General features: G+C 43.0%; 1 protein-coding gene across 4 annotated transcripts; it reads right to left on the reverse strand.

The window, feature by feature from the left end:
* Nucleotides 1-15463: 15463 nt before the first annotated feature.
* On the reverse strand, nucleotides 15464-118511 carry LOC143982822 (ultra-long-chain fatty acid omega-hydroxylase-like). Of its 4 annotated transcripts, none has more exons than XM_077481844.1 (13): nucleotides 118406-118511; nucleotides 93616-93838; nucleotides 76615-76759; nucleotides 73741-73794; nucleotides 69979-70106; nucleotides 67108-67229; nucleotides 66698-66965; nucleotides 64656-64722; nucleotides 61649-61778; nucleotides 28781-28914; nucleotides 26647-26711; nucleotides 26479-26561; nucleotides 15464-16384 (listed from the first exon to the last, which is right to left on the reverse strand). In XM_077481844.1, the coding sequence occupies exons 2-13, from the start codon at nucleotides 93835-93837 to the stop codon at nucleotides 16213-16215; spliced, it is 1590 nt and encodes a 529-aa protein (XP_077337970.1). In that variant the 5' UTR covers nucleotide 93838; nucleotides 118406-118511; the 3' UTR covers nucleotides 15464-16212. The 4 variants fall into 4 exon arrangements, with proteins under 4 accessions (XP_077337970.1, XP_077337969.1, XP_077337972.1 ...); XM_077481843.1 differs by lacking the exon at nucleotides 76615-76759 and adding an exon at nucleotides 81567-81711; XM_077481846.1 differs by lacking the exons at nucleotides 76615-76759; nucleotides 93616-93838; nucleotides 118406-118511 and adding exons at nucleotides 81567-81711; nucleotides 85992-86161.
* Nucleotides 118512-144179: the final 25668 nt, after the last annotated feature.

Raw genomic sequence — 144179 nt, forward strand, 5'->3', positions numbered from 1 at the left:
GCATATCACCATAACTGGAAGTGAGGGAAAATCTCCAAGAACAACACAGACAGCAAATAAAACATGTTACTTAGTAAAGAAGGGGAAGAGCTCCCTACAGGTGACACAACTGCTATAAGAAAAAGCAATGAGAGGGAATATCTGTAAAAATGTAATAAAACAACAAAAAAACTTGACAGTCCATAAAAATGTTTTTATTTTTTTTTACAATTTGAAAAATGGTTTTAAATTCGTTTTTTTTTCCCCAACGATGTTGAGGAGGGGGGGTGGGGGGAGTTGGCTAAAATATCATGGGTCTAAACAGACCCCTAACATCTCACCTTTGAGACAGAGAAAGGAATTGAGGACACAGATTCTTCAATTAATTTCTCTGTAGCCTTAGTTGCACTGAAGATAACTGAAGAAGAGACAGTTCATTCATAAACTGAAACATAGTAAACACAGTTTACTATGTTCAGTTATGACTGGGTACAGGAGCAATCCGTACCAATCGCTCACTGTATCCAATTCAAAGAAGGGGTCGGTAAATGACATATTTACTGACCCCTTCCCCTACTCTCAGACTGTGCGCCTGCAGCAGCCGGTGGGAGTGGAAAGCTGGTGGCACTGTGGGGGGAATGAGAGAGGCCCAAGCACATGGGGAAATCAGATGTGGGCAGGACAGGGAGCGGGATTGATGCGTCTTGATGAGAGGAGCATTACAGAACAATGCACTGTGTCGGTGTCTCTCCCTCCAGCAGCTGAAAGCTAGGAGCAGGAAGAAGGGAAGACACCGGCTTTCAGCTGCTGGAGGGTGAGACACAGTGCATTGTTCTATAATTGTCCTCCCGTCCCACCGCACCGATCCTCTTGCTGTCTGGGCTGCCCTGTGTGCCCAGCCTCCTACAGCATGCCCTGTGGTACCCCCTCTATTGGTGGCCAAGGCCAGGATAGTCTTCTGATGTATAACTCAAGCTATGAAAGCGTGGCTGGATAAAGATCAAGTGGATTGTTATGATAGGGATTACATATTGTTATATTCATTGGTGGGCACCTTTATCATAGAAAAAAATTATGTTCTGCTCTACCAAGAAGTAAGTTAGGTTGAAGGATGGGACTGATAACAATTGGGAGCATGGCTGATGTCATGTAGGGCATAAAGGTGGGCAGGGTTTCAGATACACTCACCTGTCTTGATAGCTCATCACAATTGCATTATAAAGCAGGAGGCAGTAAAGTTGGTTTTGGGTACCTGGGGCCCCCAGAGGAAATTAGATTGAGGAACAGGACATATAGTATGTCAGGTATGTCTTTTTTGTCTCAGGGCAACAGAACCTGGTACATCGATCCGGAAAATGCATTACCCATGCAGTTTGCTCTGTTGACAAATCTGATGAAGATCTGGTAAATATATTGTGTGTGTGCTTAGACTCTGCCCTTTTAAAAGGCTCATACCCACTCCAAAACGCAGATAGCACAGAGGATCCGCTTTTCATTTTTTCTGTGACAATCTGGTTCTCATCATGTTTCAGAGGTGTCATTTTTAATCCATTGGAGACATTCTACACTTCTCTAAAAGGTGGCATTCCTTGTAGCCACCACTTTTGCCAGTCCAGTATCACATTTTTTTCTTGTTTTTTTTGTAATAACCCTTTGCTTTAGAAGGGCATATATTTTGGTGTTTTTGTCTCTTTTCTTGCTATATTGTCTACTATTTTATGTTTTTATGGGGTCTTTTGGTGTTTTTGTTTCTTCTCAAGGTATATTGTTTATGTTTTTTTTGTCATCTGTGGGGATTTTCTTTCGATTCCTGATCCATAGCCTAAACAGGAAGTGAGGGAATCCCTTGTTGTCACCAGGGCTATTGTATATGCTAATTTGTTTTTACTGGTGACTTTGTATTTGTTATTTTCTTTCATTTTTGAGTGTAACTAATTTAATAAGTTCCCTGTTCAGGTTAATAAAGTAATCTGAATCTAAAAAAAAGATGCTCACAAATTATACTATTAAACTGCTGCTCCACTAGCCAATCTGTACAAAGTTTAGAGATTTAGCTTTTCTTTTTGAAGAAATAATATGTACTTGGAGAGAAAATTGGTTGCAGACGTATGTTTACTACCTTACCCTTCATCACCACCTTTTCAAGTCAACATTATTGTGTCAAGAAAATCTTCTGGAAACACTGGCACCTATTGGGTAACGATAGAGTCATCAAAACATTTTTACCAATGCAGCCGCAAGTGATTTTTAGGGGGGCCCCTTCCCTTCGTGATAGGGTTGCTCCCAATGTAGTAGACCCCCCTAGTAAAAAGGTCTCCTTCTTTCAAAATCTCTCTGGGTACCATCAGTGTCGCAGATGTCAGGTCAGCACACTGAATATGAGTAAACAAAGAAAGACGGAGACCTTTATCTCTACTAGTACATCAGTGACACATATAATTGAACCATTTATTACCTGCAGTTCAACGGGCGTTGTTTATTTGTTACAATGTCCATGCGGGTACCAATATATTGGTAGAACTAAGCGGTCTATGCAGGTCCGTTTGGGTGAACATATCACCAATATTAAGAATGGTTTTAAGTACCATTCTGTCTCTAAGCATTATGCGATTTATCATAATCGCAATCCAGCTAACACATTATTTTTGGGTATTGACAAGTATAGTGCCCACTGGAGGGGGAGCTCATTAGTTAGGGAACTCTCTAGGTTGGAAATGATGTGGATATATAATGTTCGGTGCTATACCCCCCATGGTCTCAATGTTGAGACTGATGTCAATGCGTTTATTGACAACAGTTGAGACGATGGGGGGCTGATAAGGTAGGGTGTCACTTTTTGACTGATGGCTGAACCTCTATGTGAACTAGCGCTGAATTCTTGGTAAACCGTATGAAAAAGGGAAAAAGAAGAAAAATAAATTTTCTAGTATTTTCTATTCAGATTGGGAGTATATTATGGTATGAACTGGGTACCTAATTTTTCCCTCTCTCCCTATTGTTGAAATTAATTTTTACAGCATTGAGAATTATTTTTTAGATTATGTTGAGTTGTTCTCTATTTGGAAATAAATTGACAGATGGAGACATATTTTATATTGGTAATTCATGTATGGACGAATATACATGCTGTTGGTCCCTCCATGTATTCTTAGTAGGTTTTTCTACATTTTTTAGAGATGTCATTTTTTAATTATTTTATTTTTTTAGTATTAATTCTGGTTTGAGTGTCTTTCGATGTCATTATGGATGGACGTTTGAGTGTCTTTCGATGTCGTTATGGATGGACGCTTATGGGTGGCGCAGTGGTTTCGATGTATTTGCACACAATAAGAGATCCCTGAGCGAATAGGTTTCGATGTATTTGCACATAATAAGAGATTACTGAGCGAATATGTAATGCCCACTTAGTGAATGGCAGAAGCGGAGGATTGCCAGGAGTTCAGCGCTGGGCGTCTACTTCCGTGTTAGAATATGTTTATATGGCGGTGAGTCAGCACGCCGCCCGTGCCCCTGGAAGACGTTATCTGTGACGAAACGGCGTAGGGAGGAGCGACGTGCTGACGTCACCGCATACCTCGCTGGACCCGGAAGACACGGGCAGCGTTTAGGAGCCGGCCGGCTTGTTGATTTTAAAGAAGCGCCCTTTTTGACTGACAGTCTGTAAGTGCGGAATTTTATTGTTTAAATAAATTATTTGTGTGAGAGTTACACTATGGAGGCTCTTCTATTTTTTACATGGGGGAGGAACACTACCTAGGATATCCTGAGATTTCGCCTCCACCTGGGATTTTGCAGTGGGGATTATCCTCTTGAGTTTCGGAGTGAACCCCTTGCTGGAAAAAAAATTGCAGGCTGTTGTAGATCTCCCTAAAAAGGGATCTCAGAATCTGGTAAGCGACAGAGTGATTAGAGGTGGAGGATCTTTTCTTTGGAACTCATCACTGTTCTTGGGTGTTTCCGGTGTGATGTCACGATTAATGTATCACTAAGGACTTAATTTTTGGTGGATTTTCATTTTTTACTGGTTGTTCCAGGACTTTATTTATGTACTAAGTTTAATTAATTTTTAATTATTAATTCACTTAATTATTGGATTATGTCAATTTATTATATGCTTTGATGTATTCATTTATTAGATTTATTGGTATTTAGAGATGATTTTTTTTTTCAGCGCAGCTAATAGTTTTTTGGTATGTTTACAAGGTGATGATTAAGGGCATATTTTCAGGGGTTCAGAGCTGTCAGCGGGTTGCCCCAAGGCTCTGTCCAGCTAAAAGCTTATGAGTACTCAAGGACCGCCAGGTGAAATATACTGACCCCATACCCTAAGCAAGGGGGAAAAAACGACAGATGCAGGGCATGATGGCAACCGCATCCGTCTAAGAAGACAAACAAAAAGGAGGAAAGTTCCCCATGGTAACAATAATATAAGCATAAGAGTATTGCCCCAGTGATAGCCTTGCCCCGTCCACCATGGCACTGGTCAGTGGGACAATGGTACTGGTTGTCACCAACCTGCCCACAGCGCAGGTACAGAGTGTGGGCAGAAAAAAAATCTAAAGAAACAGGGGAATACCCTAGGAAACAGCAGCAGGTGTAGCAGTCTGCCCCGGTGCCTACCCATCCCTGCCATGCCCACTCTGGCCCCATCCCATCAGAACAAATCCACCCCTAGTGCCGCCACAAAGCACATGTGGAAAGAATGACAGGAAAGGTAGTGTAAAATAAGCGAGTGCCACAGCATGCCTGAGCGGCCACCCCTCTCGGCTCTGCCTACCACAGTGCTAACCTGCTACAGACAACGTGTGTTAGGAATGATAAAAAAGGGGCCCAAGGCCCCAAGTGCTGCAACAGAGTGCATGTGGAAAGAATGACAGGAAAGGATGGGTACCTCAAGTTAACATTGCGATTGCAGCAGATCCTCTAGCCAAAAACCAGGTTGCTGCCTGCCTGTCTGGCAACACCTGCAGGACTACCCGACACACAGCAGTGCTGTGTCCCCATAGCAATGCCCTATTACAGGTGCTTCAGACTTCCCAGAGCCACAGAACCCTGGGCGAGAAGAGACATGCCTGGGGGGCGGAGAAGAGCTCTATGAAGGTTGTAGTTAACACTCCCTCCTCACCACTGAAGTGGGGGGCTGTCGGCCAGGGTAATACTGACATGAATTGCAGGAGACATTTAACTTGCTGGGTACCCTGGTCCAAGATAGCCAACCTAGCATGTAGCTAAAGGTCTGTATGCATTTATGGCCAGACTGGGGTGACCACTGGATCTAGAATGTGCAGCCCATCGCCAAGTCCGACTGTTGATTGAAAATCTCCACATGAAAAAATTCCAGAAAACAAAAAAACAAAAAGACTATAAGGTCCCAGCACGGAACTAGGTCCTTACTCCTGAAATACTAGGCAGAAATAACTACCTATAGCAGAGACTGGGTTTATACTAGCTAGGACTGCCCATCGGCGGTGCTGTGCTCTTTTTTTGTCTAGGGCCCTACTCCTGTAGGTGGCACTATAATCCTGACAGCCAAGATCTAAAAAAGCTGGTGAAACTATTCTACCACTTTACAGAACTCTGGTTTGGCCACATCTTGAATAATTCCTTCCAGTTTTGGTCACCAATCCCCAGGAAGGATGTCTTTAAACTGGAGAGAATTTAGAGAAGGGCAACAAAGCTAAAAAGGGGACTGGAGGAACTCAGTTATGAGGAATGGCTACACAAATTAAAGTAAGTAAAGGCAAAACTTTTTTTTTTGTTTTTGATTGAGTGCAGAGGGATTAGCTTTGTATTGCTGTCTGTGCTCATGTTAAGGAGATTGACTCTCTATTTGTCCTGTTTTTGTCCTGATGGCATTGCATTTACTCTTTCTTGGCATTAGAATCCCTACCTCTCTTGCGTAATTGCAGATTGGTTTTATTAACAAACAAGCATTACAAGCCTAAACAATTTACAAGCTCGTATGAATTTTTACACTGCATAAGGTAAACTACATTACTATCACGATGGTAATGACATCACTACACACACACTTTCACATTTGTGTTCACGCAATTATTATTTATCACCTGTTCATTTTTAGTTTTCATTCACAGCATGCAAGTTTTGCTTTTGTTTTAATCACATCACTATCCCATACACAGAGCACTTGTTGATCATGCTAATTCACTCACACACATACATTTTCGCAATACACCTTCACACACTTTACTATGGATCATCACTGTTAAGAATATCACAATATATTTTTATTATGTTAATAGGCTTTTTTTAAGGACATTATTATGCATTATTGGCTAAGCTACTATTTTATACGGGACATATACGATATCGTGCCGAATGATTATTTGATAACCCTTACTTACCATCAGTCTTTTTATTTATATATATATATATATATATATATATATATATATATAGAAATATCTACAACACAATGACACTCTGGCAGCATCAAAATGAGATTATTTATTTAATTTTACGTAATTATTAAATGACTGTTATTGGGTATTGGTTGCAGGCGCAGGCTCTTCCTTCCCTCCAGGGGCGTGAATAGTGTGGCTCCTTGTAAGTCCTTCGGGTGGGCTTCTTCTTTCCTGGGGAGACGGGGGCGGCCATCAGAACCCCTCGGATTCCTAAAGCGGCTCTCAGAATCTTGGGCGATAGGAATACCCATTCCACCTTTGAGAGGTAAATATATCATCAATGGCTCACCCAAAGTGATTTACAATGACATGTTTTCTAATTTTGGATATATGTAATTGTTTCAGATCCAATTGTCCCCCTGAAGAGACCATATACTGGTCGAAACGCGTTGGGATCAACTACCATACAATACTATGTATTACAATGATGTGTAACAAACATGCTCGTTTATTGGATTGTGGAATATGTAATGTGTATTCTTTGAACCAGATGATATATTGTACATATTGTATCTAACCATATTATGACACTTTGAAAAAATCAATTTCTTTATATATAATCATGATAAAGTTATTTGACTTTGCTATCCTGCTGCTAAAAAGCCCCACAGAGGAAACTCTTCCTTACGGTTGGGTAAAATTTTTCCTACGGTCTCAGCAGAGTGTTGGAGATGTCTTCACTCACCTGCTGACGCCTATCAAATTTTTTAGCATTGCCCCCATATTCAGAGATTGTGGACGGATGTCGTTTCTTGTATTACAGAATTAATATCAGTTCCAATACCAATGACCATCAGGGTTTGTCTCTTGGGTCTAGTAGATGATGTCGTGCCATGCGAACAATGCTGAATGTACTTCTCTTCTATGGCAAAAAGGCTATTTTGCTGGCCTGAAAAAAGCCAGATGCTCCGAGCATCTCCGCCTGGAAAGATCTGGTAAACTCCATGCTACCTTATTACAAAGCCATGTATGAAGCTAGGGGCTGTATGAAAAAAATTTGACAAAGTATGGCACTCGTGGTTTAACTCCAGCACTACAGTAGGATAAAGGAAGGGGCACGCTGCCGCTGGCACTGGACCAGTCAAACTCCCTCTTATGTGATCAGCAATAAATCACAATGTTTAATATGAGGAAGAATTTCCGCTAAGACCCATGCAGTAGCAATATACACATTAGCACCCCATATAAATAACTGACGGAAAACTGTAGATCCTGCTAGTTGTCGAGCTGTGACTGGTGGGTGGGAGGGGACGTTAGATAGTAGATCTTTGTTAGATAGGAATTAGGCAAGTTGGCCTTGTTATGGATGGTGTCCTAGCTGGCACGTCCCAATGTTGTATGCTATGCTTATAAAAAACAATAAACAGATAAAAAAAACACATTCCCATGTCCCAATATTTATGGACCTGACTGTAATGATTTAAATATACAAATATTTAAATGGTGACTGTATTATTGCCATAAAACTATTCAATCTAAGTCTGTAAAGAAGACACGGCCACACAATGACGTTAGACGTGAGATGGTTCAACTCCGTGCCACAACTTTTGTTTTTCTTAGCAAACACAATGGTCAGTGTTATTGACAATAGTAGTGATATAAAACACAGGCTTAGGTTGAACTGGATGGACTGGTTACACCTTACCAACTATTGTATGCAACTGTAACTTGTGTGAATGTGGCATGGTAATGGAATTCATCTTTGATATAAGAACAATAATCTATAAATGAGAGATGATGCTGCCAATTGGTGTCAGTGCTAGCATACATTCCATACAATCTTTTAAATCAAGATTCATTTGATTAACCACTTGCCTACAGGGCACTTGCATCCTCTTCCTGACATTTTTCAGCTTTCATCTGTTGCATTTTGAATGACAATTGCGCGGTCATGCTACACTGTAACCAAACTAATTTTTTTATCATTTTCTTCACAGAAATAAAGCTTTCTTTTGGTGATGTTTAATCACTGCTGGGTTTTTTTTTGTACTAAAAAAAAAAAGAAAGACCAAAAATGTTTTAAAAAATTTTTTTTTTTTTACTTAGATTCTGTCAGTAAATTTTGTAACTAAGTAATTTTTCTCCTTCACTGATGTGTGCTGATGAGGTGGCACTGATAGGCTGAACTGGTGGGAATTGATGAGGTGGCACTTATGGGCACTGATGAGGCAGCACTTATGGGCACTGACTGGTGACACTCTTGGCACTATATTGTAGTGCCTGATTACATGTGTAGATGTCCCCCTGCATGGAGATGCCGTTGATCGGCTCTCCTCGCCACACACTCTGTCAGTTTTACCTGCATCTCCCTGTTTACATGTGACTGGCTGTGATTGGACACAGCCGATCACATGGTTAAAGAACCATGGATGCGGCTCTTTACAGAGATCGGGGTCGCTCCGTGTCCTAGCAACACGGCGCATCGGAGCACAAGAGCGGCCGTTCTGGGACCCGTTATATGATGGCACCCAGAATGAGAGCCGTGCCGCCCCACAGTACATAGTTGAAGCTAAATGTAAAGGAAATTGAATAAGAAAATTGTATAACGTATGGCCAGCTTAACATGCAACTATGGGAAGGAAAACCATAATACTATCCAAATGTATTGTAAATTGTACCTTGTACAAGCTAATGCATTTCACATTATTTTCAATGAGACAAGATATTTTTTTCAAGTTACTATGAAGTACAGTATATATCTATAGTAATATACACTTGTATATGGGATGTTTACATATGTCTCATGTAATCAAGCTAAGAATGGATATATTCCTTTACACAGTGTATGCCCCAAATGTTTGTTCATGTGTCAGCAAACACCATGGATAATATTGCATATGACCATACACTCATTGCCCTGCCCTGTTTCCAAACATAAAGATTTGCTGCCTTTGAAAATCTTAAAGGTCATAGAAAACGACATTACAGACATAAAAAAATAAGTAAAAAGCGAGTAATTTCCAATTTAATCATCCTACGCTGTGGTGTTGTAATCATGCAGGAAAAATATTGTTTTTACACAATTGCTTCACTTAAATGTCACCCAGCAAGTCACTTAACTAGTGGGTAAATGCAAGGCTTGTCCTTCAATACTAATGACAGAAAAGATGACATTTTTCTAAATGAACACATACAAGCGGAAAATAACCATAGCTGCTGTGTACATTTGTTGTGGTTTGTCAGGGGCTTTTGTCACTTCTCTCAATACAGGCACTAGATAGGAAAAAGCTTCAAAACCAAAAGGTGCTTCCCCTCATTCAAGAAAGTTTTAGCATTTCAAATATTTCAACATTAATGTTATTAGCCTATTCTATTCATTTATACCAACTTGGAAATGTATGTTAACAACACAGAGGTGATAATATTAATAAATGCTGAACATATACGAAGATTTAGATCTTGTTATATCGCATTATTCTGTTTAACCCCTTCCGCCCGCTGGCCGTCAAATGACGGCTGGGCGGCGCGGCTCTCGTTTTGGGTGGACGTTATATGACGGCCCTCCAGAATGACTGCTCTTGCGCACCCGTGGGGGAGCACATCACGGCGATCGGTGGTGCGGTGTGTCAATCTGACCGAGGCTCTTTACCACGTGATCAGCCATGTCCAATCACGGCTGACCACGATGTAAACAGGAATAGCCATTGATCGGCTTTTCCTCACTCGCGTCTGACAAACGCGAGTAGAGGAGAGTCAATTGGCTGCTCTCCTGACAGGGGGGTTTGTGCTTATTTTTTATCAGCTCAGCACCTCTCGGATGCCCACCCAGGACCACCAGGGATTGCCACCCCACTAGACCACCAGGTATGCCACCCTAGATCACCAGGGAAATGTCAATCAGTGCCCAGGCAGCTGCCAATCAGTGCCCATCCCCAATGCCTGCCAGTGCCAATGCCACTGGTGATGCCTAACAATGGCATCTGTCAGTGCCACATAGTGCCCAGCAGTGCCGCCTATCAGTGCTGCCTATCAGTGCCACCCATAAGTACCCATCAGTGCAGCCTTTCAGTGCCCATCAGTGTCACCTATCAGTATCCATCAGTGCCACCCATGAGTGCCCATCAGGGCCGCCTATCAATGCCCATCAGTGCCACCCATCAGTGCCGCCTATAAGTGCCCATCGTCAATGCCCATCAGTGCCACCTTATCAGTGCCCATCAGTGAAGGAGAAAACTTACTTATTTACACAATTTTTTTTAACAGAAACAAAAGAAAAACAATTTTTCTAAATGTTCGGTCTTTTTTTTATTTGTTTAGCAAAAAATTAAAAATGCAGAGGTGATCAAATACCACCAAAAGAAAGCTCTATTTGTTGAAACAAAATGATAAAAATCAGAAGTGCGGCTCCTGCTGCATGTTCATAAAGCAGCTGAACACAAATTACAAAGGGTTATACAGAATGTGAGAGGGCATTGTTCACAGTAAGTGAAGGAGGGATATCAAGCAAGTGAAGATGTGCTTTTATCTATGAGCACAGTTTTTACATTTAAATTACCCTCCTTCATTTTCAGCTACTTTAATGTATCCTAAAACTGAACTCTAGCCAGTATAAATGACACAAATTAATTCCTTACCACCTTGCCCCGGCATCCCTTTGATAGGGTATTTACACCTAACAGCTTGGGAAAAAACAGTTTAAATAACAAACATCTTATAATTACCTGCTCTGTGCGACCCTAACCCTAAGCTGCCCCAATCCTCCTCTACTCTGGTCCCCCGCCAGCCTTCCCGACCTCTCCCCCTGTGGAGCACGCCCCTTAGCAAGCCACTTGTTTTGGGGGCACTTATGCGTGATTGCTCCCTAGCTAGCTCTGTGTGTCCATTGACACACAGAGCACAGCTCAGCCCCATCCCCGCTTTCTCCATACTGCCTGTGATTGGCAGCAAGGGAAGTTAACCCTGGCAGTTTCCCCCTCCATTCAGTGCAGCTGTGCCTCTTGCTCTCTACTCTGTGTAAGGTAGGACAGCATGGGCAAAAAGACATAGCTGTGAAGCTTGGGGTAGGGACAGGGGGTGACATGATGAGGACAGTGTTGTGTGTGTGTGTGTGTGTGTGTGTGTGGGGGGGGAAATGTGAAAAGGGGCAGAGAACATTATTGTGGGGGGGGGGGGGGGTGATGTCAAAGGGAGCGGTTCTCTGGGTGGGGGGCAATGATGTGAATGATGAAAGGAGGCAAGTGTTGGTGGGGGTGGGAGATGTGATATGAAGGGGGGCAAGTGCTGTGGGGGGGGTTGTAAAGAGGGGCAGTGCTGTGAGGGGTGAAAGATGTAAAGGGGGGGACAAGTGCTGTGTGGGGGGTGTAAAGAGGGCAAATGCTGTCGGGGGAGATCTAAAAGGGGGCAGTTCTTTAGGTGGATGTAAAGGGGGCAGTGCTGTTGGGGGGGGAGATGTGAAGTAAAGGGGGCAGTGCTGTGGGGGGGTGATGTGAAGGGTGGATTGCTGTGGGGGGTGTATGATGTAAAGGGGGCAAGTACTATGGGGTGGTGATGTAAAGGGGGGAGAGTGCTGTTTGGGGGGTGATGTGAAAAGGGGAGTGCTGTGTGCGGGTGATGTAAAAGGGGGGCAGTGCTGTGGGGGGTGAAAGATGTAATGGGGGGGCAAGTGCTGTGCAGGGGGGGTGTAAAGAAGGCAAATGCTGTGGGGGGAGATGTAAAAGGGGGGCAGTTCTTTAGGGGGATGAAAAGGGGGCAGTGTTGTTGGGGGGGAGATATAAAGTAAAGGGAGTAGTGCTGTGGGGGGGTGATGTCAAGGGGGGATTGCTGTGGGGGGGGGGTGTAAGATGTAAAGGGACAAGTGCTATGGAGTGGGGATGTAAAGGGGGGGGGAGTGCTGTATGGGGGGGGTGATGTGAAAAGGGGAGAGCTGTGTGTGGGTGATGTAAAAGGGGGGCAGTGCTTTTGGGGGTGATGTAAAGGGGGGCTGTGCTGTGCGTGTGTGTGTGTGTGTGTGTGTGGGGGGGGGGGTAATATAAAGGGGACAGTGGTCCCTAATGTGAAGGGGAAACTGATGTGAAGTAGAGGAATATGATGTGCGGGGGACTGAGGACACTAATGTACGAATGGTATTAAGCTATAAAATGAGTGGGCTCTGATAGGAAGGATCTGAGACATTGCACGGACATGCGATTCAGAACTCTACTGGAAGGAAATGTTGTTATTATTATTGTGTAAATGGGATTGTATGATTTATTTTTATTTTTTTGGTTGAACTAGATCGACGTGTCTTTTTTCAACGTAACTATGTAAATCATTTGGTGGAGGGGGGATTATGGTGTGGGGGTTGTTTTGCAGGGGTTGGGTATGGCCCCTTAGTTCCAGTGAAGGGAACTCTAATGCCCCGTACACACGAGCGGACTTTTCGACATCCAAACTCCGACGGACTGAGTCCGTCAGACTATCCGATCGTGTGTGGGCTGCAACGGACTTTAGCTTCGCTAAAGTCTGACGGACTTTAGAAATGAAGCATGCTTCAAATTTTCCCGACGGAACTCCGCCGGACCCGGTCCCCTTCGAAAAATTTGCTCGTGTGTGTGCTACTCCGACGGACTAAAACCGACGCTAGGGCAGCTATTGGCTACTGTCTATGAACTTCCTACGTCGAATCCAGTCGTACGTCATCACGTTCGACTCCGTCGGAGTTTGGTGTGATGGTGTGTGGTCAAGTCCGTTCGGTCGAAAAGTCCGCCAGAACTCCGTCGGAACTCAGGCGGAACTCCTTTGGAGGTCTGTCAGACTTAATCCCTCTCGTGTGTACGGGGCATTAAGGCGTCAGCATACCAAGACATTTTGGACAATTTCATGCTCCCAACTTTGTGGGAAAAGTTTGGTGATGACACCTTCCTGTTTCAACATGACTGCGCACCAGTGCACAAAGCAAGGTCCAAAAAAGACATGGATGAGCGAGTTTGGGGTGGAGAAACTTGACTTTCCTGTGCAGAATCCTGACCTCAACCTGATAGAACACCTTTGAGATGAATTAGAGCGGAGACTGTGAGCCAGGCCTTCACATCCAACATCAGTGTCTGATCTCACAAATGCGTTTCTGGAAGAATGGTCAAACATTCCCATAGACGCACTCCTAAACCTTGTGGACAGCCTTACCAGAAGAGTTGAAGATGTTATAGCTGCAAAGGGTGGGCCAACTCAGTATTGAACCCTACAGACTAAGACTGGGATGCCAGTAAAGTTCATGCGTGTGTAAAGGCAGGTGTTCCAATACTTTTGACAATATAGTGTATATTTTTCAGGCTAGTTGGTAAGTGTGCTGGGGAAACTTGTTATCTTGTTTCTGTGCAAAGCTTTTCCATATGCACTCAGCTTTAAAGGCTAGTAAAATTTGGGGTGGTTGCCATTTTTGTTTAGAAACAACTCTAGTCCTTGTGTGAAAGTGGCTCAACAGGATGCTGCAAGAGAAAGGAGCCACCCTGAAACAGGATTAAACTAAATAAGTAATTAAATCAGCTGCTGAAAGTGCTTGTAAACTGAAGGATTGAAGTGTAACTATTAGGGAAAGGTTTTTTATTAATTTTGAACAGTGTAGAGATCAGATCACCTATTGGGTTTTTATTTCTCTCTGTGTCTCTGTTAGGGAGATTCACCCTCTCTGTTTGTCCTGACATCATTATTATTGAAAGTGAAAATACAGATAATCACAAATTTTAGGTTGTAATTAGAACCTGAATAGAGGGGAAATGTTTCAATAGGAGCCTAGTCCCGGTGACAACAAAGGATCCCTCACTTAGGAGGGATTTCCTCTCACTTCCTGTTTTGGCTATCGGACAGGAAGTAAAGGGAAATATCCACAATGGGACACAGATAGTGAAAAGAAATGAAAAAAAGGTTTTGCCTTTAGTTGTACTTTAATATTACTTTAATTGTATTTTTATTCAAAACAGTGTAAATAGCTGAATTGGGTTTGGTATTAGACTCTTGCAGCTCAGGTTGGTAGAGGAAAATCAGAAAAAGGAGCCAATCAGTTGTGCTACAGTTCTCATTTGCCAACAAAGAATCTGCTGCTAGGAGAGAGCAGAGCAACTGCGTGAGAAGCTAATCCATTCACCGTTTCTCCTTTCACTATCCAGAAAAATGGGTAATGGACAAGTGTACTAAGTGTTTTAAACTGCTGTAGAGTAAAATCAGGTCTCCTGCCCTGCCACACAGAAATGCGCTGTGTGGCAGGGACATCCATATCTCAGGACTGAACGAAATACAACAGGTAAAACAGCTCCCTTACTATCTTTTCGCCTGGAGTTTAGACTTAAGCTATTCTCTCTAATATTTACAGTCAATATGTCACTGGGAAAATGGAGAAAAACAAGGGCAAAGCCAAGCACAAGATAAATTATGACTTGCAAAATAATTTTATTGTTTAAAATGGCCGCTCTGTATGTAGCTTCTGACAGGCTGTGCAAGGAAGTCAGCTGACACCAATCGAGTGAAGGGGAGGGTCTCTCTCTCTCTCCCCATGAGGAAAGGCATCCCTGGAGGCATTCAAGTAAGTGACTGTCTGACGATTCAAATTGCAGTGCAATTGATCCATCCCAAGTCCTCCACCACCTCTGCTTCTTACTGATCCCACCCACCATTACTTCTACAACAGAGGGGATGGGGGGGGGATACGGTAGGGATGAGATCAGTGGTGGTGGGGGATAGGATCAGTAAGAGGCAGAGGTGGTGGTGGGAGAGGATGGCACCACCACCGCTGTAACCGCCCAAGTTCCACCGCTGCCTGCCACCCCCCCCCCAGTACACCACCTCTGCCACCCCCCCCCCCCCCAAGTACACCACCCCCTAAGTACCACCACTGCCACCCCTATTAAAGTTACTTTGCTGAGTAACTAATTACTTTTCCAATGTAGTAACCGAGTTACTAACGCAATTACTTTTTGGGAGAAGTAATTTGAAACTTAACGAATTACTTTTTTAAAGTAAGATGACCAACACTGGATATAACTTTCTGTTGCATGTAGTGGGAAGAATCACTACTAGCAGGGAGGATTTTTCTTTTCATCTCTATAGAGATGGATGAAATCAATCAAGCTCTACTTTATTACCTCATATACAGTAATATGAAATTTATTGAGCAGATAAAAGAAACAAATCCAGGGTCCTAAACGTCAAATGACTGAATTCTCTAGGTCTACATCAGGTCCAAACTGTACTCTGAAAGGCACCGTAATTGGTAATAATATACTCAAAGTTCTTTCATTTTGCCACAGTTCATTAAAACATTTACATACATTTATTATACAAACTCTGAAAAGCAAAGTACCTTAAACAGATTAAGATTCATATTTGTTCTAAGATAATGTATGGTAGGAATTTAATTAATGGATGGAATAAAGTGATTATTCCCGTGGTTTACCACTGTGCTTCCACTTGATCTACTTGACAGGATTGATTTAGATACGGTATCAAAACTTGTGGTACACTTGTAATAAACATTGGTCTATTTATGTTTTCCGTACATCAGATTTTTAGCTCGCTTTATGCAATCAATTGGTTTAGATCAATCACCGTTAGCCAAACACATTAGCCAAACAAAGTACAATAATCACTCAGATCACAAGTGCCCCAACCTCTGGTACAGAACCCAAGGTATTTGGTATTGTATTGTTTAGGGTTATGTTATTAAATTGTGTTCGATAGGGTCATGTTATTAAATTGTTCAATGTTCAATAAGGTCATGTTAAGAAATACATTTATGGTCACAATACATTGGCACAGTGGAAATTAGTAGTCCCAGAACATAAAAAATGGATGAGAAAGATGAGTAGATCCAGATGCATTAGAACATTTTGTGGCAATCTTAAGACTGGAGTTCCTCCACTTGCAGCCAAAGCCCACCTTCAGCTCGGAGGATCAGTTCAGGCTTCCGGCGTACTGTCTTGTTTTGCTCCAAGCTCACTTTGAAGTTTAAAAGTGTGAGAGCCAGAACTACTTTCATCTCAGCCATGGCAAAGTTTTGTCCTATACAGTTCCTATGGGATGAACAAACAATAAGTACTATCCCAATTAAAATAAGTAACATGTCTGTTTCTGAATGATTTCATTTCTCACAGTAACATAATGTATCTAATACAATAACTGTACTGAAAACTTTATTTGTGATTTTACAGTATACACCAACAAAAATACTGTAATTATGGCCCCTTTCACACTTGTGCAACCTGAAAGTCATGCGATTTTGATGCGACTTGAAACACAGCCTGTGTAATCTTGAGGTCTATGGACCTCAAGTCGCATCAAATTCAGACCAAAGTAGTGCAGGGAATGCTTTGAAGTCGCACAGATATGAATGGTACTCATTGGAAATAATGGGGTACGACTTGTCATGCGACTTTGCAGTCCCAAGTGTGAAAGGGGCCTAAATGGCTTCTGCCAATTTAGCAAACTTTCAAATAAAAAAAAAAAAATTCACTATTCTAATTCTATGACACTGTATTTGAAATTCAAAATGTAACAGGGCCAATGAGTAGTACATTTTAGCTGACTCTCCTTGACACATTAAAAGATCCCTTGCCAGTTAAGAAAAATAAAACATGTACATACATTTGTAGGCACAACTTACCACAGGTCTTTAGGGTTCCATGGGTCCCCTGAAGCCCAGACCGAGTTTTAAATATTTTTTTACATATATTTAGGAAACCTGTCATAACAGAAATATGCAGACCAACATTTTTGAGCTTCTGAAAATGCTTGTTGTCTGCCAGTGATTTTAATTCTCTGACTTTAATATTTTTTTGTTATTTTAAAAAATTTTAACCATAAGCCACTGACAAGTATGCAACTAGTGTAAGCTTGCGGCACTTTTCTATCAGTGATACTAAACACTAACTGCTTAATTTACAATGTGCCCTCTATTTCTGTATGTGGATGATGTCACTGTAATTATTGTAATAAAAAAATCTACAGTGACTTTGTCATGTTACAACCAAAATAGTAAATGTATGTTCTTGAGATTCTATGTGATAGACCAACACAAAGTGGCACATAACTGTGAAGTCGAAGGAAAGGAAAATGATTTGTGGTTTTAAATTTTTTTTACAAATAAATATCTGAAATATGTGTGTGTGTGTGTGTGTGTGTGTGGGTGTGTGTGGGTGTGGGGGGGGGGGGGGGGGGCGGGGGTCATTTGTATTCAGCCCTCTTTACTCTGATACCCCTAACTAAAACTTAGTGGAGCCAATTGCCTCCAGAAGTCACCTAATTAGTAAATAGAGTCCACCTGTGTGTAATTTAATCTCAGTAACAATACAGCTATTTTGTGAAGCCCTCAGGGATTTGTTAGAGAACTTTAGTGAACAAACTGCATCGTGAAGGCTACGGCACATCAAATAGGCCAGGGATAAAAATGTGGAGAAGTTTAAAGTAGGGTTAGGTTATAAAAAATTTCCCAAGCTTTGAACATATCACAGAGCACTCACATATCACAACTGAAAATTTACCAAGACATGGCCGTCCATCTAAACTGACCAGCCAAGAGACCCACAGTAACTCTGGAGGAGCTGCAGAGATCCACAGCTCAGCTGGGAGAATCTGTCTGCAGGACAACTATAATGCCGCGTACACACGAGCGGATTGTATGGCGTACTTAGTCCGTCATACAATCCGACGGACAGTCCGTCGTACTTTCCACTGAACGGACTTGACCACACACGGATGCACAAACAGTCCGTCGAAAGCTTGCGCGATGACGTGTACAGCACGTACGACGGGACTAGAAATAGGAAGTCCAAGACACAGCAAAGCACCCTTCCGCCCTGTAAATCCTTTCTGGGCATGCGTCAGTCTTAGTCCGTCCGACTAGCATACTGACGACCGTATTGTCCGCTGAAACCAAAGTACGACGGACAGAATTTCGAAAAAACCGAAATACTTAGTACTCCGGACTGCACGCTGAAAAAGTCAGCTGAAATGTGTTTCGACGGACTAAGTACGCCATACAATCCGCCCGTGTGTACGCGGCATTAGTCGTGCATTCCACAAATCTGCCCTTTATAGTAGAGTGGCAAGAATAAAGTCATTGTTGAAAAAAAGCCATAAGAAGTTCCGTTTGCAGTTTGTGAGAAGCCATGTGGGGGACACAGCAAACATGTGGAAGAAGGTGTTCTGGTCAGATGAGACCAAAATTGAACTTTTTGGCCTAAAAGCAAAACGCTATGTGTGGCGGAAAACTAACACTGCACATCACCCTGAACACACCATCCCCACCGTGAAACATAGGGGTGGCAGCATCATGTTGTGGGGATGCTTTTCTTCAGCGGCAAAAGGGAATCTGGTCAGATTTGATGGGAAGGTGGATGGAGCCAAATACAGGGCAATCATAGAAGAAAACCTGTTTCGAGTCTGCAAAAGACTTGAGACTGGGGCAGAGGTTAACCTTCCAGCAGGAAAACTACCCTAAACATACAGCCAGAACTAGGGCTGAAACGATTAATCGATATTATCGATAATAATCAACGATTTTCATTATCGATTAGTTGGTCCGCACCATGCGATCCGCGGAGTGGTCCGTGGCCGCGGCCTAGCTCCGGAGCTGGCGGCCATCTCGGTACACCCGGCAGCGGCGAGCTGCGCGCTGACGTCACCCCCAGCGCATTGTTCAGCCTGTGTCAGCCCAAGTGAAGGAATTCTGGAGGAGTCACGCTGGATGCCTTGCCTTCTTTTATGCAGGTACCACTACATCTATTACCTAATCTAACCTAATAACTAACTACTATCTATTAGATAGTAGTTAGTTATTATCTAATCCTATCTAAGCCTTTCCACTCGGCACAGCCACATTGCTGATTTAAATAAATGGTACAACACTATCTCTCCCCCCCAATAAAATGCAGCTTATTACAAGCATAAAAACATAGCATATCACTGACGATTTGCGCCAATAGGCATCCCGGGACTCATCACGGCGGTCTGTTTAGAGGAACTTTGATCGGTGGTGAGCTTGGCGCAAATCATCAGTGATATGCTGACTATGTTTTTATGCTTGTAATAAGCTGCATTTTATTGGGGGGGAGATAGTGTTATACCTTTTATTTAAATAAACATAGCAATAAATGTGGCTGTGGGGGGCGGGGATAGTGTTATTTTTTTTTTGCTGATCCGAAAATTAATCTGATCCGTTACTCTGATCCGAGGAACGATCCGATCCGTGAGTTTTTTGATCCGTTGCACCCCCTAGTCCGCTCCTTCCCCCCGCCGATCCATTAGAATCCTGTGTATGCACCACGTCCATGAGCACGCAGCTACGCCTGCTTGCATTCTCCACCAAGCTGATGTCCCGCCAGCAACGCGCCTGCGCTCTTTTCGGCTCCTCCTCCCCCCTCTACCCAGCAGCCTTCCGATAGACCCGCCGCAGAGCGCAGGCGCGGCAAGCCCTCACCCTTTCCAGCGCTGCCGTGATTGGAGGTTGTGCTCTGCACATGCGTGCATCCATCTCCCGGCTTCGGGGTGCCCTTCGCTCCATTCAGAGGAGTTGGCCGAGTCACGTGTGGCGGGTCCGGACTGAGACTCCACCCCACACCACCCCGGCACACCGAGGAGGAGCCGCTGTCACCATGAAGGGGTGAGAAAACCCGAGACACCGGAGGGGGGGGGGGGGGGGGGGTGGAGGGGAGCACTGAGAGGAGGTGGGGCAGTGACACCATGTGAGAGGGGAGGAATGTGTCATCTATACTGGGGGGGGGCACGTGTGTGTGTGTGTGTGTGTGTGTGTGTGTGCGTGTGTATATATATATTTCTCCCCTTTTTCATTTTTTTTTTTTACCTTTACACAAATATTATACATAAACAATATTTATTATAATTCTTTTTTTTATACATTGTCCTCAATGTATACTTTCTATGGAATAAAGGAGGGGGGAAAAAGTATTTTATATGTCTATTATTATTCTCTTTATATATATATATATACACATACTTGTATGAATAAAGCAGGGAATCTGATATTCACTTTCTTTGCAGGTAATAGTACCCCATCATTGGTGTTTTATTCTGCAGTTTGAGTGTAACACTCAGTTTTTTCAATACTTTTAAATAAATGGAAAAATGGCATATTACGTTTTTTTTTTTTTTATCCGGTTAATCGATTAATCAAAAAAACGATCAGCCGATTAATCGATTATGAAAATAATCGTTAGTTGCAGCCCTAGCCAGAACTACAATGCAATGGTTTAGATCAACGCATATTCATGTGTTAGAATGGCCCAGTCAAAGTTCACAGATGCTCTAGATCCAATCTGACAGAGCTTGAGAAATTGTGCAAAGAATGGGCCAAATTGTCACTCTCTAGATGTGCAAAGCTGGTAGAGACACCCCCAAAAAGACTTGCAGCCATAATTGCAGCAAAAGCAGGTTCTACAAAGTATTGACTCAGGGGGGCTAAATACAAATGCACGCCACACTTTTCACATATTTATTTGTAAAAAAAATTGAAAACCATTTATCATTTTCCTTCTACTTCAAAATTACTATCGGTGGCACTTTGTGTTGGTCTATCACATAAAATCCCAATAAAATACATTTATGGATTTGGTTGTAACATGACAAAATGTAGAAAATGTCAAGGGGTATGGATCATTTTTCAAAGCACTGTACGTACCGTATTTATCGGCGTATAACACACTTTTTTCCCCTTAAAATCAGGGGGAAATCGGGGGTGCCTGTTATACGCCGATCCTCCATCATTTTGGAACCTCTGGGCAGCTTTTAGCCGACTTCTCGGTGACTGAAAATCGGCGAGGTCGGCCGAAAGCGGGCAAAAACTGACGAGAAGTGCCGAAGGCGGCCAAAAGCCGACGAGAACGGCCGAATGGACAAGGCTGAAAATGACACTGACAAGGGTACAACGATGGACAAGGCTGCATGACAAGGCTGCAATGATGGACAAGGCTGCATGACAAGGCTGCAATGATGGACAAGGCTGCATGACAAGGCTGCAATGATGGACAAGGCTGCATGACAAGGGTGCAATGATGGACAAGGCTGCAGATGGACACTAATAAGGCTGCATTGATGGGCATTTAAATGTAAGTTTTTTTTTCCTTAAACTTCCCTCCTAAAAAAAAATTTCCTTAAAATTCCCTCCTAAACTTGGGGTGCGTGTTATACGCGTGTGTGTTATATGCCGATAAATATGGTACTTTCCTAATCAATATACAGCTGTCGCATGCCCCAGTTAATTCCCAGTCTGTCTGCGGGGAAACAAGCAGGAAGAGCTTCTAGTCCTCTGCTGCTAGTAACGTTGAAAAAAAAAAAAGCCTTTGGAACGCGGAGCAAAAATAAATAATTCATACCAATAATCTACATGTAATATCCTGCCCCCATTGTGTTTAGCTGGTTAGTGAGCATGGAGGAGGAGGAGGAAGAAGGGAGTGGGCTGTCATTTACCACTGTCTATATGCCCATATGTGTGACTCTATAGTCACATGGGCTGCTCAGATGTGATAGGGAGAAAATGCTCAGCATAGAAACTCATTGAGACCTGAGCATGTGCAGAGCTGCCACCACAGCTGCAAAATCCCTAGCTGAATTGGGGACACGAACAGAAGGGGGAGACAGAGAGTAGCAGAATCAACCAGGTTTTTGGCAGAGTACAGAAAACCAATCTCATAGTGACTATGAATAGCGTGTGGGTTTAGTGACACTTTAACCTCTTTAGCACGGCAAGGTTTTACCCCTTAATGACCAGGCCATTTTTTGCGATACGGCTCTGCGTTACCTAAACTGACAATGGTGCAGTCGTACGACACTGTACCCAAAAAAAAGTATTTTCTTTTGGTGGTATTTAACCACTTGCCGACCGCCGCACGCCGATGTACGTCGGCAGAATGGCACGGGCAGGCATAAGGGCTTACATGTACGTCCTTGCCTGCCCGCCGGTCGGGGGCCCGATCGGGCCCCCACCCGGTGCCTGCGGCGGTCGGTATTCGTTCGGGAGCGATCCCGGACGAGGGGACGGCCATTCATTCATGGCCACCCCCTCTCGATCGCTCCCGGCGAATGAAAATGTCCGGTGACATCACTTCCTCTCCTGTAATGTAAACACAGGAGAGGAAGTGATGTATTCTCTCCTCGGTGTCGGTAGTTTTCGTTCCGGCACCGAGGAGAGAGGTTCGGTGAGTTGCACCAACACACCCCACATACAGTAGAACATGCCAGGCACACTCACACCCCCCCTTTACCCCCGATCACCCCCCAATTACCCCTGCCCCCCCAGTCACAGTGACACCAATTGCTTTTTTTTTTTTTTGCATTGGTGTCATTTGTGACTGTAGTAACTGTTAGGGCAGTTAGGGTTAGCCCCCTTTAGTTCTAATGTGCCCCCCTAACCCCCCCAAAAAGGTTTAACCCCGTGATCACCCCCCGTCGCCAGTGTCACTAAGGCTGGGTTCACATTGCAGCGGTTTATGAGAACGAATGTGATTCGCACCGCACTGCAGTGCAAATCACATCCGATCTCTGTGCGATTCGAGTTCAGCCATACAGATAGTATGGCTGAATTCGTGTCGCACCCGCCGCACCCGCCGCAAATTCGCACGGGACCCTTTTTTTGGCCCGCAGCAGAATCGGATCGCATGGGTGTTCACACCATGCGATCCGAGTTTGCAGATCGCACTGCGATATGCAAACTGATCTGGGGGTGTCATTAACATTTCACTGACACTCCCAGCAGTTCGCATAGGGCAGTGTGAACTGCCGCCGGGAGGCATGTGATGCGGGAACCCGCCGCGCATTCGTGGCGTTCCCGCATCGCTCCAGTGTGAACCCAGCCTAATAAGCGATCGTTTTTCTGATCACTGTATTAGTGTCACAGGTGACGCTAGTTAGGCAGGTAGGTATTTAGGTTCGCCGCAGCTTTTTATAGCGCCAGGGACCCCCATATACTACCGCATAAAGCCCCCTGATTGCCCCCTAGTTAACCCTTTCACCAGTGATCACCATATAACTGTTACAGGTGACGCTGGTTGGTTAGTTATTTTTTTTATAGTTTCAGGGCACCCGCCATTTATTACCTAGTCTCACTAGTGTACCCCTAAATTTAGGGGTGTCTACTTTCCAAAATGGGGTCATTTGGGGGGGGTTTGTGCCATCTTGGCATTTTATGGCCTTCAAAACTGTAACGCCCTTAGAAAGCCTGAAGGCGGTGCTTGGTTTTCGGGGCCCCGTACGCGGCTAGGCTCCCAAAAAGTCCCACATATGTGGTATCCCCGTACTCAGGAGAAGCAGCAGAATTTATTTTGGGGTGTCATTTCACATATGCCCATGGCATGCGTGAGCAATATATCATTTAGTGACAACTTTGTGAAAAAAAAAAAAAAAAAAAAAGTTTGTAATTTTCCCGCAACTTGTGGCAAAATATAAAATATTCCATGGACTCAACATGCCTCTCAGCAAATAGCTTGGGGTGTCTACTTTCTAAAATGGGGTCATTTGTGGGGGTTTTGTGCCATCTTGGCATTTTATGGCCTTCAAAACTGTAATAGGTAGTGAGGAGTGAAGTCAAATATTTACGCCCTTAGAAAACCTGAAGGCGGTTCTTGGCTTTCGGGGCCCCGTACGCGGCTAGGCTCCCAAAAAGTCCCACATATGTGGTATCCCCGTACTCAGGAGAAGCAGCAGAATTTATTTTGGGGTGTCATTTCACATATGCCCATAGCATGTGTGAGCAATATATCATTTAGTGACAACTTTGTGAAAAAAAAAAAAAAAAAAATTAAAGTTTGTAATTTTCCCGCAACTTGTGGCAAAATATAAAATATTCCATGGACTCAAAATGCCTCTCAGCAAATAGCTTGGGGTGTCTACTTTCTAAAATGGGGTCATTTGTGGGGGTTTTGTGCCATCTTGGCATTTTATGGCCTTCAAAACTGTAATAGGTAGTGAGGAGTCAGGTCAAATATTTACGCCCTTAGAAAACCTGAAGGCGGTTCTTGGCTTTCGGGGCCCCGTACGCGGCTAGGCTCCCAAAAAGTCCCACATATGTGGTATCCCCGTACTCAGGAGAAGCAGCAGAATTTATTTTGGGGTGTCATTTCACATATGCCCATAGCATGTGTGAGCAATATATCATTTAGTGACAACTTTGTGTAAAAAAAAAAAAATTTTTTTTTTTGTCATTATTCAATCGCTTGAGGCAAAAAAATAAAATATTCAATGGGCTCAACATGCCACTTATCAATTTCCTTAGGGTGTCTACTTTCCAAAATAGGGTCATTTGGGGGGGTTTTGTACTGCCCTGCCATTTTAGCACCTCAAGAAATGAGATAGGCAGTCGTAAACTAAAAGCTGCGTAAATTCCAGAAAACGTACCTTAGTTTGTAGATGTGACAACTTTTGCGCAAACCAATAAATATACAATTATTGACTTTTTTTTTACCAAAGACATGTGGCTGAATACATTTTGGCCTAAATGTATGACTAAAATTGAGTTTATTGGATTTTTCTAATAACAAAAAGTAGAACATATCATTTTTTTTCAAAATTTGCGGTCTTTTTACGTTTATATCGCAAAAAATAAAAATCGCAGAGGCAATCAAATACCATCAAAAGAAAGCTCTATTTGTGGGAAGAAAAGGACGCAAATTTTGTTTGGGTACAACATTGCATGACCGCGCAATTACCAGTTAAAGCAGCGCAGTGCCAAATTGTAAAAAGACCTCTGGTCATTTACCAGCAAAATGGTCCGGTCTGAAGGTGGTTAATCACCTCAATTACCGTAATATAGCCTCCTTGCCGCAGTATATGTACAGCAGGTGGTTGAGAAATGGTTAAAGCATTCTCAGAGGTCAATTCACATTTTGGGGATCACCTGCATCTGCAGCAGCTGTATATAGTTAAAGATGTACAAAGGAATACTGGAATCTCCTTTGGATTTACTTACCAAAATGTGAAGTGACCTCTGTGAATGCTACAGTCTGAATTTCCACCAAGACCTATTTCACACTGAGGTGGGAAAGGCGAGTCCTGCCAGCAGCTTCTTTGCAGCGGTGTAGGAGCGGTGAATATACGGCTCCTACATCGCTCCTGCCCATTAAAAACAATGGGGCAGCGCCGTGATACTGCCGGCAAAGCGCCTCTGCAGTGGCCCTTTTCACCCGCTAATGGGGGGTTTTTAACTGGCAGGATTTTTTGTGACACCCTGCCAGCGCAGCACCCCAGTGTGAAAGCACTCGGGCTTTCACACTGGGTTTGCAGCTGAGGCTTTTTTTAGGCACTTTACAGGCGCTATTTTTAGCACTGTATCGCCTGAAAAACGCAGCTAAAATGCCAGTAAAGTGGTGCTAAAAATAGCGCAGAATAGCTCAGCTAAAATGCCAGTAAAGTGGTGCTAAAAATAGCGCCGCTTTACCGCTGACGCCTGAGGTGGCTCAGTGTGAAAGGGGTCTAAGTCTCTAATTTATTTATAGCAGAGGACATGGTCTTTCCTGGAAAATTTGATGCTGAGCCCACTGACAGAAAAGAGCGGCAAGTTTTTTATTGAAGATTTCATTGTGGATTTGTTATATTCCTTTGTGATTGCACGCAGCTGTGGTTATCTTGAATGTCAATAAAAAGTGGAGCACAAAGTCTTCTTAGCTTGATGCAGATGGTCAAGTCATGTTATTGACTTAAAAAGTAAAAACACTACAAGGGCAGTAAAAACAGTCAGGCAATTAGTACTTTCAGAAGGAGGTTGCCCATTGGCAGCCCATTTACTTCTCTTATGACAGGTTACCTTTTAAAATGTCAAGGGGAATAGTTTAGAAATAATAACAGCGTATGACAAATCTAAAATAAGTTCTTGAGGCAACGATAATTTGCAGATTTATGGACCAATGCAGCTTCTATTTGGACTACAATATTCAAAGCATTTTTTTATTCTGTAAGTTGTCTCTGGTTTGTTTGAAACCTTACAACATCAGTGACAGTATATATTGTAATGTATATTAGACAACAACAAAAAAATATAAAGTCTCCCTGGCCCGATTCATTGTGAACACACATTACAAGTAACCAGTGATTACATTTATAATTTTTGTTGGGGATCGCATACTGAATAGTGATTACAATCACAAATCTAGCTCATATTTACCTGGGTCCAGCAGAGAAGGGTACAAAAGCATGCGAGGACCTCTCCTCTGCTTGTTCTGGATCAAAACGATGTGGATCATAGACCTAAAGAAAATAAAGAACAGCACTAATATTTTGTGCAAGTGTTTTTATCTGCAATATTAGCTTGTGGACATAATACGATTTGTACCTCAGGGTTTGGCCATACAGCAGGATTGTGATGGGTTCCATATATACTTATGAGACAGGTGTTTCCTGAGAAAACAATTTAACATTTTAGTTTGAAATGGAATTCTCAATACCTATAGGTCTAGAGCAGGGGGTCTTAAAACTATGGCCCTCCAGTTGTTCAGGAACCACAATTCCCATCATGCCTAGTCATGTCTGTGAATGTCAGAGTTTTACAATGCCACATGGGATGTGTGGTTTCGCAACAGCTGGAGGGCCGTAGTTTGAGGATCCCTGGTCTAGAGGATCAAACACAGCATACATTTAAGAATGTTCAGCTTGCATTTGAGATCAGTTTGAAATGCTTCTGAGATCTCTCAGGGGTACGTGACCTCCTTCTAACCTGCATTAAACTGCTTTTGGATTCATATTGACTTGTATGGAAAGAAAAGCAAACAAATGGCTGTGTTCACAGGCCCTTACACAGTAGCCGTGAAGGTTTTTTATACATACGGTAATAAAAGCAGCATAAAAATGGTGTTCATAACCTCTGTTAATAAAAATTGATTATCTCTACTAAAGAGACAGAAACTACTACTATACCTTATGTAAGCCTAGCTCAGTGATGGCAAACCTTGGCACCCCAGATGTTTTGGAACTACATTGATGCTCAACTACACTGCAGAGTGCATGAGCATCATTGGAAATGTAGTTCCAAAACAACTGGGGTGTCAAGGTTCACCATCCCTGGCCTAGTTCAACAATGCTGTGTAAGTCTTCCAGTATATACTGATGTAGCACCCTGGAGTTTAGGCAGGGATGCTCCTCACAAATTTACTTGCCAGGAATTGTTATCCTGGTTGATTGATAGAGGTCTATTAATTTCTCCCAAAGTTTGGCCTTGTTGCACTTTTTTCTTCTACCACTAGGTGGCTGGGTACTTGGTGGTACTAGATATGACAAGGGCAACGCAAGGTCAGATTATGGGTATATGGGGTATCTCAGACAATGGGCAGGGGTTTTCTTGGATCCCTTCACCTGCTGGGAGAGCCTATATATATTCGGGTGGAGTCAGGTGATTGATGTTCTGTGCCAGCTGGACGGCTGTCTGGGTGGACGTGTGTTGTATTGCCCGGGCTGCTAGGCCAGAGATTGGCTGCTAGGCTGTCTGAGGGCCTATCTAGAAGCAAGAGAGCAACGCAGGGTTGGGACTGTCCAACCATAAGTGACGGGTCTGCTGGCCAGAGAACCTGTCGTGATCGGAGGTAGAGGGGAAGCTGTTCCTGTTAAGGGGACAACCACCTTATTACCAGGGACCACAGTGAGTAACTGAAGCAATTACTGGAGCAGCATTCTCACCAACCGGGGACGGTGAAGAATCTGGAATCTTCAGGGGGTATCAAGCCAGGGACCCAGCCAATGGAGGTGACGCTTGCAGAACAGCCTTGCGTGTCAAGCCAGGGACCAAGCAGGCCAGTGGGGTGAAGCTTGAGAGGTATCTTGAGTGTCAAGTTAGGGGCCCAGCAGAAAGGTGTGACACTTGAGGAAGATACTACTGTGAAGTTTGGAGGAGCTCAAGGGATTCACTGGCAGTGAATCAGTGAGTCTAGTGAGAGACCAGGAGCTTTTTGGGCTTTAGAACTACAAGAAGTGATTGTAGTGGAAGTGAAGAGGAACCATTAAGCGTTGTGATAGGAACTGTTAAAGAATGTTGTCATAAGAGACAGCATTCCTGCACATGCAGATGTGGCCTCTTGCTGGATGCCTTTCCCTGCATGGCTGTCCTCCTGTTGAAATCTCAAAGTCTGCCACTTGAACTTGCAACTATCTAAGGGTGTCCTGGCCCTAATCCTCTCTCCACCAAAAAAGTCTGTTAAGAGAAAAAAACTTTCATTTGCATTCAAGAAGTGTCTGGTGCCCAATAACTTTGACTACTCTGCACCCACCATGTCTCACAACCCACCACATACAGAAGGATGTCAGCTGTTTGTTGCGCTGGAGGTTCTCCTTAGACCGAAAGAGGTCTGGGACCTTGCTACACTTATATACGCATTTAGCCAAATCTGTTACAGGTTCAGCCCTTTATCGGTAAGCCCAAGTCAGGTCTAGGCACCAAAGTTGTTATGTAGGGGAACTTAAAAAAGACAAAAGAGTACCTTTGGGAATGACTTTCCCATCTGGAAGAGCAATGTCTTCCGTACACCTTCTGGACACTGCTGTTACAGGAGGATGCAGTCTAAGGCTTTCCTTGATACACATGGAGGTAAATGGCAGCTGAGACAGGTCATCCCTAAAAGAAAAAAAAAAAAAAAAAAAGTGATTAATTATTAAATTGTAAATTTCATAAATATTTAAACAGTGGGAAAGCCGAATACATTTCAAAGCACACTCTTATACATTATATCACCAAGAGTATTGGGAAGCCTGCCTTTACACATGGTATTCAAGTCTTAGTCCGTAGGGTTTAATATTGAGTTGAAAGGTAAAAAATAGTGTAGCGCTTCTGTAATGGTGAATGTGGTCAACACATACACAAAAAAAATTCCAAATAAATGGTCACATGAGAAAGTCCATATACATAAAATAAAGTCCAATGGAATGGGTATGAACTTCCGTGATGTGACTGGTACAAGGATGGTTAGGCCATTTCAAGGAAAGAGAGGGATCTTGCTAAACAGATATACCCATGTAAAACAGCTTGTCTGTAGACATCAGGGAAGTAATAAAATACTCTTACCAACTGTGTTGGACTCACACGGTCATATGACAGTTGAGTCTGTAAAGCTTGGGGTCCCAATCTAGGGCCAGGGGGTGGATCGATGAAGGTCCGTCAAACTGGTGAGAGAACTCCAACCGACTGTGTGCCAAGCGATGTGTTTCACGGATGGAACATCAGGATGATCCCTGACCAGTGATCCCAGACCAGAGGCCTAAAAAACCTCTAACATCTTTCACCCTATTTCGGGGTGATCGGAGTATCGGTGTTGATCGTGCTACGTCCGAGTTGGATAAGAAACCATCCTGATGTTCCATCCGTGAAACACATCGCTTGGCACACAGTCGGTTGGAGTTCTCTCACCAGTTTGACGGACCCTCATCGATCCACCCCCTGGCCCTAGATTGGGACCCCAAGCTTTACAGACTCAACTGTCATATGACCGTGTGAGTCCAACACAGTTGGTAAGAGTATTTTATTACTTCCCTGATGTCTACAGACAAGCTGTTTTACATGGGTATATCTGTTTAGCAAGATCCCTCTCTTTCCTTGAAATGGCCTAACCATCCTTGTACCAGTCACATCACGGAAGTTCATACCCATTCCATTGGACTTTATTTTATGTATATGGACTTTCTCATGTGACCATTTATTTGGAATTTTTTTTGTGTATGTGTTGACCACATTCACCATTACAGAAGCGCTACACTATTTTTTACCTTTTGACTGTTGAACTTTGTTTGTTTTAAGTGTTGGCAGCTGCTTTTTTTGTTTTACATTTAGTTATAGCGCAGTGTTTTCCCCCACTTTTTCCTTTGTTTAATATTGAGTTGGCCCACCCTTTGCAGCTATAACAGCTTCAACTCTTCTGGGAAGGCTGCCCATGAGCTGCAAAGGGTGAACCAACTACATATTGAACCCTACAGACTAAAGGCAGGCATCCCAATACTTTTGGTAATACAGTGTATGTAAACTTACTTCATAGTTAAATGTATTTTTTTATTTATTTTTTGATGACTGAAAAGCTACCGACCTAAAGTATTACTAAATTATCATTTTTTTTAAGTTTTGGATAAAATGGAGATGGATTAGAACACCTGTCAGGTTTTTATTGATGTCTGGGTCCCTATTAGTGAGATTCACTTTTTTATTTGTCCTGTATACTGTCATCATCAAAAGTGAAAGTAAAAGAAAAAACGAATTTCGGGTTGTCCCCAGAATAGTTATAGAGAAGTACTCCTCCAATCTCAGGACACTACTTCTGGTGACCATGGCGACAACCAGGGATTCCCTCATTTTGGAGGGAATCTCCACAATGGGACACAGATGGCAAAAAATATTACAGGGGTTTAGGGCTGCAACTAACGATTATTTTCATAATCGATTAGTTGGCCGATTATTTTGATTAATCGGTTAATAACCGTAAAAAAAGGTGTGGTGTATAATTTAGTTAATATGTAAAGTTTAAAAAAAAGGCAATTTATTCTTAAATATCTCTATATGCAGTGGTAAATATAAATAACCAACTATATGGTTAGAGAGCAAAATATCTAATCCACTCTGAGAATAACAGACAGAAGAAATATACTGTATATATTAGAGGGGAGATATACTGTATATACTATTAGAGGAGAGATATACTGTATATACTATTAGAAAAGATATACTGTATATACTATTAGGGGGGATATATACTGCATATACTATTAGAGGAGATATACTGTATATACCATTAGAGGAGATATACTGTATATACCATTAGAGGAGATATACTGTATATACCATTAGAGGCTATATACACTATTAGAGGAGAGATATACTGTATATACTATTAGAGGGGATATACTGCATATAATATTAGAGGAGATATACTATATATACCATTAGAGGAGAGATATACTATTAAATGGTCAATCTGGTAACTATCATCAGACTTATTAACTTTAACCACATTTTGTTACTGGCCGATTAATCGATTATGAAAATAGTAATCGATTAATTTAATAATCGATTAGTTGTCGATTAATCGATTAGTTGTTTCAGCCCTACAGGGGTTATGCTTTTAGTTCCACTTAAACCGATTTCAGACTGCCCTATAGGTGCGGCTCACTTTCACTATACACAGTGAGAGCTGATCAGCGGGTGTCAGGTACACGATGTCCACCGATACTCGCTGATCATTGAAGAGAGAGACAGAACTGTGATCTGCCTATGTAAACAAGGCAGATTGCCATTCTGACAGGGAGGGAAGGAATGGAATTTGTGTCCCTGCAAACCAGGAAATAAATTCCATCTCTTCCCTTAGTAAAATCACCTCACACCGGTCACATAAACACTGGTTAGGCACACAGTTAATCCTTTGATCGCCCCTAATGTTAACCCCTTTCCAGCCAGTGTCATTAGTATAGTGACAGTGCATATTTTTAGCACTGATCACTGTATTAGTGCCACTGGTTCTCAAAAAGTGTGAGTGTCAGAATGTCTGAAGCAATATCGCAGTCCCACTATAAGTCACTGGTCCCTGCCATTACTAGTAAAAAATAAATAAAAAGTTCCCATAGTTTGTATACACTATAACTTTTGCGCAAATCAATCCAAGTATGCTTAAATATATGTAAAAAAAATACATACTGACCTAAATTTGTGAAGAAATTCGATTTTTTTTTCTATTCTTTTATTGCCTATGTTTTATAGCAAAAAGTAAAAAATATAGTTTTTTTTTGTTTTGTTTTTCAACATTGTCGGTATATTTTTGTTCATAGCGCAAAAAATAAAAAACGCTGAGGTGATCAAATACCATCAAAAGTAAGTTCTAATTGTGGAGAAAAAAGGCCATACATTTTATTTGGGTACAGCATTGCTTGACCGCGCAATTGTCAGTTAAACAAATGCAGTGCTTTATCCAGAGGCCATCAATCTTCTGGAGGTCAAGTGGTTAAGCTGGACATATATGGACTGTGTTTGAGGTCAAAGTTTAATCTGTGATTGGCCCCTGCTGGCACCATCTGGTTTAAATAAACTTCAATCTCAAAATCAAAAGAGCCCTGCAGAAAATTGTCAGGCGAACAGTGATGGTAGTCATTTAGCTGCTGTCACTGTTTGGGTGTTTTGACAACTGCTGACTGTCAATAGCTCTGGGGGGGGGGGGGGGGGGATTTGTCTATCTATGTTGTTTAGTGTGGGTGGTAGAAGCCAGTGGTGGAACTACTACCATAGCGACCCACGTGGGCGCTATGGGGCCCGCAGCCAAGAGGGGCCCGTGGGGTGGATGAGGAATACGTGCTGTGGGGGGGGAGGCTGGGGGGGGGGCGAGCACCACCCGCATGGTCCCCCAGCCAGGGGAAGTGAAGAGAAGAAGAGCAGAGAGCTGTAATAGCTTTCATTAGAATTTCCTGTGTTCCCGGGGCTCACCGTCACATAGCCCCACCTCTTGGCCTGGCGCCTTTGCTGGACAGAACACCGTCCAATGCGGGACATGTGATGTCATCAAAGACCAAGCCAAGAGGTGGGGCTCTGTGATGGTGAGCCCCTGGAACACGGGAAATTCAAATGAAAGCTATTACAGCTCTCTGCTTGCATGGGCAGGTTGCCTCTTCCTCTCCTCACTTCCCCTGGCTGGGGGACCGTGCGGGCGATGCTCGCCCCCCTAATGTGAGGCAGCCCCAAGCTCACCAACAGCCATTTGAGGGCTGCAGTATGCATTCCTCACCCTCCCCAGTAGTTCCGCCACTGGCTCGCCTCTTCCTCTGCAGAGGTGAGGCTGCATTGTGCGTGGGTCATGCTGCATTGGGCACAGGTGAGGCTGCATTGGGCACTGGGCACACTGCATTGGGCACTGGACAAACTGCATTGGGCAAAGGTGAGGCTGTATTGGGCACAGGTGAGGCATTGGGCACTGGACACACTGCATTGGGCACTGGACACGCTGCATTTGGCACAGGCCATGCTGCATTGGGCACAAGTGGGCACAGGTGAGGCAATATTGGGCACAGGTGAGGCTGTATTGGGCACGGGCAGGCCACACTGCATTGGGAACAGGCAGGCCACATTGGGCACAGGTGAGGCTGCACTGGGCACAGGTGAGGCAATATTGGGCACAGGTGAGGCTGCATTGGGAACAGGCAGGCCACATTGGGCACAGGGGAGGCAGTATTGGGCACAGGTGAGGCTGTATTGGGCATGGGCAGGCCACATTGGGCACTGGTCACGCTACATTGGGAACAGGCAAGCCACATTGGGCACTGGTCAGGCTGCATTGGGCACAGATGAGGATGATTGAAGCGCTAACACCAGGTGATTTGAATATCTTTATCTGTTGATTGTTAAACTTTCTGGAATACATATATTGCTAATGTGGTATAGGATCTGGGCCTGTTGTTTCTCCATCCATTCTCTCTCCTTCCCTCCCTTTCTTTCTTTCCTTCTTGCCTTCCTTCCTTCTTCCATCCCTCATTCATCTCAGACTCAAACCACACCCCCTTTGAGCCACACCCACTATTTAATTTAAGCCCCGCCATTTTTTTGTGGGGAGGGGGCTTCATACAACATTTTGCTATGAGGCTCTGTGATTTCTAATCACACCCCTGGTAGAAGCTTTTTCATTTCTTTTGTTCAGGCTAAATGAAAGAAGTCTATGCATATATGGCCAACTTTAGGTACTTGATCTGTGGTTTGTGAGTTCCAGATTCAGCACAATTTACCTAAAGTAAACAGATTGACATCTACGCTTGGAATGTCCCTATAGTTACTGGAAAAACTACATTTGATTTGCATTTCAGATCTACTCACATCCTGCCAAAATCAGTGAGTTGTTACTTTATATAACTATCTAATTAGGTGTCAGTTTATGAAGCAGTGAAATCTATTCACTGCTTCATTCTCCGGCATTCTCAGAGGAGATTTTCTCCTCTGTGTGCCTGTTTATGAAGAGGAGTAGATCGCTTCACCTTCTGAGGAGTGAAGCGATCTACAAACGCTTCCAACACTGGAGAATGGCCCGGATACCGGAATCTCTTGAGACTTTATGAAATTACAGCACCAGAAATTCACAGAAACACTGAGATGTCAGTTTATTAAGCAGTGATAATTTATCATTGCTCAATACACTGACAGACGGTGTGGTTAATGTTAGTTAAATAAAGCGTCCCCCTACATTTTATATATATATATATATATATATATATATATATATATATATATATATATATATATATTTATGGTCAAAACCCTTCGTCCTCAAAGATATGGAAGGAAAACATAAACACGCCACATGACGAACAACATAAAATAGACCTGAAGTGTGCCCTGGTCTGCGGTAAGGTAAACCCAGGTGAGCTGGGCAGTGAGCCCTGTGCTACTGGGCGGTATGCTAAGAGAAGGGTGCATACCTGAAGAAAGTAATGGATGTTTCTGTAGAGAAACTTGTTTTTTGAGTGCTGTGAGAAAGGGAAATGGGTGGGAGGGTACCGCGCACTGGAATTCGACACTGAACGGTGTGCGAGGTCTGGTTATATACCCTCCGGGCTCCTCCCATAATTACGGGCCACCATACTGGCCCTCTTATTTATGGTCAAAACCCTTCGTCCTCAAAGATATGGAAGGAAAACATAAACACGCCACATGACGAACAACATAAAATAGACCTGAAGTGTGCCCTGGTCTGCGGTAAGGTAAACCCAGGTGAGCTGGGCAGTGAGCCCTGTGCTACTGGGCGGTATGCTAAGAGAAGGGGGCAAAAGACTTGATTTAGGGACAAAGTAGTTTATTATAGTAAGACAATATGATTAGAGAGCAAGGCCGCAGAAGGCTTGAGCCATTTCTGACTGTGGGTCGGGAATGTACTGAGCGAAGCAAGTGAATTTCCATCTTCCCAACTTCCTGATTACGTGTGCTGGAACTCCGTTGCGTGAGGCTGCTGATGCTGCTCCAATGCGAAAAGAATGTCCTGAATAACGAGCTGGGTCAAGGCCTATATTGCGTAGGAGGATCTTGACATGGCTGATAAACTGATTACAGCTGAGAGGTTTAACCGGAAATGGTAATAACGGGCTGTCGGGTGATGGATCGGATAAGTGCGCTAGTAATTGGTCCAAGACGGCCACGGGGCACCAGGTATTGAAGGTTTCGAAAAACTTGATGTCCGTCCCTGGGCCCACCTGTTGTGGTTTAGATACCTCTAGATGTAGAGTGAAGAAGGTTTGGTGGCGAGTGAGGTGCCGTCTGCATAGCGTCTTACAGCGGGAGCTGGTGACTGTAAATTCGCTGGGGCGCAGAAAACCATAGAAGGCTAGGTAAATGGCTGCTTTAATAACCAGGCTAGGAAAGGGGCCAAAAGGGGAATGAGAGAGGAAGAGCGATATCTCACGAAAGATGACGCCGGTCACGGGAAGACGTTTGCTGCTGACTGGCGGCTGCTGTTTGAGAATACCACGCAGAATTGTCTTGACTGCATGAGCGGCGAATAAGGACGGCTTGGCGGGGTCTTGCAAAGAAATAAAGTGTTGGATGCCTGCCAGATAGAGTCTGATAGTATTGTGAGCCAAAGTCATCTGCGTGTGGCAGTATGAAATGAAAGCGAGGATATGATGGAGATCGCCTGGGCTTGCCCGGGAAAGGCTGCTAGGAATCTGTTGTACATTTTCCAGGCAGCACGATAGGCCTTGATCGTGTTGTGAGATAACGAAAGGTTAATGAGCTTGGTAGCATTGCGTAGGTATGGATTCAATGCAGTTAGCTGAGACTAGTGTGGGATAGTAGTCATGGTTGGGTCGGCTCCAGGTTCCTGTGAAAAGAACGATTCGAAATTAAGGCGGGACAGGGCATCAGCTAAGGTATTACATTTGCCTGGGATGTGGATGCAGAGAAGATTAAATTGGTGCTGAAGGGACAATTGTACCAGCCTGCGTAGAAATGACATTATGGCCAGTGACTTAGAACGGCCTTTGTTTATGATGTTGGCTGTGGCTTGATTGTCTGTAACAACAGTAACTGTCTGTCCTGCCCAGCTACTGCCCCAGGCTTGCGCTGCAGCCACTATAGGATATAGCTCGAATAACGAGGATGATAGACTGAACCCGGGGATTGCGAGAATTTCTGGCGGCCATGGGCCTGCGAACCAGTGACGGTCAAAGATCGCTGCAAAGCCTGTGGAGGCTGCAGCATCAGTGACTATCTGGGGTGAAGAGGGGGATACTGATGGGATAAACATTGAGATGCCGTTCCAATTTGCTAAGAAATCATCCCACATGTTGAGATCGGCTGTCGCTGCTTGATCTAGCCTGAAGACACGGTCGGGGTCTTGGACTTGGGAAAGAAATACCAAGAGGCGGGAGACAAAAGATCGACCCTGGGGGATGATCCTTACCGCGAAGTTGAGCATCCCGAGCAAAGACTGAAGTTGTCTCTTGGTGCACCCTTGGGTAACCGTAAAGGTATGGATGACCTCCCTGATGCGGGTTAGTTTGTCGAGAGGTAAGCTAGCCTGCATGGTTTGAGTGTCGAGGATGATACCCAAGAAGGTGATGCGTTGTGCAGGGCCTTCCACCTTCTTCTCTGCTATGGGTATATTGAGTTTGGCAAAAACTTCCCTAAGGCTATTTAGATCTACTGGAGGTTCCCCAGGTTCCTCAATAAGCAGAAAGTCGTCCAAGTAGTGGATCACTTTCTGACAGGACGCGTGGTGTGAAAGAATCCAGGACAGGCACTGGGCGAACGTGTCGAAGAGCCACGGACTGCTTTTGGAGCCGAAGGTTAATTTTGTGGCGAAATAGTACTGGTCCTTCCATTTGACACCGTGCCATTGCCATAGGCATGGATGAATCGGTAATAACTTAAAAGCGTCCGCGATGTCGGCTTTGGACAGCCAGGCGCCAGCTCCTAAGCTGAGGATGGTTTGGATGGCAAGGTCTAAGGAGGAATATTTGAGGCCGAATTCTTCTGAGGGTATAAGGGAATTTAAACTGGGTACGTGAGAAAAATGAGGCGCGGACAAATCATAGACTAAACAAAGTTTATTTGAGAATTTCCCTTTCACAAGCCCGATAGGGCTGACTCTCCAAACAGAAAAAGGTGGGTGTGAGAAGGGGCCGATCATGTATCCCTGATCAAGTTCATTTTGCAGCAAGGTGCTGATCGCTTCTTCGTCTGTGGCTGCTGACCAAAGATTTCTGCATTCGTGGGTGGTGTCTGGAAGAGTGATAAACCCCGTGTGGAAACCTACGGTGAAACCCTGTAGTAGGAAGGCTGCTAGTGGGGGTGATGGGTGTGAAAGAAGGTAGAAGTGCAGCCATCCGATGTGTATGCGGCTCAGTCATGTGTGGTTAGGTTTTTTGATCCCACAGGCGATTCTGGGGTGAGCTTGGTGGCAAGTGAGGGAGACGTGGAGGAGTCTACATTGAGGGAAATGGCAACCCCCGATATTGAAGTTGTTACAAATTTGAGCTCCTCCTAGCGTTTTAATGGGTCGACCTAACTTGTCTTCTTGTGGGCGCTGTGTGGATGTACCTGAGCTCTGAGCTGTGTTTGAGAAGGGGGGAAAGTACGGAGGGCGTCTGCCCTCGTTTTCCGAACACCAGCTAGCTGTGTGGGTGGCCGACTGGCAGTTGGTGCACAGTGGGGAGCGTAGTCCCGCGAAATGGCGACAGAATAGTTCTGTATCGACTGCGCTCCAGTCGGTAGCCAACTCAAACTGGCTGAGCCTGGCAGCTGCTTTGGCTGAAAAGGAGCGGTGGTAGTCATAGAACGCGCTACCTCCATACCTATAACCTAGATCCGTCACTGCGTGTAAATACAGATCTAGTTCTTCCCTTTTGTTGGGGTTGAGGGAGCAAATTATGTCTCTGACCATGCCGAAGGCGAGCACAAACTCAGTGACTGTGAGCTTACGTGTGAGCCTACGGTCTTTTGCTTTTAGGACGACGGAGACATCCCCCCATGTATAGGCTTTGTTCTCCGCTGCGTCGTGTACCGAAATAAGGAGGGATGCGAGATTGACGTCCCGGCCATCTAAAATGTCCTTCCTAATGTTAGCCGGGACGAGATGTGCCGGGAAGATGGTGCAGCTGTACTGGGGCGTACCTAACGGCATTGGCATGGGGGTGGTAGTGGCGGGTGACGTGGGGAGCACTTGTCGTTCTTCCAGAGACACTACTCTGGTCTGGACATCGGAGACTGTCGATGAGAGTGAAGCCACTAAGGAGTGCAGCTGAGCAACTGCTGATGCGATGGAGTGTAGGGACGCCTGGGAGTCTGATGGGGCTGGCGTAGATGGTGGAAATAGCAATTTGAAGAGTTCGGCTTTTCTTGCTGTAGCCGGGTAGGGAATATCCCTACGTCGCAGTTCTGCCGTGAGTTTCGGGATGGTCCAGGCTCTGTAGAGCTGTCCGTCATCGTTGGTTGAACCCGCCCCAGGTGATGACGGGTCGGGGGAAGAGATGTCGCTGCCGGCCAACGACATGGCGTCCGCTAAACGAGAGGGGAAATGCATATGTTTTAAGAAAAGGTTGGGGATACAGGAGGGGACAGAAAGGTATTTCGAGGAAAGCACAAGTTAGGAAAAATCAGGGGGAGTGACAGCCATAGCGACAGTTGGTTTGCGCTTGAGCGCTGTTTGAGTGAAATTTTTTTAAAACTCATAAGAATGCGTGACAACCGAGGTGAGCCAGGAGGTGACTGGCTAGGTAACCGATAGCATGGGTATCCGACTGTGCTCGGCACAGACTAGTGCACCAGAGTCCCCGGGGCGGACCGGGGAGGGTAATGGAAGTCTGGTGTGCTAAGTAGGAATGTTGCGGTCTGTAGAAACTTGAAGTGTGTTCGGTCGGCTAAATGCTTGCACTGCCAGCAAGAATGGGGGTTTAGGCGACCTTGTCTGCGTAGTGGAGGCTTGTGCTCCGAAAACAGAGTGAGATGCGTAGAAGTATGTGACAGTTGCTAACGCCTCGGAACCAAAATAAAATTATGCGTGTGAAGTTAAATATGTCGTGAAAGTGTGTAAGAGAAAGGAAATTTTTAAATCTTATCGTTCCATACCTTCTAACGATGCACCTGCCTTGAAGCCCTGGTGCTGGCGACTCTGTTGGGGTCAAGGACTGAGTTTGTGTGAATACCTACAGCGGGGTGACACGGGAGTAGTAATAAGGTGGGTTTACAAGCTGTTTCGGGGCCATAGCCGACCCCCTGGTGAAGAAATGCAAAACCTAGCCAGGTTACCCTGTGTTCTACCCCCCCCCCCCCTTTTTTTTTTTTTTTACCTGGAATGAGTGGTCCGAGCCTGTTGCAGGATGGACCAAATGGCAAACTTACTGACCTAAAAGAGGAACAGGGATAGAGAAAACGTATGAGTAGCCGTGTTGCTACTGGAGACGTTTGGCTGTTTTGTGAGCCAAATGCAGAAAGACTTGCCGTGGTTGCAAGATGGTTTAGTTTAGAAAGATAAAAGGTAAGAAAAATGATTATGTGGGGTTGACCGTGCGTACTTCGAGCGATTTGGTGCAGAAGTTGTGAATGAACATGCAATTAGGTTCGAGAAAGGTGAAAGAAAGTATCGTAGAGCTTGTGCTGTGACTAGTAGAACCGGGCTGGATGCGAGCCCTGAAAGAACGGTTGGTGAAAGATTTGGCCCGTTGGGTCGATGATGTGCTAAGACTCGGTGCGGTATTTTTAGAATTGGTTCCGTGTGGATTCGAAACATAACCGCGTCTAGGTGCGAATCCCACGTAACCAGTTGTGAGTCAGTCGATGACAAGGGTTCGGACTGACTAAGTGTAGATGACTGCCCCCCCCCCCCCCCTCTTTTTTTTTTTTAAAATATATTTAAGGGTATTTGACAAAATGCCGAAAATATTCGAATCGTACAGTTTGACGACCCGATTTCGGCAGTCTGGAGTGCGTATGTGATCTGAACGAAAGAGTAGAAGGCCAACTCGAGGCGGGGTGCATGTTTGAAACCGTGTAAGGGTAGCAACTGGTTTCGGTTTACTTAGCGGCAGGCCGTAAAATTTAACATATATGAAGATGCTGTTAGAAAAAGGGGGGGGGGGGGTACTAGCTGAGCAATAATTTCGAAAAAGTAAACATGGTAACGAATCGATACGAATTCAGAGTAAAGGAAGCAAGATGACCCTGCCTGTGACGGAAATGCGTGCCGATTTTAACGAAAGCTGTGAACGAGTACAGAATGAGAACGTACGGGTGAATACGGCAGGTAGAAGACAATATACGTGAAAGATAGCGTGAAAGAGATACTAGCCGGAAGTGCGACAATTTAGCAAAGAAAAACAAGCTAACGATCTGATACCAACTTGAGTAAAGAATAACTAAAATAGTCCTACCTGCGACGACGAGGCGTAGCGGTCGACGAAAGTTTACGAATGGAGACGGGATAGCGATGGTGTTGTACGCACTTACGAAAACGAAGTAAGAAGCAAAGGTCGGCCCGGTGACGTTGTACCGCGCACTGGAATCGACACTGAATGGTGTGCGAGGTCTGGTTATATACCCTCCGGGCTCCTCCCATAATTACGGGCCACCATACTGGCCCTCTTATATATATATACACACACACACACGCAGCGACCGGTTTCGTGAGCGTTCGGGCTGAGATGGCAAGTCAGCCTCTCTCCTTCGTAAGCTTGACGAAGGAGCGCGGCTGACTTGCCATCTCAGCCCGAACGCTCACGAAACCGGTCGCAGCATGCAGGATGTTTAGACTGATCTGATGATTCCCATTCCCTGGATTGTTTTATCCATCATGCTTTTTAACCTTCTAAATGTGAGTTGTTTAACTTTGTGTGATTACAAATTGTTTTTCAATCTACACCCGGAGGCGCCTCTCCCTTTGTATTCTTTTATAGTTCGGGAAACATGGTTTCTGTTTACTTGAGGCTGCCCTGTGAGTACGAACTCCCTGTTATCGCATAGCCATCTCTGGCAGAAATCCTTTATGGACACTATATATTATATGGACTTGGTTTGGACTAATAGTATGTTTATATAGTCTCAGGCTACCTGCACTGTGTGTGTAAAAAATTTCCAGTGATCTGGCTCACTGCGCATGTACATTAGTGTTTATCCACAAACTATATATACAGTATATAGTTAAAAAGGTAACTAAATGACTGATAAAATTACTCTGATTCTGTATAGCCTGCTTTAACATACACAAAGAAAGAAATTGATTTAATTAAACCGAAAACTGGCCAGGAGCTTGAATTGACTACCCAGGGATTACGTTACCAAACAACTTAGATAGGACTTTGCAAAACAATGTTTCACTGATTGTAATCCTTACAATATACCCAGTGAAGTGACTGGCATCAGATGATACACAGAGATAAAACAAATCCTCCTACATATGTTGTACCTGTTTATCTGCAGCCCCATCTTCCCTACAGTCTTCCAAAACACACATTTTACCTAGTTTCTCTCAGCAGAAGATAGGGGGCAGAGATATGAAATCTCACACCCTGTAGAGCTAGAGCACAAAGCTTCTTGAAATATGATAGCTGATTGGAGGGGGGTCATCGGGTGTCAGCTTAAAGTTTTTTCAGTGACTTATGCAGACAGCAGAGGGATCAGAGATCAGAGAGAAACCATACTTAATGCATAGGATTGAGGTAGGTACACACAATAGAGTGATATGTTTTCTTCATTTTTCATGCCGGAGGTATATAACCTCAGAAGAAAAAAGAAGAAGAAAATGTTCTAAATCAAACGCTCTCAATATTACACTACCCCCAGACTCAATATCCCATTTGCCAAAAAAATGTCCCCTTCACATGGGCCCAATAATATATTTAGGAATACAAATTCCCACTAAATTGTCAGACCTCTTCAAATATAACTATGCCCCAATCCTAAAAGAAACATATTAGGACCTTAAATGTTGGAACTCTTTAAGTGTCTCCTGGTTTGATAGAGCATCATTAATCAAGATGACAATTCTGCCTTGTATTTTATACGTCATGCAAACTATTCCCACTCGTGTACCAACACCATTTTATTCCTCATTTCAATGAGCCTGCTCAACTTTCATTTGAAGGGGCAAACCACCCAGAATTAGGTATACAAGCCTTACTCTACCTAAATTCAAAAGAGGAATAGCGTTACTCAACTTACGAAAATACTTTCATGCATCTCCCTTAGCAAGAATAGTGGACTGGACTATACAACAATGCCAGGTAACCTGAGGCCAGGTGACAGATGCACACCGTTGGGGTCAGGAGTGCACCACTAAGGTAGTGGACCCTATGACTGACTGCTGTGGCTGGAAATCGGGGTGGTACAGGGAAACAGGTCCTCTGGAGCACCAATATGGATACCACTGGGAGCTAGAGCATAAGATTCCCCAAGGCGCAGAGTCTAAGAGCCAGCAGTTGTTCACCAGAGCCTCTAGTGGTGAGGATGGACTCTGGTAAAACTGGCTCCAGGTCACGGCCCCCAGGGTCTTCCAGCTCACGCTAGGCTACAGGAGGATAGAGAGGAAACAGCAGCCCAGGACAACAAGGGATAGTTAGGAGATAAACCAAAGATTGGGGCAACTAGCAGACAAGGATTGACAGAGAACACGCCAAATGTTAGGGTAACAAGCAGGCAGGGATACTCAAAGAACAAGCCAAGGTTGGTAACAGAAACAGATGTAGAGCACACTGAAAGCAGCAGACAGGAAACCAAACACACAATATTGCTCGGGCAAGGCAGGCTTGGATAGCACAATGTTAAATAGTGTATCATGTAGAGGCTAGGGTGGAGCCACGCTGAGGGAAGATTACATTCAGGTGTGAGAGTGCAGGCCCAAGGCTGATTCACAGAGCAAAGGTAAGCACACTGACATGGCATGAAGGTTTAACTGGTGATTCATGACCGTACCCCCTTACAAGGCCTCCCCCTCCCCTGCTAGAGACCAGGCTAGGAAGGGAATTCAAATGGAACTTCCTCAGAAGACTCGGGGCAAAGATTTCAGATGCAGGAATCCAAGACCTCAGGACCAAAACCTTTCCAATCCATGAGATATTGAAGAACACCTTTACAGAAGTGAGAATCCAAAATCTGACTAACCTCATACACCTGATCATCCTCGGAGACTGGAGCCAAGGTAGGGAGAGGATGGGAGAACTTATTGATATTGATAAAGCTTTCAGAAGGGATACATTAAAGGAGTTTGAGATCCTGAGGCTTTTAGGGATCTGGAGAAAAAACAGGATTCAGCTTTGAAGTTATATTGTAAGGGCCAATGAATCTTGGGGAAAATTTCAGAGAAGGAACCCGGAGTCTGATGTTTCTGGTGGAAAGCAAGACTTTGTCTTCCGGCTGTAGAGGATGCAGCTTACGCCTGCAACGGTCAGCAAAACCCTTTAATTTGTTGGCAGCTATCTGGAGGGAATCATGAACATCAACCCACATGGAATTGAATGATTCCTGAACGGTAGCCAAAGCTGGAATGTCTGAAGAACAAGTCATAGGAAGAGGAAGCTGAGGATGTCTTACATAAACAGTGACAAAGGGTGTCTTCTGAGAACTAACGTTGACATGATTATTGTGAGAGACCAGAGTAGTCGGGAGACGGGAGTAGTGATGCCCAATCATCGTGATGAGCCGAGACCAAGGTACAGAGAAAGACCTCTAACTCTTGATTAACACTCTCTGACCATTGGATTAAGGATGGTAAGAAGAGGTAAAACCAAGGTAATGTTGAGGGATTTGCAAAAGACTCTCCAAAAGCGAAAAGTAAACTGAACACCCCTGTCCGAAACATGGGAAGGGACTCCATGAAGGTGGAAAATCTCTCAAACAAAAATGAGAACCAAGGTAAGAGCACAGAAAGAAGGAGACGGGATAATGAAGGTGATTTTCCTGGGTCCAATATGCCACCTTCCAGATGTATTAGACCCGCGTTTCTTGGACGGAGAGAGTAGGTGTCCCGAAAATGGCCTTTGCCCCCACTGTAGGAACACAAGCCCAGAGTTCTGTGCCTAACAAGCTCTTCAGGAGGTAACCTAGTCCAGTGCAGCTGCATAGGTTTCACAGCTGGCGAGGGATGCCCCACGCATCAAGGAGAGGGGGGCTCAGGCTGGCTAAGGACCATGGAGTACTGATGCCTTTTCTCCAGCTCCTCTCCTGGAAGCGAATATCGATCTGATTGCAGAGGAAGATGACATCATCCATACCTGAGGGAACGGTTCTTCCTGCCAACTCATCATTCACTCTGTCAGAGAGGCCTTGTAAAAAGGTTTCAACTAAGGCCTCATTATTCCAGCTCCACCAAAGAAGACTGTTGACGGAGACGTAAAAGGGCACTGGCCGTGGAAGAGACGTGGCCTGGTTCCTCGATAATATTCCTGGAAGAGTTTCAGGAAGTTAGACAAGCTGGAGACCACTGGATCATTCCTCTCCCACAGAGGGGCAGCCTAGGCTAAAGGCTTGTTGGTCAGGAGGGAGATAATATAGGCAACTCTTGCTCAGATGAAAAGTTTTAAGGCTGGAGCTCAAAATAGATGGTGCACTGACTAAGGAACCCGTTGCAGGTCGTGGAGTCATCAGAGAAACGAAAAGGAGCTGGTAGATGCAATGTAAGAGGAGTAGGTACAACCGCTGGCTGTGATTGAAGTTGTTGAACCTGGAATCCAAAGGAAGCCTGAAGGTGTTCAAAGCAGGAGGCCAAACCTTGAAGGAATTGCATCACTTAGGTCTGGTTGGGCCGTTGGGGTCAGGAGTGCACCACTAAGGTAGTAGACCCTATGGCTGACTGCTGCGGATGAAACTCTGGGTGGTACAGGAAAGCAGGTTCACTGGAGCACCAACACGGATCCCAATGGGAGCTAGAGCATAAGATTCCCCAGGGCGCACCAGAGCCTCTAGTGGTGAGGATGGACTGCGCTACAACAGGCTCCAGGACGCGGCCCCCAGGGTCTCCCAGCTCATGCTCTTGGTAGGCTACAGGAGGATAGAGAGGAAGCAGCAGCCCAGGACATCAAGGGATAGCCAGGAGATAAGCCAAAGGTAGGGGCAACTAGCAGACAAGGATAGACAAACAACACGCCAAAAGTCTGGGTAACAAGCAGGCAGGGATAGTCACAGAACAAGCCAAGATCGGTAACAGAAACAGATGTAGAGCACAAGGTAAGCAGCAGACAGGAAACCAAACACAATATTGCTCGGGCAAGGCAGGCTTGGACAGCACAGTGTTAAATAGTGTATCCTGTAGAGGCTAGGGTAGAGCCACACTGAGGGAAGATTACTTAACCATGCAGATGTGAGAGTGCAGACTGATTCACAGACCAGAGGTAAGCAGACAGACAAGGCATGTAGGTATTACTGGCGATTCATGACAACCAATCAGTCAAAGACTGGGTAACACTAGAACACGTTCAGTTTTCTCTCCACCTAAGATCACTACCGTGGATATATCCAAACCACCACCCACCCACTATTAAATCTCATCCTCTGATAGGCCCCACACTAGAAGTCTTCTGAGAAATTTTTAAACCCAACAACACAACACCCTAGTTGGGTCTCCTCACCCCATTAAGCGCAAATCCAGACCTCCCCCCAGGACTAGAACAAAACTTTCTTTCAAGAACTTGGCCTCACAAAGATGTTTTGACCCAACGCTTTTTTAAGAGAGGCTCCCTTTTAACTAGGAATTAGCTCAACACTATCATAATCCAAATCAATTTCACAATGGAATTACATGCAAATCAAACATTACTTAACCAGACTTGATACATCTTACGCCTGGATAAGACCTCCTACGATCTTAGAAAACCCCTGCTCAAAAAAAAAAAAAAATCCACAGAGACATCTCATATCAATTCTATACATATCACTCTTTGAGGAAAAAACTGATTTCTCCAGTACATCATGCCAAGCATGGGAACAAGACCTTAATACCAACCTAACAAAAACTAAATGAGAAACCATGTATATGTATACTCATAGAGGATCTCTGCATGTGGCAACCCAAGAATGTGGGTTCAAAATTCTTAAAAGATGGTTCACAACACCAACCCTACTACACAAATTTTCACCCCAGATATGTGATAGATGCTGGAGATGCGAAAAAGAGGAAGGCTCCATGTTACATATCTGGTGGTCATGCCCCATGATCCAGGAATTCTGGAAAATGGTTCATGACAACACTACCTCAGTTACCTCTGAAAATGTTAATGTCTCCCCGACACAATACCTTCTACATCACACCATGATCCATAAGAATCAATACCTCAAGTCCTCATCTATGTTCATGATCAATGCAGCAAGACACTGTATACCTTGCCACTGGTGTTCAACCATTATTCCATCCAAAAAAGAATAGTTTCACAGAATCAACAATATAGAAAAAATACAAGAACTCATTAGCATATCACAGGGAAAAAAAATCTTCAAATTCACCTCAACATGGTATAACTGGATACAATTCAAACTCTCTTCTACCTATCCAAACAAAGGAACTCGCTGCTCCAGGTGAGACAGGAAGCCTAATGATATCACAGGTGCCCACCTTGGCTCGCCTCCGCATACGATCAACACTGAAGAAATGGCTGCTCTCCAAGATCCATCAAAATTTGTTTAATAGAGAACATCCCAAGTGTTACAGACAGTACAAATGGTAGACGCGTTTCACATACTAACAGGTGCGCTTATTCATTACAAAGATAAGTCAGCATTATTCTCCTTATATAAACCTATTCAATGTAGCAACAGGTGATACAGATCATTAAATTGCAGACTAAACAAAAAAAAACAAAAAACAGGAAAACATTTTGTGTACATATAAAGAATGTGCAATATATATATATATATATATATATATATATATATATATATATATATATACATACATACACACACACGTGCATATAGAAGAAACATCCAAATTTAAAAACATTACAACCTATTTATAGCCCAATGATTAAAGATGAATGTATGTTTGCTATACTCCATTAACCTGAATACATTTATATGTAAATACATATACATTTAGCTGAACCCCATAATAAAAACATCAATCAAAAGCATGGGGAAGCTGTCAAGGTATAGATATGGAAAAAGGAGGAGTATAGAATGAGACAAAACTGACCAAAATCATTCAACAGTACACGGTTCAGAACAAAGATATCCACTGATTATACATTCCATATGAGTCACGCACCATGGTTGATCCTAACTGGATAGATGAATTCATGATCGGTCTATAAATTTGTATACATATGGAGCAGTATGGGTGGTAAAAACACGGCCCAAATTTTGGATCAACCCTATATCTTTTGCACTCTATAGGAGAGACTCATATTTCATAAATATATATATGAGTGACCAGCTCTGCTGGGTGTGCATAGTATCATGTGGAACAATATGGGCGGTAAAAACAATTTTAACCCCTTCCCGCCGAGCGTACGCAGATGTGCGTACTCGGCTTCCAGGGGGTATACCGTGATGATGCCCGCACCTGCAGGCATCATCCCGATACTGTTTTTCTGAGCGGGCGATTGGGTTTCCAGCCATAACAACTGATGCGGCTAAAAGCCGCTCGGCTGTTATGTCAGAGGAGCGGGAGGGGATGTCCCCCCCTCCCACCGCTCTTACCGGTGCTCCTGCTCAATCGGGAGCACCGATCTCACATCCGCCGCTTCCAGCGGCTAGGGAGGGACTGGAATGAAGCCGTAAGTGGCGTCATTCCAGTCTCCTAATTGTAAACACGGAAGCGACGTCATGACGTCACTTCCTGTTTACTCGGCTGCCAATGGCGCCGGATTTCAAAAGATATACAGTATTCAGAATCGCCATTTTCAGCGATCTGAATACTTTGAAGTGTAAAGGAGGGATCGGGGGTCCCTCCATAAAGAGTACCTGTCACCACCTATTACTGTCACAAGGGATGTTTACATTCCTTGTGACAGCAATAAAAGTGATACATTTTTTTTTTAAACAATTTATTAAATCTCAAATAAAGTCTAATGGAGGACCTAAAGAGGTTCTCCCATCCAAAGATGCGGGACCTCTCCCACCAACCCATGTAGAGGTTGGCTAATGAGGGTGAAAATTTGGCCCCCATCGCGGCCCCTCATCTCTGGAGGTAGAACTCCCCATCAAATGAAAAATAATTGTGAGATAACAGATCATCTAAAACTTCCACAATAAACTCTCTCTGTTCAATTGGTAAATCTGTGAGTGTTTCAAGGAAGAAGGCTACTTATTGTGTGGGATGAACGAGTATAAACTCACAACATCGCATGTCTAAGCGTATGTTTTCACATGTTTTGCATTGTCTTTTTTACAGTTTCTTATGAACATGTAAAAGTGGTTTTGTAATTTGTTTATAATGTACAGTATATGTAAATATTAAATGAATATTTAAAGTATATGTTAATATTTTACTTTACTTTGAATTTTTCTTAGCCGCAGAAATAGTTCACAGCCCAATAAAATTGAAAATCAGATTTGCCTAAATGAAAAATACTTGAAGATATGCCGTTAAGCCCAGTACAAACATACTGAAAATTGCCTACCCCCCTCCCCCGTCAGAAACCAATAGGGCAGTGGGAGAGATCCCTGCATCAGACATCATTGTATTAATGCCAAGATCTCTGAGGTTTTTTTTCATTCAACCCACAGGTTGATCAAAAAAAATGAATAAATAAATAAAATAACTACCTGTTTATAGCCAGATGTGAACAGAAGACTTGCTGATCTAGATAAAATGGCTACATTTATTTTAACATGGGAATGAAATAAAATGACAAATAAGGAATGGTACTAAATCCCACTAATACTAAATAGATACTCGGAAAGAGAAGGGGGGGGGGGGGGGTAGGAACTGTCTGATACCAAAACAAATATACAAAATGTGAAAATATGTAGTTAAAAGCCTAACATTTTATTGTGGCAACATTAAAAGAACCCCTGGAAAAGCAGGAACAGTATAGCCCCGTACACACGAGAGGACTTATGTCCGACAGACTTCCGAAGGAGTTCCGTCGGAGTTCTGCCGGAGTTCCGACGGAGTTCTGACGGACTTTTCGGCTGAGCGGGCTTGGCCACACACAATCACACTAAACTCCAACGGATTCGAACGTGATGACGTACGACTGGATTCGAATAAGGAAGTTCATAGCCAGTAGCCAATAGCTGCCCTAGCGTCGGTTTTAGTCCGTCGGAATAGCATACACACGAGCAAATTTTTCGAAGGGACCGGGTCCGGCGGAGTTCCTTCGGAAAAATTTGAAGCATGTTCCATATTCTAAAGTCCTTCGGACTTTGGCGAGTCAAAAGTCTGTTGCAGCCCACACACGATCGAATAGTCTGACGGAATCAGTCCGTCGGACTTTGGATGTTGAAAAGTCCGCTCGTGTGTACGGGGCTTATGATACAAAAAATCTCAATGGTAGTGACAGATGCACAAAAAGAAGTTCTAAATATGTATGTCTCCTGGGGGGTGGTGGCACATGTTCCTCCAATAGTCCAAATGAAGCACAAGGTATAGAAAATGGATCCCCAGGGCCCTAAAAGAGTCCTAGTAGAAATGTACCTCTGCGTGTTCTACTCATTACCATTGACATGGAGGCAATGGGGCTAATTTACAAACGCTTTGCGCCATGAGTTTCGGCGCACGCTGATGCGCAATGGGCGTTTTCATATTCACAAAGAATTTGCTCCTGTAACACAGCGCAATCCCCCATTTACTATCAACATCCTAGCGCACGGGAAGCGACGATCGGTGCTCCGTTATAGACCGCATTATTCAACTCAAAAGAAGCTGGAAGTGTGAATATTATGTGGATGATGTGAGGAAGTATAGTTATAACTGTCCAAGTATCAAATATGCCCGAAATAGAATGGAAAAGTAACTTTCTCTGAGCAAGCTTGCTGCGCCTACAAATACACTTGGAACTGCGCGAGGTCAATTTCTGCACTGCGTATGCGCAAGCAGCATTTGCGCACGTTCAAGTGCTTTGGTTCACTGCGCCGGCAAAATCTTAGTAAATGTCAAGCCATGTAGATAAAGTGAACAAAACAGTTGAAATTCAACTGCGCAAATTCCGTGCGATGTGAAAAAACATGTAGATGCATTTGCATAAGTTGAACAGGCGCACCTCTCAACTTGACTTTTTTTGCGCTGGTTCACTTTTATGGTTTTGCACACAGGTCATGTTAGCATTAAGAAAAAAAAAATGCGTGGTGGTCCGCCGAAATTCCATACCAGGCCCTTCAGGTCTGCTCTGGATATTAAGGAGAACCTTGTGCCAAAAAATAAAAAATGGTGTGGGGGACCCCCTCAAAATCCATACCAGACCCTTATCCAAGCACTCAACTTGGCAGGCTGCAGGAAAAGAGGGGGGTGCAGGATGAGAGAGTGCCCCCTTCCCTCTTGAACTGTACCAGGCCACATGCCGTCAACATTGGGAGGGTGCTTTGGGGGTAGCCAAAAGGAGCTCATCCCCACAACCCTGGCCGGTGGTTGTGGGGGTCTGCGGGCAGGGGGCTTATCGGAATTTGGAAGCCCCCTTTAACAAGGGGACCCCCAGATCCTGCCCCCCCCGTGTGAAATGGTAAGGCCCCTACCATTTCACTTAAAAAGTGACAAAAGTGTTAAAAATGACAAGAGACCGTTTTTGACAATTCCTTTCTTAAAGTCTCCTTCTTTCATCTTCCTTCTTCTAGTCTTCTTCCTTCTTCTTTCCTTCATCCTTCGGTTTCTTCCTCCACCTTCTTCTTCCTCCGATCCTCTGCTTCTTACTCCGGTGTTCTCGTCCAGCATCTTCCTCCACTGTGTCTCTTCATCCTCGCTTCATTCTTGGGCCGCTCCATGCAATGGCAGGCTCCCGCTGTGTGACGCATCTCTTCTTCTGACAGTTCTTTTATAACGGAGGGCCCGCCCCCTCTGATGCATGATTCCATTATATAAGTGTCAGAAGAAGAGAAGCGTCACACAGCGGGAGCCTCCTATTTTGTGGTGCGGCCCGAGAATAAAGCGAGAAAGAAGAGACGCCGTGGAGGAATATGCCGGACGAGAACACCGGAGCAGAGGATCGGAGGAAGAAGAAGATGGAGAAAGAAACCGAAGGATGAAGGAAAGAATAAGGAAGAAGACCAGAAGAAAGAAGATGAAAGAAGACTTTAATAAAGGAATTGTCAAAAACGTTCTCTTGTCATTTTTAACACTTTTGTCACTTTTTAAGTGAAATGGTAGGGGTAGTTTTGTAGTCAGAGTAAGACCCCTGAAGTCGGAAGAAGACCCCCGGAGCTGCCTAATAAACTATTTTAAAAACCTGTGCAGTGTGTTTTTTTATTGACACCTTTCCCCCATATCCCATATTTATTCACCTAGAGGGGGAGGCCAGGATCTGGGGGTCCCCTTGTTAAAGGGGGCCTCCAGATTCTGATAAGCCCCCACCTGCAGACCCCCACAACCACCGGCCAGAGTTGTGGGGATGAGGCCCTTGTCCTCATCAACATGGGGACAAGGTGCTTTCGGGGGGGGACCCCAAAGCACCCTCCCAATGTTGAGTGCATGTGGCCTGGTACAGTTCAGGAGGGGGGGCTCTCTCGCCCCCCCTCTTTTCCTGCGGCCTGCCAGGTTGCGTGCTTGGATAAGGGTCTGGTATGGATTTTGAAGGGGACCCCCACATCATATTTTTTTTTCTTTGGCGCGGAGTTCCTTAATATCCATACCAGACCTGAAGGGCCTGGTATGCTCTTGGAGGGGAACCCATGCCGTTTTTTTTTTTTTAAAGTCGCCTGGCCTGGGGGCAATTTAAAGTCGCATTGTAAGTCGCCCCAAGTCGCTTTGTGATTCACACTCAAGCCGTGCCCAAGTTTCCTCCCAAAGTTGCGCTGGAAGTCGTGTTGCCCCTGTGTGAATGGATTGTTAATGATACGGCGTGCGCTATTATCAATGGCATATTATTATCGTGTGCGCCGGCATATTATCTGTTGCACTTATGCCTGCGCCGGTTCATACGCTCGCTTAATAATTTATCTGGCGTACAATTTAAGGTATGAACTAGCGCAGCACATTCATCTTAGTAAATCAGCCCCAATATATTGCTCCATTCCCCATGAAAAAAAGGTTGACGTTGCTAAGAATTTCTTTATACAAAGCACTCTACACTCTACACTATTGGAACTTCTGAGTTTCATTCCACATCATAATGCTTTAATGTTTAATGGTTTCCATTTCCTCCAGGTACAGGGCGTAGCAATGGGGACTTGTCGTGCCCAAAACTATGCCAAAAAAACGATGCCCAAAACTATGCTAATCTCTACCTGTAGGAGTGAGAAGTGTTTTTTGCTTTCTGATTACTTTTCTACCTTTTCAGATCATATATTGATTTGGCTCCTATATACAGTGCATCCGTAAAGTATTTACAACGCTTCCCTTTTTCCACATTTTTTTTATGTTACAAAATTTCTTGAAATCTTTGCAAAATGTATTTTTTTTTTCAAATATAAATGTATTAAATTTTCAAAAATAGGGCAAGGCCCACAGATTACAATAGGAGCCATCAACAGTGGAGGTTGCAGCCTCCTTTATATCATGGTACAGTAAATAATAACGTACATCAGTACAGTCAGTGCTCACATTGGAAGTTGCGCAAGTAACGTTTATCGTCTTCCTGTAACTACACGGTTCTAATATTGTTAAATATATACACATGTGTACCAAAAAACTACAGGCAGCCCATATTCTAAACAATTATAGACAAGTTATAGTAAGTAAAGGGAAAGAAAGAAAAGGAGGAAAGAGATGGAGAGGATGGCGTTTGACTGAATTTGTATTTCTGGCTTAGGTCAGTCTCAATCTCTACTCTTTTATCTAATTTTCATTTTCTCAGGTCTTCTAGAGGGTATTACCCTCTTCCGAGAATATAAGCATGTTCCATAGATCCCAGTTGTTCTTGAAAGTTTCATGTCTGTCTTGTGCTGATAATAGATCCTCCATTTTTTTAATCTCTTCCACCTTCTGCAGCCAAAGTGCTGTGGCCGGTGGGTTTTGATATTTCCAAAGCAAGGGAATGCATGATTTTGCTGCATTTGTTAGATGACATGGATAGACTTTATATAGACTTTGGGAGACATAGTTGATATGTGGAGTAGGAAGAATGCCGGGTCGTTCGGAATCTGGAGTTCTGTAAATTTTTGGGAGATGGTGCGAACTGCAATTCAAAAAGCTGTCAGTCTAGGGTATGTCCAGAATATGTGCAGCATCGTTCCCCTGTCCTCATTGCAACGTCAACACTGTTGGCAGGGAAAATCGCATATAGGCGATTAGGTGTCAAGTAGCACCTTGTCAGGATCTTATAATTGGTCTCTTGCATTTTAGTGCAAAGGGAGGAGTTGAGAGAGAAACCAATCATATTCTGTTTTTGAGATGTAGTGAAAGTACAGTTGAGATCTGATTCCCATTTAGTAATGCAAGGCAGGCAAGGTTGTTGTGGGGGGGGGGGGGGGGGGGATTTAGAAGGGAATACATTTTAGATAGGACATGCGGGAGAGGTTCTGTCTCCCAGCAGTACTCCTCGAATGTGGTCAACGGTCTGATGTAATCTTGGGGATTTTTGATAGTCTGAAGAAAATGTAGTAAATGTGCCACATTCCACAATGTGAGCTGGAAAGGGCCTGCGGTGTCCATCAATTCCGAGATCGTAGGCCATTTGTCTCCTGTCACAAACTGGGAGGTGGTAACACAATCAGTATTAGGAATTGCCTGGATGAGAGGCCTGGAGGGAACCTGAAAACTGATGGGACTTCTAATCCCTCTGCACTCTATCCCCAAACAAAAATAAGAAACAATTTCATGTACTTTAACTTTGCAAAGACACATTCCTAAGTTCAACTGTGATGCATGTCAATGGCCCATTTAGAAATTGTTTAATAGTTGCCTTTCATTATAAAAATTTGTTAGTCCAGTCCTGGAAATCTGCATCTGCTTTAATATTAATTTCCATAAAAAATGGGTTATTGCAGCTAGATGCACCAAATGCATCTAGATGTGCAACTGCTGTGTGTATGTACCCATGGCGCATATCTGGTTCCCGGAAGTGGTGGCCAGCACACAGTAACGACATCACGCCCCTCCAGGAAGTTGCTTGTACTGCTGCTAATTTCTTCCCACCACCATGCCCTGCTCACTGTTCTCTGAGGAAGAGATGGTCTTTATTTGCAAACTAAGATAATTTTTGTATTTATTTTTACATGGAGTGGTGTTTGTGGTAGGTCATGTGTGTATGTCTAAATTATTTGGCCTCAAAACACACACCTACTTCCTGTGTACAGATTCCCTTCCAGGCCAACGTATATTGCTTCCTGCTTCAGTGTGTGTGTGTGTGTGTGTGTGTGTGTGTGTATGTATATGTATATATATATGTATATGTGTATATATATATATATATATATATATATATATAGATAGATATATATATATATATATATATATATATATATATATATATATATATATATATAGGTATATTTATATATAGATAGATATCTATAGATGTAGGTTCTTGTGTCCCCCAGCAGAGAGAATTTGGGTAGATGTCACACTCCCAATTCTGGAGGTATAATAATGGTTTAGCACAGGGGTCTTCAAACCATGGACCTCCGGTTGCTCAGGAACTACAATTACCATCATGCCTAGTCATGCCTGTGATTGAGTTTTACAATGCCTCATGGGATGTGTAGTTCCGCAACAGCTGGAGAGCCGTAGTTTGAAGAGTCCTGATAACTCTAGCATGTCTTGAAAAAAGGTGGTTTTTCATGTGCCTTGTAGAATGCCAAAGAAATATAGTTTGGAAAATACAAGTGGGTCATGGCACATCTACATTCCAAATTTGGCACATAAGATGGCCATGCACTATGCAATCTGATTGGCCAATATCTGTACAACTTGATATTTAGGCAAAATAGGTCATAGGAAAATGCACTTGAACAGTTAATTCAAATGATAGGAAATCAAACAGGCTCTTGCACTAAATCTAATTTATTTAAGATCAAAGCCCGCATTCACACCTATGCAAATTAGATGTGCGTTTCCCCGCATCTAATTCACATAGTAGGAGAATGTGACTGTCTCCCTATGGATTGGCTGCGGAAAAAAAAAAAAAGCAGAAAAAAAGCGTGCGTCTTTGGCTCAGTTTCAGGGCCGAATTCAGTCATAGAATCGTCCCTGATTTGTCCCTGAAACGGGGAACAGGGACGCACAGTGCTCCTGTGCATTCTGCAGCGGGTTATAGTGTGAACCCGGGCTAACTGATTGTAGTGTATGGTCACCTTTAAAGATGAAGATCTGAAAATATTAATTTGTTGGGTTTAGAAACACTTCTCTCTTCTTTGTATTGAAAGATTTGGGTAAAAAAAATAAAAAACAAATTTCAAAGATATATTCGAAGTAATAGGAATGAGATTAGCATCAAAAAGGTTAATTAACTGAGTACACCTACTAATTGCCTAACAAGGCACATCCAACGAGATTAAATTAACCAATTGTATTAGGCGTGCGCTATTGTCAATGAGAAAACCGCAGTTATCCTAGCGACAGTTGCAGTTTACATATGCGGGTATTTATTATCGATATTTGCACTTCAATGTGCACCAGTTCGCTTGTTCGATAAATTACTTTTCCGGCGCAACAATTAATGTATGAACTGGTGCAGTGCCTTCTTCTTAGTAAATCACCCCCAGTGTGTTTTTCTATTAGAGCAGATCTTCCCAGACTGCCAAACTGTTAGAAATTGTATTAAACCTGACCTTGAGGGCCTATTCACACTTGGCCTCTTCAATTTAGTTTGCATGCAGCAGCCATTTTGGGCTGCGGGTGCGTGTGGTCTGTTTTAATGCACCAGACAGCTCCCTTTTTTGTGTGTGAACTTTATGTGAAGTGCACAATGTAACACTTTATTCCCCTTACATCACAGCTGTGGGGTGACATGTAGGGCCATCTAGAGGTGTGATATTATGCAGAATATCAAACATCTCTAAAACGCAGAGAAACACTGCATTCTGGTGTGAACATGACACACAGAAAACTATTGTATTCTGTGTGTCACTGCAGTTACCTGCATTTATGCATGTGGAGAAATGCACAGAGCATGAGCGGGCCCTAAAGTAGTATTAAACACCCAGTGATTTTAAACAAGGGCAGGATCGCGCTCAAACGACCCGATGCTTTTTAACCACTTAATTCCCGGTGTATAGTCAAATGACATCTGCAGATGGGATCTCCCATTCTGGGCGAGCATCATATAAAGTCCTCCACTTCCCGCCGGTATAGGGGAAGCGCCTGCCGCATCACTAAGGAGTCGATGCATGTGCCCGGTGGCTGTGATGTCCGTTGGGCACCTGCAATCGCTCCTGGCAGAGCAGAAACGTGGATTTGTGTGTGTAAACACACACAAATCCACATTCTGTCAAGGGAGAGGAGACAGATCATGTGTTCCTAGTATATAGGAACACCGATCGGCCCCCTCCCCAAGTCAGTCCCATCCCCCAACAGTTAGGACACACAGTGAGGGAACGCATTTGACCCCTTGATCGCCCCCTAGTGTTAACCTCTTCCCTTTCAGTGACATTTATACAGTAATCAGTGACTATTTATAGCACTGATCGCTGTATAAATGTCAATGGTTTCAAAAAAGTGTCAAAAGTGTCCGATCTGTCTGCCGCAATTCCGATAAAAACGCAGATCACCGGCATTACTAGTAAGAAAAAATAATAATAAAAATGCCATAAATCAATAACCTATTTTATAGGCACTATAATTTTTGCACAAACCAATCAATATACGCTTATCGCTCTTGGCGCTCTTTTTTTGTTTATAGTGCAAAAAATAAAAAACACAGAGGTGATCAAATACCACCAAAAGAAAGCTCTATTTGTTTGAAAAAAATATAAAAATGTCCTATGAGTACAGTGTTGCAACACCGCGTAATTGTCATTCAAGTTGCGACAGCACTAAAAGCTGAAAATTGGCCTGGGCAGGAGGGGGGGGGGGGGGGGTGGAGTGCCCAGTATTAAAGTGGTTAAGGTGTATGGCCTTAGCCAGCACTTCTCCAGCAGCCACACTCCCCTGATTTGTTTCGCCCTGCCCACCAGGGCTTAGTCAGGTATATGACTAAGCCCCAGTAGACTTGGCAAAACGCGTCAGTGGGTATGGCTACTGGAGCAGTGCTGGCTGAGGCCATGCACCTCAATGAGCATCGGGTTGGTTGAATGACATCTTGCCCTCATTTCGTTGACACTTCTGGATTGGTGACGCTTGCTCCCATGTTCTGTGCACCAGTAGGGAGTTACTCAAATCTCTAGCTTTGAGCTGTAAGCTTTCCGGTGATTTTTAGTTTAACACATTGAGCCCAAAAAATAAATGCTCCACAGTAAACTCTTTGTTAACATTCTTACTCCAGCTCTTGGACTTCACAACTTTTATTGATAAAACTGAAGGTTTAATATCACTGTCAGGCCCCATTTACATCTGGGCATTTTATAGCTAAAAGCATTAAAAAAAAAGCTTGTTTTTAGGCAGAATTTGGTATTTTTAGCCACATAGACATGAATGAGAATGCCTGTAAACATGATAATCGTTTTTTTGTGTTTTTTCGGGAATTTTAAGCCTGTAAAAACTAACTTCCACTGGCTAATACAAAAATGTCTGAAGCTTGAATACATGAAGCTTGAAGCTTTAATACACATGTAAAAAACTTGAAATACGCTTTTAAATCACTCATATATACACGTTCAAAAACACATAAAAAAAAACAACCCACTGAAAAACGCTCCGCTTAGGTGAGAATGCAACTTAAAGTCTTTGTTGTGATCTTTGAGGATCTTCGAGAATGAATTACTTCACAATAAAAGCAACTAGTGACATAATAAATAACTTTTTTTTAAAGCTCTTACACTGCTTGTAAATATGTGTATCGTTTAAAGTCCACAGGCTGCGCACAAACTTCAGCGAAACAATTTTATTTATGGTTCCAGCTTATAAATGTTTATAACCTGTTTTTTGCTGCAGTCTGTGTCCCTAGAGATTGTTCCAAAGTTATGTTCCTCTTACATCTTTTCTTATGCCGCATACACACGATCGGAATTCCAGCCAGAAAAAAACAGATGAGAGCTTTTCATCGGAATATGCGACCGTGTGTATGCTCCATCGGAATTTAGCTGTCCGAATTTCCGCCAGCCAAAAATTGATAGCATGTGCTCAATTTTCCCGACGGAAAAACTTTCTATCGGTAGTTCCGATCGTGTGTATGCAATTCCGACACGCCAAAAATCACGCATGCTCAGATTCAACTACGAGACAGAAGCTATTGGCTACTGGCTATTGAACTTCCTTTTTCTAGTCACGTTGTACGTGTTGTACGTCACCGCATTATAAATGATGGGAATTTGATGTGACCGTGTGTAGGAAAGACAGCTTGAGCGGAATTCCGTCGCAATTCCGTCGGGAAAACCATCAGAGCTTTTTCCGACGAGAATTCCGATTGTGTGTACACGGAATTAGAATTGTTAAAACTTTGGTCCTGTTTTTCTCGTTGCCTTTTTCCCAGGCAATCCAAAATTAAGAAAAGTTGGCCGTCTTTGGGCTTTTCAAAAAGTGCAATGGGAAGAGCTTGGCTATGTAACAGGCTAATAAGCATTGCCTAGACCAGGGATATGCAATTAGCGGACCTCCAGCTGTTGCAAAACTACAAGTCCCATCATGCCTCTGCCTCTGGGTGTCATGCTTGTGGCTGTCAAGGTTTTGCTATGCATCATGGGACTTGTAGTTCTGCAACAGCTGGAGGTCTGCTAATTGCATATCCCTGGCCTAGACAGTTACATTCATTGCTACAAACTATCTGTGCAAATGTGGCAGAGTATAGACAGAGTTACAAGAGTCTGATGACCCTAACCACTTGCTGCTAAATCATGCACATGTTCGTGATTGACTTCAAGTGATTATACCTGGATGATGCCTGCAGCTGCAGGCATCATCCTGATATTTTATTTTTTCAGGAGGTGATTGGCTTTTACAGAAAAGCCAATCTAGTGGCTAATTTGCTGTTGAATGGCTTTTACAGTCAGCGGGAGGGGTCGGAGCCTCTCTGATCTCTACTAGCGAATCTGGAACGAGGGTAAAGCAACCCCTCCTGCTGCCTGTAAATAGACTGGAAGGTCTCTGATGATATGGTATGGGAAACTGGGAGCAAAGGGTATTGTACTCACTTCCAGTTTCCTCAGATGTATACAGTGCCATTTTAAAATTCTGAAAGCATCTGATTGTGATCAGATGCTTTAATTGGTTTTATCTCTCCGTAAAGAGTACCTGTCACTGCCTATTGCTGTCACAAAGGGATATTTACAGCAATAAAAGTGATCAACATTTTTTTGAAGAAAAAATAAAATAAATAATAATAAAAAATGTTTAAAGGGCCCCATCTCCCTGTGCACAAAGGCGAATGCACACGATGGTCCTGCACGCATACATAGACATCGTTCATATCACACATGTGAAGTATTAGCACGAATGTCAGAGCAATAGTTCTAGCACCAGACCTCCTCTGTAACTCTAAACTGGTATTCTCTAAAGGCTTTTAAAGCTTCACCTATGGAGATTTTTAAATATCAATGTTTGTCGCCATTCCACGAGTGTGCGCAATTTTAAAGAAGCATGACATGTTAAGTGTCTATTTACTTGCTGTGACAGCATCCTTTATATTTTACCAAAAAATGGGTATTATATTGTGTTTGTGTGCATTAAAATTCATTAAAGTGTAACTTTTCCCAAAAATTGTTGTTCCCAAGAAAACGCTGCACAAATACTGTGTGACATAAAAATGTGCAAAACCTAGCATTTTATTCTCTAGGGCATCTGCTAAAAAATATAGAATGTTTGGTGGTTCAAAGTAGTTTTCTATCAAAAAATACTGGTCTTTGCTTGTAACCAAAAAATTGGTAAAGAAGGCTTGGTCTTCAGGTGGTCAGGAGGCCAATTAAGGGAATATATGATGCTAAATATTTTACTTTTAAAGTCAGTACTAAAGAAATCAAAACAACAAATGTATTTTTTTCTATTAAATAATAAATAGTTCAGATTATGCAGTCCTCTATCTAGCCAGGAGGTGGAGCTCTAGTCTGCAAATCACATTTTTAGAAATCTTTATTTTTCAGATGACACTGGGGACGATTTGCTAAAACTGGAGAGTGCAAAATCTGGTGCAGCTGGTAGCCAATCAGCTTCTAACTTCAGCTTGTTAAATTAAGCTTTGACAAAAAAAACATAGAAGCTGACTGATTTCTATGCAGACCTGCACCAGATATTGCACCCTCCAGTTTTAGTACATCAGCCCCTGTGAACCATCAGAGCAGATACCTTATCATGCCTTATCAGAGTCCAACTATACATAGAGTACGCTGGTTTTTCTGTGTCGTCTCTTTAGCCCTCGTTCACACAGGGTGTATTAAAGCATTCATCTGAGGAAGGCCGTGTTTAACCACACAGGGATGCACAGGTGTTTCTTGCATCCCTGTGAAGGCAGTCCAATTGATGTGAACTGGGGTACAGTAGCTGCATGGCTGCAGCTGCTGCTCCCAATCTGACATCCATGTGGGTGCATGTCCTCAAACTCAGTGTGCATTCAGGGACACACGGCTGCACCCACATTCAGGGACACACTGCTGCACCCACATTTAAGGACACACAACTGCACCCACATTTAGGGGCACACGGATGCAACCACATTCAGGGACACACGGCCGCACCCACATTCAGGGACACACGGCCGCACCCACATTCCGGGACACACGGCCGCACCCACATTCAGGGACCTATGGCCGCACCCACATTCAGGGACACACGGCTGCACCCACATTCAGGGACACTCGGCTGCACCCACATACAGGGACACACGGCTGCACCCACATTTAGGGACACGCGGCTGCACCCACATTCAGGGACATGCGGCTGCACCCACATTCGGGGACACACGGCTGTACCCACATTGATGTCATATTGGGAGCAGCAGTCAGATCAATGGGACTGCCTGCGCAGGGATGCACAGAACTCCTCTGCATCCTCATGTGGGTAAACACAGCCCTCCACGGATGTACGCCCCATGTGGATGAGGCCTTAGATAACACATAGTGCTCTGGAATCCTTTGTTAAGCATTAAAGGTTTATTTCTAAAGAAAAGATTATGTAAGTATAGTACAAACATAGAAAACAACAAATTAGAAACATATAAACCAAAACTATACAACTAAAACTGAAACTGACCCCGAACCATTACTGATTCCCTTTAATGATTCGTTCGCTGTGACGTCAGGTACTTACCAATCCAAGTGGGCTGTTTCTTTCCCTTTAATTAGCTCTCTGATCTCTTCCCTACATTTGTCCTGATATTCAGGGTGACGAGCCAAGTTATACAGGATCCAGGACAGCCCACTGGCTGTGGTATCATGTCCTAATTAGATAGGTAAAACACAATGAATAGGAAGTTATTGTTTACGTAGATTGTGATAATGCAAAGTATTTTTAAGAAAGCCACATACCTAATTGTTATAAGGTCTGAATTTTGTAAATATTTGAATATAGTTCTGTTATTTAAAAAGCCAAAGTCGAAGGGGATTGTATTTGCTGGTTAATAAATTATGAGGACATTGCTAGTCAAGCAAATAAACAAAGGAGACCAGAAGAAATCATGTTCCGCTATTAACGGCAACTCCCACAATGTTGGATTTTTTCATTTTTATTTTTTAGAACAAACATGTCATAAACATGCCAGCTTCTATTGAGGTATTACAGCCAGGGCTGGACCAAAAGGGATGGGAGGTGTTGTCAGATGCCCTGGGCCCAGTGTCTTTATGTAGAGGTAGGGGGGCACACTGGGAACTTGAAAGCACATTTTTCTTTAGCTGCCTTGTTGACAAGAGCTGTTATTTGTGTTAGGTGGAGCAGGGGCCATATTAGCTCCTCAAAGGAGGTTTTGCTCTCGGCCTATTTTGGATGGAAAAGAACAGCGGGTGGACGTGTGTTGATTGCACACCTCCTTCTCCGTTCGGGCATCCACCGGAAAGTAAGGGCGGATTCCCCTTCCTCCTTTTTACCTTTATCATGCGACCTATTAAATGATCAGAGGTAGGGAGAAGAAACTGCTATTCCTGGGTGGGGGCCATGCTGAGAGGGTCTGTGAACACAAGAAAGGTGGGGGCAACAGCTCAGCCCCAGAGCTTTCCTCTTCTCCTTAGTGCTACCCCCCCATAGCCACCAAGGACCCCTTAGTTATGCACACCCAAAAAGGCCCCTCTAGTTTCCCTCGTCAATTCCACTGACATGGGTGCCAAATCTGTCTTTTTTGGACTGACACCACAGAAGCAATGGCATTTTTTTCTCCAGTGCAGCCTTTTTCAACCTTTCAACACAGATGAACCCTTGAAATAACCTTCTGGTCTCAGGGAACCCCTGCTAAAAATTACTATCTCAACAACTCATAAGTACATTAGTGTGATGGTCAGTGGGAAGAAAGTTCCTTACACTTGTGGACATTGGGAAGAAATACCTCCTTACAGATAGTTAAAAAGATCAATAGTGTCAGTGGGAACTTATCTGAGAGGTAGGAACTCCTCATTGTTCAAGGAACCCCTAGCAACCTCTAGAGGAACTCTAGGATTCCTTGGAACCCTGGTCGAGAAACCCTGCTCCAGCTGATACCAACACAGCAACAGTTTCCTTTTGTCCACACTGACACTTTTCTACCAATACAGGGACATTTTTTTCCTTCCATTGATACCAATGATGCAGGGACATTTATTCTTTCAGGTGATATCATTAACGCAGGGGTATTTTTGTTCCTTCCAGCGACACCAGGGAAACTTTATCCTCACACTGATGTCCCTGTTAGCCTCATATTTTACTACGGGACAGAATGTTTTGGAACACTGAGTGTGTATCTATCACCTTGCATTCGATTTTATTTTGTTATGTATATCTTTGTGGTGACGTCTAGTGTCAATTTACTGTAACTATAACTTGTTATTTGCATACTTGTAGAGTAGTACAATCCAGTATTTCTTAGGTGTCTAGGTTAGTTTGTTTAGTCCTTAGCTAGACCCCTCCCTTCTACATCTTGTTCCCCCAGTTACTTTCCACCCTTCATAGAAGATCATTGTCCATTTACACTTTCATATCACCAGTTAACACCCATGTACTGCATTTTCACAAGTAAATGTATGTTGGAATAACATGCCTTGCCTTATTGGAGAGTTGAGCTGTCTGTGGAGGGAGCCTTTTCAGCAGGTGATCATACTGGCCAGATAGACCATAGTATAAACTAGGTATGTCTTTGCATGAAGCAGTACTTGACACAGAACACAGAATGTGCATCACTATTACTCTCTTTAGTTCGCTGTGTTGTGCCAGAACCCTTGGCACTCTTTCAGCGCATGCCATTACATGCCTTTCTGTGCTGTACACCACTACTAGCCCTGTCCTCTGCTCTGCCTTGGGGTGCACTTTAGACCTTGTCCCGGCCCTGATTATTGCTAATGCCTTTTTTTTTGGATATTAAAGCTCTGGCTTTTAAGCACTGGCAGTAGCTGAATTGGCTTCCCTCATGCACTCTAGATATTGGTGTATATCGAAAAATATTTTTTAAAGACAAATTAATGCCAAAAGCACAAACCCCCAGCACTCACAATAGATATGACATACAAACAGCAGCACATAGGTGCAGCAAATAGGTGGTGTGGTGATCAGCAGCTGACAACCAACTCAGATGGAAAGCCAGGTGGAGGATAAATCCAATGAGTGAGGGAAGACCACAAGGAGAAGGACATGATCCGCAGCACTTTGTAGAAATCAGATCCACGGAGAATGCCGAAGCTTGCAAAAGGACACATGCCAAAGTGCTGAATCAGTAAAAGTAACAAACTTTAATGAACAAGCAATCCACACTTACACTGAGGCAGGGGAAGAGTAGCATGAAAGAAGATGGGCGAGCCCCAAAACGTGTCCGCCTGAACCCTCTCTCCCTTCCAGACATTGGGATCAGCTCTGTGAGTAAAATGCAGTAACAGACGCAACTGTGGAATGTCATCTGCCCAGACTGGCTCTCCAATATCTGGCTCATCGATCCCTGGAGGTCTTTGTTTGCTGTGTTGGTGGTTGGCACACCTTCTACCATGCTACTTTTCCCCTGCCCCAGTGTAAGTGTGGATAACTTGTTCAGTAAAGTCTGTTACATTTACTGATTGTTTGAGCTTTGGCATCTGTGTTCTTTTAAAATATTTTCTGTAGGTTGCTACATATCCAGCCAAAAATACACTATTTTTTATTCAGTTACCCTCAAACATAAAGGTGTCAGCCTCATCCCTCATCTCTTGATCAGACAGCTGTTTTCCATGTTCATCCTAGGATGAAAAAATAAGTTAGATATATACCGTATATTTATACATCACAATATAAGGCCCAATTTCTCAAGTTTAACATATGTAACCCCTTTCCAAAGCCTTTATATTAAAGGTATTGCCTAGAGTACATGTACCATTGGTTCAGAACTATCGGTATAGAAGAGGAACAAACCAAATCATCTTCCCTAAAAATACATTAACTGGCAGCATACAAGGGAATGTTCTTATTACATTATGACACCTGAGCTTTTCCCTGATTTAAAGGAGAAGTATGGCCAAAGCTCTTTTGGCCACATTTGTCTTTTGGGTCACAGGACTGACCTCAGTTGTGCATTCCTGTGACCCAGGTTCAGCTAACCGTGGGCTAAAGTCTGCTGTCAGCTGATGTCACAGACCCACTCCAGTTTCTGGATGTATCCCAACAATAATGTCGGGATCCACCCAGATGCCTGACTGGCAGCTGGCATAGCTTCTCAGTGCGCCGCAATGAGCCTGAACCAGCTGCTCTCACCCCCTCCACATTGAGCACTGAAGGGGCAGAGCAGAGAGTGGTGACTGCCAGTCACCAATCTCTGTTCCGTAAAAGACAAAGAACTGAGCGATCAGTGGTCATGTGATCACTTAATTTGCAGTCTTAAAGCCAGCAAGGGACAGCTGCAGCATCAGATCAATGCTCCATCCCCATAGGTGAGTATACAAATTCGTTTTTTGTAATCCCACACTTCTCTTTTAACGATGGTGCTGATAAGGATTAGCCACACACAAAAGCTACAATTGAAATCTCTTCATCTGCGAATAACAAAAGCACTAGACTTATAAAAGAATGTTTGTGTTCCTACGAATTTGTAAAGTTATTTATTTATTACAGGTACTTATATAGCACCGTTAATTTACACATTACTTTACATACTGTATTTTTATTTATATACCTATCATACCATTGGGTTTTTATGACTATTTTATGTGTAAATAATATTTTTTTACTAGAATGTGGCGGGTTACACTTTGTTAATGTCTAAAGGCATCGGGAGCAGCATTTACCGCTGAACCCTAGATAAACAGGTAGATACACAACTGAAATACTATGCACTTGGCTGGCTCTATGCAATGCCCCATCCTCTTCATTTGAGTGCTGCTGCACAGGGGATTAACAGGTTGATATGACAAAATAATTATGTATTCATTTAAAAATGCACTTTGATTGCATTGGTTGCTTTAGACCAGGGATATGCAATTAGCGGACCACGAGCTGTTGCAAAACTACAACTCCCATCATGCCTCTGCTTCTGGGAGTCATGCTTGTGGCTGTCAGAGACTTGCTATGCCTCATGGGACTTGTAGTTCTGCAACAGCTGGAGGTCCGCTAATTGCATATCCCTGCTTTATACTATCCCTGCTCGGAATCAGTGCTCACCAAACCAAAATTATCAGAAGGGAGGTGCTCAAGAGCTGAAATTCCTTGTAGTACATCACTACGTTCGTGTTTGTGGCGCGACAATTTGTCTAATGTTAGTATGCAAGACAAGATCCTGGCACATGCCTTTTTGACAAAAATAAGACGATCAGTTCTCCAACAATCGTACCGTGTGTACAAGGCTTAAGGCTCCATTCACACTTGTACAATTCCAAAGTTGGTCGACTTTGGAGTAAAACTTTGAATAGGTGCGACTTGGATGTGACTTGTTCTGCAAAGTTGGACTCACTGTTGCGCCACTGTTGCACCACTGTTGCATGTAAACCATTCAGGTACAGCTTTTGAGGGTTAACATTGAAGTCTATGGCCCTCAAGTTACATGTACGTCAGACCAAAGTAGTGTATGAACTACTTTAGGTTGCACATATATGAACGGTTATCATTGGAAAACATGGGGTATGACTTGTCATGCGACTTTGATGTTCAAAGTCACATGACAAGTGTGAATGGGGTGTTAATTTGGAAGTACTAGATATATAAGCTCTGAAACTTCTTTCACACCTTTGATAGTAACAGGAGATCAATGAAATCTGTGGTCTTCCCTTGCTTGGACTTTATCCAATTCTCTGCCCCCTTTTCTTGTAGTGCTTTCTTCCGCTGTTGTACCACACCTGCAGTAAAATCGTGTACAATTTTGCATGCTCGTTTGAACTTTCTTCCATTGGAGGAGAATCGGTAAATGAAATCAAAATGGTGTGGAAGATTGTGTTCACGTTTCACCACCAGGGAGCTGAGCTCATAAATTGCCGCAATATAATCACTTGGTTTCCTACAATTGGGATATAAAGAAAAGGCTTATTGCGCAACATTTCCTTTTAGCAAGGTATTAATGTAGTAATGTATTACTATGTATTACAATGTATATGTAAATTTTTTTTAAAACATTCTGGAAAAATTAAAGGTATTATTACTCTTGGCAGTCACTATCATAGCTGAATGTGCACTTCAGAAGGGAATCCAACGTCATCAGACTGATTTGTTCAAACATATCCATTGACACTGGGCCTCCTACACACATCCTGCGCCATTTAGCCTGTGGGAAAACAATCAGTGATTAGTGCTAGTCACAAGTGGAATAGTCACCATTGCGTAAAACTACACTGGGGGGTTTATAAAATTGTATGTTCTTGGATATAGGAATAGAACTAGAGTGAAGCTAAACTGGTCTTTAATTCAGGTGCATTACCAAAGTACACAATGCTGATCTGCGGTGGATCACTTTTCAGAGGGCATTTGACAGGCTGCTGGAAGGTATTATACCGCCTCCTTACCATGTGTTTTACCCCCCAAAAGCCCAAACCACCTCCTATTCACTTGAATGGGTTTCTTTCAGTGGGCATGTTAGAGAGTAAAATTCTTGCTGAAAAGCCTGAGAAACTCCACATGTAAGTTGCAGGTTGTTGGAAGGCTGAAGGAGACAAGCCCATCCAATCCTTAAGGCCCCTTTCACACGGGCGGCTGTTCTGCTGCTGTTAAAAGCATGTTTTGTTATTCTGAAATTCAGAGAATCCTAGCACAGCGTTCACTTGCAGTTGTACATTGCGATTAGCTGCGTTTAGCTGTGTTTGGAAAATTCTTGCCATTTCTGATGTGCTTTCTATTGTTTTTCTTTCTTTGTTGCCGCTGCTATCTGCAGGAGAAATAGTACACTATGATTACCTGCAGTTATGTGCAGATAGCTGCAGTAAATCGTTTCTGGATGCAGTCAACTTTATTTTTTCTATCTGCACAAAACCGCATGTAACAAAACCGTCACTAAACGCAGTGTGTGAATGGGGCCATAGGAAAGCATTGTGTGCATTTAGCTGCGGTAGATAACGTCATCTGTCCGCAGCTAAAAGCACAATTCTATCCGCCCGTGTGAAAGGGGCCTAATATACTTGTTAAATTGTATTGGAGGGTATAGGAAGCCTTGTGTTGCTCCACCATTGCAATTGCACATCTAAGTACCTTTTTCCTAATCAATATACAGCTGTCATGACCCAGATCTTTCCCAGCCTGTCTGCAGGGAAACCTAAGCAGGAGGAGCTTCTAGTCCTCTGCTGCTGGTCATATATTTAAAATAAAAAAATTGCCTTTGGATTGGGTAAAAATAAATAAATAATATCAATAAACAGTTTTAAATTATCATACAAATATATTTTTGAAATCAAATCTTTATTATTTTGTGGAAATAACATGATGTGGGTGGATTTCTGCCAGTCACGCCCCTCCAGTTTGTGTCTTAGAATAAGAGGGAGGTGAGGCCTCCATTAATCTACATGTAATATCCCATCCCCATTGTGTTTAGCTGGCTAGTGAGCATAGAGGAGGAGGGATGGAGTGGGCTGTCATTTACCACTGTGTATACACCCACTTGTGGGACTGTATAGTCACATGGGCTGCTCTGATAGGAAGGAAATGCTCAGCATAGAAACTCACTGAAAACTGAGCATGTGCAGAGTTGCCACCACAGCTGCAAAATCCCTAGCTGAATTGGGGAGATGAAAAGAAGATGGAGATAGAGAGCGGTAGGATCAACCAGGTTTAGTGACACTTTAAGGGAGAGTTGTTGGGGGTGGTAAAAACACAGCTGAACTGCATGTTTTCCCAACCGCAAATGCCCTGTAATCAAGCCCTTACAGAAAAAAAAAAAAAAAAAGAGTATAGGTCTTCCAAATTTCGGCACCATCTTGCAAACCGTCGTAGCTATACGTAGGTTCGCAGGATCGGGATAGCAGGTACACGTGAACGCGGGGGTGCCGATGCTCGTGGCCGATGGTCACGATGACCAATGGCCACGAACGCTCGTGAGCAGGAGACACAGAACAGGGACGAGTGTGTGTAAACACACAAATCCCTGTTCTGACCGGAGTGACAGATCGTGTGTTTCTATTAGCTAGGATCCACGATCCATCACTTCCTCTAGGTCAGTCCCCTCCCCCTGCAGTTAGAATCACCTCCCAGGGAGCACAATTAATCCCTTGATCGCCCCCTAGTGTTAACCCCTTCACTGCTACTGACATTTATACAGTAATCAATGCATTTTTATAGCACTGATCGCTGTATAAATGGTCCCAAAAATGTCACAGCATGATAAAAATCGCTGCCATTACTAGTAAAAAAATAAATAATAAAAACGCTATAAATCTAGCCTCTATTTTGTAGACGCTATAACTTTCACGCAAACCACTCAATATACGCTTACTGCAAGTTGTTTTACCAAAAATTTGTAGAAGAATACATATCGGCCTAAACTGAAAAAAAAAATTTGCTTTTTTAAAAAAAAAATGGGGATATTTATTTTAGCAAAAAGTACAAAATATTGTGTTTGTTTCAAAATTGACGCTCTTTTTTTGTTTATAGTGCAAAAAATATACCACCAAAAGAAAGCTCTATTTGTGATAAAAAAAGGATATCAATTTTGTTTGGTTGCAAAGTCGCAATTGTCAGTTAAAGCGACGCAGTGCCGAATCGCAAAAAAATGGCTCGGTCATGCTGCAGCCAAATCTTTCGGTGCTGAAGCGGTTAAATTCAAAGTCCGGAAATTATTATTTTTCAGCTTACCAATCCTCAAATAAGGTGGCTGCATTTGTTTTCTTTCTCTCTTTTTTTTTTGTAAGGATCACATTATGACCCTTGCACCAGTTCTCACTGATCTATCATACTAAAAGCAGTCCCTCAGATGTCCAATGTCATTTGTCAATGTAATTCCAGGAGCATGCATACTCCAGGTTGAGAACCAATGACCTACCACATAGAAAGTTGTGATACTGCAGATATTACGGAAAGTTTGAACTTACATGCATGATATCAGTGCTTTGGTTGAAGATAGTAACATAATTTTTTAGGATATCAAAATGAAATCCAGGGGTTAAAAGACGTCGGTGCCGCCCCCATTTCTCCCCACGACTGAGAAGAAGACCATCTCCTAAATGATAAAACATCACATGAAAAAAAAAATGTGTTTGAGTAAATGCACCTCATTATTCTGCATGCCATTTCATTTATCTGTCTCTCATCATTATTTTATTTATCAATGAGCCTTAGATATCATTCCATAGTACAGATATATATATGATACATATAGTATCTGACAAAAGTGAGTACACCCCTCACACTTTTTTAAAATATTTTATTATATCCTATCATGTGACAATGCTGAAGAAATGACACTTTACTACAATGTAAAGTAGTGAGTATACAACTTGTATAACAGTGTACATTTGCTGTCCCCTCAAAATAACTCAACACACAGCCATTAATGTCTAAACCACTGGCAACAAAAGTAATTACACCCCTAAGTGAAAAATTCCAAATTGGGCCCAAGTTTCTGCAGGAACACCGGGCACACGTACGAGCTTCCCCATATCCTGCTGGGGACGCCTGTACTTGTGTCAGGTGCTCGTGCAGATCCCAACACCTCATCTCCCGGTGTAGACACATGGCGACTCAGTATCAGTAAGTTGAACTTTCAATGGGATGTAAATCTTTTGGGTTAGACCATTTATTCCTTTTCACATCTCTCCCATAATATGGGTTTCCATCTAGACCATAATACTTTTCCTTAAACCTTTTTACATTCTTTACAGATATTTGTAGCATCCACTCCTGATCAGTCCTATTTATAGATGAAACACGCAGAACTTCACATGATGCAGCCTCTATTCCACACATGGCTTTATTAGCATCACATTTGTATCCAATATGGTTTTACTCTATTACATCTATGTACATTGTACACTGTTTTCGTGACGTGATACAATTTGTTTTATACTATGGTTCCATTTATGTGCAATTTTGTTTTTTGCTATTCATGTTGTGTTCTGTTTGCTAAAGGATTATTACCCTTTATGTACTTACCTATTGTTATATGGTTTTATGCCCATGTCAATAAATGTGTCACCATTTATATTTGTGTTATTGCCTGCCTTATTTAAAGTCCCAAAACTTTTAATTTTAGTGCTCAGACCATACGCAGCACACTGCATTAAATTGGTCTGCATGGCTGTTGTTCCAGAAGGAAGCTTCTTTTAAAGACGATGAACAAGAAAGCCCACAAACAATTTGCTGAAGACAAACAGACTAAGGACAAGGATTACTGGAACCATGTCCTGTGGTCTGATGAGACCAAGATAAACGTATTTGGTTCAGGTGGTGCTAAGCGTGGTGCTAAGCGTGTGTGGTGGCAACCAGGTGAGGAGTACAAAGACAAGTGTGTCTTGCCTACAGTCAAGCATTTTGGTGGGAGTGTCCTGGTCTGGGACTGCATGAGTGCTGCCAGCACTGGGGAGCTACAGTTCATTGAGTGAACCATGAATGCCAACATGTACTGTGACATATGGAAGCAGAGCAGGATCCCCTCCCTTTGGAGACTGGGCCGCAGGGCAGTATTCCAACATGATAACCCTATTGAGCACTTGTGGGGCATCCTCAAATGGAAGGTGGAGGAGCGCAAGGTCTCTAACATCCACCAGCTCTGTGATGTCATCATGGAGGAGTGGAAGAGGACTCCAGTGGAAACCTGTGAAGCTCTGGTGAACTCCATGCCCAAGAGGGTAAAGGCAGTGCTGGAAAATAATGATGGCCATACAAAATATTGACATTTTGGGCCCAATTTGGACATTTTCACTTAGGGGTGTACTCACTTTTGTTGCCAGCAGTTTAGACATTGATGCCTGTGTGTTGAGTTATTTTGAGGGGACAGCACATGTACACTGTTATACAAGCTGTACAGTCACTACTTTACATTGTAGCAAAGTGTAATTTCTTCAGTGTTGTCACATGAAAAGATATAATAAATTATTTACAAAAATGTGAGGGGTGTACTCCACTTTTGTGAGATACTGTATATATACAATGCCTTGAAAAAGTATTCATACCCCTTGAAATTTTCCACATTTTGTCATGTTACAACCAAAAACGTAAATGTATTTTATTGGGATTTTATGTGATGGACCAACACAAAGTGGCACATAATTGTAATGTGGAAGGAAAATGATAAATTATTTTAATTTTTTTTTACAAATAGATATAGGAAAAGTGTGGCATGCATTTGTATTCAGTCCCCTTTACTCTGATAACCATAACTAAAACCTAGTGGAACCAATTGCCTTCAGAAGTCATTAGTTAATAGTCCACCTGTGTGTAATTTAATTTCAGTATGAATACAGATGTTCTGAGAAGCCCTCAGAGGTTTGTTAGAGAGCCTTAGTGAACAAACAGAATCATGAAGGCCAAGGAAAATACCAGACAGGTCAAGGATAAAGTTGTATAGAAGTTTAAAGCAGGGTTAGGTAATAAAAAAATATCCCAAGCTTTAACACATCTCGTGGAGACCTGTTCAATCCATCATCCGAAAATGAAAAGAGTATGGCACAACTGCAAACCTACCAAGACACGGCCATCCACCTAAATTGACAGGCCGGGCAAGGAGAGCATTAACCTGAGAAGCAGCCAAGAGACCCATGGTAACTCTGGAGGAGCTGCAGAGATCCACAGCTCAGCTGGGAGAATCTGCCCACGAAACAACTATTAGTCGCACATGTCACAAATCTGGCCTTTATGGAAGAGTGTCAAGAAGAAAGCCATAAGAAGTCCTGTTTGCAGTTTGTGAGAAGCCCTGTGGGGGACATAAAAAACATGTGGAAGAAGGTGCTCCGATGAGACCAAAATTGACCTCTTTAACCTAAAAGCAAAACGCTGTGTGGCGGAAAACTAACACTACACATCACCTTGAACACACCATCCCCACTGTGAAACATGGTGGTGACAGCATCATGTTGTAGGGATGCTTTTCTTCAGCAGGGACAGGGAAGCTGATCAGAGTTGATGGGGAGATGGATGGAGCCAAATACAGGGCAGTCTTAGAAGAAAACCTGTTAGAGTCTGCAAAAGACTTGAGACTGGGGCAGAGGTTCAGCTTCCAGCAGGACAACGACCCTAAACATACAGCCAGAGCTACAATGGAATGGTTTAGATCAAAGCATATTCATGTGTTAGAATGGTCCAGCCAAAGTCCAGACCTAAATCCAATTGAGAATCTGTGGCAAGACTTGAAAATTACTGTTCACAGACACTCTCCATCAAATCTGACTGAGCTGGAGCTATTTTGAAAAAACAATGGGAAAAAATTTTACTCTCTAGATGTGCAAAGCTGGTAGAGATATTCCCAAACAGACTTGCAACTGTAATTGCAGTGAAAGGAGGTTCTACAAAGTATTGACTCGGGGGAGTTGAATACAAATGCACACCACACTTTTCACATATTTGTAAAAACAATTGAAAACCATTTATCATTTTCCTTCCACTTCACAATTATGTACCACTTTGTGTTGGTCTATCACATAAAATCCCAATAAAATACATTTACGTTTCTGGTTGTAACATGACAAAATGTGGAAAATTTCAAGGCGCAGTAATACTTTTTGAAAGCACTGTATATATATATATATATATATATATATATATATATATATATATATATATACACACACACACACACACACACACATACACACCCACACACATTATTCTAAAAGAAAAAAATATAATTGAAAACTTACCTAGCCAGGGTCTTAGAAAGCCATAGAACAGTTCATCTTTTGGGGCAATGAGAGCTGAAAAATAGGAATAACAGACCTCTGTAAGTGTCTATTGCATACCAATAAAGTTAACAAGTCATTCAAATTTGTATAGCTTCTGCTCAGCAATGAGGCATTACTGCAAAAGTAGTATATGCTCATTGATTATTTATTAAATGTACTAAGTACATAACTCATGAACAAGTCAGTTTGCTTCAATAGGAAGGGCCTAAATAGTGGACTGTTCAAATTTTCAGTGCATGTTATAGAATACTTGCTATGGGAGGTAGAAAGAGCACAAGAGGCAGATGTATCATTTGTATTATTACAGAGGATGTATGGAAGGAGTTATAAAAAGTGTTGGGAGGTCTAGCGAAGTAGATGTCAGCTACCAAAAGTAGTAGACTAAAGAGAAACCTCTTGGTACTCAGACATTATGGTGTGAATTGTGTGTTTTACAATTACAAATCTGTATTACAATTATATCTTTGTAATTTGGGGTACCAATTATAAATAGTAATCACATGCAGTCATGTTGTGGAAGAATGGGTCAGCTGTGAGGTATTTGAATCAAAGTGGCCAGGGCACATCAATATACAAAACATACACGATAAACAAGCAAGTATTATGATGCAAGCAGATACTAAAAAAGAAAAAACATAACAAATGTTGCATATGAGTTGATAAGCAGCAGAAAGCCTGATATTTGGTATTTACAAGTTAAAAACTGTTATTTTTTTTTGCTAGAAAATGACTTAGAAATATATACCGTATTTATCGGCGTATAACACGCACCCCAAGTTTAGGCGGGAATTTTAAGGAAAAAAATTTTAGTAGGGAAGTTTAAGGAAAAAAAATGTACATTTAAATGCCCATCAATGCATCCTTATCAGTGTCCATCTGCAGCCTTGTCCATCATTGCAGCCTGGCCCAGTGTCCAACTGCAGCCATGCCCAGTGCCTTTGCAGCACTGCCCAGTGTCTTTCAGGCATTGCTAGTCTCTTTGCAGCATTTAAAATTGGCGCCGATCTCCACTGACTGTGAGAGGAGAGGAGCGAGCACCGCGACATACAGAAAGCTGATTGTACTTAGGCTAGACTCGGCTCTGCTCACAGTCAGGGGCGGTACTGCGAGTGGAGCCGAGTCTAGCCGAAGTACACTCGGCATTCTGTTTCTGCTGATGTTGGTGCTAGCACATAGCACTTTCAAATGTGAGTGGGCATTGTTTTTCTAACCTGCATTAGCTCCTGCTATTAAGCTTGTATGCTATAATTGTTCCTTTGTTGTGTCTCCTATGTTTTTTCTTTGAGCATGATTGCCTGAAGTATAACAAAGAATAAGGAATTATCATCACCTGTGTTGCTGGTGTAGAGATATCTACCAACCTTGAGTTTTTTTTTACAAAAAGTGCTGGTGAGTGTGAACACCCCACATATATTTTTGGGTGATTTGAAACTCTTATCACCTTTAGAACTGCATCTCTCACAATATTTTTGAACACTTTCACGTTTTATCACGGTGCTTTGATTTTTTTTATTAGATTTTTTCTTGATTGTATATTCTTTTGAAGCTGATTGTTAATCATGTTTTAGTTATATTCTATATATAATCAGAGGTATTAGATTCCCAATTGGATTTTAGTAGAGTATTATATGTATCTTTTGGAGGTAGAGCCACACCCTTTTTATACAGCCTTATAGTAGAATATGAATGCCAATCTGACCCACTAGCGAATCTAAAATGAATGTTCCTGAAACAAAACTTTCAAAGTTGAAAATAAAATTTTAACAAATGTATTTTTTTAGAGTATGGCCAGTTTAAAGATAGAGCTCCTACTCTGCATACTTGTTGTGGATCAGTGAGAGTATTGAAGCTAAGGCTCGGTTCACACCATCGCCGCATCCGTCGCACAGCAGGGTTCGGTGTGTGCTGCTTTCAAGTCCGATTTCAGCCAAAATTTGGGCTAAATTCGGACCTGAAACGGACCAAAAAAGGCACATGTTTTTCCTACAAAACATACCAGGCCTGCTGTGGAGATATGTGAACCGGCTCCATAGAGAGCCAGTCACATTCTCCTGCTATGCGAAATTGGATGCGGGAAAAACCTGCATTCAATTCGCACTCGTGTGAACCCAGCTTAACTGAACAGAATGACAGTCAGTGAACTAGTATTTTATAAAGTACAGGTTTCCTTTAGGGTACATTCACATCAATCGCAGCGGCTGGTTTGCATTGCAGTGCTGCGCTTTACACTGTTAACAGTTTTTTTTAAAACTTTATTGAAATCTCAAAAGTACAAAAAAGTATCGCACACAGCACTTTTTTTTTTTTCCCTTGTCTTGTGGTGGGGGTAGCCTAAACACAGCCCAACAATGCCCAACACAGTGCCACCCCACAATCTACCCTCAAGGTGGATCTCCGTCAAGTCTCATTACAAAATTTAGTTATGGAAACTAAAGATGAGGGAAAAACACACTGATCTCCATGTCATCATGCATTCAATTAAGGGACAATATGTGGAAGGTATGTAGCAAAGTAGAGGATGTCCTGATCTGATTTATTTTCACTTTATTTACACCTTTGGCAGCAGAGGTAAAAGTGCAAAAGTAAGGGTGAAGCTAAGAGTAAGTAGGTGTCGCGCAGTGCAGCATAAGCACTACCTGCAATTTGCAGGAATTTGTATTTTGCACTGTAAGCACAACTAAGCACACTTGTAATATTTTTCATGCAAGTGCATTGCAATGTATTCTACTAGCATGAATGTCTGTTCAGTATGCGCACCAGCTGGAAAAAGTCAAAGCACATAAACTGAAGCAGGTGACAGTGACACAGGAGACTTGAATAAAAATTGTCTACCTGGAACCTGCAGGACTGACTTAATGCTAGTGGGGTGGAAAAGCCTGATGATAGGATAGTAAAGGCTAAACCACCAGGAGCAGGCGTAGACATATTTCTTCACCAGATCATTTGCCACCAGTAATCCTTCTTCTGTACCCTTGATCTAGATTGGTGAGAAGTAACAGTAAGATCGATAGCAGCCATGCATGCGCATTTAAAGTATATGGAAACCCAATTTCTAAAATCTCATATAAACCTTAAAAGGGTTGTAAACCCTCGTTTAACAAACATAACATACTTACCTCCACTGTGCAGTTCGTTTTGCACAGAGTGGCCCCATCATCGTCTTCTGGGGTCCCCCAACAGCACTCGCGACTCTTCCCCACATCGGTAAAACCCCTAGGAGAAGAGCTCTCCCTCGAGGTTCCTGAGTCCAGCATTTGCGTCCATAGACACAGAATGCCAGACTCGGCCCCGCCCCCGGCGCCTACGTCATTGGATTTGATTGACAGCAGCGGTACAATGGCTGCACTGCTATCAATCTATCTAATCAAGAGCCGAGAACCCCGGCCACAGAGGTAGGGGGAACGAATGGGCTCAAATGAGTAAAATAAAACTGGAGGGGGGGGGGGTCAGTGTCAGAAGTTTTTTCACCCTAATGCATAGGATGCATTAAAGTGGTGTTCTACCCTAAAAAAAAATTGAAAAGCCAGCAGATACACATATTGCAGCTTCCAGCTTTTAACAAACAGACACTTACCTGTCCTGGAGTCCAGCGGTGTCGGCATGCTTCCATCAGCTGTCGGGTGCTGCTGCTGCCGCCATTGCAGGTATGGGTACCTGGCAATGTAGCCATACGGCTTCATGTCGGGAACCCTACTGCACATGCGCGAGGCCACGCTCCTCTCTCCTACTGGGAGGGAGAGGAGGAGGGAACCCCGCGGTGATGTCACGGGCCGCGGCCCGGACACCCGGAAGTAGGATACCCTCCCTCCGAAAGGTGCCAATTGTGGCACTGGAGGGGTACAGGAGACAAATGAGCAGAAGTTCCACTTCTGCATGGAACTCCGCTTTAAGGCGAAAAAACACAAGTGTTTACAACCCCTTTAACATGTTAAAATAATTTCAAAAGTTATTTTCAGTCTTTTAATATTTGCAGCTGTCAATAAAATAATACCTGGTGATTGTGACATGAAGGCCTGTGGCAGGCACTTTCATTTATAGGGTGAGAACTTTTTCCCAGTCTTCCAATTGTTCTCCTGCATTGTTACCCTTTCACATGCTTTCCCAATAGGGGCTAGAAGCAGCCATGCCAAAACACAGCGATGTTGACTAAAACTGGAAAGTGCAAAATCTGGTGCAGGTTGTGCATGGTAGCCAATCAGCTTCTAACTTCAGCTTGTTCAACCTTTGACAAAAAACCTGGAAGCTGGTTGGTTTCTATGCTAAGCTGCACCAGATTTTGCTCTCCCCAGTTTTAGTAAATCACCCCATTGTATTGGCATGTTCCACTGTTGTCACCATAAAAAAAAAAACATCTTGAGAGATGTCATCCAGCCTTTATTGGAGTGTATGCATGTAGAGAGAACATGGCCGTAACAAGGCTGCGGGAGATAAGCAGTGTTGATATGTAATAAAGAATGAAAAATGGTAAAACCAGTATTTAGAAAAAAAAATGAGTTTATGATAACCAGTGCTTTGGCAAAGTAAATGTCATTCGGGCAGGGTTTACATGTACTATAAGAGGTCCGCAGATCCAGAAAGTTGAGCATATTTATAAACCCTAGTGGATGTCTTGTTTATATGCCAGCCAATGAGATTCCATCTGTAATTTTTTACAGACGTGCTTCCCATGTGGCTTTCAGCTGTCTTTCATATAGAATAATTATTTAAAACAGTAAATAGAACTCATAGCTATTAGTACGGTATGTTCTAGCAGAAAATATTTGTTATACAACTGTACATAGACAATTTTAAAATGGCTTTTCAAATACAGTTACACATAGCATACATTCCCTCTTATTATCTGTCACTTTGCACAAAATACATGAAAGCAATAACTTACAGCGATCTTCTGAACTCCACTTACTTCTAGGTCCTGCCAGATGCCCTGCTGCATTCATAACACAGAAGGTCGGCAGCTCAGCATGACATCACTTCTCCGCCTCTCCACCTCATCCAATCAGAGAATGCTTTGCATTCATTTATTTCATTTATTAATCATTCATTTGCAAGGAGACACTGTGGTACTGGAATCCTTTCTGGATGTTTGCCAAATGTTCTGAGATCCACACCCTTAGCAGCCGCTTGGTGTGTCCCATATAAAACATCCCTCAAAGGCACCATAATAAGTAAACCACATAAGACATATTGCACGTCATGAATTTCCTAATCTAAAACCATTCCCCTTCTCTATTTACAATACTTGTAACCCCCCCCCCCCCTTCAGTACTTGGCAGCACTCCTCCTAAATGTTTATCTCTGCAGAGAATATGTTAATATTTCACAAATATCTGTTCTATGCCCCTAGCAGTTGCAGGAGAATGCAACATATAGTTTCTGCATATATATTGCTTCCATAAATTTTTGAAATAATTTATACATTTTTGTTTATTTATATTTTTATGTTTGTGTATTTATGTATTTAAGACCGGGCCACCGCCTGTAAAAGAGCTAGAAGAAGGGGCGGTGTCCCGGCAGAAGAACTGAAGAGGGGGACTAGACCCCCGAAGTCGGAAGAAGGGCGGCGGCGAGGAAGAAAGCCGGGCTCCTCCGCTAGTAAAAGAGCTACAAGAAGATAGCGGAGGAGTCCGGTGAGAAGACCCCGAAGACGGAAGACCCCCGGAGCTGTGCAATAAACTATTTTAACCCTTGTGTGTTGTGTTTTTTTTTGTATTTTATTTTACAGGTGAATGGGTAGGGGTACATTGTACCCCAAACTCATTCACATAGGGTGGGGGCCGGTATCCGGGGGCCCCCTTATTAAAGGGGGCTCCCGGATTCCGATAAGCCCCCCGCCCGCAGACCCCGACAACCAACGGCCAGGGTTGTCGGGAAGAGGCCCTTGTCCTCATCAACATGGGGACAAGGTGCTTTGGGGTGGGGGGGCCGCGTGGCCCCCCTTCCCCAAGGCACCCCCCATGTTGAGGGCACTCGGCCTGGTACGGCTCAGGAGGGAGGGGGGGCGCTCGCTCGCCCCCCCCTTTCCAGGCCGGCCGGGTAGCGTGCTCGGACAAGGGTCTGATGTGGACCTGGGGGGACCCCCACGCCGTTTTTTTTCGGCGTTGGGGTTCCCCTTTAAGTCCATACCAGGCGGCGGGGCCAGCGACGTATCCTTCGCGGGCCCCGCCTACCTGGAGACGCGCTCGAAATGAGCGGACTTTCCTCCGCGTGTGTGGGCGAGTCCGTTCATTTCAAAAGTAGGGCGGATAGTACGGCGGACTTAGTACGCCATATTAGTCCACTGAAAAAGTGCCGTGTGTGGGCAAGAAGCCCGTTCGGAAAGTCCGACAGACATTCTGGCGGGAAGTCCGGCTACGTGTGTACGCGGCTTAAGAGCTGAGCAGCCGCAGCACTTTACAGATCTCTACGTCAAACACTGACACTAGGGAAGAAAGATAGCAGCCGCTAAGCCGGGAACTCTAGAGCATGCGGCTGGGTGCAAGATAGTGTACCTCCACCCCGAAAATGAAAAAACAGTCCCTCAGTTCCCACCTCCTGGGCCCCTCTATTGAACTGATGGGGCCCAGAAAAATATATTTATTCACCCCCAAAGCAAGAAGGAGCTTGGGAAAGAGCAGTACAAGGGGACAGGTAAAGTGCAGGGGCCCCCCATGCACCTGGGGCTCCTGGGCAGAGACCGCTGATTAAGATGACCCTGCCCGCACCCCCAATCCATGGCCGCTCTGAGAGGCATCTCTCCTTCCCTCTCGCCTCCTGCAGCTTCTCCCTGCACAAGTCTCTGTGATCTGCCAGGTTGGAGATCACGGCAGGGAGCCATGTGGGTGGGGGTGAAGTTGGGGCTTGGGGAGGACTTAGTAAACATGTGTTTACCAACCCCTCCCCTGTACAATGGATATAGGCAGAAATTGCTCCTATATCCACTGACAGCTGATCATTGTAACCGCGAGTGTTACAATGTATCAGACTGTCATTTCATGAATGAATGGAATCCCTATTCCATTCATTCACGTAAAGTGCTACAGAGAAAGGGAAATCTTCAGTCCCTTTCTCTGTCTCAAAAATAGAGATATGGGGGTCTTTTAGACCTCTGATATCTCACCAAAGACCCCCCACCCCCCCAAAAAAAAAAATAATAGTAAAAAAGTTAAAAATAACTGTAAAAAAAATTTAAAAAGTAAAAAAAATGTTTTAAAGAACACAAACGTTGTAAGACTCCCCAGGCCCACCAGCACTCCCCCCTCCACAGTGACGCCCCCCACAGTTTAGTAAAAATGTAGCTTTAGTAAATCAACCGCAAAGTTGCAGGTTTCCAACGGGTCTGCTCCAGATGTAAACTTTTGAGCACACATTAGTATTTACAGTGAAAATTAGAATATTACATCAATTTTTCCCTGAAGTCCACTGAATACAATTTAGGAATATATGACACTGAACGAATAAAAAGTTAATGTATAAAACTTTGCTTATTTGAAGGAATGATACCTCAATATTCTGACTGGGACCCGTGCAGAACATTTTGATATATAAAAGATATGGCTTCAGTATAGAAAATGCTGCTTATTGTCAACCTAGGTCAGTCTACCTTTGCCTAAGATGTGAACTTTGGGTAACGTATCTAACCAAGGAAGTCTTCAGTTTTTTTCTTTTATTGTTTTTATAATCATAGCTGGAATATTCACAAACGAACAACACCTGTAAACATCATTATTGAGCTTAATTTAAGTTTAAAAACAATAAATTTACTGTGGGTGAAACCGTGATACATCTTCGGGACTTTGATACAATACCTGAAGCTGCTACCATTGGTTTAACTGTGTCCGGATGAACAAGCGAGATTATAGGCAAGGTTGGTCCAAACCATGACTTCAGAGTGTAGGTAAATTCTGTGACTAGCTTGCTGACTTCATTCATACCCTCTTCATTTGGCATAATCTAAAAGCAATGATATGGCACAAAGCAAGGTTATACTGCAGAGGAGTGAAAATGGGTTAGCGTGCAAGCATATTATCAGCATTAATAAGCAGTGTAAGGCCAGTGATAAGGTCAGGTGGTCCCTACTTATGCCCTTTATGTACACATATTTTTCCCTAGATGTTATAATATGGACTGATGGTCCCCTAAGACTACTTTACATCATTATAATACAGAGCTGTGAAACCTGTAGACCAGGACTCCAAAAGGGTTCTAAAACCAAATATCAAGGTCCCCAGTTTATCAATTTATTACTGTTAACGTGGATATGTCAGTCATTTATAAAAGTAAAGGTCCTGGTTAATACCAGGCACTACAAGATATTTGGGATTACCACTGTCATTCAAAAATATTCTGGGGATAATTTACCAGTAGAGCATGTGCATTTTGTAAATTGAATTTTCACTTTGCTTACTGAGTGAGGTACACTGATATTCACTTTTGAATACCCAATCATGTGCAAGGAAAATTAAAAAAAAATAGGATTTTTGTTAATGCATAATTGGTCGGCTACAATGTGTGCGAGGCAGGGGTGGTGGCGGAGGTGGGAATGGAGGAAATTATACAGAAAAATTTATGAAGGAAAGAGACCTGGGGCTACTTAGAAAAATCTACTACTAACAAAAAAAAAAATACAACTAAGACTTTATTTCTCTTGATTTTACTAAAGTTTAAAGAAATGGAGAAAAGCGTCCGTCATGCATTCTAGGTGGGGAATTTCATTGTAATGAAAGCTTTAAAATTAAACAGGAATTCCAGGTAGGGTGGTGACATCACGCTCTCTATCTTGTCCAATCAAAGAATGCTTTGCATTCTTTCAGCAAATGCAAAGTGTTCTCTGAATAAAGCCTGTGCCTAGCGCCCTCCGGTGTTCACAATGCAGCAGGGCAGCCACTTAACATGGGACCCAGAAGCAAATGGAGATCACTTCAGTACTGCACTACCTTAGTGATTTCCAGCTTCCTGGAGCATCGGCCTGGTATGATATATACATATTTACTTTGGGGCACGCTGAAGCAATGTAATTATGTATAAAATATCCATACCTGGAATTCCTCTTTATCAAACTAAAAAGGCTGCCCAGAGCATGGAATTTTTAATGGGAGGGCAAAAAGCATTAAAAACAGTGTTTTAAACCCAGATGGATAAGTCGATTGAGGCAGAATCAGCTTGTAAGGCAGTAGCTGTGGGTAGATAGATAGTATTATACCACTAGTATACTGTAGGTAATGTCCTGCAGTGTTTCTCATGTGCAATCCTTGACGTCCCCTTGTTATATACTGAATACAGAGCTGCATGAATTTGTGCTGTGTGACACCTTAAGGCAGTCCGTTGAAATAAATGGGCTGCCAATGCACCTAAACATCCTAAAAATCGGATGTGCCACAACATGTTTAACACACCACAAGACACTATACCATGCTGAAATGCATGCATGTTGCCTTATTGAGCTGGGGTACTATTCAATATGAATGGCACCACAATGCGTCAAAGTATGTAATCTGCACTGCAAAACCATGCATTCCTGCAACGCAAGTAAATAGGTCCTTACTGTTTTTGTGTTTGTTTTTATTATACAGACATTTTTTTTGTTTTGTTTTGTAAGGATTTGCAGACATTTTGCTAAAAATTCTTTTGTGGGTCCCACAGTAACTTTCTTATTTGGGTCCTCAAATTAAGAAGTTTAAGAATCCCTGCACTAAACTAAGTAAAAATGCACTATGCAAAATTTAAAGTATACCCCTTTAGTAAATTAACCCCGCTGTGTACATCTCTAAAAGTAGTTTTTACTGCTAACTGCCTTTCCTTTTTTCTACAAAATGAACACTGCATGAAAACACACATTCTAAAATAGTTTAATGGCAGATCACCTAAAAATGTGTGTAAAACGCACATAAAAATACAATGCAGAAAACTGCACTGTACTGACGGGGCCTTAGATAGGTGTCTTGTAATTTGTAAGAGCTATAGTGTACCGCAAGGAACAGTTGAGGAGGGAACAACACCCCGGGGTGCCATGGTGAAAGCTTAGGAACAGCAAGATGCAGATACAATTGCAGGTGCTGAAGAAGATGAATGCAAAAGAGCAAAAAGGTGACTTCATAAAGGTAGACAATAAAAGAAATAAGAGAAAATAAGAAGAAAATAAAATAATATGATTTTAAAGTGACTCTATACTTACCTTTAGGTACAAAGGAACTAGCAATTCAATGCTAGCTAGCATGCTTTAATAATTCTGCCATGTTTCTATTGGGATCCACACAAACCCAGAGTGCTCTATTATGCAAATCTTGACTTGACTTATGGTTTCCCTCTTTCTTCTTCAGTGGAATGAATAATCAGTGTCTGCCTCCTTTATCAAAAGTTATGCTTGGAGCTAGAGAGGGATGAAGCTAAACACCCACTTTCTAAATTGAGATTCTGACATGTGACCCTGAGAATTTATCATTGGCTGGAGTTCCGGTCTGTCCCTGAAGACTGTTAATCTAAAAATATCAACATTAGGATGATGACAATAAAGATATCCCCTAAGGGTGGGGCTTTAAAGGCACAGAATGTAACAACAATTTTCTAAAAATTGAATTGTAATGAAAAAAGAAAAGTATAATACAAAATTGAATACATATAAAAACAGAACTAGACATACTAAACTAACATAGCAAACAACAGCATTATATCATATATGTGAAATGACGCAAAACTAAAAATTTTGTCAATGGGTATAGTAGGTTGCATATACCAATGCATATACTAATGCAACCTACTATACCCATTAACAACATTTTTTGTTTCATGTAATTTCACATACATGATATAGTGCTGTCGTTTGCTACATTTTAGTTTAGTGTCTCTAGTTCTAATTGTTTTTATACAAATTGTATTAAATTTTGTATTATACTTTTCTTTTTTTTATTAAAATACATTTTTTAGAAAATTGTTGTTACATTCTGTGCCTTTAAAGTCCCACCATTAGGGTATATCCTTATTTTCATATACTAGAGCAGTGATGGCAAACCTTGGCACTCCAGATGTTTTGGAACTACATTTCCCATAATGCCCATGCACTCTTCAATGTGGTTGAGCAGCATGGGAAATGTAGTTCCAAAACATCTGGGGTGCCAAGGTTTGCCATCACTGTACTAGAGGGATGTTGACTGTTTTTTAGCAGATTCATATTACCTCCTTATTATTCATATTCATCATTAGGATGATGGCCACATTTGTTCTTTGTTTTATCATTGATTATGACATAGATAATCCAGAAAAGCATGCAGCACTCCATTTGATTTTTTTTTTTTTTTTTTTGCTGGAATGTCTGTTGGTAAACGGGAAGATCCAGGGATGTGTATGTACATACATATATGCACTGCAAAGTCAGAGCTGTGATCCCAAAAGAAGTCACCAAACATCATATTACCTTGGGGAACAAAGAAGTTTGAATGGTGTAAATATCTGGTAGCTATATATAGCTACAAGCCATGAGCATCAAGCTATTCTGTTCTATTTTGTCTCTTTCCTTAGAGAAAACAGACAACCATATCGCCCGATTCACCAGAAGCAGACTGTGTGTTAAGTTAAAGTGGACCTATAGCCCTTTTTAATGCATTATATATACATATGAAAGAAAAAAAGTCTGTATAATTGAAAACAATAGGCTTTCTGCAACCTCTAATGATGTCAAACACCCATAAAGCAGTAGCTAGTCAAAGATCACGCCATCCTTGTTCAGGCTGTAAATGACACGATGGAGATCAGAGATTTTTTTTTTACTAATGGCAAGAAAGAAAAAGCCTGTATATGTTATACTGTTATAAATATAAAAAGACTTCAATTGCGCAACCTAAATTAAATAAACTAGTGAGCAATCATGCTACAAACTTCAATATGTGAACAAATAAAACAGTGACTAAATAATTGTGCTACTCAATAAAATAAATGTATCTCTAGATATACAAAAAAATAAACAAATAAATATATAAATTGATCTATTACACACTAGTGTCCACTGTCCAAAAATGTTCTTGATATAGACAAATCACTCTCAGTGAGAGTCAATGTAAGTTGACACAATGAATCGACGGAGTTTCCAGCTTCAGAAAACCCTTAGTGATATAGTAAAAAGTAGCCATATAGTAGCAAAATAGTAGAAGTTCTTTTTTTCACTTCAGATGAAAGCACCACATTTGTTCCAATGAATACAAGCCAAAACAATAAAGGGTATAATCAGGTGGGCTGCTTACCAGATCCAAAGATCACATAGGCGTGTATAAGGGTAGACCCACCACACTGGACGATGTTTCCTTCCGATTCCTCGGTAAAGGTTGTCCACTCAGGTGTACAGCGATCTCTCCCTGCTCAGTGTCGGTTAATACATCGCACACAGCATTTCCTCTGCTTCAGTGACTATGAGCACGCCACAATCCCTCTCCATCCACCGTATAGGGCAAAGAAAAAAATATATAGTGCAATATTGCTTTCCACTAAGAAATTTCTTTATTAAAAATTGGAGGAAAGTCCACATATGGTTGACATTCAAAAAAGGGTATGTAAAAAAGGCAACCCCATATTTAAAAAAAAAAGTGGTGTATCGATATAAATATTGCAGCTACTACTGCTGGCTGCACCGTACATCTAGTCCTTGGCTCCACCCGACGCGTTTCTCCATATAAGGCTTCCACTGGGAAAGGAGACCAGGAGCTAATTAGAAATGTCTACTTTGTTCATGTATTGAAGTTTGTAGCATGATTGCTCACTGGTTTATTTAATTTAGGTTGCGCAATTGAAATCTTTTTATATCTATATACAAGCCGCATATTCAGGTTTTTTTTTGTTGCAGCACCTCCCTTTTTACTTTTGATGGTGTTTTTAGCCTTTATTGGTTTTCTGAGTGCTAAATCACTCATATATATAATTAGCACACATGCACATGTTTGATCAATGGTTGTTGGTTAGCGCGGATATTCTCCTTTAAATATGTTATACTGTTCTCTTGTCTGTTGTTGACAGATTCAGTAGAATGCTTTTGAATGTCTACAGTTAAAGTGATTCTTTCAATTTATGACAATGGTAGCGGCCATTGCTGACCTCTCCATTAGCTCCTGAGATGTCATGCTGATGCTTTGCCTTCAATGCTTTCTGAGTCTCTGGTCTATAACAAATATAAAGAAAACTCTGAAACTTTCTGACACTGATTTATAGCATGCTTGTTCCAGGTATGTGACTATTGAAGCCAGACGCATTCAAGCAACTAGCATTTTCAAAAGAATATGAGCAAATGCAGCAGAGTCACTGCACATAGTTAACTAGGCTAACTTTCTGAATATATTAGGCTCCTTGCACACTAGGTGTTTAGATCAATGTGGGTCCAATCCCTGAACTTTAGTGTGCCAGGGAGGCACAGGTGCAGCATCCAGCTCCACTGCCTGCAGCCTGTCAAAAGTTAATGCGGTTGCAACCGATAGGGGATGAGCGCTGTAGCGGCTGGTACTCATGTTTGGGGCCCTACACGTTCAGTAATATATGCCTGGTGCACAGGTATTCTGTACCTCGCAGGGACTCTAACATGCTAAGGTTTGACACACACAGAATAAATGCCTAGTATGCAAATAACTTTTACAGAGACTTCTTAAAAAGGTTATATTGAAAGCTAAAAAAATTACAGATTATCTGTAACTTCCAGTGATATCTACAACATTGTTCTTCTCTAGAAAGTATACTGGTATACAATGAGAAGACCATGTTATTGTATTTGTGACCCCAAAAAGTATATGTAATAATTTGCTTCACTGCACTACATGCTGATGAAATAGCTGATCTCACACTTTACACAACTGCTCATTTCATTTTTTCATCTGATTTTATGTTCCTTTACAATTGTTACCCTTTTATATTCTATTATGATGGCAGGAAACAAAAAAAAAAAAACAGAACTACTACATCTGTAGAATCCATGGTAATGCTGAAGAATTTTAGCAGCGGCCAACCTCAAAGCCAAAATATAATTGTACATATTATCAAACTCTAATGCTACCCATGTGGTAAAGTTACTTTTTTCTCCAGACTATCTTGTTGAAGTCCTTCAAAATACTACACTGCATTCATTATTTGCATGTGTGTACAGATTAGTTTGTCCAGATTTATACTTTAATAAATACATACATTGAAAAAGAGTACAAAGCCCCAATATCTGACTTTTTCAACAGGGTTCTGTGAAATTCTAGGGTTCCTCTAGACCAGGGATCTCCAAACGACGGCCCTCCAGCTGTTGCCAAACTACACGTCCCATGAGGCATTGTAAAACTCTGACATTCGCAGACATGACTAGGCATGATGGGAATTTTAGTTCCTGAACAAATGGAGGGCCGTAGTTTGGAGACCCTTGCTCTAGACGTACATATGTCAAACACAAGGCCCTCTCACCCAGTTTCGCAGCTGGATCGTGACGGAACTCTATTCCACCACCTCTGGCTCTCACCTTCAGTTCCTGCTCCATGTTGTCGCTTGTAAACACAGAAGCCTTCTGTGTTTACAAGAGACGGCTTTGCTTTCAGCAGCTTCCGGATGTAACAGATCCCTCATGACAGGGGACAACTCTCCTGAATGTGAGAGAAAGAATGATCTCCATAAGCCCCATGCACACTGGACGTTTTTACAGCTGCTGTTTTTGGCTTTAAGTGTTTTTTTTTCTGCAGCCAGTAAACTCCCCAGCATGTTATCCTATGTATCCATGCACACATAGGCTGTTATCAGCAGTTTTTGGCAGGGGTGGTTTCTGGCTGGAACTGGGTCCGCCTACATAGGGGGAGGTAAGAGTGACTGGGGATACAGCAAAGCTTTGGGGAGGGGTTGGTATTGCACACTGTGCATAGCGCAGACATAAACCCTGCACCCTGAACTTTGTACACTATACACCCCTGAACTCTGCACCTGTAGACCCTACACTCTGCACACAGTGCACCCTAAACCCTGCACTTTGTACACAGCGCACCCCGGAACTCTGCACTCTGTAAATAGCGCACTCCTAAACCCTGCATTCTGTACATAGCGTACCCCTGAACCCTGCACCCTGTACATAACACACTCCTGCGCTCTGCAGGTAGCGTAATCCTAAACTATGCACTCTATATGTAGTGTACCCCAGGTACACCTGGCCCTTTGAGGGCAACCATACTGCTGATGGGCCTGTGATTAAATTGATTTTGACACCCATGCTCTAGAGGTTGCTAGGTATTCCTTAAAGTAGTTGTAAACCTCTGAAATTAAAAATGAATAAAGAACAACCTTCTATAATGTTTACTTGCCTCAATCCAAAGCACTAAGTGTGATTTCTGTCTTCTCTCTTGTTCCTCTGCTATAAGCAAGAGTCATATATGACAGGCTGTGATGACCACAGGTAATTAAAGGGGACATCGAAGGGGTCATCTAGCACACCGTAGGTGTGTGACAGCCACAGCTGTGCATGTTTCCTTAGAAGATTGTGTAGAGGGAGTGTGCTCATTCCCTCCACTCAGGTTTCACATACTGTAACACACAGCTCTCTCTGAGCTGTTCAGTGGGTGACCTCAGCCTCTGGAAGCACGGAAAAGCTGTGTAAATTCCGCACTTTAAATGGCTGTAGAGAAGAGATGGCTGCCGATAAACAGGTAACTTACATATCGATAAACAAGTAGCATACATACAAAACAACTTATATAGTAAGATTTGTTTAATCACTGTACTTTAGGCAATGAGCATTGGTGGATTGCTGTGCTGACTGACTGTGCCTGCATAGACCCGGCACCAACAACATTTGGCAGAACCAGGGGCGTGGAACCAGTAGAGCGATATCTCTTAGTTAAGAAACCTTGACACCAATGATGTTTTAAGCTGTCTCCAGAGGGATCTTTCACCCACTACTAACAATGAAAGGGGCTACTTTCTCCTTGAATACCAATATATAGGGGCTCTTCTACCATTATACAAGGACATTTCTTTCCTGACCATCACTGTAAAGGTTGCATTCTAATTTCCACGGTCTGCTTTTTTTGGGATAATTATTATTAAATACTACTAAAAATTGTTTTGTTGTATAGTGCAGTTGCTGTACAGTAGTGTGTTAAAAATTCACATTCCTTATTCTTCTATATACATTTTACCATACTTATATTCTGGACGCACTAATGTACCATGATTTGAAGATAACATTTTTTAGCAGGCTGAGAAAAGTGGCTGTATTGGTTAATATATGCTTTAATATGTTTATCAAATATTTATAGGAAAATATTTAAAATACCACTACTGTGTGTGTAGTTTTAATTGTTTAAAGTGATATTAAACTTTTAGATTGTAAGTTCTAACAAGCAGGGCTCTCTGATTCCCAGTGTAATAAAGTGTATTATATTTGTACTGTCTACCCTCAAGTTGTAATGCTTTGCGTAAACTGTTGGCACTATATAAATCCTGAATAATAATATTTAAAACTTTGGAGATTTTTTTGTTTTTAAATAATAAGCATGTCATACTTTCATGCTCTGTTTAATGGTTTTGCACAGAGCAGCCTTGATCTTCATCTACTCGGATCCCCTGCCGCTAATTTTGGCACCTCCCTCCTTCCAAAGACCCCCCCAGCATGCCGCTTGCTAAGGGGTACCCATGGGGGCACACTCCCAAGCCCTACTGGCAGTGTCCATTGACACAGCCAGCGGGGCTTTGCCCAACCCCCTGTTCCTTCTTCATTGGATCTGATTGACAGCAGCAGGGGCCAATGACTCCTGCTGCTATCAACCTGCCCTGTGGGGAGGGAGAGAGCTGAGAGAGCCGCTGCTCACGTGCACAGTGCTGGATTGAGATTGGGCTCAGGAAAGTGTTTTTGGGTGCGATCCTCATTACAAAAGGTTTTTTATCATAATGCAGAGAATGCATTAAAAGAGTTGTAAAGACAGAAGGTTTTTTTTATCTTAATGCATTCTATGCTAGTTTTAGCGGCGCTTTACTGTCGTTTTAGATATGCTTTTCGGCCGCTAGTGGGCTGCTTTTAACCCCTGCTAGCGGCCGAAAAAAGGGTCAACAGCACCTGCAATAGCCATTATTTCAATAGGCAGAGGCACTTTAGAAGCGGTGTATACACCCCTCCTAAAGCGCCTCAAAGATGCTGCTTGCAGGACTTTTTTTTAACGTCCCACACTGGAGTAACAGAAGAGGTGATTTAAAGGCACTTTTTTGTAAGTAGTCAAGGCAGGAAATAACCAAGGAGTGAATATGTTGTTTTGTGATGTTGTTAGTCAGGAAGGGGCAAATTCTGGAAATGTTGCAGTGATTAAGGAGGTTTAGGAAGTTTAGTGATTGGAAGTTGGTCTGAAGGATAGGTCAGAGTCTATAATTACACCCAGCACCGTGGCATGTGCTGTTGATCTCAATGGTAAAGTCATAAAAGGAGGATTGGGGAGGAAGACATTTTACAAGTCCAATTTTAGAAAGATTGAGTTTGAGGAAGTGGTGCAACATCCATACAGATTTGTCGATGAGTAAATCTGTGATATGTGAGGAGATTGAGGGGGTGAGCTGGAGAGTAGAGGGATAGATCTGGGTGTTGTCGGCATAGAGGTGGCATTGGAATTCATGGGAGGTTATGAACTGGCCCAGGGAAGAGGTGTAGAGAAAGAATAACAGAGGCTCGAGGACAGAGCCTTGGGATACTCAAACAGAAAGAGGGCGAGGAGTGGAGGAGATGGTGTTGTAGAAGACACTGAAGGTATGCTGAAATTGATGACTGTAGGTTTTAGCAGTTAGGTCATTAGTGAGTTTCAGTAGGGCAGTTTCAGTGGAATGTTGTAAGCAGAGGCCAGCCTGTAGGGGATCAAAAAGGTTGTTACCAGTGTGGACAAGGTGTTCAAGAAGCTTGGAGGCAAATGGGAGTATTGAGATGGGTCTTAAGTTATTCAAACAGGTGGGGTCTAGTGAGGATTTATTAAGTATGGGGGTAATCAGTGCATGTTTGAGCAGGTGTGGGTTAACCCAAGATGTGGGTTAGGGAGTTTAGGATGAACCAGGAAGGGGATCGTATTAATTGTGAGTTGCCAGGGTCCAGGGGGCAAGTTTTGAGGTGGGCCCTGCAGTGGTCACAGGGTCAAAGGAAAAAGTGCTGTTGAATGTGGTATGTTGGTTGGAAGACAAAGCAAGACACTGGAGATCTCATCACGAATTGTGTCAATCTTGTTTTTGAAATGACCTGTGGCAATTTCCTGGGCAGTAAGTAAGTTAGTAGGTGGAGGCAGTGTGGGGGGTGGGGGGGGGTAAAGTAAAGAATTTAGGATAGAAAAGAAATGACGAGGATTGGATGAGAGGGTTTTTATGAGAGAGCTGTAGAAGGTTTGTTTAGCATCGTGGAGGCAAGATTTGTATTTGAAAGTGGCAGGATGAAGCCTTGAAGGGATATAGTTTTAAGCCATGCTCGCTCAAGAGGACAGATGTATCTCTTGAGACTTGTGTCATCTGTTTGCCAGGGTTGTAGCACTCGAGGCCTGGTTCTGCGTGAAGAAAGAAGAGCAAGTGTGTCCAGGGAGGATGACAGTACGTTGTTGTAGACAGAAATGGCCAGGTCTGGGCAGGACAGGGATTTTGTCAAGGCAGTTAGTAACAGAGTAAAGAAGGGAAGGGTAGAGGTGGAAATGTTTCTATGGGTAATTGTTTGCTGGTTGGAGGCATAGGGGGTTGGAGAGTGTGAAACTGATAAGGTTGTGATCGGAGAGAGGAAAAGGGATGATTTTGAAAGGTTGCCCGGAGTGCAGAGGTGGGAGAAAACAAGGTCGAGGGTGTTGCCACTGATATGAGTAGTGGTTTGTATCAATTATGTTATGTTAAATTGAAAGAGGTTCAGCTGAGTAGTCAAGGACTGGTGTTAGCTTTGACTGAAATGTTAAAGTTACTGAGGATGATGGCGGGTATTTCAGAGGAGAGGAAGTAGTGTAGTCATGCAGAGAAGTCATCCAGAAAGCATGACACTGGGCCGAGAGGTCAGTTAATGACTGCAATCCTCAGACAAACTGGAGAAAAAAAAAGAATACAGTGCACTTCAGCTGATACATTCAGCCATTGGGAGCAATGTAAAATTCTGGGTGGATGAGCGTGTGACTCAAGTTTCTTCTCCCAGATAATACTGATTGGCCATGATTGGCTCAGCACTGTCATATTAGGGGTTTGGAGTCCATAGCACTGTGTAAGCCCAGACAAGTCAGTTTTGGTGTCATACAGGGTTTTCTGTTCCTTGCCCTGGTGGCTGAATGGAGTGGTATGGGAACAAAAAAGGGGAGTATATTCTGCTGGAGAAGTTAAAGAGACATTGTCACCATGCCCATGCAGGGCTAAGTGACAGTGTCTCTGCAAAGCACACCCCACTACCCCCTTATATTCAACTTTGCCAGTGCTCCCTTATGATCCTTCCTTCATTACAGTTAAAGACACTACCAGGTGCTTCTAAGTATGGAAGAGCAGGTGACTTCCTCCCCTGTGACAGAGCTTGGGCCTAACAGTCAATCACTAGGCCCCAGTGCCGCCATATATCCCAAGGAATGATATCACTGCTCACACTGGTCGATGGCAATAGTGAATTTAGTGAAGGCTGTGAGAGAGGAAAGAGCAGAGAGGGACTGAAGGTGAGGTGGCTCTACAAAGACACTGGTCCCTTTACTATGAATGGCCAGGTGACAATGTCTCTTTAGGTGACCCTCTTACTTTTCCCTGTATGTGGAAAGAAAAGGATCACTTTACTATATATAAAGTTCTTCATGGACTACTAACTTGAATTGTATATCTATTCTATCATAGTTACATTGCTGATACAGTTATAGTTAAAGTAAACAAACTACAGATTGATTTTAGTGTGCTTACCAATCCTAGGTGTCCCAAAAACCAATTTCGTCTTGGAGGCTCTGGGAAACAGCGTAATCGTTGAGCATTGGTGATATATGCATTCACAGACAGAACCACCTTTAGGCAAGTCCGAAGGACAACAACAACACAGAAGAGAAACAATGCAGTGACAGCATAGATTCTGAATGTCGTGTGCTCCAGGTTTAGTGCATCCAGCAAATGATCCACTAAGGGCAACATTCTATGGAAAAGAGAGAGAAATAAAAAAGATTCACCACCATTATGCTACAAATTCCTGAGCAAATCACACAGTACAACTTCTTTGAAGCTAAAGTATATATAAACTGTAACAATGAGGTTTGGTTATTTGCTTTCTTTTAGTTGGTTAAATATACCATTGAGGCTCTGTTCACAATGTTGCGATGCGAGAACCCTGCGAATCCAGTGCAGGTTCCTACAGTGCACCTGAATTGCACAGTGGTTCATACACTGAGATCTGGGAACCACTGGGGGTGTCAATGTAAAGTTAATGACACCAACCAGATCAAATTGCAGTGTGAATTGTGAAATAGTGCAGGAATCATATCGCATAGGTGTGATCACCCATGCGATCCGATTCCAGTGCGGACCAAAAAAGGATCCTGCACCATTATGGTGCGAATGCAATGCAATTTCAGCCATAGTTTGTATGGCTGAAATCACATCGCATTGACATCGCATGTGATCTGCACAGCAATGCAGTGAGAATCAAATACGATGTCTGGCATCACACTAGTGTGAACCGGATATTGTAAAAATATTCCTGTTAAACCTGCAAGACATCAATTGATCTGATCTTGATACTGTGCCTCTGGCCACTATTATCATGTTAGCACTCTTGACAACTCTCTCCATAGACACTTTCCCTCGGGGACTGTGACATCATAAGGGGCGGGGACATCACCCGTGACCCCGCCCATTGTCCCTATATAAGTCGCCGCACAACGCGTCCCTGTCATCACGGCCAGAGACAGCGTTGAGTCAACATCTCAAGGAAGAAGAGGAAGAAGAGGAAGAAGAAGAAAAGAGAAGGCAGCGGCGGCGACAACGACGATGACAGAAGACCGGGCCACCGCTAGTAAAAGAGCTGGAAGAAGAAGTGGAGGCCCAGCAAGAAGAACCAAAGAGGGAGACAAGACCCCTGAAGTCGGAAGAAGAGGCAGCGGCGACAGAAGACCGGGCCACCGCAAGTAAAAGAGCTATAGGAAGAAAGCGGAAGCCCGGCAAGAAGAACCGAAGAGGGGGACAAGACCCCCGAAGTCGGAAGAAGACCCCCGGACGGGGACGAAGAAGAAAGCCGGGCTCCTCCGCTAGTAAAAGAGCTAGCAAAAGAGCAGAAGATAGCGGAGGGGTCCGGGGAGAAGACCCCCCAAGACGGAAGAAGACCCCCAGAGCTGTGCAATAAATTATTTTAAAACCTTGTGTTGTGTTTTATTTAAATTTTTTTCACCAGGTGAATGGGTAGGGGTATATTGTACCCCATACTCATTCACATAGGGTGGGGGGCCAGTATCAGGGGGCACCCTTGTTAAAGGGGGCTCCCGGATTCTAATAAGCCCCCCACCCGCAGACCCCGACAACCAATGGCCAGGGTTGTCAGGAAGAGGCCTTGTCCTCATCAACATGGGGACAAGGTGCTTTGGGGTGGGGGGGGCCGCAGGGCTCCCCTTCCCCAAAGCACCCCCCCATGTTGAGGGCACGTGGCCTTGTACGGCTCAGCAGGGGGGGCTCGTCCCCACCCCCTTTCCTGACCGGCCGGGTTGCATGCTCGGATAAGGGTCTTATATGGACCTTGGGCAGGACCCCCACACCGTTTTTTCGGCGTAGGGCTTCCCCTTTAAGTCCATACCAGGTGACGGGGCCAGCGACGTGTCAATCTCGCCGCCGAAGGTGGCAACATTGACTTCCTTCGCTAGTCCCAGCTACCTGGAGTCACGTTCAAAATGAATGGACTTTCCTCCGTGTGTGGGCAAGTCCGTTAATTTCAAAAGTACAGTGGACTCCCGCCATAGTCCGGCGGACTAGATCCAGTTGTGTGTGGAAAGGTCCGCTCGTTCGGAAAGTCCGGTGGACTTTCTGGCGGTTTGTTCCCCAGACTAAATCCACCGGATAGTCTGATCGTGTGTACGCGGCATAATACTCACCTAGGTGGATGTAGCGAAAAATGCCTCTGATGGGTCTGCACATGCTCAGTACGCAGCATCACTCCAGCTGATATGTTGATCAGCTGGCACGACCTGAACATAGCGCATGCGCAGATCGTCCGTGGCATTATCCAACGCTATGCAAACAGAGGAGGGAGAACGTAATTGTCAGATTATGCCTCTCTACTGTGGGGCGTGTTTTGTGTGTGTTGCAGGGCAACTTCATTGTGTTGAACAGGAGGGGGGGTTTTGGCTGTGTCTAAGGTCGTATTGCAACACACACAAAACCCGCCGTTCAACACACTGAAGATGCCCTGCAACACACAGAAAACACGGCCCGCAGCAGCGGGGCATAATCTGACAATTATGCTGTTTCCATAGCGTCGGATAATGGCATTAATCATATGTGCATTCGCTATGTTCAGGTTGTGCCAGCTGATCAACATATCAGCTGAAGTGATGTTCATGCAGAGACCCATCGGAGGCAATTTTCGATGGGAGGCACTATTCAACAGAACACAGGCTCTGCAGTGAGAACTGATCATCTCTGATTGTACAGTTCTCTCCCTCTGCTCTGAGCAGAGAGCCGTGATTGTCAGCCACTGGCTCTCTGCCTCTGCAGCGTTCACTGAAGCGTTGGGCTGTGCAGGGGGCGGGAGGGGCTGGCTCAGGCTCTCAGTGGATCACTGAGAAGCTAAGCCAACTGCTGGTCCAGACAACTATATGGATCCTGACTGTATAGTTGGGATCTTTCCCAAGCCTGGACTGGCTTAGTGACATCAGCTGATAGCGAACTTTAGCCTGCTGTCGACTGAAAAAAGGTCACAGGAGTTCTACTGGAGAAGTAGGGCCAAACTAGCTTTGGCTATACTTCTCCTTTAAGACAAACACTATATGACCTTTTTGTTAGCTGCATGCTTTCATACACCTGCAACAAACACTGCAAACTAAATATTGTTACTGCCTAATGTAATGTAACTGTTTCCAAGTTTGTCTCTATTCTAAACATTTTGCAGACTTTCGTTGATATCTAGTAGACATCTCCACTGACTTGAACAAAAATAACCACTTCTGCAATGCAAGGTTTAGTTAGCTCTTAGCAATTGGTCACAGCAGCTGCACGGGCACAGATGCTGCTCCCAATGTGACATCCGTGTGGGTGCATATGACAGATTGGGAGCAGCATCTGTGTTTTAAATAAAAAACATATATAAAAAAACTAAGAAATACAATAGGTTTCTTAGTAGCATAGTCCTTTTCTTCTGAACTTGAATAAAGTAATGTCCCAACAGGCTATTTAACAAGAAAAACTATTTTCCAAGTACAACTCCAATTCTAAAAATGATGGGTCGGTGTGTAAAAAAAACTGAATTCAATGATTTTCAAATCTCATAAATCCATGTTATTTGCAATAGAAAACATATATCACATGTTTAAACTGAGAAAATTTACCATTTTAGGGAAAAAAAGGTAATTTTGAAAATGGTGGCAGAAACTCTTCTCAAAACAGTTGCTACATGGCAACAAAAAGCTGGAAAAGTAGGTGGTACTAACAAGATGGACCTCAGATGGACATCATTGCATGGGGCTCAGGAATACTTCCATTAACCACTTCAATACATGGCACTTTCGCCCCCTTCCTTCCCAGCCCAATCTTCAGCTTTTATCGCTCTAGCGCTTTCAGTGACAATTGCGCGGTCATGCTACACTGTACCCAAATGAATTTTTTATCATTTTGTTCGCACAAATAGAGCTTTATTTTGGTGGTATTTATTCACGACTCCGTTTTTAATTTTTTGCGATATAAGCGCAAAAAAGCGGACATTTGGGGAAAAAAAACAATATTTTCTTTTTTCTATTTTAAAAGAAATCCAATAAAATCAAATTTTGTCATAAATTTAAGCCAAAATGTATTCTGCTACATGTTTTTGGTAAAAAAAATTCCGTTAAGTGTATAATAATTGGTTTGTGTGATCACGGACATATGTACGCAAATGATCATGTACATATGTGTGCAGGTGATCACGTACATATGTGTGCAGATAATCATTGGGACATGTGATTTTAGTGGGACATATGTGGGGGACATGTTTTTATTATTAGGGACATGTGTTTTTATTATTTGGGGACATGTATGTTTTGGGGACATGTGTGGGGACATTGTGTTTATACTGTGTGGTGTGTTTACTGTGTGGTGATTTGTGTGTACACTAGACTGGTGATCAGTGAGTAAAAAGCTGTAAAAACAGCTCATACTCACTGATCATCAGCCGGCTGCAGCGATCTGCTCTCCTCTCCTCAGCGATGACTTCTGTGTGAGGAGAGGAGGAGCCGATTGCCTAGCAACCGGCTGTTTGTTTACATCACATGACGGCCGTGATTGGACACGGCCGTCATGTGATCAGGAGGGCCAATCACAGAGCCCTCCTGCCGATCTGAGATGCGCCGTGTCCGAGTGACACGGGCGCATCGGGACCGCGCCGCTGCGCGGGCATGCGCACGCGCGATCCCGCTACTTCTGATGGACGTTCCTGAACGTCCTATCAGGAGTAGACGGCTCCCACCCGGCCGTATATGTGCATTGGCCGGGTGGGAAGTGGTTAAATCACTGTCTGTGAACACAGTCTGCTCTGCCAACCTCTGTCATGCAAAGAGGAAGCCATGTCATACTGTATAATATCATACTGTATCATATAACAATATGATAAATCATAAAACAGGGTGGAGAGCTAAAGACACATTGTAGAGCTCAATGAAAAGAGCTCTGAGAGCTGACACACCTTCCTTCACACAGCACACAAGAACAGAGCTGAGGCTGTCGAACACAGGCTGTGTGCTGGAGGTCCCTCCCCTGTCACTTTTTTCTCTTGGTGTCAGGAAAAGTTGTCAGAAGTGATTAATGCTGATAGCAGAGGAACAAAGTAGCAGACAGAAATGACACTTGGGGGTTGATTTACTAAAACTGGAAATCTGCTGCAGCCAATCAGCTTCTAACTTTAGCTTGTTCAATTACGCTTTGACAAAAACCTGGAAGTTGATTGTTTTTTTTTGCAGAGCCGCACCATAATTTGCACTCTCCGGTTTTAGTAAATCAACCTCTTAGTGCTCTTAAAGTGGTTATAAACCCTTACAGACCCCTTTTACCTACAGGTAAGCCTAGATAAAAGAGGTTGTATTTTTTTCACTTTTACTTACAGGTAAGCCTATAATAAGGCTTACCTGTAGGTAAAAAAATATCTCCTAAACCTGTATGGTTTAGGAGATATTCCCCTGGCAATGAGCCATGGCACATGCGCACAGGGGTTTCTCGGCTGGAAGCCAGGCAGACGTCGGACACTGCTGGAAAGAAATGACACTTTGCTACAATGTAAAGTAATGAGTGTACAGCTTGTATAATAGTGTAAATTTGCTGTCCTCTCAAAATAACTCAACACACAGCCATTAATGTCTAAACCGCTGGCAACAAAAGTGAGTACACCCCCTAAGTGAAAATGTCCAAATTGGGCCCAATTAGCCATTTTCCCTCCCCGTGTCATGTGACTCGTTAGTGTTACAAGGTCTCAGGTGTGAATGGGGAGCAGGTGTGTTAAATTTGGTGTTATCGCTCTCATTCTCTCATACTGGTCACTGGAAGTACAACATGGTACCTCATGGCAAAGAACTCTCTGAGGATCTGAAAAAAATAATTGTTGCTCTACATAAAGATGGCCTAGGCTATAAGAAGATTGCCAAGACCCTGAGCTGCAGCACGGTGGCCCAGACCATATAGCGATTTAGCAGGACACGTTCCACTCAGAACAGGCCTCGCCATGGTCGACCAAAAAAGTTGAGTGCTGCCAGCATTGCTGCAGAGGTAGTATTCCAACATGATAAAGACCCCAAATACCCCTCCAAGAGGACCACTGCCTTGCTAAAGAAGCTGAAGGTAAAGGTGATGGACTGGCCAAGCAAGTCTCCAGAACTAAACCCTATTGAACATCTGTGGGGCATCCTCAAACGGAAGGTGGAGGAGCACAAGATCTCTAACATCCACCAGCTCCGTGATGTCATCATGGAGGAGTGGAAGAGGACTCCAGTGGCAACCTGTAAAGTTCTGGTGAACTCAATGCCCAAGAGGGTTAAGGCAGTGCTGGAAAATAATGGTGGGCACACAAAATATTTACACTTTGGGCCCAATTTGGACATTTTCACTTAGGGGTGTATTCACTTATGCTGCCAGCGGTTTAGACATTAATGGCTGTAAATTGAGTTATTTTGAGGGAACAGCAAATTTACACTGTTATACAAGCTGTACACTCACCACAAAAAACATTTAAAAAAAAAAAAAATATATATATATATATATATATATATATATATATATATATATATATATATACACATATATATATATATATATATATATATATATTTTTTTTTTTTTTTTTACATCTTGCTATAAAACATATCCAATAAAAAAAAATGTAAAAAAATCAAATTTTTTCATAAATTTAGGCCAATATTTATTCTGTATATTTTTGGTTAAAAAAAATCCCAATAAGCGTATATTAATTGGTTTGCGCTAAAATTATAATGTCTAAAAACTATCGGATTGATTTAGGCACTTTTTATTTTTCATATTTTTTAATAGTAATAGCGATGATCAGCAATTTTTAGCGGGACTGCGACATTGCGGCTGAGAAATCTGACACTAAGTGACACTTTTTGGGGACCAGTGGACCTTTTGAGGACCTTATTACAGTGATCACTGGTACAAAAAAATGCACTGTCACTGTATAAATGACATTGGCAGGGAAGGGGTTAACTTCAGGGGCATCCAAAGGGTTAAATGTGTTCCCTATGTGTACTTTCTAACTGGGAGTGCTTTGACTAAAGGAAAACAGAGATCTGTTTCTGCTTAGCAGAAACACGAGATCTCCATTTTCCTCTCTGGCAGAACGGCGGTCTGCCTTGTTTACATAAGCAGACCACCAATCTCCCTCTCTACGAACGATTGGGCGCCCCAGAGCCCACGAAGATGATCACATACAAGTACGTGATTTTGCGCTTAAGAGCCACTGTGCCACAGTACATGTACATGGAGCGGTCCTTAATCGGTTAAATGTAGCCCTGTGACCCTAAGGTGGAATACAGTCATTACAAGGTTTAGCCATACTTCTTTTAACCCTTTTGCTGCCACCAATGTAGACACTACTATGGTAGCAGTGGGGGATTTGCACAAACTACCAGCGACTGCAGCTGCTGGGAGTTTTTGTATACCTGATAAGACAACTGCCAGCTGTCAGATGAAAGCAATCTGGCAGCTGGGTAACCGCTTCCACAGATTTGGGTAAAGGCAAAGCCCTCCCCTCCCCTCCCCACCCCACTGCATTGGGGTCCCCCCCAAACCATAATAAGCCCTTCAGGTCTGGTACGGAACCCCATGCTAATTTTATTTTTTTAAATGGCATGGGTCCCTGAATCATATCCCTGAACCATACCAAGCCATATGCCCTCAACATAGTGGGTGGTGCATTGGGGCAGGGGGGACATTGCACCCTACTCATTCAAAAACAAAAGTGTCAAAATTCATAAAAACACAGAGTTTTTGACAATTCCTTTATTAAAGAAACCAAAGACAACGCCCCTAAAGGAAATTGCATATCAATCGCGAAGAATAGCGACAACTTGCACAAAAAAAAAAAAAAAGAGGTCTGCGACTGACGAAGGCTCCGACCATCTGACAACTTCGCCATCTGACAGTTCCTAAATTACTAAATAATCATGCCCTGCTGGGGTTTTCATGCTCTGCTGGGATTTTTTGCCTTCCTCTGGATCAACTGTGGGTATAGAATTGGGTATATGGTATTGTATGATATTATTATTATTATTATTTTTTTTTTTGTGGTTGAACTGGATGGTCTTTTTTCAACCTGACTAACTATGTAACTAAGGGGCAGTGCCACCTGATGACGTAACCAGGTGACCCTGCCCCCTTGTGATGTCATGCTGGGTTGATGAAGACACAAGGGGACAGGGTAACCTGGTTTTATCATCAGGAGGCCCTGCCCCTTAGTTGTTTAAGAACTGTCAAATGGTGGGAGACTTTGTTGTTCCCCTGCCCCAAAGCACCAACCCCATGTTGAGGGCATGTGGCCTGGTATGGCTCAGGCCTGTTGGGCTGCATGCTCAGAGAAGGGTCTGGAATGGATATTGGGGGGACCACACAACATTTTTTTTTAGTTTGGTGTGCGCCCCCCTTTAAAGTCTGTACCAAACCTGGATGGCCTGGTATGGATTGGAGGGGGCCCCTACACAATTTTTTTACAACTTTTTTTAATGCTGGCATTTGACAACTGATGAGTCATTGGTTGTTAGGGATGCAGTGGCCGCCTGTTGCTTTACAACCGGCTATTCATTATTTCTTAAGTACAAAAAATAGGAAAATGCAAAACATAAAAAACGCAACACTTGTGTGAACCTAGCCTTCAAACAGAGATAACAGGGATGTCAAAGCCATTGTTACTCTACATTACTGTACATTAACCACTTGCTTACTGGGCACTTAAACCCCCCTCAGTCCCAGACCAATTTTCAGCTTTCAGCGCTGATGCACTTTGAATGACAATTGCGCGGGCATACAACACTGTACCCAAATGAAATTTTTATCATTTTTTTCCCACAAATAGAGCTTTCTTTTGGTGGTATTTAATCACAGCTGGGAGTTTTATATTTTGCTAAACAAACAAAAAAAGATGCAAAAAAAAAATCATGTTTAATAGTTTGTTATAAAATTTTGCAAACAGGTCATTTTTCTCCTTCCTTGAAGTGCGCTAATGAGGCAGCACTGATAGGCTGCACTGGTGGGCACTGATAGGCTGCACTGGTGGGCACTCATAGGCATAGTTAAGGCGGCACTAATAGGCACAGATAAGGCGGCACCGATGGGCACAGATAAGGCGGCACTGATGGGCAAAGACGGGCACAGATAAGATGGCACGGATGGATGGCACAGATGGGTGGCACGGATGGGTGGCACTAAGGGGCACTGATAGGTACCACTGATAGATGGGACTGATGGGCACCGATAGGTGGCACTGATAGGTGGCTCTGATAGGTGGTACTGCTGGGCGGCACTGCTGGGCACTGATGGGCTTCACTGCTGGGCACGGATATGTGGCACTGGGGTGCAGCACCTTTGTTGAGGCAGATTGTGGGCACTGCTGGGTGGCACTGTGGGCACTGCTGGGTGGCACTGCTGGGTGGCACTGTGGGCACTGCTGGGTGGCACTGTGGGCACTGCTGGGTGGCACTGACAGGGGGACACATTTTTTATTCATGTGGTAAAGCAGGGGGCAGGTGGGCACTGGCAGGGGGCAGGTGGGCACGGCAGGGCTGGCCGTGATCGGGACTGATGTCCCGATCACGGCCGCCGGTGATCGGCTTTTTTTTTTCTCCTCGCGCTGTCAGCGCGAGGAGGAATAATAGCCGATTACCGGCTCCGTTATATCACATGATCGGCTGTCATTGGCTGACAGCTGATCACGTGATAAGGGGTCGGGATCGACCCCTTGCACGGATCGGTGACCAGGCGAGTCTCGTAGACTCGCTGATCACAGAGCGCCGCGCGCGCCCCTCAGGGGGCGCGCAGGCTGCTCGTGCACGGGACTACGTCAATAGACGTAGTCCCGGCAAAGGGTCTCAGGTGGTTAAAGAGGAAGTAAACCCTGATGGGTTTACTTCTTCTTTGTCTCCCCGCAAAGGCAAAGCATAATGGGCTACTATGCATCGCATAGTAGCCCATTATGTGTCACTTACCTGACACAGGAGTCAGCGATGTCACCGCTATCCCCTGTAGCACGGAGCGTCCATCTTCTTCCGGGTATCGCTCCTCTGGCCACTCACAGCGCCAGAGCAGTGATAACGTCACTACCGCACATGCGCACGGAAGCTGACACTAACGGCATATCACTATTAGCAGCGACGGCGTCTGCCCGCCGCTGTCTACGGCGCATGCGCCGTAGACAGCGGTGACGGTCTTTTTGTAAATTTCTCATAAACCGTATAGGTTTAGGACATTTTTTGAACCTACAGGTAAGCCTTTATCTAGGCTTATCTGTAGGTCAAAGTGGTTTGTAAGAGTTTACAACCACTTTAAGGCTGAACTCCAGGAATTATCTCATTTTAAAACTTATATTAGGTCTAGCTTGGTTACATCTAATTCTTCATATCTCACATCTGGAGAGAGACAGAAATTCACCAAATTATATGAATGTGCAAATCGTGGTGAAGGGATAGATCATGCTTATTTACCTAGACCATTGAGAATGATTATCAGAAGAAATGCCATTTTCTCTCATGATTTATATATGCGCATATTGCAGTGCCCAGCCTTAAGACACAGGGTTACAATCATCTGTGTATCTGTATATATGCACTACTAGCACTTTACACAAGGACAATACTCAGAAGAAATAAGATTTTGTCTTTATTTGAAGTTATGATGTATATGTGTACATGTTACAGTACCCAGCCTTGAGGCACATTATTGTAATTATCCACTTATGCACCACCAGTATTCTATACATTTAGGGGGATATTTACTAAAGGAAAATCCACTTTGCACTGCAAGTGCACTTGGAAGTAACGTCGCTGTAGATCCGAGGGGGGCATGCAAGGAAAATAAAAAACAGCATTTTAGCTTGCATATGATTGGATGATAAAATCAGCAGAGCTTCCACTCATTTCAGATCTACCCCTTAGATTTAAAGCGACTGCACTTCCAAATGCACTTTCAAGTGCACTTACAGGGCAAAGTGAATTTGCCTTTTTGTTTATTTGTTTCATTATATTTATTCTGTTACTGTAGCATATTTTCATACCTCTTACCAGTTTTACCCCACCTTTCCAATAAACTGTCAAGATTTGTTCACACAGTCTGCTTTATTGGAGAATAGGAGGGTTTCGCTGCATAGCATGATGCACACAGACCTCAGGTTAATGTGCAGCAAAGACACAACAATAAAAGATAACAGAATATAATCATTAACCCCTGATAATAAAGATAGATTTATGAACCAAAGTGTTTTATGGCACAAAATCTTTTATCTAACTTTCAAACTATTCTGTTTGTTGCTTTGTGCTAAAATAAAGGAAAAAGTAGTGATATAAAAAAATTGGCTTAACCGCTTGCCGACCAGCCTTTTTACTGCGGCAGGTCGCCACGATCCCGCAAACCATCATAGCTTAACGTCGGCTTGCAGGGATTGGGATAGCAGGCACGTGCGCGCCGCCGGAGACGATCGCACATGACCGCTGTGCCGCAGATGTGACGATGCTTGTGGCCAGCGGTCCCGATGACCGCCAGCCACGAGCGATCACAAGCACAGGGGACAGAACAAGTGTGTGTGTAAACACACAAATCCGTGTTATGTTCTGAGAGGAGTGACAGATCATATGTTCCTATTAGCTAGGAACCACGATCTGTCACTTTCTCTAGTTAGTCCCCTCCCCCTTCAGTTGGAATCACCTCCCAGTGAACACAGTTAACCCCTTGATTGCCCCTAGTGTTAACCCCTTCACCGCCAGTGACATTTTTACAGTAATCAATGCATTTTTATAGCACTGATCGCTGTATAAATGCCAACGGTCCCAAAAATTGTCCAATGTGTCCGCCATAATGTCACAGTCACAATAAAAATCACAGATCAGCACCATTACTAGTAAAATAAATAAAATAAAAGCTCTATGTGGGAAGAAAAGATTGTCACTTTTGTTTGGGTAAGGCATCGCACGACCGCACAATTGTCAGTTAAAGGGACGCAGTGCCGATTCGCAAATGACTTGGTCATTCAGCAGCCAAATCTTCCAGGGCTGAAGTGTTTAACCAATCATTTTTTTGGTCTATGTTATTGGAGGTATGGCAGAATTTGTCCTTTGAAAAAAGGATTTTAAACTCAGCGCTATAGCCTACTATTGTGCTGCTATTCATACATAAACATTTGCAATATAATGCCTTATACAAAGTGTAACCAATTAAAGTGCTAAGTGCCAATCTAAATAAAGTGCATTTATTAACTTAAAAACCTCAAGACATTGGTTTTTGTTGTGCTTAGGGTTAAATGTGGACTTGTTCCTCAATCCGCTGTGTTCATACAGTGGTTCTGTGTCAGGAGGATCTTGAGTTTTCATAGCGAAATGTTTCTTAATATTAACTCACCTGATAAATCTATGCAGATCTATGAAAATTCTAAATGTATTTATATTCTTATGCGGGGCATATTTTAAACCTAATTCAAGACTTTAAGCTCCTCATTAAATTGTAAACTGCTGAGGTTGAATATACCTCCATCTAAGTTTCTCTTTTTCTGGCCTCCCCTGAAGCCTCTCCTCTCCCTTCTATATTTTGTGTGTGTGTGGGGGGGGGGGGGTACCCCTCCCCATATACTGTTGGGGGGGTAACCCCTGTGGCCTCCCCTTGGTCTCCAATAATTCATAGTACCCCTGGGTGTTGGGGGGGGTAACCCCTCTGGCCTCTCCATGGGGGTCTGCCATGACCCCTGTTCCGAAAATCCTCTCCATAATAAGGCGGAAACCAGAAGTGATACCATTTGCGTACTGCACCACTAATGAGAGCATTGGAACCCTATAATGTTCACTCACCGACTCCAGATGGAGTTGGTGAGTAGTCTGCTCATACTAGTAGTTGGACAAGTAAAGTTTACTTTCCAAAAGGGTTAATATTATTTCTGGAGCCGATGACCACTTCCAGTTTCCGTCAAGACCCAGAAGTGGTACTAATTTTATACTGCGCCATCAATGAGAGTAGGGGGAGGTTTAGGGTGTAGTGGGAGGACCTTAAGGTATATAAGACAGCCAATCAGAGACTCTACAAGCTTCTGATGATGCCCAGTGGGAGGTGCGAAAAAGTCAATCTAGAGAGAATCTGCAAAGACTGTTTGGATGCCAAGGTGGCACTTTCTGCAAGTTTTTAAGATTTTTGATGTAAGTGTAATGATTTTAAAATTTTCAATAAAATTTTGCAGTATTACACTATAGATCCTTTTTCCTCCATCTCATCCAAACTTTGCTGTAATGGTCGCTGACCGCGTGAAGCGTGTAGGACAGTGATGGCGAACCTTGGCACCCCAGGTGTTTTAGAACTACATTTCCCATGATGCTCAACCACACTGAAGAGTGCAGAAGCATCATGGGAAATGTAGTTCCAAAACATCTGGGGTGCCAAGGTTCACCATCACTGGTGTAGGACCTCAGTGGAGGAGGATAGGAGAAGCTGTTTTCCTAAAAGCAGGACACACCAACCTACCCAAAAGATGGGCAGAAGCCATCTTTTGCATACAGGCTTTTTATACCTTGAGTGGAGACCCAGGAGGAAGTCGCCCGAATCACACCTAATGTGTTGTCTACTATTTATTCTACACTTTCTGCACAATCTCGGCACATGAAATCACCAGCAACGCATGTTTATATTTGATGAACTTTATTGATTGCACAATATGTGCTTATGAACTTTATTGAATGCACTTTATTTGTATTAGATTGGCACTTAGCACTTTAATTGGTGACACTTTGTGTAATGAATGAATGAATGAAATACTTGTATAGCGCACAATGCGAACTGAATCGCCTCTAGGCGCTGTGGCGAGCTTTGATCATCTGCTAAAAGAGGAAGGTCTTGAGTTTTTTCCTAAAAGCCAGGTGATTTTCTTCCAGGTGGATGTTGATTGGTAGAGCATTCCATAGCCGGGGCCCTTGGACAGCGAATCTCCGATCCCCCTTATATTTATACCGGGCTTTGGGCACGAGGAGGAGGTTTTTGTTGGCTGATCGAAGACTGCGGTTTGGTGTGTAATGATTTATTTTCTCCATTAGGTATTGCGGAGCTTCTCTATGCACGTATTTGTGGGTGAGGCAAAGGGTCTTGAACGTGATCCGATTTTTTACGGTTAGCCAATGTAAGCTCCTCAGCGAAGGAGAGATGGATTCCCAGGTTTTTTTTCCTGTTATCAGCCTTGCCGCCATGTTTTGGATCAGTTGTAGTCGCGCAAGTTGATATTGTGGTAATCCTATGTAAAGCGAGTTTGCGTAGTCCAATCGCGAATTAATGATTGTTCCAACTACCACTGCTTTGTCATTCTTTGGGATAAAAGGGATGAGTCTGCAAAGCATGCGCAGCAGATGGTGAGATCCACTGACTACTGCTCCTATTTGCGCATCCATTGACATTTGTGCGTCTAAAATAACCCAGAGACTCTTGGCTTTTGGCTTGTGTAAGGCATTATATTGCATATTGCATATGTTTATGTATGAATATCAGTACAATAGTAGGCTATAGGGGCAGCGCTGAGTTGAAAATCCTTTTTTAAATTTTTGGAGTACTTACCTTTCACTACAGCAGAAGCCCTAAGACAAATTTTGTTCTTAGTTTGTTTCCAGCGCAGGGGGGGTACTATTATGCTTTACAGAAAATTTTTTAAACACAAATACAAGACTACTTGCACTGAAACTGATTATACAATATAACTGAACACTATTGCAGAAAAAAATGTTTATTTTGTAAGATGCAGAAGAGCATCTAACTTGTTTACTTGTACAGTTTTTTGTGGGTACCTGGCAAGAACCACTAGAAAAATGCCCCTTGCAGTTAAATAAGCCCTAACCTATTTTGTAAATAAAAAAATAAAAAAATGGGGATACACAACATTTAACCACAAGTAAAAGCTTTTATTTCAAAAATCAGCAGCGTGTCGGGTGGGCATTGCTTTCTGATGGTTTCTACTGACTCCTAGCCTAAGCAGTTGGCAGGCATAAGCAAAAAATAAGTCGGGGCCATGATATAAGCCAGCTTTGTAACATGAGCCAGCTTAAAGTGGTTGTTTAGCCACTCTGACCTGTTTATTCTATCCTCACTGTCTCCTAATGACAAATGCCCCTGTGTGTGTGATTTAAAAAAAAAAGCAGTATATACCAGATTTCAGAGCGCCGATTGGCACTCATGTGACCAGCTGGCTCTCTTCTCTCCCCATCTGACAGCTAGAGTGAGTGGGCCGAAGATCCCCCACTGACATCAGTTGTGAGGGGAGGAGGAGAGAGGTGGCCTATCACGTGAGCGCAAATAGGCACTCTGAAATTTGGTATACACTGCATTTTTTTTATAAATCACACACACAGGGGCACTTGTCATTATGAGACAGTGAGGATAGTAAGTATAAACAGTTATTTCAGGCAGGGAGGGGAGGGGGGAGAGGACAGAGGAGGATGGGGGAGAGCAGAGAGCAGGGCTGCGGATGACAGAGGCACATAAACTAACCACCATGTCAGGGCTCAGCAGCCATGATATACCGTGGTCATTTTACAGGGGGGAGGGTGGAGACTGGCTGGATCAACAAGATATTTCAGGTGATACAGGGGGGCAAATTATACAGCACAAGCACTTTGCAGTATAACATACTTAAAAGGGACAGGAACCTTTTTTTTTTTTTAAGTTTTTGTTAAAAAATGGCCATACACTGTTGTTCTTGAATTTCAGTCACTGAAATACAAGATCTGACTTATTAAACCTCTCAGTACATAGCCAGATTAACAATACCAACATAGTTACAGATTTCTCAATCCACTCAAACAAGGTGAATGGAGGCATCACCCCCCTATTTCTTTCCTGCCAGGACATTGCATTCTGACAGTGGCCTCCGCCGCTGTAAGAAACTCTGATCAGCAGTTACAGCTGTTGGTCAAGAAAAGATTCCTAATATGTCCCCTTCTGCTAAGTGGGGATTGTGGCACACTGATCAATATTCGGCTGGTCCTAAGTAAACCGAGCAAATTGTGATCAGTGTAAGGCCTGGGAACCCATGTATGAACTAAAAGAAGCCCTAATTTAATTACAGCACCAAATGTCTTCATCATCAGTGCAGTGTGGCCACATCATATTTGCTTTATAATAGCGTGTACGTATTCACAACTATTTAGCAAAATATATAGTTTATCTTTTACTTTAGGTATGTTAAAGTGGAGTTCCACCCGAAAATTGAACTTTTGCTTTAAGCACTCCTCGCCCCTTACATGCCACATTTGGCATGTAATTTTTTGGGGGGGAGTGGGTACCTTTTTTTTACAGGTACTTCCTGTCCCACTTCCTTCTTCCGTCTTCTGGCCACCTAGGTGACTCCTCCCTCTCTGCAATCTTCCGGTACACGTCACAGGTCCCAGAAGGTTGCCTGGCCACCAGGAGAGCACCGCAGGACTCACGCATGTACAGTGCAAGCCCAGCCATGAATCTGCAAGCTGTCACAGCCGGGTGCCCACAGTTTCTATGTCGGCGCCGCAGACAGGAAGGGGATAGGAGTGAGGCCTCGGGTGGCCGCATTGCTGGACCGCGGGACAGGTGATTTAATAAACTGAAAAAAAAAGTCGTACTCCCCTTTAATGAAAACTGATTCATGATTGGCTGCTTTAGGTCACTGGACACTGAATACAGTTTAAAATGTGCTTAGATGTATTTCCAGCCAAAAATTTGTTCTTAGTTTTGGAAACAGTGACGAACGATCAGAAATCCTGTCAGGTTTTTACTAGTATCTGAGGCTTGTTGGAGCTATCTACCATCACTTCCTGTCTGGCTGACATTTTAGGGCTTTGTCTAAAATCCATATGCGTTAAAGCAGTTCTAAAGGCTCATTTTCTTTTTTACCTTCATACATTCTATGCATGAAGGTATAAAACCTGCTCTGTGCAGCAGCCCTCCAGCTCCCCAATACTTAACTGAGCCCCATCGCAATCCAGCAATGTGCATAAGAGCCTTGGCTCTCCAGGGAGTTTCCCTCCTCATTAGCTGAGACAGCAGTGGAAGCCATTGACTCCCACTGTGGTTATTCACAGCTAGTGAGCCAATGAGAAAAGAGAAGGGACGTGTGCAAATAGATATGCAGAGGAGCGGCTCAGGAGTGAGCCTGCTTGAGTACCCCATTGCAAACTGCTTGCTCTAAGGGGAACTAAGCAGGAGGGAGGGGCCAGGGCTGCTCTGTGCAAAGCCACTGCACAGAGTAGGTAAGTTGCTTGTTATTTAAAAAACAAAAAACAGTTGCCTTTGATATCACTTTTATGTGCATTGCATTGGCAAAATACTATGACCCAAGGTACGGTGGACAGGCTGAATGGAAGGGCAGCAAACTGGAAATTTTGCGTGCAACTGACCAACCAAAATGACCACAGAGGCACTAGGTTACCTACCTGGCTTAGCAGAAGCAATGAATGAGCTGAAAGATTCCATGTGGAATTTTTGAACTTAAAGCAATTTTTTGAGAATTTTTAGCTCCAGAATGGAGTGAATTCCCATCTTTGCTTTGGGGCAGATTTGAGCAGAACCTTTTCAATCTCTCCCCGTCTCCAGAAGTAGGGGAATTAGCCTCTGCGAGAGTAGCTGCTGTACAGCAAGCATGAAGATTTGCCTATTCCATGGATAGGAGTGCAAGTTTGATAGTATGAAGTGTGCTGGCGGTAAGGCCTGAAATTCCAAGGTACAATGTTCTCGATCCACGCATCAGAAGTATCCTGAGTCCAGACGGCTAGTCCAATAAGCATCTTCCAACTCTGACAAGCAGGAGTGATACTTGTTGTGAGGAAGGCTAATGCCTCGTACACATGATCGCACATTCCGACAACAAAATCCATGTTTTGTTTTCTGACGGATGTTGGCTCAAACTTGTCTTTCATACACACGTTCACACAAATCTTGTCAGAAATTCCAAACATCAAGAACGCGGTGACGTATGACGAGCCAAGAAAGTACAATAGCCAGTGTGGCTCTTCTGCTTGATTATGAGCATGCGTGGAACTTTGTGCGTCGGAATTGTGTACACACGATCAGAATTTTTGAAAATGGATTTTGTTGTCCGAAAATTTGAGATCCAGATCTCAAATTTTGTTTGTCAAAAATTGCGACAGAAAATGTCCGATGAAGTCTACACACGGTTGGAATTTCCGACAACAAGCTCCAGTCGAACTTTTCCCGTCTGAAAATCCGACCACATATACGCGGCATTAATCCCAGACTTAGATGTCCAGGTCTTGTGGCAGAGCTGCGAGCTGGGCTTTGACTCCTGGATATGGAGTCATTAAGCAGGAGTTGTCTATCAAAAGACATCTAAGCTTTGCAAGGAAGCCCCACAGACCAACATTTGAACCAAAGGATCCTTGACATATTCACCAAAAGAAGGCTAATCCTAGAAATCAGGTGGAAAGCATCTGCTAAACCATCAACGCAGTAGCTAAAGACAATGGGCAGAAGTTAAAGGTTGTACATGGATTGATAGACAGACATGGTGGTTATTGCAAGTTGTGTAACAGGACCAGCCAAAGAAAACATTTATATCAGGAGGGTTTCTAGTCATTTATGCACAGGTTCCTTGAACATCAGGACAACCTCAACAGGGACAGTGTCTGTCTAGTTTTCCAGGTAGCCCCTCTTAATAGAGTATTGCTGAGCAAAGTGTGTGGGGGGGAATGAGAAGTTTCCTTCAGATGAGACCAGTTATCACTTAAACAGGCTCTAAGCACAAGTGTATATGGAAAATTTTGGGCTGTCAAGGCATTTCTAAACTACCAAAACTGATGACTGTTGGCCAGGTTGATGCAGGCCTTTCTGGGACAAGACATGAGTGTACCTCATCTATTGGGACAGAGTCAGATATAAAATCCCTTAGCTTGGCAGAGATTTCAGCAGACTGCAAATACTCCAGAGTCAGATGAGGAGCCCTCATCCTCCACCTCATAAGGGAGTGTAGAAGTCACAAGAGGAGATTTCTTTCTAGGTAGACAGGAGAAAGGGGGATACCAGAAGGTGCTAAGGATGCCTCTGCAAACATCAGATTCAGGGCCTTTGGAAGAGATGCTGCAGATGAGCCGTTATTCGAGTGTGCGCTGGCAAGGCCCACTGATCCGTTCTCTCTGCGCCTATGATTTCCTATTGAAGTGAGAGAAAAAAAACCACAGCAAAGTGTTACTTATGACCTTTAATGTGAAGCAGGAAGAGGATATGCCTTTTGTGACCAATCACTGAAGACCAGTGGTAGGCAACCTGGGGCCCTCCAGCTGTTTTGGAACTAAATTTTCCATGTGGCAATGCAAGGCTGGTAGTTACAATAATTCCGCGTACACACAACCGGACTTTTTGACAGCAAAGGTCCGACGGAACAAATCTGTCGGACATTCCGATCGTGTGAGGGGCTCCATTGGACCTTTGCATGCCAAAAATCTGACGGACTTTAGAAATAGAACATGTTTTAAATTTTCCCGCCAGACGTTCGTCTGTATGCTGGTCCAACGGACCAAATACAACGCGCAGGCAGCTACAGCACCTGCTCGCGAGAACGTTTCTAGCGCAATCCTATCATGCTGGTTCTCTGTGACAGGGTACTGTACATCTCTCACTGGCTGCTGCAATAGGAAAAACACATTTTCCTTTCACAGCAAGAGCAAGAGGGAATGCCCTTCCATGGCCCTTTGGTCTGGTATGGATTTTAAGGGGAAGCCCCTACGCCAAAAAAACGGCATGGGGTCCCCCCAAAATCCATACCAGACCCTTTTCTGAGCACGCAGCCCGGCGGTCAGAAAAGGGGGTGGGGACAAGCGAGCGCCTCCCCCCCTCCTGAGCCATACCAGGCCGCATGCCCTCAACATGGGGGGTGGGTGCTTTGGGGAAGGGGGGCCTGCAGGCCCCCACCCCAAAGCATCTTGTCCCCATGTTGATGAGGACAAGGGCCTCTTCCCGACAACCCTGGCCTTTGGTTGTCGGGGTCTGCAGGGGGGCTTGTCAGAATCCGGGAGCCCCCTTTAACAAGAGGCCCCCCAGATCATGGCCCCCCACCCTAGGTGAATAAGTACCCCTACCCATTCACCTGGGGGGAAAAAGTGTCAATAAAAAAAACACACTACACAGGTTTTTAAAATAGTTTATTAGGCAGCTCCGGGGGTCTTCTTCCGACTTCGGGGGTCTTCCTCTGACTTCTCCGTGCTTTCTGGTTCTTCTCCCGCTCTCTGGGCTCTTCTCCCACTCTCTGGTTCTTCTGCCAGGCTCCTCCGCTATCTTCTTCCAGCTGTTTTTCTAGTGTTGGTCCGGTCTTCTTCATCGTCGTAGTCGCTGTCTTCTTCTTCCTTCTTCTGTTCTTCCGATGCTGGCACGACACTCTCTCCCACTGTAATACTGTCAGCTTCCTTCCCGTCCCTACGCGTGACATCGCGTGACTTCATCAGGGGATCATCCCCTGACGAAGTCATGTGATGTGATGTCACGCGTAGGGACGGGAAGGAAGCTGACTGTGGATGCACTTTCTGCTGATTACTAGAAAAAGGCTTTTTTCTATCTATTAATGTGTGAGTACCCTGTGTATGAAAATTTTTAATAAATTTTATTTGTGAAATACTACACTATGGTATTCCCTCTCTATTAATCTATTGGGTCCTCTGGAGCAATAAGAATACAATTTAAAGGAGAAGGTGACCGAATTTACCAGGAGAGAAGACATATAAAGAAATCTATATACCTCTATGCGAATCCCTCCTTGCTATAGGTAAGGGGCCACTGCCCACTAAAAAGTGTGATCACAACGGGATTAAGCACTGGGAGACCCACACCTCAGTTGAATTTGCACAAGTTTGCACAAAGCACTTGCACTTAAAGGAGACTGTTGTTTATTTATGGACTTGAATATTTATATCTTTTTATTTTTGATGGATTTCAATATGTATATTTAATCTATAGAGGCCGGATTCATTCTGATATAACGTATGTTACAGCCGGCTCTGTAGTGCGTTTACTACTATATATATTTTTTGTTTATTCTAAAGTTTATTCCCATGTGATCAGGAGAGGTTACCCTCTTTTTGGTCTAGGTATACTCTTTCTTATTTTCTTGTATATTATTTGTTTATTATTAGGGTGGTTCACTTATATCACCTCTGGAGAGTGTTTACTTATTTGCACATTTATAAGACGCACTTGGCACTTTATGATCAATTCACTGTTTTTTGGCTTTGCACTCAATTGAAGCAGTTGTGTTTCCGTGGAGGTTTTCAATTGACTCTGTAGTGCGTTTACTTTTTTTTTTTTTTGCATTTTTTTGCATTTTTTTGCATTTTTTCTGCACTTTATCAAAATAGTATTTTTTTAAGAGACTGTTTTTAGTTACTTACCTTTGTTCACTTGATTTTCATTTATTTGGATTCTATCACCTTTGAGGTGTGTTTATTTTATTTTATTTTATTTAATGTAGCACTTTGCACTTTTTGTTATTATTCAGTAGACATTTATAGATATATATTTTTATATTACACTATTGATTTATGTAACTAGGCATTATACTTATCACCCTCGGAGGGTTATTTAATATAGGGACAGCGCAATACCAACATATCTTTAGTTTCATATTAAGTGGATAAGGCGTGATCCATTCCGGTAGTAGCAGCAGCCCCTGACATTTGATAGATCACAAGTGGTAGCGCAGGAATAAAACACTATCACTACACCACTGTGCCGCCCAATGCGTTGCAGTTCCTGTGCGATTCACATGCGGTTCATAGTGTGAACCTGAGGAGCATGTTTAATAGTGTGGATAATGTGATGTGATCACAGAAGAAGTGAAGACACATTTAAACATGAAAATTGTGGTCACTTGGTTAAGCACTTTACTAATGATTTTATAAGGCACAATACAATACTGGACTTTTTGCACATGTGTTGTTTTGCACATGTGTTTTTGGAATAGCACTTTATATGTAAAAGTACTTTAAAATCTTTTTTTTTTGCGCACAAGCTATTTTGATTTAGGCACATGGCACTTTAAGAGATGAGTAGAGTTTTGATATGGGTTTCAGTATATAACAACCTGAGCGCTGTTCATGAAGTTAGAAACAGATAGTCAAGCACTGCGCACAAGAAACAAGATGTGGTCACAGACTTCAGACAGGATACAAGAGATGGTCACAAACAGTAGGCAGGATGCAAGAGACAACCACAGACTGTGGACAGGATACAAGAGATGATCATAGACTGTGGACATGGTACAAGAGATGGCCAGAGACTGCGGCCATAATACAAGAGATGATCACAGACTGTGTGCATGGTACAAAAGATTGTCAGAAACTGCAGATATGGCACAAGAGATGGTCAGAGACTGCAGACATGGTACAAGAGATGGTCAGACACTGTGGACATAACAAAAAAGAATGTCAGAGACTGTGGACATAATACAAGATATGGTCAGAGACTGCAGACATGATACAAGAGATGGTCAGAAACTGCAGACATGGTACAAGAGATGGCCAGAGACTGAGGACATAATACAAGGGTTGGTCAGAGACTGTGGGCATGGTAGAAGAGAAAGTCAGAGATTATGGACATGGCAAAAGAGATGGCCAGAGACTGCGGACATGACACAAGAGATGGTAAGAGACTGCAGACTTGGTACAAGAGATGGTCAGAGACTGTGGAAATGGTATATGAGATAGTTATAGACCGCAGACATAATACAAAAGATGGACAGAGACTGAGGACATGGTAGAAGAGAAGGTCAGAGACTGTGGACATGGCACAAGAGATGGTCAGAGACTGCTGACATAATACAAAAGATAGACAGAGACTGTGGACATGGTACAAAAGATGGTCAGAGACTGCAGACATGGCAGATGAGACGGTCAGAGACTGCAGACATGGTATAAGAGATGGTCACAGACTGCGGACATGGTACAAGAGATGGTCAGAGACTGCGGACATGACACAAGAGATGTTCAGAGACAGCGGACATAGTACAGAAGATGGTCAGAGGCTGAGGAAATGGCAGATAAGATGGTCAGAGACTGCCGACATAATACAAAAGATAGACAGAGACTGTGGACATGGTACAAAAGATGGTCAGAGACTGCAGACAAGGCAGATGAGACGGTCAGAGACTGCAGACATGGTATAAGAGATGGTCACAGACTGCGGACATGGTACAAGAGATGGTCAGAGACTGCGGACATGACACAAGAGATGTTCAGAGACAGCGGACATAGTACAGAAGATGGTCAGAGGCTGAGGAAATGGCAGATAAGATGGTCAGAGACTGCAGACATGGTACAAGAGTAGAGTTGCCACCTCATCCCTTTAAACCCGAACACCTTTGAATTACACAGGTTCTGAGGCTATTTAAATTCTGTTCTGTGAGGAGAGACAGATCGTGAGTTCCTAATAGCTAGGAATAGGGATGAGCTCAGGCGTGTTCGCATGCTCCACGTGCAGAACCCGCCAGGAAGTCGGCGCAGCGCTGCGCTAATCACAGGCAGTGAGACATTGCCCCGATGCGCGGCTGCAGAGATCAGGCAATGTCTCACTGCCTGTGATTAGCGCAGCGCAGTGCTGACATCCTGGTGGGCTCTGCACGTGGACCATGCGAACACGCCAGAGCTCATCCTTAGCTAGGAACCACGATGTGTCATCCCCTCTAGTCAGTCCCCTCGCCCTACAGTTAGAACACACAGTCAGGGAACATAGTTAACCCCTTGATCGCCCCTTAGTGTTAACCCCTTCCCTGCCAGTGACATTACACAGTAATCAGTGCATTTTTATAACACTGATCAATGTATAATTGTCAATCATCCCAAAAATGTGTCAAAGGTGTCCAATGTTTCCACCGTAATGTCAAAGTCACAATAAAAATCGCAGATTGCATCCATTACTAGTAAAAAAAAAATAATAATAATAATAAAAATGCCATAGATCTATCCCTTATTTTGTAAAACACTATAACTTTTGGGCGAACCAGTCAATATACGCCTATTGCGATTTTTATTACCAAAAAATATGTAAAAGAATACATATTGGCCTAAACTGAGAAAAAAGTGTTTTAAAAAAAAAAATTGGGGATATTTATTATAGCAAAAAGTACAATATATTGGGGGTTATTTACGAACGGTAAATCCACTTTTCACTACAAGTGCACTGAAAGTGCAGTCGCTGTAGATCTAAGGGGAAGATCTGAAATGAGGGGAAGCTCTGCTGATTTTATCATCCAGTCATGTGCAAGCTAAAATGCAGTTTTTTATTTTCCTTGCATGTCCCCCTCTGATCTACAGCAACTGCACTTGAAAGTGAACTTGCAGTGCAAAGTGGATTTGCCTTTAGTAAATAACCCCCATTGCGGGTTTTATTTTCGAAACTTTCACTCTTTTTTTTTTGTTTTGTTTTTATAGCGCAAAAAAAAAAAAGTAGAGGTCATTAAATACCACCAAAAGAAAACTCAATTTGTGGGAAAAAAAGGACGTCAATTTTGTTTGGGTACAACGCCGTACGACTGTGCAATTGTCAGTTAAAGTGGTGCAGTGCCGAATCGCAAAAAATGCTCTGGTCATTGAGCAGCCAAATCTTCCGTGGCTGAAGTGGTTAAGGTTTGGCAAGAATGATGCCTTAATAGAATTAAAAATACAGTAGCCTTGCTACGTCACAGCAGTTCAACTATTTTATATATTGTACCATTCATAACACTGTAATGCTTCCAACAGAAACACAATATATTACTGAACAGTCTCCTCCTGTTATCATACATCTTTCTCACTAAGGGGCATAATGTGACTGGGAGAGAAAAAGAGATTCTTACCTGCTATGCAAAAGAACCCGAGGAAGAGATACAGCAATCCTATGAGACAAGTGACATATTACACAAGCAGTACACTTCCTAGTCTACTGTGCCCCAAAGCTGAGCATGCTCCTCTCTATCCAATCAGCTGCTTGTACCATTTTGTCGCCATCTAGTGTTGATTTACTAAAAGTACACTCTTCTACATTGAAATACTGTATTGGAGTCAAGTGTAAAAGCTGTGAAATGAAAACAAATCCTTTTAATGGAAACCTATAATAATAATAATAATAATAATAATAATAATGATGGCAATAATAATAAAAATAATAATAATGTTAATATAATTAACAATAAATGCATCACCAATATAAATATAGCTTGTTTGACTCTTCATTATCTACCTTTAACCAAAAACAATTAATTGAATATTGCAAGTGTTTATAAATCTCTAAAATCAGGAACTGGCATAAGAACTGGGCCTGTTTTTCCAGCTTCTGAAGGACTTTATGTGGTTCTGTCCTGCCTACAGACTCAGGGGTTTACTAAAGTTCTCTAGCATTATACACCACATTGTATACACCATAGCACACGACTGTACCTCATTTGGACGGGCCAAATCCCTCTGTCCCTAGCGCAACCTCAGCTGTCCCTCTTTTTGGTCTGATGTGTCCATCTCTATACAAAATGTACATTTTTTTACTACCAAAAGTATTATGCTGCACTGAAGTCTTTCTCCAGCTTCTACATTACCGCATTTGTTATTTTTCAAAGCCTATTTATACAAAGGAAGAATTGAGGTACAAAAAAGCACTTCTGTGGTTTTGCCAATCGTTTGCTGTATATTCGATTTTTGTGGTCCATGTAACCTGGGCTGTGGCAGGAACATGTCCTTTGCATTAACATAGCTCCCAACTGTCCCTGATTTTGAGGGACTGTCCCTGATTTGGAACAAAGTCCCTCATTCCTCCTCATTTGTCCCTCATTTTGGTCTGGTCTATATAGTTGTAGATAAAATACACTATTTATCTTTTAAAAAGTGTTTCCCAGTGCTAAGCATTTCATTTGATTTCTAAATGGCATCATTTGTAAATTTCAAAAGCCAATATAAAGGAGTAGTAGTGGTAACAAACAAGTACTTGGGGGTTTAACTAATCCTATGTGTCCTATGCTTACATACTTTTTCTAATATGTGCCCCTCGTTCTCATCTCAGAAAGTTGGGAGTTATGCATACATACTGGGGTTGATTTACTAAAGGCAAATCCACTTTGCACTACAAGCGCACTTGGAAGTGCAGTCGCTGTAGATCTGAGGGGTAGATCTGAAATGAGGGGAAGCTCTGCTGATTTTATCATCCAGTCATGTGCAAGCTAAAATGCTGCTTTTTTATTTATCTTGCATGTCCCTCTCAGATCTACAGCAACTGCACTTCCAAGTGCACTTTCAAGTGCATTTGCAGTGCACTTGTAGTGCAAAGTGGATTTGACTTTAGTAAATAAATCCCAGTGTGTGTATACACTGCACAGCTCTCTTCTACCTTTCATTCGAAAATCTGCGCCTCCACATTACACAGTCATAAAGCCACAGTCAACACAACTCATAGCTACAATACACCCCAAATAACACGCTGAACCCTTCACAATACTGAACACATTATACACACTGCACATCTACTTTTAAACACACTGCACCTGCCAGTTACATACCCTGCACACCAGCATTAGACCCCGTATTATAGACCTTGCACATGCACATTACACAACAGTGTGGTATGCCAGTGACAGAATACATTCAGAGGCTGAGGTACAGTAGATGTGAACAGTATATTGTGAGAGTTCCAACAACATAAAAACAGGCCTGGTCGGTAGGCACAACCAACTGGAACCACTTAAAAACATTAGTAGAGGATTGTGATCTTGAAAACACAGCTCCTGCAGTGAGGAACGGGAATGCAGCCTGGCTGGACCACACCTAAGCAGGAGGCTTTCTACAAGCATATAGAGCCATCCCTACACATTCCCTTCTCCTCAGAAAAATGTTCCTGCCATTAAGTATTGCCCCGCCAGTCCCTACACTAGCCACTCCCATAAAGTGTGCCTAACCTGGGATCCAGAGTTTTAAATAGACTCTGCCTGACCCAAGATGGCTGGCAAAGTCACATGAGGTGCCAGCGTCCAGTCAGTTAGCTGTCTCCCTGAGACCGCAGGAAATCACAGAGGAATAAATGTCCTCACAACTTCCTTGCCCTTCTGCATTGCCGATTTGGTGAGCGTCACCTACAGTGGGGAATGCAGACTGCCCCTGCCTACATGCACAGCTACATTATACAGTATACACCTAACCAGGGTTGCCAACCTCCTGCAGCATTTTTTACTCACAACACATTGGAAATTTACTGACAATGCACAATCAATAGTTAAACAGTATAAACATGATTTGGAAACACTGACAATACACATAACAAAAAACTAATTCTATTATTCAGGGCAGAGAACAATAAATAATAAGTGTATATGCTATTAGTAATAATAGCGTGCTGTCCCACCAACCACTGGAAAAGTGATTTCACAACAACACTTCAACAGAAATAAAAAAATATATAAATCAGTGTAGCGCTGCAAAGATCAATATTGAATCAAAGAAAATATAATATATTAATAAAAGTCTCTGTAAACAAATTCCTCTGTGAAAAAGTTCAACAGCGTATCCTACTGAGGAAGCCTACCACTTGGTGATACGTGTGTAGGGTGTAGAGTGAAGCATAGTGACGTGCATCTAATGTCGCGTACATACGACCGGACTTTCCAGCAGAAAAGGTCCGACGGTCTTCCCGACGGACTTTCGAAACTTCCAAATGAATGGACTTGCCCACACACAAATGAACTAAGTCAGTTTGAAAGCCCATTCGTTTTGACCATGATGACGTAAGACGGGACTAGAAAAGGAAGTTTAATAGCCAGTAGCCAATAGCTTCCCTTGCGTCGTATTTGGTACGTCGGACCAGCATACAGACGATGACGAACGGTTTTCCCGATAGGAATTAAGTCAGTCGGACAGATTTGAAACATGTTCTATTTCTAGGTCCGTCGGAATAAAAAAAAAAAAAAAACGATCAGATTATCCCACACACGATCGGAATGTCAGACAGACTGATCCCGTCGGACCTAGCCTGTCGGAAAGTCCGGTCGTATGTACGCGGCATTAGTCTCAACTGGCGAGGGTGTGAGCTGTATTGTGTTATATGCTTGTTACAGATTTGATCTAGTAAGTGTTTCTGTATAGCGGGATGAATCAATAAATATATCCATATGGAACACATTATGTTTGCCTTTTTTGCTTTACATATTATCTGATGAGAATTGTAAGCATCAGATTATTCACTGCATACAAGGTGAGATAAGGATTGGAGCCATTTGTTTTCAGTGAGACACCAGCATGCTGCTTCCTGTTTCCATGTGGAGTGAGGAGAGGGAGAGAACCGTTAATCCATTCAATGAGAGGATAAGAAGTGGGGCTGTTTGAGCTGGATGGGAGGATATATTGGCTTTTTTATCTTTTACATGGAGGTGAGCAGGCAATTTATCTGATAGAGGATTTACGAAAGGAAAATCCACTTTGCACTGCAAGTGCACTTGAAAGTGCACTGAAAATGCACTTGGAAGTGCAGTCGCTGTAATCTAAGGGGTAGATCTGAAATGAGGGGAAGCTCTGCTGACTTTATCATCCAATTATGTGCAAGCTAAAGTGCTGTTTTTTTATTTTCCTCGCATGTCCCCCTCGGATCTACAGCCACTGCACTTCCAAGTGCACTTTCAGTGCAAAGTGGATTTGCCTTTCGTAAATAACCCCCATTGTTTTTCTTGCACTGGTTAGGGGATACACTGTTTAACTTATTCACAGAGGGATTTGATAACAGAGACTTTTATTAATACATTTTACTTGCTTTGATTCAATGTTGATCTTTGCTGTTTTTTAATACACATAACAAGTAACTTACATGGTTACCCTTTCACACAGGCTGTCCGATCAGGTCCGCCTGTCAGTTTTTCAGGCGGATCTGTCGGACCTTGAAGTCTCCCCTATGGAGCAGCGGATGTCAGCAGATACATGCCCGCTGACACCTACTGCCATCCGATCCTAACCTGCCTGATGGTCGGCGGTCCTATTTGTCATCCACCTGGCTCTTTGGATGGAAACAGTTTCCATCCGATTTCCCCATAGAGCAGAGCGGGACTGTGTCTGTGTCCGCTCTGCAAAGCTGCGTTGCTGGGGGTTTTTTTTTTCAGAATTTTTCAGTTTGTTTGCGCCCCCCCCCCCCCCCCCCCAAAAAAAAAAATCTTGAGCACCAGCCACCACTGACAAAGTTCCTACTTAAAATATCAAATTTCATATTACATATCAATATTAAACCCCATGGTATAAGTATTACACATTCAAATAATACAATGTACACACTGCACTCCCACATTACACCCAGCATTACTCACACTGCAGAGCTACATTTTAAAAACTACAGCCCAGTATTCTACACACCAACAGGGCACAGACAGCAATAAAAACTGACAGGTGTTCTTCTAATTCCTCTCCACTCTTTCCAAAACTGTAAAAAGAATGTGGTATCTGCCTTGCATTTCATATGTACTGTAAAGGTTTGTCATTTTTTTGTTCTGGTATATACAGATTTATTTATAAGAGGATTAGTTGTTCGAGATGCACCACTTCCCTATTTTCCCCCCAAAAATGAACTTTATTGAGAGCCTTTATACAATATAAAGTCTGCTTGTTCTTGGTGTTAAAACATCACACATATGACAGGAGTGGTGAAGAAAGGACTATGTTTTAAATGCAATTACAAAAGTTCTGCATGTAAAATTAAGTAGACCAGTTTCACAACGTCTTCCTTTTTTTTTTACAGGAAGTTGGCTCCAAATCTCTGTTGAAATACTTTTGCAATAAGAAGTTATGTAAGATCTGTAATTATAATGCCCTCAGACAAATTATACATAATTATATGTTATTATTATATATAATTTAGATTTAAAGTAAAAACATTTCATTTAGCAACTGTTATATGTTGCTTGTCATGAAAGTAGTGCCTTCACAGAACAGCATCATAACTTGATTCAGAAAGATTATTTTCAAAGTACACTATGTGGTCTTTTTACGAAAGAGTCACCAGTAAATGTGTCAGTAAATCTTCCATAACAAATCACCCTTGTAATGTTTACCTGCCATTTTATTCCCACATTATCTCTACCCATATACAGTAGGCAAACAAGGCTTTTTTTCTCACAGAAAAGGTGCAGGTACTCCCTCCTATTGAGTCAACCACTGTCTCCATCCCTACCCACATCTGAGCACTGTCCCTTGGTTCCACCCCCTACCTACTGCCCCTTTTAGAGAATTCAAAATCAAGTATCATTTTGTGGAATTTGTTAATAAGAAAGGCAGTAAAATGGATCCCCTGCAGCCAGCAGAAAAGATCCCCCAGCAACATTATACCCCCAAGCAATAGTAGATTCACCCCAGCAACAATAGACCTCACCAGCAACAATAGATCTCTTAGCAGCCAGCATCAATAAGCCCTCCAGCACACCCCAGCACCCCTTGCTATTACATACATTTAGTACAGGTCCTCCCCCATGACATGGCTGTGCACATGGGGGATTTGCTCCTCAGCTAGGTCACTCAACATACATCACCATAGCAGGGGGTAAGCAGGGTGATTTTTAATGCAGGGCAAACGGGGCAGCTCCCCGGGCCCAGTCTTTGTGGTGGGTCCCAATGCAGCTGCCCCTTGAGCCCCCACTGCCCGAATATTGGGGCCTGGATCATGGCACTGCAGAGTGCACTGGGGACACTGGAGGCAGCACTGTATTCCCCAGTAAGCAGAAAGTTCCACTGATGTGCTGACCCTGCCCCATGCAGCCTGTATGCTTGGGAGGGAACGGCTGTAGTAGGAGCTGAGGTCTGAGTGGGAGCTCTGCCCTCGGACTTCTAAAAGCACATGGTGAGCCCAGCTGGCCAGGTATGTTCTTCCCCCGCATAGATTGCTTGACTGCTATCCTAAATTCTGAGCTGTTGTTCAACTGTAAGGCCCCTTTCACACGGATGATCTGTTCAGGACCGCCTGTCAGTTTTTCAGGCGGTCCTGAACAGATGCTCCATAGAGGTCTATGGAGCGTCGGATGTCAGTGGTGACAAGTTCGCTGACATCCGACCCGCTCCGATCCGAAAAAGTGTGTTGGAGGGAAAAAGCTATTTTTCCATCTGTCATCGGATCGGGTGATGATGGACACTGGGGTCCGTCGTCACCCGATCTCCCATAAGGGAGAGCGGCGCTGTGACAGGTCTGTCCCTGCGCAGTGTGCAGAGACGGACCTGTCATCTTCCTGCTCAGCGGAGATCGCTCCGGAGATCCCCGCTGAGCAAGCGGATATCCACGGGGCGGATCAGCACTGATCCGCCCCGTGGGAAAGGACCCTAATAGTGCACAGGGCACACAGACGCCCTAAAATACCCTTTCTATCTAAAAATGTGCTTTGGGACATAATCGCCGCATTCATTTTTACCATGTGAAAGAGGCACTCATGTAGTGGGCGATGAGGGAACCAAAATTGCTGAACCCTTACTCTGACATCATATTATACACTATATATATATATATATATATATATATATATATATATATATATATATATATATATATATATAAAAAAATATATATATGTATATATATATATATATATATATATATATAAAAATATATATATGTATATATATACTTATCCAAGCTGACAATGGGCATACCGCTGCACATTCCCAGTCAAGCAAAATCATTCACATGAGAAAGAAAGAATTACATCCTTTATTTTTTAAGGACGATCCCCATCACAATACCGACTAGTTTTTTCCAAAAGATTAATGCCCTTAAAAGATTTATCTGGCAAGGAAGAATCCCAAACATTGCGTTTTTGACACTGGTAAAGCCTAAACATACCGGGGGGCATTGGAAACCTACCATAAAGCAGTGTTATTAGAACAACTTCACGCTTGGTTCGATCTCCCTTCTGAATGACAGTGGGTCATACTGGAAATAGCTGTAACGGACTCCGCAGACCTCATCGCCTTATTACTAGCTTTCAGAACTGGTCTCCCAGGGAATATACCCAACATCCCTGCTGTCCAAGCATCTGTATATGCCTGGTATGCAAGCCATCAAAACCATAGAAATATAACCACGAATATTCAAGTTATTGCCCCTGTCCCAGTACTAGAATACATAATACCCTCTATAAAAACACGACCCTGGTTCTCCCCCAGAATAAAATATGTTAAAGACATTAATATATAATGGGGATATAATAAACCCGAAATATAACCAGCATGAGACCCTTCTGGTAGAGCATTTACTTACCAAAAGTGATACAGGTATAAGGTCTATTGAGGTAAATAGAGAGATATGACAAGAGCTCCAAAACAGACCATATCAAAATAGAGGCATCTCAAGACTTTATGCCCATCTTCAACCCGATGACAACAATATCAAAACAGCCCCAATGTTGGCATGGAAAAAAAAGATCTAGGCATTACTTTTAGCTATTTGGAATGAAGACAAGCTAGAGGAACAACTTTTAAAGCATCAAGGTATGTCAACCACTTGTATAACTTCCTAAAAATGACAAATATAAGCTATCTTGTCCCTCTTAAGCTAGTAAAAATTTTCCCAGACTCCAAGGCTGAATGCGGAAACATAGGAACTTTATTCCATGTATTTTGGAGGTACAGATGTCTTTACAGCTTCTGGAATGGATTGTTCTCCCTAATCTCAAAAGTCACAAGCTTCTTCATCTCACCAACACCTGAGATAGCTCTCCTACATCAAAAATTAGACAAAACTCAAAAAAAATTCCACTTTCTAATTGTCCAAATTCTCACTGCAGCCGTATGACTATAGCATCTCTTTGGAAAACGATTAAAGCCCCTAATGTGTCAGAAACTATAAAAAAAAAGGGAAAAGCTAAATTCTGCCCAATATAAACAGATAATGGCCTATAGTAAGGGTTCTATACAAACCAGTGGTGGCTGGTGAAGTTTTAGGATGGGAGGGAGCTCCTCCACGGTTGGCCCCTCCCACTTCTCATAAGCCACACCCCTTATAGAATCCACATCATATACCAGGCTGCACATTATACACCAGGCTCTGCACATCATATACCAGGCTGCACATTATACACAGAGCTCTGCACATCATGTACCAGGCTACACATTATACACAGGGCTCTGCACATCATATACCAGGCTGCACATTATACACAGGGCTCTGCCCATCATATGCCAGGCTGCACATTATACACCGGATCGCACATCATATACCAGGCTGCACATTATACACAGGGCTCTGCCCATCATATACCAGGCTGCACATTATACACTGGGCTCTGCACAACATATACCAGGCTGCACATTATACACTGGGCTCTGCACATCATATACCAGGCTGCACATTATACACAGGCTCTGCACATCATATACCAGGCTGCACATTCTGTGTAGCAGTATGAGATCATTCTATGATCATGGGCCACAGGTATGACATCATACTACAATCATGGGTCACAGGTATGACATTATAATACAATTACGGGTCACAGGTATGAATTCTCTGAGATCATACAAGATCTGCTGCCGTCCAATCACCGAAAATTATGGAAGTTGATGGGGGGGGGGGGGGGGGGGCATGCTGCCATCCAACTACCAAATTTTTTTTATGAAGTTGATAAACGGGGTGTGGGGGGCTGTGCTGCCATGCAACCACCGAAAAAAATTCACAAAGTCGATAAGCGGAGGGGTGGTTGTGCTGCCGTCCAGGAGAGGTCAACAATGGCAGCCCAGTAATTCTCTCAGAGGAGATTTCCATTCATCGCAGTAGAAAAGTACCCAGTACTAACAGTCCTCCATTGAGAAAAACCTGTACCTACTTTCCTTTCAATGTGCAGTATTTTACTTAAAGCGGGGTTCTACCCTAAAGTGGAACTTCCGCTCATCGGAACTCTCCCCCCCCCCTCTGGTGTCACAGTTGGCACCTTTCAGGGGGGAGGGGGTGCAGATACCTGTCTAAGGCTGCCGACATTGCTGGACCCTGGGACAGGTGAGTGTCCATTTATTAGTAGTCAGTAGCTGTAGTATTTATAGCTGCTGGCTTTTAATCATTTTTTTTCCAGTGGGATCCCTCTTTAATAGGCTTGCATGTCCTGGAAAACTGTTGATTAACAGAAAAAAAAACAAGAAAAAAAAACACATGTAGTTGAGTAGTGAGGGGGAGGGGGCTGCCGTCCAAACGCAGAAAAGAAACATGCTGCCGTCCACACTAAGAAAAAAAATAAAGCGGGGGGGGGGGGGGGGCTGGTGGGTTCTGCCGTGCATCCAAACTAAGAAAAAAAATGTAGTTGAGAAGGGGGGGGGGGGGGGGTTGGTGGGGAGTGCTACCATCTTTTTTACTTTTTTTTTGGACTGCTGGGGGGGGGGCGCCCGGGCCCCCCTATGGACGGACCACTGATACAAACATTTTACAATAATTGGAACTGTTGGCTCTATGAATTGCCAATATTAGATACATAAATCGATCATATAAGCTCTAGTCTCCTGAAGCCACTTAAACCTTGGTACAATATCATGTCTATGTTCTGTTTTGTTATGCTTACTTCTTTTTTTTTTTCCTCCTTTAACCCTCTTTACTTATGTAACCCTTATGCCATGTACACACAATCTGATTTTCCAACAACAAATGTTCGATGGGAGCTAGTTGTCAAGAAATTGCGACCGTGTGTAGGCTCCATCGGACATTTTTGTCAGAATATCCGACAACAAAAATTTGAGAGCTGGATCTCAAATTTTCCGACAACAAAATCCGTTGCCGGAAATTCTGAGTGTGTGAACACAATTCCACGCATGCTCTGAATCAAGTACGAGATGGAAGCGCTCGGTCTGGTAAAACTAGCGTTCGTAATAGAGATAGCACCCATTCGTCACGCTGCAAATTTTGAAATCTTTCAATGCAGCGCATTCTCTTCTTCTTTATAATGCTAGAATAATGAAGTTGTTTTGCAGCTGATATTCACACAGAGTTATGACAAACTGATTTCTTTATTATTTCTTGTGATCTCATGAATAACATTTTTTTCCCACCAGATCTCCAGAATAATGTTTTTAATTTTTTTTTATAGTAATCTCCTTTTCTTTTTTTTTTTAAATCAAGATCTCCTGTTTTTATTTTTTTTCTAGTGATCTCTATAATGTTTTTTAGCATTTTGTGTGTCAAGTTACCGCAACGCCATTATTATCTTGTATTTTTGAACCTCAAGGAGATGGTTGGTGTTGGTGTCCCTTGTTAATTTTACATTGTATTTTTGAAATGTACCTTCCTACTCACAAACAAACTGTCCTTTTTCAAATTTTAACACATATTCAATGATTTTAGACAAGAAATAGACATTTATTAGGAGTCATAACAAAATAAAGAGGAAGGCAACGCTGGATAAACTGGTGTAATTAGCGAAGGCTTTGTACCCCAGGGCACACATCAACTATTTTACAGGCAAAATTGGGAGCCTGAGGAGTCCATTTAATAGGGAGCACAATCTGGTCCAGGACTCAGAGAGATCAGAAACAGCAGCAGATGTCATATATGTCCCCAGGCTGTGGGCTTACAACAGCCTGCGTCTTTTTCCAGGCCAGACTGAACCCAGGCCATCACTCTCTTGTCTTCCTTACACGCTTGCTTCCATGCTTGCTTCCGGGCTGTGGCTCTGGTGTTGGAGTTGTGGCAGGAGGTGGAGGAGTAGGATGGTCCAACTCACACAGGTGGGATTTGCTTATGAGTTTTCCCCTCAACCCCTTATTTAGAGCCATATATATCACTTCCTCACAAAACAGGCGTTGGCCCACCTCCATTTCCTGCATTTTTTTGGCAGGCATAGGCCTCAAGAAGACTGGGGGGTTCTGAGGCTCGCAGAAGCCTGCTAAATTAACTCAAGTGCTGACTCCTCCCCGCACCTCCCCTTCCTGGGCCTCTTTTGTTGAAGGCAGAGGGGAGGGTCCTGGATTTGGTTATGCTACTGGGCCCCGCCACCTCCTGGCTGCCACTTACCCCCGCCACCTTCTGGCTCCCACTTAGTCCTGCCACCTCCTGGTTGCCACTTTCCCCTGCCACCTCATGGCTGAGGATTTCCTGTGTATGAAAAAGGGACATAGATTTAGTTTTAGTTTATTGATCATCAATCGCACACAATTTTGAGAAATATGTTGAACAACGCTATACCTGACTCAAGCTGGGCTCCTCCACATCTTCTTCCTGGGTGGAAGGCCCAGGTTGAATGTCAGAAGCCTCAGCTGGGGTGGAAGGAAGAGTGGAAGGAAGGGTTGAGGGTGATGGCCTGATTTCAGTCTAGTGTGTCGTAGTACCACAGCCTGGGTACATAAACGACATCTGCTGCTGCTCCTGATCTCTGAGAATGCTGGACCTCCTTGTGCTCCTCAGGCCACCAATTTTGCACTTCAAATAGTTTATGTCTGCCGTAGGGATCTGCAGCTTCACATATTTCAGCAATTTATCCAGTGCTGCCTTCCTCTTTAGTCGATTTGTATAAAAGGGGTGTTTTGTCTGCCACAGACAGGGCAGCTCTCTGTGCAAATCAATGAATTGGGGGAGAAAATCATGGCAGAGAGACAACAGGTGCATGAAGATAGCAGCAATGACGTAAAGCCCGGAGCCACCAACATCCCGATCCTGGAGGAGATTTAAGGCCTCTAATATGTCCTTTGTAGATATGTCGGAGATGGTGGACATCTTGAAGAGGGACGACTATGATGGGAAGCATGGACCTTACCCAAACCCAAATGTCAGAAAGGCCAAGATCATGACTAAAATTGTGAAAGGTCTGCAGAAGAATTTTGGGGTACTGCGATTGAAGGACCAACTGAGGAAACGATGGCCAGACCTCAAATTGAGGGAGCAGGATCAGTACAGAAGAATCAAGGGAGTGCTGAAAAAAAGTAAGTATTTTTTATCATGTGTTCCTATTCTTTTTATTACGTTCATGCTTCTCCATGTGCTTTTCTTTACTTTTTGTACAGTTTAAAATGGCAAGTTTCAGGTTTGTGGGCACAGTAATAGTTCGTAATAAACATTGTTCATTCGCCCACTAATACAATGTTTTTGGCAGATGCAGGCCTATTTGTATTAAAGAAGTTTAGGACATTGTTGTCTAGATGGGTTTGGAACTAGAATGAAATGCAAACTTGATTCAGTGCAGTGTTTCTCAAATCCAGTCCTCAGGCCCCCCCAACAGGTCATGTTTTCAGGATTTCCCTCAGATGAAACGGCTGTGGTAATTGCTAAGGCAGTGAAACTGATCAAATCACCTGTGAAAAATAATGGAAAACCTGAAAACATGACCTGTTGGGGGGGCCTGAGGACTGGATTTGAGAAACACTGATTCAGTGTAAGGAGAGGACACTGAGCAGCTGTTTACACATCTGGTCACAGGAGCACTAGTGTGGGACACCAGAACAAACTTTTTAGGGTGTCCCACACAGGTGCTCCAGTGGAAAATAGGGGTGTCTCCATGTGTGAAACTTTACCCAAAAAGGTAAGTATTCCAGCTTGAAGAAACGGAAAAAAACATGTCTTCAGCTTGGAACTCTGCCAAAGCAGACAATTGTACGACACTTCAAGCAATGTTTCATATTCCTATTTCTTACCACAAATATCTGTGTGCTAAGTATACCTTTATTTTATTCACATAGGGGAGAAAAGAATCGGGACATCAGAGGACACCAGGGACCCCCAACCTCCTAAAGAAGGGGAAGTCACCACACCACAACCTCAGGATGTGGAGGAAGGAAAGGTTTATGAAGTGGGCGAAATACTGAGCACAACAGGTGAGTGTCTGAGACCACAGCTTCAGGTAATAGATGTATTGCCTGTATATTTCTAATACATGGTGTGTTGTTTTCTTTTAGGTGATGTGAATGTTGTGGAAGAAGAATCTCATTTTACAAGTGCAAGTGCACATGTCCTCATCGGGAAGATCATGGTGTGCAATCGGGATTTACAGAAGATCAAGGAAGATATCAATGATGTTTAAAAAAGACTCAAAAGCATAATTGATGTTTTAGGTAGAATATAAAACACACCAAAATTTTAGTTTTTTTTTGATTTTTATTAGAACTTTTCTAAAAAATGTTGAAAGCCAAATTTTGAAGATGCACACAGTGTGTCAACATGTGCTATCTGCCATCACGGGATATCAATGTATGCGTTTTGTGGGTGCAACCCCTTCCTCTCAACGGAAGTAACTGAGAGGAAGGGGTTGTACCTCCGAAACACGTCCGTTGATCCCCCCATGATGGGAGATGGCACATGTTGACCTTAGGCATGGGATCAGGAGTGAAATCCCCATTTTGATTTGTGTGCATCTTCAAAATTTGGCTTTCACAGGGGTGACATGAAGGCAATATCAACACAGTTTGGACATACTAATGTCTGATATTGCCTTCCTTTTATCAAAGTTGAAGTTCCTGAGTTGTGTATTGTTTTATGTTTTGAAAAACATGCCTGTTTACCACAAAAAAATATATTTCTACTGTCCCACAAAAAATATATATATTCCAAAAAATATGTTGCTTTGTTGAAAAACCCTTTTCTAAACGCACATGTGAATGTGCACAGAGTAAAGATTTTTCTACTCAACAATGTATGGCTTCTTCTTTCAATGCTCAATAGCAGTTTTTTTGCTTAAGTTGGTGTTTACAGTGACAAATGGGGGTTATTTACTAAAGGCAAATCTACTTTGCACTATAAGTGCACTTTCAGTGCAAAGCGGAATTTCCTTTAGTAAATAACACCCACAGTGCTTTATAATTTGCATCAATCAGGCCATTTTCATCACTCCAAAAAATTAATTCAGGGTGCTGAAAATGATGAATATTATTATCATTAACGCATTACATACATTAACAGCAAAAATAAGGTGTGTGTGTAGCAGACCCACAACATAAATTAATAATTAGCTGAAGAAAAGATTGTCACCTCATGTATCAAAGAAATTACGTTAGAACTATTGAAGAAAATGGCCCAAAAAAAAAGCACATTGGAGAACCTAGGAGACAGCTAAAATAAACACAAGCAGTAAATCAAAGGAAATATTTTTCAGTTTAAAATACAAATTTATTTTAAAATCTCCCGCAACAAAGGCATATCAGAGAATTGGTCATGCTGTAGCAAACAATTCTTTGTCCATGAACTCGTCCTTGCCTTGTTCATGGACTGGACTTGGGTCAAAGTAAGAACCCCAACACCAAGCCCCTGCACAGCACGAACTCTACGATGAGTACGTACCGGCAACGTAGCTTCAAAACGGTCGGCTGTTCAGAACGAAATAACAGAATGCACTGAAAATCAGAAAGGCCTGAGAAGAGCGAGCTAAAAATCAGAAACGAGTGGACATGAACGCACTCAAAATCAAATACATAATATAAAAATATGCACTGAAAACCATATGCGAAATGACTACACACACTGAAAACCAGATACGAACCCACAAGCACAAACTGAAGAGTAGTAATGAACTGAAAAGCACGAGGCTGAAAATCATGAATCGTCTCCCACCATAATTCTACTAACACGAGATAAACACGAAATTAGCAGAAGAAGCCCAAAGGGTGGCGCACTGGCTATTGAACTTCCTCTTTATAGTGCTGTTATATGTGTTATATATGTCAGAGTGTTCTTGACGTTCGGAATTTACGACAACATTTGTGCGACCGTGTGTATGCAAGACAAGCTTGAACCAACATCCGTCGGAAAAAAATCCCAGGATTTCGTTGTCAGGTGTCTGATTGTGTGTACGCAGCATTACTATTTACGAAAGAACAATCTCCCAATTGGGAAAAAGTTATAGTGATAACCTCTCTGTTTATATCTTGATTGCTTAAGTTGTTAAAAAGCACCATTTAACTTAAAGCAATATTGTATATTGCACATGATGATATAATGACTGAACCAATGTAATTTGCAATATTGTTCAATAAAAACGAATTGAAAAGAGAGGCAATACAGGGGGATCGGTACTTGTAACTGCTCTGCCGCTGCGTTGATCACCCCTGACTGTCCCCTGTGTGTTCCTCCAGCTCCCCAGGTCCTCCTCTGGCTTCCGGTGTCCTCCTCCCTCTCTCCTGTGTCCTTCTCCCTCTCTCTGGTGTCCTACTCAGATCCCGTCATCCTCCAGATCCCCCTCTGTGCTCCCCGGCTCCCCCAGAAAGAGAGAATAATAAATAATTTAAGTTTAAATTGTAAAAATAATAAAAAAAGAAAAGAAAACACTGACACTGTCAACCCTCCCCCTCCAAAAAAATAGAAAGCATTGTAAAAAAATAATAACAAAAAATATATAAATTGTAAAAAACTATACATTGTAAAAAATAAAATTGTAAAAAAATAAATAGAAAAAATACTGACATAGTCCACCCCTCATCAGTGCCACCTAGCAGTGCCCATCAGAGCTGCATATTAGTGCCACTGTCACATTACTATGAAAAAAAAGTATCGGTAATCGGTATGAGCGAGTACTTGAAAAAAGTATCGGTACTTGTACTCGGTCTCAAAAAAGTAGTATAGGTGCAACCCTAATCTAAACCATTCCATTGTAGCTCTGGCTGTATGCTTAGGGTTCTTGCCCTGTTGGAAGATGAACCTCCGCCCCAGTCTTAAAGCGGGAGTCCGACGTATTTTTTTTTTAAAAGCCAGCAGCTACAAATACTGCAGCTGCTGACTTTTAAAATAGTGACACTTACCCGCCCAGCGCGCCCGCGATGTCGTCACCCGAAGCCGATCTCTCGATCGTCTCTTGGGTGCTGCCACCGCCATCTTGGGTATGGGAATCAGGAAGTGGAGCCTTTCGGCTTCATTTCCCGGTTCCCTACTGCGCATGCGCGAGTTGCGCTGCGCAATAAGGATGGTCCCCGCTGTCTCTGGGATCTGTGTGTTTCCCAGCAGACAGCGGGGGACTTTCGGAAAGGGGCGTAGATTCTGCGGAAAGGGGTGTACCTTCTGCAGAATCTACGCCGGAAGTGGGTGCAGATAACTGTACTGTACAGGTACCTGCACCCCCCTCCCCCCTGAAAGGTGCCAATTGTGGCGCCGGAGGGGGGGAGGATTCCAATGAGCGGAAGGTCCACTTTAGGGTGGACCTCCGCTTTAAGTCTTTTGCAGACTCTTACAGGTTTTCTTCTAGGAATGCCCTGTATTTGGCTCCATCCATCTTCCCATCAACTCTGACCAGCTTCCCTATCCCTGCTGAAGAAAAGCATCCCCACAACATGATGCTGTCACCTCCATGTTTCACAGTGGGGATGGTGTGTTCAGGGTGATGTGTAGTGTTAGTTTTCTGCCACACATAGCGTTTTGCTTTTAAGCCAAGGCTTCTTGAAAACTGCAAACAGGACTTCTTATGGCTTTCTTTCAACAATAGCTTCCTTCTTGCCACTCTTCCATAAAGTCCAGATTTGTGGAGTGCACGACTAATAGCTGTCCTGTGGACAGATTCTCCCACCTGAGCTGTGGATATCTGCAGCTACTCCAGAGTTACCATGGGCCACTTGGCTGCTTCTCTGATTAATGCTCTATATGCCCAGCCTGTCAGTTTAGGTGGACAGCCATGTCTTGGTAGGTTTGTAGTTGTGCCATACTCTTTCCATTTTAGGATGATGGATTTAACCACTTAAGGACCGATCCTCTTTCTAACATTTGTTGTTTACAAGTTAAAAACAGTTTTTTTATGCTAGAAAATTATTTAGAACCCCCAAACATTATACAGTTTTCTCCTAACACCCTAGAGAATAAAATGTCGGTCGTTGCAATACTTACTGTCACACAGTATTTGCGCAGAGGTCTTACAAGCGCATTTTTTTTGGAAAGAATACACTTTTTTCAATAAAAAAATAGTAAAGTTAGCCCATTTTTTTATATTATGAAAGATAATATTACGCCAAGTAAATTGTTACCCAACATTTCCCACTTCAAAATTGCGCCCGCTCGTGGAATGGCGACAAACTCTAATGCCCCATATACACGGTCAGACATTCCGACCACAAAATCCATCTGATTTTTTCAGACGGATTTTGGGCCAAACTTGTCTTGCATACACACGGTCACACAAAGTTGTCAGGAAAATGCGATTGTTTCAGAGCGAGGTGACGTCAAACACGTACGTCGGGAGTATAAACGGGCCAGTAGCCAATAGCTTTTGTCTCTCAGTTTATTCTGAGCATGCGTGGCACTTTGTCCGTTGGAATTGTCTACACACGAATGATCGGATTTTGTTGTCGGAAAATATTAGATCCTGCTCTCAAACTTTGTGCGTCATAAGTGGGCGGTCCGAAAGTGGTTAACAGTGCTATGGGAGATGTTCAAAGCTTGGGATATTTTTTGTAACCTACCCCTGCTTTAAACTTTTCCACAACTTTATTCCTTACCTGTCTGGTGTTTTCCTTGGCCTTCATGATACTGTTTGTTCATTAAGGTTCTCTAAAGGGCTTTACACTGACATTAAATTACACAAGGTGGACTTTATTTACTAATTAGGTGACTTCTGAAGTCAATTGGTTCCACTTGATTTTAGTTAGGGGTTTCAGAGTAAAGGGGGCTGGATTTTTTTATTCATGAAATAGTTTCTTTCCAAAAAAAAAAATGCGTTTGAAAAATATAATACCGTGTAACATAAAAAGTTGCAATGATCACGATTTTATTCCCTAGGGTGTCTACTAAAACAATATATATATAATATTTGGGGGTTCTGAGTAATTTTCTAGCAAAAAAAATATGATTTTTACATGTAGGAGAGAAGTGTCAGAATTAGCCTGGGTGGCAAGTGGTTAATTACCATAAGTGAGTAATATACAAATAATTAGTATATATTATTTGTAAGGTTACCTATATTTTCAAAAACTGTACTCAAGCAAGTGGCTTAACAGACAAATTAGTTATATCACTGTAAATAGATAAATAATAAATGATCATCTTATAACATATAGCATAATATATGATTTAGATCTAGACCTTTTCAGCAGCAGCAGATTCTCATTCTCCCTCCTGTGTGAGAAAAACATGGGATTGTCTTATACACATAAACCCATGTTTTTTTCCTTTGTAGTTTAGAGGGCTAGGCTAGAAGGGTGTATTTGTCTTTTAGACACATGCCCCTTCTATGACACTGCAGTCAGAGGCCAGCCTCCATCTTTATTGGACAGCTTGGGCCAATGGTACTTTACCATTGGTCCACGACTCCAAGCTGTCCATTGAGCTCAGTGCCTCTGACAAGAAGTGAGGTGAGGTACTATGAGCTCATCCTCTCAGTCTGCTGCAAACGGAGTGTGCCAGCTTGTATTTTAAGAGGGATTCCACCTACAAAAAAAATATTAAAAGCCAGCAGCTATAAATACTACAGCTGCTGGCTTTTAATAAATGGACACTCACCTGTCCCGGGGTCCAGCGATGCCGGCAGCCGAGGCCGATCGATCGCTCGGCTCTCGGCTGCTGCCGCCACCATTCTAAGTGAGGGAATCAGGAAGTGAAGCGAATCGGCTTCACTTCCCGGTTCCCTACTGCGCATACGCGAGTCGCGCAGCGCAATAGGAATTGTCCGCGCTGTCTCTGAGACCCGTGTGTGTCCCAGCAGACAGCGCGGCAGGACAGGAAATGGCGTAGACTCCCATGGGAGTCTATGCCCAGAAGTGGGTGTAAATACCTGTCTTTGACAGGTATCTCCACCCCCCTCCCCCCTGAAAGGTGCCAATTGTGACACCGGAGGGGGGGAGGGTTCCGATCAGCAGAAGTTCCACTTTAGGGTGGAACCCCGCTTTAAACTGGCTGCCCTGTATTTAGCTTCTGACAGGCTGTGCAAGAAGCCCTGTATCTCTGGAACCATAGAGGATAAGAGCCCCAAACTGACCTGTGGTGGGGCAGGACTTCAGCTACCTACCCCCCAATTTGGCAGAGCTATGACCCTAGCAGTGGATCTTTTTTTTATTTTTCTCTGCCTCACCTGCCTCTTTTGACTGCACGTCCCTGTTATATGGCCCACTTATGTATTTTTACATGTTGATCCTATCCCCTTAATCTTCTTTTTTCAGGAGAGAATAATTGTGTTCCTATAATCTCTACTCATAGCTGAGCTCCTCCATGCCTCTTATCAGTTTGGTTGCCCTTCTCTGCACTTTCTCCAGTTCCCTGATATCCTTTTTGAGAACTGGTGCCCAAAACTGAACTGCATATTCCAGATGAGGTCTTACTAATGATCTGTACAGGGGCAAAATGATATCTCTCTCTGTAGTCCATACCTCTCTTAAAGTGGTTGTAAACCCTTACAAACCACTTTGACCTACAGGTAAGCCTAGATTAAGGCTTACCTGTAGGTCCAAGCAATATCTCCTAAACCTATATGGTGTAGGAGATATTTGCCCGAAAACGGGCACCGCTATCTACGGCGCATGCGCCGTAGACAGCGGCGCGCAGGCGCACTGAGCGCGGCATTTCCAAGAATGGAGCTGCCGCGCGTGTCGACTCCCGTGCGAATGCGCGGGAGTGACGTCATCACGGCTTCGCCGAATGACAGCGGCGGAGCTGCGAGACGCCACCAGCAAGATGGATGCGGCGGACTACAGGGGACAGCGGCGACTTCGCTGGCTCCTGTGTCAGGTAAGTGACACATAATGGGCTACTATGCGATGCATAGTAGTCCATTATGCTTTGCCTTTGCAGGGAATGAAAGAGGAAGTAAACCCATCAGGGTTTACTTCCTCTTTAACCACTTAAGGACCGCCGCATTTAAATGTACGTCGGCACAATGGCACCGACAGGCACTCTGATCGGACCCCGTCCCGCTTCAGGAGCGATCCAGGATGAGGGGATGACCATTGGTTTCTGGCCATCCCCTCTCGATTGCTCCTGGCGAATGAGAAGCTTCCCCCGCCTGTGTAGTGTAAACACAGGCAGGGAGGAAGCGATGGCATTCTCCTCGGGCGGTCTTTTTGACCGGACTGCGAGGAGAACAGAGATAGTAAGTGCACCAACACTACACTGACACGTAGGTACACATAGGCACACAAATCACCCCCTGATAACCGATCACCCCCCCCCCCCCCCCCCAGTCACAGTGTCACTGATTGCAGTGATCATTTATTTACTGATCACTGCATTTAGTGTCAGTTGTGACAGTAAAAAGTGTCAGGGCAGTTAGTGTTAAGTCCAGGGTAGCCCCCTACCCCCCCTAATAAAGGTTCAACCCCCTGATTGCCCCTAGAGTTAACCCTTTCACCCCCTTTTGCCAGTGTCCCTAAGCGATTGTTTTTCTGATCGCTGCATTAGTGTCACTGGTGCCGCTAGGTAGCTAGTTATTTTTTTAGGTTTACTGCCAGGTTTTAATAGCGTTAGGTATCCCCATATACTACCCAATAAAGGTTTTAACCCCCTGATTGCCCCTAGAGTTAACCCTTTCACCAGCGATCACCGTATAAGTGTCACTGGTGACGCTGGATAGCCAGTTAGTTATTTAGTTATTTAGGTTCCCCGTCAGGTTTTTATATAGTGTCCGGGACCCCCATATACTACCTAATAAAGGTTTTAACCCCCTGATTGCCCCTAGTTAACCCTTTCACCCCCTTTTGCCAGTGTCACTAAGCGATCGTTTTTCTGATCACTGCATTAGTGTCACTGGTGCCGCTAGGTAGCTAGTTATTTTTTTAGGTTCACCGCCAGGTTTTTATAGCATTAGGTACCCCCATATACTACCCAATAAAGGTTTTAACCCCCTGATTACCCCTAGAGTTAACCCTTTCACCAGCGATCACCATATAAGTGTCACTGGTGATGCTGGATAGCCAGTTAGTTAGTTATTTAGGTTCCCCGTCAGGTTTTTATATAGCGTCCGTGACCCCCATATACTACCTAATAAAGGTTTTAACCCCCTGATTTCCCCCAGGTAACCCTTTCATCCCCTTTTGCCAGTGTCACTAAGCGATCGTTTTTCTGATCGATGCATTAGTGTCACTGGTGCCGCTAGGTAGCTAGTTATTTTTTATGTTCACCGCCAGGTTTTTATAGCGTTAGGTACCCCATATACTACCTAATAAAGATTTGAACCCCCTGATTGCCCCTAGAGTTAACCCTTTCACCAGCGATCACCGTATAAGTGTCACTGGTGACGCTGGTTAGCCAGTTAGTTATTTAGGTTCCCCGTCAGGTTTTTATATAGCGTCAGGGACCCCCATATACTACCTAATAAAGATTTTAACCCCCTGATTGCCCCTAGTTATCCCTTTCACCAGTGATCACCGTATAAGTGTTATGGGTGACTCTGGTTAGTTAGCTTGCTTTTTATAGCATCAGGGCACCCACCATTTATTACCCAATAAAGGTTTAACCCCCTGATCACCCAGCAGGTGATATCAATTAGGTTTTAGGGTCAGGGTCTGCGTCGCCCCAGGCAGTGCTAGGTTAGTGCCAGTACCGCTAACACCCATGCGCAAAGCATACACCTCCCGTAGTGGTATAGAATCTGAACAGATCAATATCTGATCTGATCAAATCTATACTAGCGTCCCCAGCAGTTTAGGGTTCCAAAAAAACGCATCAATAGTGGGATCAGCCCAGATACCTGCTAGCACCTGCGTTTTGCCACTCCGCCCAGCCCGCCTAAGTGCAGTATCGATTGATCACTGTCACTTACAAAACACTAAACACATAACTGCAGTGTTCGCAGAGTCAGGCCTAATCCCTGCGATCGCTAACAGTTTTTTTGGTAGCTTTTATATTTAAATCCTAAAGGCAGTGCTTGGGTTTCAGGGTCCTGTACGCGGCTAGGCTCCCAAAAAGTCCCCCACATGTGGTATCCCTGTATTCGGGAGAAGCAACAGAATTTATTTTGGGGTGTAATTTCACTTATGAGTGAGCAATATATCATATAGTGACAACTTTGTGCAAAAAAAAAAAAAATTGTAATATTCCTGCAACTTGTGGCAAAATATAAAATATTTCATGGAGTCAACATGCCCCTCAGTAAATAGCTTGGGGTATCTACTTTCCAAAATGGAGTAATTTGGGGGGGGGTTTGTGCTATTTTGGCATTTTATGGCCTTCAAAACTGTGATAGGTAGTGAGGAGTGAAATCAAAAATTTGCACCCTTAGAAATCCTGAAGGCAGTGATTGGTTTTCGGGGTGCCGTACACGGCTAGACTCCCAAAAAGTCCCACATATGTGGGAGGAGGAGAAGCAGCAGAATATATTTTGGGGTGCAATTCCACATTAACTATGGCATGTGTGAGCAATATATCATTTAGTGACAACTTTTTGTAAACTTTTTTTTTTTTTTTGTGTCATTATTCAATCACTTGGGACCACAAAAAAATATTCAATGGGCTCAACATGCCCCTCAGCAATTTCCTTGGGGTGTCTAGTTTCCAAAATGGGGTCATTTGGGAGGGGGGGTTGTACTGCCCTGCCATTTTAGCACCTCAAGGAATGAGATAGGCAGTCATAAATTAAAAGCTGTGTAAATTCCAGAAAATGTACTCTAGTTTGTAGACGCTATAACTTTTGCGCAAACCAATAAACATACGCTTATTGACATTTTTTTTTACTAAAGACATGTGGCTGAAAACATTTTGGCCTAAATGTATGACTAAAATTTAGTTTATTCAATTTTTCTTATAACAAAAAGTAGAAAATATCTTTTTTTTTTTTTTAAATGTTCAGTCTTTTTCCTTTTATATCGTAAAAAAAAAATATTGCAGAGGCAATCAAATACCATCAAAAGAAAGCTCTATTTGTGGGAAGAAAAGGACACAAATTTTGTTTGGGTACAACATTGCATGACCGCGCAATTACCAGTTAAAGCAGTGCAGTGCGAAATTGTAAAAAGACCTCTGGTCCTTAGGCTGACAATTGGTCCGGGGCTTAAGTGGTTAATATTGCAATACTTGCAGTAAAGCTTCTTGAGTATTAACTATTTTAGTACCAGCCTGTAATTCCCCTTCATTCATTTTGTTTTTAGAGAATGGGTCAGTTTATCTTTTGCTTTATCTAGGATAGTTGATAATTTATTATAATAAAAATGAATAACTTCACCAACTTATTCAAGATCTTTTTTCCATAAATGGACCCTACAATTATAAAAAAAAAAACTTTAAAAACAAAGTGTAGCAAAATAAAAAAACAGATAAAAAAAAACACAGGGGACTTAAAAGAGAAGTATGGGTTTGTTTTTTTTGCAGTTTTATACTTACCTAGGTGATCTGTCCCCCAACGTCTCTACACTGAGAACCGAGCCACCAAACACCACTGATGGCTCGGTTCTCACAGCTCCCTGAGCAGAGAGCTGCTGCCTGTTAGTCAACAGCTCTCCTCTCTGCTCCTCCACACTCACTGGAGTACTGAGCTGTGGATGGGGGCAGGGAGCAGCCGTCTCAGGCTCTTAGGGGCTCGCAGAGAGGCTGAGCCTGCCATCAATCGAGGAATGTGGTGGAGCCAGAATTTATTGTGGTGATAACGTGGTGCCTGGACTGATTCCAGGGACGTCAGTGGGGAGGGGACTTCAGACCGCTCTCTTCTGAAAACGGGTCACAGGAGTGCAAAACTAATTCTCCATAGGAGAAGCACAATCAGAATTTGAAATCTGTCCTTGTGCTGATGCTTCTCCTGTTAAATTATTTGAAAACATCATTAGGCTCGGTTCACACAGTGGGCGGCACGACTTGCAGCGCTGCGAACTGCACATGATCAGCGGCGACTTGCAAAACGACTTCTGTATAGAAGTCAATGCAAGTCACCCGAAGTCGCCGCAAAAGTAGTACAGGAACCTTTTTTCTAAGTCGGAGCGACTTGAGTCGCTCCTATTAGAACGGTTCCATAGTACAGAACGGAGCGCGACTTGTCAGGCGGCGAAGTCGCCTGGACAAGTCGCCCCTGTGTGAACCGAGCCTAAGTGTTTGCCAAAACTAAAAACATACAAAAAGTTTTATCTTGTATTTCACTGAATTGCTCCTACCTCTAGTTTTTGCCACAAGTAGATATAAACACAAAATAAATATTGAAACAATATAATTTAGTAACATGTGACTTACAAACCTAGCTTTATAAGCAGCTAAATGGCACCATCTAGTGGCACATTTATAGAATACATTTAGGATTAAAATAGAACAACATAGTTTATCGTTTAACTCAAAAGATGTAGCTGACATTGAGCTAAATTATTGCATTATAGTGTTTTTGTTTCATTGTGTGATAATCTCCAAACATTGATAGAATGTAAAAAATCAGGTGTACCACAAGAGACTTTTATTATTAATTTTACAGTTTTTTTCAGTTTTGCAGAAACACAATACAGTCCATTTCACATGATTTCTTATGGATACAGTTCACATCTGTGCATTTTATAGAAAGAGACAGGGTTTTTTTTTTTTGTTCCATAGACTTCAATGGTTTAAAGATGAGTATGGGAAAAACGCAAAATACACTTGCAGTATGCAGACTGCAACCTGCACAAGTGTGAATCAGGCCTAAGGCTGGATTCACACCTATGCATTTTTATTGCTTTTTGCAGATTTGCACTACAGTCCATTTACCATGGCTTCCTATGGAACACGTTCTGTAGTGCGTGCAAATCTGTAAAATGAAAAAAGCACATAAAATTCATAGGTGTGACTCCAGCCTAAAGTTCCATTGCTACCATGGGTTTGAGGTAAATTCCATGGATTTGAAATGTGCAGTCCTAGTGAATTTATGTACCAGATTTCTGCAAATCTGAGAGAATTTTTTTTTTAACTATAATGCCCTGCATGTCCTTTGATCAGCGGGCTTAGCAGGGCCAATAAAGGAGCTTTTTTATAAGGAAGCCTCCTCACTAAAAAAGGGTGGGCACAGAAAAGCCATATTGTCAATGATTTGGAAGCTGCTATAGGGAAAGGACAGTGAGATTAGGATCAGTTAAAAAACTGTACTTTGTTTCTGATTGCTAGCTGTTTGGGCATTCAACCCCTTTGCTATTTTTGTCTTCTTGATAGGGCCTTTATAGGTTAATTGGGTTAAACTGATTTTTTGTTGTTGTTGCTGTAAGTCACCTCCTTAAAAAGTAGTGGACAGTGGCGGCTGGTGGAATACCACTCCCCCTTGGTCGGTCGGTAACACTTACCCCATCACCGACTGCTTCCCCTGCGCGGCGGCCTCCCATTTTCCTACTCTCCACGGGCCATCACAGTGGCGGCAGAAGCGGCTTCCATTTCCACCCTCCTCCTCGGTGGCCAATCAGAAAATGGCTCTCACACCTGCTTCTGATTGGCCAGATTGAAGATCAGTGTTTTAACAGCGAATAATCATTTGCTGTTTTAACACACCTGGGTGAGTTTGAAGCGCATTCTCTGCGACCCGAGCCCATCCTATTTTGAAGCCTATTAGAGCCTCTGACTCTAATAAGGTACTGAGAAAAAAAAACCTGGCCCCTGTAATTCACGCACCCGGTGCTCTGAAAGGGGGCAGGCGCATAAATAGGGGGTGGCCGTCCAGCTTCTGCGTTATGTCCCAGCTTCAGGTGCTGGAAAGCTTGCTTCTGCACCTGTTGCTGGTAACAGACCTCAGAGCACATATATTCAGTGCTCACCCACATCTCCTTGCCTCTCTGCAGCCACATTGAAATCTGAAATGTTGGCGACTGTGGGAATCAGAGAAGTCACCATCTCTTTCA

The sequence above is a fragment of the Lithobates pipiens genome, unplaced genomic scaffold (assembly GCF_037356315.1).
Source record: "Lithobates pipiens isolate NorthernLeopardFrog02 unplaced genomic scaffold, aLitPip1_a1.2 Scaffold_16, whole genome shotgun sequence".
Taxonomy (NCBI): domain Eukaryota; kingdom Metazoa; phylum Chordata; class Amphibia; order Anura; family Ranidae; genus Lithobates; species Lithobates pipiens.

Bases quoted from the DNA above. Each gene is read 5' to 3' on its own strand.
- LOC143982822 (XM_077481844.1), bottom strand. From the start codon at position 93,837: ATGTTGCCCTTAGTGGATCATTTGCTGGATGCACTAAACCTGGAGCAC. The intron at 26,562-26,646 runs GTACAAATCGTA...TATTTTCTTTAG, and splicing joins CTGTATGGCCAAACCCTGAG to GTCTATGATCCACATCGTTT. The intron at 16,385-26,478 runs GTAAATATGAGC...TTCATCCCATAG, and splicing joins CCCTTCTCTGCTGGACCCAG to GAACTGTATAGGACAAAACT.